The 121,896-nt window shown below is 45.0% G+C and overlaps 1 protein-coding gene and 1 long non-coding RNA gene across 3 annotated transcripts; one reads left to right on the top strand and one right to left on the bottom strand.

The window, feature by feature from the left end:
* Positions 1–3,159: 3,159 nt before the first annotated feature.
* Positions 3,160–104,089, top strand: SCIN (scinderin). The gene is made up of 16 exons (XM_054020308.1): positions 3,160–3,437; positions 16,431–16,585; positions 19,218–19,379; positions 41,217–41,366; positions 82,335–82,427; positions 83,221–83,353; positions 85,556–85,644; positions 86,740–86,955; positions 88,716–88,837; positions 89,816–89,906; positions 94,592–94,762; positions 95,653–95,830; positions 96,340–96,461; positions 98,523–98,600; positions 100,299–100,359; positions 101,441–104,089. The coding sequence occupies exons 1-16, from the start codon at positions 3,239–3,241 to the stop codon at positions 101,572–101,574; spliced, it is 2,154 nt and encodes a 717-aa protein (XP_053876283.1). The 5' UTR covers positions 3,160–3,238; the 3' UTR covers positions 101,575–104,089.
* On the bottom strand, positions 41,390–59,243 carry LOC128832727 (uncharacterized). 2 transcript variants are annotated; one of them, XR_008444037.1, is made up of 6 exons: positions 58,902–59,243; positions 57,230–57,293; positions 49,149–49,265; positions 46,459–46,594; positions 44,810–45,098; positions 41,390–41,664 (listed from the first exon to the last, which is right to left on the bottom strand). It is a non-coding gene; the product is annotated as an uncharacterized LOC128832727 (long non-coding RNA). The 2 variants fall into 2 exon arrangements; XR_008444036.1 differs by lacking the exons at positions 41,390–41,664; positions 44,810–45,098 and having other exon boundaries at positions 45,643–46,594.
* Positions 104,090–121,896: the final 17,807 nt, after the last annotated feature.

The following is a 121,896-nucleotide window of genomic DNA, read 5'->3' as shown; positions in this document are numbered from 1 at the left end:
TGAGCATCCACTTTTTTTTTCTGTGGGTGCTCCAGCCCCGGAGCCTGATAAAATATTGGGATGGTTAATCTTGTCTGAGAACATTGATGTGTTTGAATTCCCATTGTTGCAATGAATTTGTTGACGATGATCATCTTTCTGACTGTGGTGGACAGTGTTCACATTAGTTGCTATGAAAAATTTCAAATTCAAGTCAGCATGGAGACAGCATTGAAGTGCTTTGTTGTGAACTCCACAGACAAGGCCATCTCACAGCATGTCATTGAGAAGATTACCAAAGTTACAATGTTTGGTGCTGTGACGCTGGTCGGCAACATAGGGAGCAATGCTGATTTTGTTTATGTAATTGACATCTCTGAACAATGACAGATGGCATAGAAGAGAAATGTGCCTTCAGCAATGCTACAATTTCATTGCATGTCTTGATCCTTGGGCAAAGCAGGTTCAACGAACGATCGTATAATGTCAAATGTTTTGGTCCTGCAGACTGTCAACAGAAGGACCTGTTTCTGTTTGGGGTAGTTGATCTTATTTGCTTCAAGATAATAAAATCTTCCTTAATAAGAATCCCGTGGTTCAGGGTGATTTACATCAAAGTCCTCAACGTGGCCTAACATACCCATTTCAAGTTACAGGTGAACAACATTGGTTCAGATTCTAAAAAGGCGGCCTTCAAACTCGAATGCTTGCTGGTTGTTCTAGATCATGATTTGCTGCTGGATATGGTTCCAGAACTCTGCTTCTTGCCTTAATCTTCAACAGTATCCCATCCTTATCACCCAAAAAGTAACATGGGGCAGGGAGAGTGTGGTGGCCTGGGCTGGGTGCAGGGAGGGTAAGTCACTAGGCAGAGGAGACACATGGGGTTCACATGTCCTCCCCTTTAGATTGTGCCCCCATGTGGGAGGCATGAGTCATTTATGACCCCCACCCTGCTTTGCCTGAGCCCTGTCCCAGCATTGTCCTTGCCCTGCACTAGCCTCGTTTCAGCCTCGCATCTGCCTCCTGATCCGCCCCAAACCCTCAGACTCTGACTATCTGGTTTTGACCCTTGGCATCTATCTGGGCTCCATCTTTGATATCAGTTTGGCTTGTCTTTGGACTCTGATCACCTGGTTTCGACCTCTGGCCTGCACCTGGATTCTGGCTACAGTTCTGATTCTGGTTTGGCTACAGGCTCTGATCTCAGTTTTGTCCCTGGTCTGTCCTTGGATCTCGGTTCCAGGACCACTGCTGGCCCAGGACCAATCCTACGCCTAGCTGTGATCCACGCTCCTACCACTAGGTCTGAATAGCAGAGGCAGAGCCCGACAACAAGGCTTGCCTGGTTCCTCTTCACTCAGCATGTCACTCCTTGCCTGACTACCACAGTTAGCCCAGCAGGGACAATGGCTTAAGACATGCCTGGACTGTCTCAACACCAACCTATCTGAGGAATTGCAACACAAACAGGAACAGGCTTTGGATTCCTCCCTGTCATCATCTACCCTGCGTTCCTTCACACCAAAAGGACGTGTATTCGCTAAAGGTTACAAAGCTAGACCAAGGTGGATTCCTTCAACAATCATTGAGGTCACTGGACCCATCTCATATAAGGAAAAGTTTGGTGTTGCCGCGTTGATCAGTTGAGAACGTCACCACCAAGCAACATTGCTCCAGAGGAGACTTCAGATGTGCCTACTCTAGAGCCAACTATTGATTCATCATCGATACTGCCTCTAGTCTCTGACACCCCAAACTTGCCGAAGCTGATCTTTGGAGGGGACAGTGCTTCTGTCTCAGCTGGGATTCATGTTGAATCAGTCACCAAAGACACCTGTCATGCTGAGCGTCACCGCAGCACAGGTGAGAGCACCCATGATGGCTGAGTGATTATGTTGCCTACAGAGCAGGGGGCGGGGGTCTTATGTATGTATACGGAGTGCTGTAGTTTTTTGTGTGGGTGACTATGCTCACCAAGGATGTCGCTATTAGTACTCCTGTGAGTTGTCTGGAGGGGAAAAAAAAAAAAAAAGATTCACTTCAGTTAGTCCCTGCAGTGTTTCCTCCATGCTAACGGGTAGTTGTCTATGGTTTTCCTGTTCGCTTCCCTCACCTCCGGAAAAAAAAGAGTTCACCACCACAGACTATATTGTGATTACGTGTGTTCCTCATCACACAAATACAACATCTTAAACCTCTGAAGGAAGAAAAGGTACGGTATAGGAACTGTCCTGGACAGGAAGTAGTCTATTTTTTTTTCTTGGGTTTCTTTGCTCCAGAACAAGCAAAGTAAAATTATGGGGAAAGATAGATGTGAGCTGCCTTCCAGGGATGCATGTACACATCCTGAGGAAATACAGCCCTACAACAAGAGAAAGCTATAAGAACTCTATGCACTCAGATAAGAGTTGCTCACAAAACCAATCCTGATGTGATATAATGATACAGGCAAATAGAGCAGCATGACACCTATGATTCATGAGTCAGTTGTATTTTGCTTTCCTGGCTTCTTTTTTTATTTATTTTCTTTTGATTCAGAATAAAGAAGTGTCTATACACAGCTCTGAGTGCCATGCCAATTACCTGCCTTACATCTTGGCTTTGTAACTTAGTGGGTTACTGGGCTTTCATGGTCCTTTCTTTGCCCCTAACTAGGCACTCCTGAGAAAAACCAAGTCTTTACTGCTCCCTGTAATAGGAGCAAAAGGCCTGAAAGATTCATCTCCGGGTTCTTGAATAACGTGACACCCCCGTTGTTTTTCATGGGATGGAGTCATTATTTAACAGAAATGCCAGGTACAAAATTACCCGCGAATGACCCCGAAGGTGTGCTCAGTATCACACTAGGGCTTTATAGGCTTTGATTGGGCTGCAAGCGAGAGCAGGGTCAGCGTCAGGCCCTGGAGACTGGCCGAAGACTCGCTCCTCAAAGACTCTCCTGTTCTCCAGCACAAGCAGCCTTTGACCAGCACTAACCGCAGGCGCGGGCAAGTGGCCCCGGTCTCTGGAGGCGCCGCACGGGAGCTCCCCCGGCCGGCTGCCGACCGACTCCCAGCCCCAGCGGGGAGGCAGCAAGCGGAGTCCCAGGCCCCGCCCCTTGAGTGCATCTGGGCCAATCGGGTTCGCTTTATAAAGCTGCCTGGCCCGGCCGCTGCGGCTCAGAGTCAGGAGCGGAGTTGGACTTGGACTTTTTCTGAGTTACTTGGATCCAGCGCGGCGTCCCTTCCGCTTCTCTCTCTCTCGCCCCTGCCGGACCATGCCCCCCGAGCTGTACCACAAGGAGTTTGCCAACGCTGGCCAGAAGAATGGCCTGCAGATCTGGAGGATCGAGAAGCTGGACCTGGTGCCGGTGCCTGAGAACTTGCACGGCAATTTCTACGTGGGGGATGCGTACCTGGTGCTCCACACCCTGAAGAAGAGCAACGCCACCTTCTACAAGCTGCACTACTGGCTGGGTAAGGAGGTGGGGGAGATCGGGCACTGGAAGAGGGCTCGTCCCTGTTCCTGTCCTGATACGCGGACCGCCTTTTCTGTCAGTCTCGCCCACGATCTGAGAGCTGCAGGGCATTTAAATGTCCCGGGAGCGCTCAGTTGCGAAGACCCCAGGAGACGCCAAGAAACATGCTTACAAAAAGTAGACGGGGAGAAGTGGCATTTGTACTTCGCTTGATGCTGAAAGGGGGGAAAGCGGGCGTGCTGCCAAAAACTAGCCGGATCCAGCAGGAAACCGGTACCAAATGAGGGGCTATGCAGTTCTTGTACCGGGATGTCTTGGGGTGCAGCTTTTGTGTTGGTGAAGCAGTAGAAGTAGCACTTGCTGGCTATTTCGATAATACACTTTCTAGGTTTGTAGCCAAAATTTAGCAGGCTCGACATGCCAGATGATCTCAAGTGGTTGTGTTTGTAGCAAAACAAAGTCTAAATTGTTACGGTGGAACTGGAGAAGCTAAACAGCTTCTCTACTTAAGCAGGTTTCAGAGTAGCAGCCGTGTTAGTCTGTATCCGTAAAAAGAACAGGAGTACTTGTGGCACCTTAGAGACTAACAAATTTATTAGAGCATAAGCTTTAGTGGACTACAGCCCACTTCTTCAGATGCATATGAAGAAGTGGGCTGTAGTCCACGAAAGCTTATGCTCTAATAAATTTGTTAGTCTCTAAGGTGCCACAAGTACTCCTGTTCTTTCTACTTAAGCAGTGGAATGGGGACCAAAAACAAACAGGATCAAGTTAGTGCCAACTCCGGCTTGTTGTGGGGCTCTTGTGCCTGCATACGTTGGGATCCAGATTGCTTTAGCGAAAGAGGAGTTTACTATTCACGGAGTATACCTTGGGATGTGGCTGGGAGAGAAGAGGGGTGATGAGGTCAAAAGTTGGTTGGATCTAGCTATATCCAGGAGTGAAATCTTGGACCCATTGAAGTCAATGGGAGTTTTGCCTTCAACTTCAGTGTGGACAGGTTTTCTTCACGGATGCAGGGTCTGGGGTTTTGCAGTGCTGCTGCACTGAGATGTGTGGAGGTCTAGAATTATTTGTAGTAGAGCCACTAGACTTGGTTTCTATTTTAATAGTACAATTTGGAGAAGCTTGGGTGCAAAATCAACAGGATGTGACTAGATCTATCTTTAACCCAGACTCTTCCCACTCTCCATTTTAGCATATCTGCAATCCAAGCACAATTTCTTCCTATAGCAAGTGGAACTGCTGGGATTCATGTCTGTCAATTCCATCTACACCCTCTTCCAGTAAAGTGTTTAGAATGAGGATGCTGGGATGAAGACATGTTTTTTGTGTGTTCAGGGTATTGAGACTTTCCCATCTTGGCCACCAAAAGGTCATCTAGCTTTCCCAGTTACTTGTGCAGCTGAATGAAAAGTTTTGCAGTGTTTCCCACAAGTTTTCTCTGAATTCACACAGACACATAGCTAAATGCAGACAAGTAAAATCAATTTTAATACCAAGAATTAATAACAATTTTGTGTTTGAAGCTTCGTTTCCCATGGATTCTAAATGCAATGATTGCATATGAGACCAAAAAATACCGATTTATTAACTGGTATTTTGGATATGTTGGATCTGTGTGACTCCTTGGGAGGAAATTCCAGAGCAAAGTGGTGGAGTTCGGGCTATTCACCTTCAGATGTTTGTGGAGATCATATTGGGCTCACCCTGGGTAACTCTTATCCAATCAGAAATGAGAAGTGTTGTCTGCTTGGGGTACTGAACAACAGGTGTCAGTGCCAGAAGTGTTATAAGAAAAGCTGAATGAATAATAGATTTTTCAGTTAAAAAAAATTGCTTTCTTCTTAACCAAACCTGCATTGTTTATTTGTTTTTGTTTTGTTTTATCTCCCAAAATGAAAAACTGAACAAATGTTATTTGAGACAAACAAAATGTTTCAACATTGCCAATTTAAAAAAAAAATCTTTTTTTTTTTTTGTGCTGTAACTGTTTTCTGAATTTGACCCAAATTCACAAATAGTTTTAGTGTCCCCCCAAAATGCATTTTTTGGCAAACGTACTATTTTCCAAAAATATTTACCCTGCTCTAGTTAGATGGGAGTGCATTTTGGCAGATCTATTCACTTGGCTTCAGGCACTAGAGGTTGTTAGCAGAGTGTGGTAATTAGCACCTTTACCAGTTAACTCTGTATTTTGTATTATCGGTACTTTATCATTGATAGGGTGGCCAAAGTGTAGTAGGCACTTTACAGTTAAAGATGGAGAAAAAGTTCTTTCTGCCTTAGGGCTTACAATCTAAATAAGAATTGACATTCTAAAAACTAACCATTTGTGTTCTGTTTGTCAAACTTCCAACAAATGTAGGAAACAAATACTGTCTGCATTGTGACGATGCTGTGACAAGAGTGTGGAGAAATTTTTATTTTCTATTAAAATGGAAAACAAATTAACACTTAACACAAATACATGTTACAGTTCTTGTAAAAGCTTGCCCCTAACAAGTGTGCTGACACTCTTATGCTTTAGATGACTTCAAATGGTGTAGGTCTACTTCATTTATGCAAATGAACATTGGACAGCAGTGTGTAGTTAGGTTTTAACCTCCCCCCTCCCCCCCATTAGCTATTTTGAGTTTCTTGACAACAGGAAATGTTCTCTTGAAGTATAACTAAACAAAGTCTGTTTTAGTAGCAACAGAAGACCTTGAGGGAGATCTTCAGTGCTTAAATTCCTTGACTTTCAATGGCAGTTTGGCACTTAATGCCATTTTTGCCTTTGAGAGTCCCCCCATATTATAGGCAAATTAATGGGATATTGCAAGTAGAAAAGGCTACTAGTGTACAAAAGGATGGGTGTGTATGGCAGAAGCAGACAGAAATAACTCTATATGTGAGTTACTTGAGCTGCATCTTTCAAGCTGTGTTGGTGTGGATGGTGTTCTTCAGTAAAATATCTCTGGTTAGATTCACATTCCCTTTTTAAAAATATGCTACCCATGTAGTAAATATGCACATTATGCTTGCTTATTAGAGCTAATAGAATGTATCTGTCAGTATAATAAAGCAACAAAAATAACCTGGTTAACCTGACACTAACTTATCTTAAAATTGTGGGCTTGCACACTTAATGAGCAAATGGCTCCCTTGATCAGTTTTTTTGAATAAAAGCCAACCTTTAATATCTAAGGTTTAATATTCTTGGTTTTCAGGTGTCTGAGGAGTTTCCATTATTGTGATTTAGTTGGTGGTTGGTAGAAATGTTTCTAGAGGTGGTTATGAATAAGGTCTCTGCACTTGTAAAATTATCTTTGTGGTCCTGTAAGTAAATTGTCATCTGGCAAAGCCAAAGAAATAATATGCTAGAGCTGAAATGGCCTGTGATGCACTGAACTTGCTTTCCTTTATTGGGCAAAGCCTTCAACAAAAACATTTGTGTAGGTATGTCTTTCAGAACAGTGAGCAAGTGCAGCTCCCCTTCACACCAGTGGAAGGGATACTGCTAAAACCCCAAAACGTATTTGAAAATGGTAGGCAGTTTGGGCCCTACGTCACCTCTCATTAAAGTCAGCAGCAAAACTCCCTTTGACTTCGAGGAGAGCAGAACTGAACCCTCTGCCTTCAGTGCTTAAGGAACAGTGAATTACGGTAAATTGAAACAATCTTCTCCGGGGTTTCTATTAACAATGGAAAGAGGAGTTTGCATCTCTCAGGCTACTCAATTGTGTGGCAAGGGACTTCCTCTGTCTCGCTGGACTTAGCACTTCGTCCTCTGGCAGTGGCAGGGCCTGGGGTAAATCAGTCCCATTCTGGACAGTGTTTTGTCTTCCCCCTCCGTATTTACTGATCAATATTTTCAAGGTAGGCCTGGGGCAGGCCCAAGGAGTGCTCCTCCTCCAAACAAAAGAAACCAATTTACAATCACAAAACAAAGGGGGAGGATACCTTTCCCTGCCTCCTCACTGGGGGAGTGTTGCCTTGTTGGCCACAGGGTGTCAGTCCTTCCCTAAACAGGCACTCAGTTTTGGGTTGTTGACCCTGTAGGGAGGAGAGCAGCTTCTCACCCTACAATAGCCTATCTTCCTGCAGCCCCTAGCCTGGCAGCAGCTTGTCTTTCCTCATTCTCTCACCAGAGGAAGGGTTTTTAAAGGTCTGGGGCAGCCCTTCATTGGCCCAGGTGTCCCTAATTGACCTGCTGTAGCCCTTTCTGAGATTATAGGAAAAATAGCCTTTATCATTCTAGGGCTAACATACCCACCCTTTACCTGGAACACAATAAGGACCACTCTCTTGCAGCTACCCAGCCTGACTTTGTCACAACTTGGGTGTGGAGGACAGTCCAGAATAAATGATATTATCTCGTCCTCTTATAATTAAGGATTTTTAAAAAAACCCAAATGAACAAAAAACAACAACGCCCCCCAAAAACACAAAACCAGAAATAATAATAAAATGGAAATAAATTCCCTAACAGTAATAATTGTTTCTGTTTAGGGATTGGACATTTTCACCCTCCCAGCCATATATGTTGTTCAGTGTGTTAGTGTCATTTATGGTGCATCTGATTCCTGGCACGCTTGTGTTACTTGCATCTGGTCAATGAATGTCACTGGCACTAATAGAAGGTAAAGAATTGCTAAATCTTGCAGCCAATTCTGGACTTAGCCCTGTGATCACTGTACTCTCAAAACTCCCATTGATACCAACATTTTCAATGCACCAGGAATGCAGCACCAGGTTCTCTTAAACTTATGGTGGGATTTTCAAAAGTGCCTAAGTATCAGTGAGACTTGTGCTGCTAAGGCACTTTTGTGAACCCCACTCTTATGTGTACACGAGCACTTTTGTCCGTAAAACTTTTGTTGGTCAGAGGTGTGAAAAAAAACATGCCCCTACCGACATAAATTTCACTGACAAAAGTGTCGGTGTGGACAGCGCTACGTCAGTGGGAGACACTCTCCCACAGCCATAGCTACCGCCACTCATTAGGGGTGATTTAATTATGCCAGCAGGAGAGCTCTCTCCTGTCAGCATAGAGTGCCTACACGGGGTACAGCCGTGTCACTGTAAGGTCTGTACTATAGTCAGCCTATGTCACAAATTCCCAGATCCTCAAATATCAGAGGGGTAGCCGTGTTAGTTTGGATCTGTAAAAAGCGACAAAGAGTCCTGTGGCACCTTATAGACTAACAGATGTATTGGAGCATAAGCTTTCGTGGTTGAATACCCACTTCGTCAGACGCATGCGACAAGTTTATGCTCCAATACGTCTGTTAGTCTATACGGTGCCACAGGACTCTTTGTCGCTTTTTACAGATCCTCAGAAATATTTAGGTGCCTAACTCCCATTACAATCAAAAGAACTTTTTTTTTCTTTCTTTTTTTTCCCCCTTAAGTCTTACCTTTGTTTCAGGGTCTGTCTTGAATCACATAATGGTGATGCAGATAGACCCGATGTTTATTAACTCTCTTTGGCAAGTTCTTAAACTTTCCATTATCATAAATCTCTGAAATGGTTAAATGTTTCTTTCCCTAAATATGTAAATAAAGCTCTAAAATTCAATGAGCTTGCTTTTTTTTATTGCACTTTTGCAACTTGGCTGCCCATGAAAATTCAAATGCCAGATATCTTGTTATTCCAAAATATTTTGTCTAAGTTTAATCTTCTGGCACAGTTTTCAAAGCTCAGATGTCAAATCCTTTTATCATTTCACTTACTGAAAGTTAAGTTCTTTATGACCTTAATATGCTGGAGTAGCAGGATTTGATTTTTATTTCTTAATCTGGTGCACTTCAGGATTTATTCTAAGCATAATCTTATATGTGATTAAATTTCAGTGTGTTTAAAATTGAGATCCATATGTGCAGCCACTTAGCTTTATTAAGAGCTAGACTGGTTTAATGAAGAAACATTGACAGACATTCTGTTTCACTAAAGTTATTGTTTGAATACAGCTATTGTTTCTGGTAATTTTTCACAATAGCAATATCATCTCTCAACAAAATATCTAATTTATAGTGATTTGGGGACTAACAAAATAGCAAAAGGCAAACAAGTATGTGCAACCAGTGGAGCGTTGTGGGTTTAAACTAACTGTACTGCCACAATTAGTAGATCTGAGATACAGCCAAACTATTTGTCCTTCACAGAAAAATGATGGTCTTCTTTTTTAATGTTGATTAATATAGGGGAATACTAAGGCCTGTTGATAGGATTACATCTGTGATGATGTCCTGGCCAAATATAGTGGAATGCACACCTGTGTTTAAAGCCCTGAATGAGAAAATTGAATGACCTGAAACTAGTAGCAACTGAAGGATGGTGTTGTGGGGCATATCCTGGACTGGGATCCAGGAGATTTTAGTTCAGCTCCTGGCTCTGTCACGGACTTCTTGTATGACATTGATCAAGTCATGCAGGCTACGTTTACACTGCCTGTGGCAGCGAGCATCCCAGATTGGGTTGACAGACTCCAGCTCATGCTACTTCACAGAAAATACCTGTGTAGATAGTTCTTTTATGTTGCGACTCACGCTGGAGCAGGAGCTCTGGAGCCCACCCACCTCCCAAGGCTTCAGAGCCCGAGCTCCAGTCCAAGCTACAACATCTACAGTTATTTATAGCCCGAGCCCAAATCTGCTGACCCGGGCTGAGAGGCCAGCTGCTGCAGGCTGTGTAAACATACCTCCAGGTCCTAAGCCATCAAAGAATAGTTAATGGGACTACTTACATGCTTAAAGTTAAGCACATACTTAAGTGGTTTACAGGATCATAGCTTTAATCTCTGCAGTTTTGTTCCCTATCTGTAAAATGGGAGTAATATTTCCTTTTGTCCATCTTGTCTGTCTAGATGAAAAGTGCTTTGGGGCAGGGACTGTCACTTTATTATCTTTGTACAGTTCACAAAGGGTCTGGATCTTGGCTGAGGCCTCTAGGTTCTACTTTAAAAACAAACAAAAAACCTTGGCTTATTTGTATTAGTGGTTTTTTTTTTTAAAGCATGGTGTTTAGTTCATAACTTTTCCATCCCTCAAGCTATTAACAAGATTGTGCTTTGTTCTCTCTTTTCACCAGTGTCGGATGTACTCTTACAAAAGAGTAGGCTTTCAGAAAGAAGGAACTAAATAATAACGTTGTGGCATTTACAGTATACAGGCTCTACTCAACAAGCACACTAAATGTCTCTGGCCATAGAGGTCCCTTAGGATTTCATATCTTGGAATCCACATGACTGATCCTAATTCCGGCATCAGATAGGTTTTGGTTTGACTGCAATGTTCTGAAAGGATCGTCTCTCCACCATTCAAATATTCTGTCTAAACAAAAGTGTAATCCAATTTAGAGACATGTGGTATTGCTGTCACAATACAATTCTAGGAGAGGAAAATTCCAGCATTATGTAATTGACCTAACCCTACCCTATGCCTCTTGTGCCTTAGAAAAACGTAAGCCTTGTGCACTCTAAAAACATGACTGTAGTCACACCATGTTAACATGGTTTATTCTTGGTTCCCTATGAGTCTTAACAGACCACCACAAACTTCTAGTTTGTTTTTGGCATTTGTGTTTTTTTTTTCTCACTTTTCCTAGCTGTCTTTGCTCTGCAGTTGTGAAGGCTTCAAGCCAATGCAGTAGTAAAAGATCAATTCCAGTCTGTTAACCCAAGAGCCTGTGAAGCAATGGAAAAGTGGAGCAAAGATGCTTGCCAGTGTATAAAGAATATTTTTGGTTCTGGGTAGGATGTCACTGTTGCCCAACTTAGTGCTCCTTTCAGTAAGTGTAACACTGACACACCCTGATGATTGTTGGGCAGGATTGAACTGGGGACCTCTGACGCTTAGTACATGAGCCTCTACCACATGAGCTAAAGGCCAACTGACTATTAGCTAAGGCTGTAGAGCAAACTCATTAATCTCTCTCTAAGTGGTCTTAGTGCCACTGGATGGGACAGAACACCACACCCAGGAGGTGTGTGGGTTACACAAGCACCAGTTGGCTTGTGGTCATGGTTACAGCTTGTGCTTGCTACTATGGGCAGCATAGGCGGAGTCTGTTTTAGGGATTAGCCATCAAACCATGCCCCATTAGGACATAGTTAAAGCCCTTGCATGCTAGCCAGACATCTCTCTTAGATCATCACCCTTCTATCTCATGGAAAATCTCTACTGGTTGCTGAGATCATGAGACTTGCCGTTTGTATGTGGTTTCTGTGGTAGGCCTCCCCCCGTTGCCTACCAGCAATGCTAATGAGAGGATTTCATGACTTTATAGTTTTAATATTCTGGGTTCTTAGTTATCTGGAATACTAGTCATCTGTTACCAGGATGGCACTCTCCTTGAGACCATCTTTACCAAGTTTCAGAGTAGCAGCTGTGTTAGTCTGTATCCGCAAAAAGAACAGGAGTACTTGTGGCACCTTAGTGACTAACAAATTTATTAGAGCATAAGCTTTCGTAGGCTACAGCCCACTTCTTCGGATGTATATCCGGATATGCATCCGAAGAAGTGGGCTGTAGCCTACGAAAGCTTATGCTCTAATAAATTTGTTAGTCTCTAAGGTGCCACAAGTACATCTTTACCAAGATTGCCATGGCCTCTGGTTTTTCAAGGTTTAGTTCTAGAGGCCATTTTGTTTTCCCAGAGTTGAATTATCTACACAAAAATGGATGAGCCAGAATCAGCCCTGAGGTAAATCCTCTGGGCCTGATTGTCTTCTTGCTCGCACTTGCTTTAATGGAGCCATTCCTGGCATACATATGTGTATGAGTGTGGAATCAGGCCAACTAGCTTCAATTGAGTTTGAGCTGTGTACGCCAGGCTGAATTTACCTGATATCTTAAACAATATTACATTTATTATAACAATTTTATTGCAAGACTAGGTATAGAAATAGACTCTTATCTATAACAATATTTCAGGGCCTATTTCCTTGGACCCTGGACCTATGGTATAATTACATGCTATGAATGTCCATAAATTAATTTTTAAAAGCTCAGTGATTTATATGAAAGTGTGTCAACACCAGTCTGCCTGTGCCTATATTGCTTATGGAGTTAACTGTCCTGGCCTTGGCTTTTGTGCTGGGGTACCCAGTTTACAACTTTCCACTTGCTGGTCTAGTACCTGGAAATTAATGGAGCTCTGCTCGTTGGGATCAGATTGTCAGGATTCTGCTGGTCTGTTCCGCTCTCAAAAAGCGGGGAAACCCCATTGATGGATTCTCTCTTTCCTCTGGGCTGGCATGGTTCCTTCAAACTGTCTGCTTGCTGGCTTTGTCTGATCTAAAGCTGCTTCTATAAAGTCAGGCAGCTATATGATTCCACCCTCCAGAGGATTCTGCATAAGTTATTACTCCTCCCTTTGATTCCCTGAGAACCAGGATTTTCTCCATTTCAAAAGCAGCTCCAGCAGTTCTTCTCTCCCACTTGAGTCCTACAAGCATTCTCTAAATCTGCAAAGCAAGGCAGGATGCATATTGATAGGAGGGGCTAGTTAAGTGGCCATCCTTATGGAATGTAGTCCCCTTTCTCTGCTTCTCCTTGCCCTCTCCCAGTACATGCAGGTGGGGAGGACAGTTGTCTGGCCTCCTGTGAGATGACACTTGGCTGGAGCTTCATCTCTTCCTCCATCTTTTTCTCTCCATGCAATCCCTGAAAGGTCTCTTGGCATAGACTGTCTGGAGCCTGGTGCTGAAGTAAAGTCTTAGTTTTGTCACTTCTCACCCACCTAGGGTTGCCAACTTTCTGACTGCAGAAAACCGAACACCCCTTGCCCTGCCCTGCCCCTTCTCCGAGGCCCTGTGTTCACTCACTCCATCCCCCCCTCTCTCCGTCGCTCACTCTCCCCCACCCTCACTCACTCATTTTCACCAGGCTGGGGCAGAGGGTTAGTGTGAGGGAGGAGGTGAGGGCTCCGGCTGGGGGTGCGAGCTCTGGAGTGGGGCCGGGGATGCAGATTTGGGACGCGGGAGGGGACTCCAGGCTGGAGGAGGGAGTTGGGGTGTGGGAGGCGTACTGGCTCTGGGGTGAGGCCAGAAATGAGGGGGCTCCAGGGTGTGGGAGGGGGCTCCGGGCTGGGGCATAGGGTTGTGAGCTCTGGCTGGGGATACGGACTCTGGGGTGGGGCCGGGTGTGACGGGTTCGGTCACAGAAACCACCTTGGGACTGCCACCTGATGTGCTGAGACTACCTCCGAGCCCGTTTTCCCTGCCAGCTTGGGACTTCAGTACCCTGTCTTGTTGAGGCTGAGACACTAGCCTGTTGCAAACACAGACCCAGGTCTGAACCACATCCCCCAAAAGCTGCAGACATCACTGAAAATAGCTTAAGAAGTGCTCTTGTCTCTAGCACCCAGATACCCAGTTCCCAATGGGGTCCAAACCCCAGATAAATCTGTTTTATTCTGTATAAAACTTGTACAGGGTAAACTCATAAATTGTCCGCCCTCTATAACACTGATAGAGATGCACAGCTGTTTGCTCCCCCACGAATTAATTACTTACTCTAGGTTAATTAATAAGCAAAAAGTGATTTTATTAAGTATAACTAGTAGGATTTAAGTGATTCCAAGTAATAACAGACAAAACAAAGTAAATTACCAAGCAAAATAAAACAAAAACACGTAAATCTAAGCCTAATACAGTAAGAAACTGATTATAGATGAAATCTCACCCTCAGATGTTCTAATAAGCTTCTTTCACAGACTAGACTCCTTTCTAGTCTGGGCCCAATCCTTTCCCCTGGTACAGTCCTTGTTCCAGCTCAGGTGGTAGCTAGGGGATTTCTCATGACTGCAGCCCTCTTTGTTCTATTCCACCCCCCATATAGCTTTGGCACAAGGCGGGAATCTTTTCTCTTTGGGTCCCCACCCCTCCTAAATGGAAAAGCACCAGGTTTAAGATGGATTTCAGTACTAGGTGACATGGTCACATATCCTGTGAGACCCCAAGCCTTCATTCTTCCCAGCCTGACTCACAGGAAGGCTTGCAAGTAAACAGAGCTATTTACAATGAATTGTCCTAGTTGATGGGAGCCATCAAGATTCCAAACCACCATTAATGGCCCACACTTTGCAAAATTATAATAGGACCTCAGAGTTGTATTTCATATTTCTACTTTCAGATACAAGAATGATACATTTATACAAATAGGATGACTACACTCAGTAGATTATAAGATTTGTAATGATACCTTACAAGAGACCTTTTGCATGAAGCATATTCCAGTTACATTATATTCATACTCATTAGTATATTTTCATAAAATCATAGAATCATAGAATATTAGGGTTGTAAGGGACCTCAGGAGGTCATCTAGTCCAACCCCCTGCTCAAAGCCTGACCTTAAAAACCTCTAAGGAAGGAGATTCCACCACCTCTCTAGGAAACGCATTCCAGTGCTTCACCACCCTCCTAGTGAAAAAGTTTTTCCTAATATCCAACCTAAACCTCCCCCACTGCAACTTGAGACCATTACTCCTTGTTCTGTCATCTGGTACCACTGAGAACCGTCTAGATCCATCCTCTGTGGAATCCCCTTTCAGGTAGTTGAAAGCAACTATCAAATAGTATGGAATGCAATGTAACACCGGGGATCAGGGGTTTGGGGTGCAGAAGGGGCATCTGGGCTGGGGCTAAGGGGTTCAGAGTGCAGTGGGGGCTCAGGGCTAGGGCAGCGGGTTGGGGTGTGGGCTCCAGGAGGAAGTTTGCGTGCGGAAGGGAGCTCAGGGCTGGGGTTGGGGTGCTGGAGGGGGTGTGGGGTGTGGGCTCTGGGAGGGGGTTTGGGTGCGGGAGGGGGCTCAGGGCTGGGGCAGGGGGTTTCCAGCCAATGTGAGCTGAGGAGCCAGCACTCGGGGCAGTGCCTGCGCCACAGGCAGGGGCAGCATGTGGAGCCCTCCTGGCTGCCCTGTGCATAGGAGACAGCGGGACATGCCAGCCACTTCCGGGAGCCATGCAGAGCCGGTCGCTGTGGCCAACTGGACTTTTAGTGGCCTGGTCAGCAGTGCTGACCAGAGCTGCCAGGGTCTCTTTTCAGCCAGGTGTTCAGTCAGCTAGCAGCAAGGCAACAGCCGAGTTCAGTGGTTCTCTGCTATTGATGACTCAGCTGAAAGCACACGTTTTCCATTTAAAAAAACAACAAACATGCCCCTTATGTGATTGCTTCAGAATTTCTGAACACTGCTTCACCTCAGTGCCAGAAACCAGGCACAAGCACTGCCAATAATGGAATAAAAGCCCTCTCTGATGAGACCGGTGACTACTGGTGCCTTTCCAGAGAATTAAACTTAAACACCTATCTTACTAAACATGTGCAACCTGAGTTTCTTGGACTGTAGAGAGAGTCTAATCAGGCTAGAAAGGGTTTTTTACAAAGCATGCAATAGTAGACTAAAATGAGCCTTGACCATAAATGTGGTCACATATTTCTGGTAAGACTTGTTGTGCGCTATTCTCTGAAAAGATAACACACCAAACTCAGTGTAAAAGGAAGCAGTGCATTTAGCAAACTTGGTATCCTCCTCCCTCCTCAAATATTGCCCCAGGTAACTATTTTCTGCTCCCTGGCCCTCCCAAGGGTTTTCCATGTTCACGCTCAAAACAAGTCACTTTGGAAAGCCAGAAGTAGCTTTCAGAGCCATTTTTCAGGCTTGAATTTGTCTCATTAAACTAGAATGTTACTCAAGAAGATTGAGAAAGGTACTGTTTAGACACTTTTACTTCCTGTTTCTGTAGAAAGCCAGTACTGCAAGTGGCTATGAAATAGTCCTGAAGGGTGTCCGTGTTTTTGCTGAAAGGGTCCAAAGGAGGACCGGATGGGTGCATTTTCTCAGAATATAGACAGGCCATTATTCTGCTGAATGTAGCCTCAGAATATCATCACACATCTGATTATTGGGTCAGGAAAAACAATTTGCAAAACAAAAATCTAGGCTACCCATCTTACTACGCTAGGATGACTTGCTCAGTAAGGGTAATATTTTATCTTCTTTCAGGAAAAGAATGCAGCCAGGACGAAAGCACAGCTGCAGCAATCTTCACTGTTCAGATGGATGACTATCTAGGTGGGAAACCTGTGCAGAGTAGAGAAATTCAAGGACACGAGTCTACTGACTTTGTTGGATATTTCAAAGGAGGGATTAAGTACAAGGTAAGCAGTCAGCTAGGAAAATAACAAGGAGTCTGGTGGCACCTTAAAGACTAACAGATTTATTTGGGCATAAGCTTTCGTGAGTAAAAACCTCACTTCTTCGGATGCCCAAACACAACTCCCCTCCTTCCCGCCCAAAAAGGTCAAAACATATCTTTGTTGGATTCTGGGATACGTTCTGCTTTCTACTTAGCTTTAATACAAAGTAACCATATTAACACAATTAATGACTATTAGAACTTTTGAAAAAAATCACAACACAATTTCTTGACAACTTTTACTGGTATTAAAAAGAAAACAAAAGAACCATCTTTGCCTGTGGTAATTATATAGGATTACATTCTACCAAGGTTACTCATGTAGACTAGTACCTTTCTCTGCAAGTAGCATTTATTTCAGTGGGAATATTCTCAGCGTAAGGTATTGCTTGACATAAGAGTGGCAGAATCTGCGCAATAAAAAGTAGGCATGAAACAATGTTTCATGGAGCACATGAAAATATTTGAAGGTCTCTGTCTAAGGGTGTCCCAGCTCACAAAAAGGGTGTCTCCGTCCACTACTTCACATGCCTGCTTGTGATAGGGGAACCAATGGTTCTGTTCAAATAAGCTCGCAACTTCTTAAGATTGCAAAACTGGGCTGTTAAACCGCATGCGAGCCTGCAGTCTTGCGATTCTTGGTACTTTCTGCTTCTGGGTAAGCTGTCAATACGAGAGGAATGACCCCTGCCTCACTGGTTTCAGGCACCTCTGCTTTTGGCCTCGTACAGAATCCAGTGTTTGGAGGTATATAAAAAAGAAAAACGTGGAAGATTCCCAGAACCTCCTTTGGCTTTTGCTTCAAAAAGTTTGGTTTCCATCTTGTATGGAGGGCTTTGCCCACTCCTGTTACATTGGAGTTTTGTATGTGTAGTAGAGCTGGCTGAAAAACAGCAAGCATCTTTCATGAAACTTTCATTGAAATTTCAAAAAGTTGAAAATTCCAACCAGCACCAGTGTCTACCTCATTTCCAGATGTAGTGCTTCCAACAGCAATAACTTCTTATCTGTGGTGTTGCCTGCAGTAGGTTGTCATAACAGCTGCTACAGAAATTCTCCTGGGCAGCAGTAGCTAATTAGTCATTTGGAGGGATGGAAACATCTCTGGGCATTAAGAATATTGTTTTGTTAATTCAACTGCTGCTTGCTGAGAAATAAATAGTCTGTGCCTTTAGGCACAACCCTGAGCAAGGGGTGTTGTGTGAACTACACAGCTCCAGGAGTAGCCTCACGACTCGTAACTCAGTCATAATTCTTATTTTGCTTCTTCCTTGAACTGGAGATTAGCAATTTGCTACTGTTCTGACCTATCCAGTCAGATACTACCCCCAGTCTGTGCTGGCTCAGGTACAGTGGCTATTGAGCAGAGGAGCCGGAACCCAAGTTGCACTCATTCCCCACTTCTCCTTGACCATTTGCTTGAGGAAGGGAGTAGATGGGGCCCCTTGTTAGGGGTCTCAAGTGCTTATTCCCCTGTGCAGGCACATAGGCCAAGTCAGTCTAGCCCCAAGGGAATACATTTAAACTCACGAAAGCTCAAACCAGTGTTTTAGATTTTCCTGGTGTGGGCAGCACACTGGGTCAGATTGCTTCCTAGGTGGTAATCATCCACTTCAGGGACAAGGAGATTACTCACAGAATTACCTTGGAATTGTCTCTCCTTCCCACACAGAACAGCATCTTGAAACCAGGACATCTCTTGAGAACGGAGGAGGGTAGGGTCATTTGTAGAGCAGTGTCAGTAATGGCTTTTTTGGCGTGCAGACAATTCTGTAAAATCAGCGGTGGGAAATCATTTCGGTCAAACTGAAAATGAATTTTTTCAAATAAAATATGGTTGGTTTGTATTGTGTCGAACAAAATGTTTTATTTTGACAAAATCAGAATGTTATGATTTTGACCATTTTTTAACATTTGATTTTTTAAAAAAATGAAATTAAAGGAAATTTTGAACCAAACTTTTTTTTGAATAAAAAAAATTCAAATGTTTTGTTTCAACTTTTAAAAAAAAATTTTAGATTTCTTTTGAAACAATTGAGCAAAACCAGCATGAACTCTCAGATCATTTTAGTGTTTCCAAATCTGCATTTTTTTTTCACCTGCTAGGGGGGAGTTTTGCCCATCTCTAGTCATCTGTGCAGAGGCCTTATGCCTCCATACTTCCTCCTAGCCCCTATGGGCTCCCCTCTTGGGTTCTGCCCAGACAGTCTGGGTCAGCATTATGCTGGTTTTCCTCACATGGTTGTGGGGAATAGTGATGGAGGGAGCAGCCAGTGCCATTCTCTGCTTCCCGCATTCAGAGGGTCCCCTTAGGAACAGGGAAGGGATGTAATGATACTGATACCCATCCCTTCTGTGGTAGTTCCACACACTGGTGTATCTGAATTACAACTGCATCCCCTCTGTTCACAGAAGTGCAGGGGTTGTTCTGACCCATTGTCTCTTTTTTTCTGGGCTGCAGTCAGTGTTGGTAATCCCAAGCAGCATGCCACATATCTCTCATTTTGTACGTGTCCGATGTCTGGTTTCTCAATGCTGCTGTAGAAAGCAAACCAAACTTAATCAAAGTTTCCATATTTGTTTTTTATATTTAGGCAGGTGGTGTTGCATCCGGATTTAAACACGTAGTCACTAACGACTTGAGTGCACAGAGGCTTCTGCATATTAAGGGCCGGAGGGTAGTGAGAGCTACAGAAGTTCCTCTCAGCTGGGCCAGTTTCAACAAAGGAGACTGTTTCATTGTTGATCTCGGAACTGTAAGTTTTTATAGCACTAAGGCTTTGAAAAATAACAGCAACATTCCCTCCTAAGGTCTGAATGATAGAATGAACTGTATAACTGAACTTGTCACGGTCCCATGAACTGAACGAAAGACCCAAGCTGATGTAGTATCACATTACGATTTGAAGGTCCTATGATAAATGACTCACAAAGGCTAACTTTAGAAAGTTAGTTTTATTTTCTTTACTGATATCGGAGTCTTGTATAAGCAGATTCTGATTTAGGACCCAGTCTTCCTAGTCACTGAAGGCTCTGGGAGTATAGACCTTGATGTCAGTATGAGCAGGATTTTACTTAAGTCTTTATTGAGTTGTCTATAATGACACCCGGGTCCCTTTCTGGCTTTCCTGTCTTGCCAGGCTTATACATTTAAAATGGCATTCTCCAAACTGTATGGTGGATTTGGTCTCCTGTGTTCTGCTCTCCCTGTGTGCACGATGCCTATTGATATCAGGGGCAAAATATTGAAGTTGAAATTCATTTGTGGAATGATGACACAGTTTTGGCCTTAAATGCAGTTCTTAATCTTCATTATCCCTTTTCATTTATTCTCTACAAACAATGCACTTGAAACATAACTGTGAAATGAATTGTTATAACAAGCTTACAATATATATTAAACAGTGATAGGCTTGCTGTAGAACTGTTTAGGTAATCTGAGACGAATTATAATTCAGAAGACACTTGTAAACAATGTTCATTTAGGGTTGAGAATATTTAAACCTTTAAACATGATCCTTTGAAGAGACAGGAGAAGGGGATTATGAGAAACAGTCCTCTACCTTGAGGCTTTCAAGTGAAAATAAACAGACTGATTTACAGCAGATGTCTTCCTCTTTATCTTACATAATTGCATATCCATACAGAAGTCTGCCTGTGTTTCCAGATCTTATCTGCACTAGTACAATGTTGCCTTCATGGAATTAATGTCTGAATTGTAGTTTAATGTTTTTATATTAAAACAAATTCCTGGGATGTAATCCACACTAGTTAAACATTACATCAATTGTCATCAGTTTAAACTTATTCACAAAACTGACACTGACATAGTTAAGGTATGAGAACACATGAAAGAAAATAACTGGACTTTCCTCTTTGCAGCAGATCTTGAGTCTAAACTCACATTAGAAACCTGACTGATTCTTTACTCTGAAAGAGAATCCTATACCTCTGCCGGGTATGCAACTTGGGTTAGGTAATATAGACCTGACCCTTTTGGGGAGGCTAGCATAGGCCCTGATCTGGGGGGTTTGTTTGGTTTATGCTTGGTATGGTTTCCTCCGTTTCTTACTCAGGGAAGATATTGGAGCATGTTGCCCTCTTTATTGGTTGTCTTGTATTTGAAAGTGTCCAGGGGCCTTTGGCTGTAATGTTTTTACAGCTTCGCACTCCTGCCAAGGTGGTGCCCTCCAACCATGGAATAAATAACCAATTGTTAAATGCCCACACTATTATCTGGAAATGGCATTTTGGGATTGGACAAAAGACACCTGGAAGAGCCAAATCCCCCCTCCAAAAATAATCCATTGACAGATTAGAATTCTGGAGCAAATAAACATGAATGGAAAATGCTGTATCTATAGCTGTGCCATCTCAGGGCCTGAACTACCCATGAGGTACTTGCCCCTTGCAACTCCTATTGACTTCTGGCCTCCAGATTCTTCAGGTGCATTATGGGGCTAGAAAAAATTTATTTCTAGCAGCCCTCCCTCCTCCCCCCCCCCCCCAAAAAAAAAAAGCAATGATTGCATCCTAGCTCATTTTCTATTGCTTTTGTAAAACATACTTTTTGGGTGGTGAGGATAGGAGATGAAAAAACAAAATATGTTGACATTTTTAATATTTAAATAATGTGTATGTCTGGTTCAGAGCTGTTTGAAAATGGTTGATTTGTAGGTTTTTCAGAAGGTTTCCTGAGAGAGTGGGCCAGATCCTCTTGAGCTGTGGGAGGAGCAATCTTGCCAGCCAGCCATTGGCTGACTACAGGATGACTGAACAGGAGGAGTGGGGTGCAGGAGGGCCCTGGAACCCTGAAAGTATACTAAACAAAACCAACAGGCTCTTAGTAGTGAGGACAATGGAGGGAGGCGATTTGCATGCAGATGTTCATTTTTCCATAGATCTGTAACTCCTTTGCTTTATCTGAGAAAAGTGTAGTGTCTGATTTAAGAAGTTCCTTCATAAAGTCTGTATATTCCCTTGTTTGTCTATCATAAGATTCCCTAAGGGTTACACAGTAAAACCAGAGTACTTAGGAGGATGGAGCTCTGGGGACGGCATGTTTAAGCAGTTGAAGAGACTCTCTGGGAGGGGGGGGGTGTTGCACTGATCTTGTGACTTAGTGCAGTTGGACTGCATGGTGCCACATGCCAGGGTGGGGTATTTGAGAGGACGTCTGTTCCCCAGGAATGTACCTGCTCCGACCCAGTAGGCTTAAATGTACATGGGATCAAAGAGTTTGATTCCACCAAAAGGAGGAACTCAGTCAGGGCTGTAACACCTTTTCTGGATTTCTGGGACTTCAGCGAAACATTTCTACTATTATTTAATAGTATGCACTGCCTTGTGAGGACTATCAGAGACCTCTGGCAGTGGGAAATCTGTAAATCTGTAACAGAGAATTATAGGACAGGTTTTACTGGGGAGTGCATGCGCAGTTACTTTGGCTTTGCACTGTTACAGTAAATGTACACATTTACTAGTACACATTCAGTTAGTCATTTGCCCACATATTAGAATTAATTTTTTCCTCCATCTGACCCACATGGTCACACCTCTTGAGTTTTCTGTTTGTATTTACAAACTGCATGTGTGTAGCATAAGCAAAAAGGGACCTGAATCTCATTTCTGTGTCTGTCACCTTTTTTTTAAATGTGAAAAAATAGGCATGGTTGGTAAAAATTCATGAGCCCCATAAGTGTGGTTCTACTCTCCAATATAATCGTGATAGCCAGAAGGTAGACGATGAGGGATAATGTGACTGTGAGTGTATGGCATCTTTCACATGCAACTCTAGGGAAAGCAAAGCTTACCAAAATAAAGTCAGTTGGAGCAAGAGACAGTATTATAGCGAAACATAGGCTAAGGATACGTGAAGTCCCAGCGAATATCTCTGCAATGGAAAATGCTTGGTGGTGGTGGTGCTAGACATGCAGAAGATTCCTGCACACTTTCAGGTAACTAGCAGTCAGAACAGTGCTGGATTAAGGTATAAGCTATCTAAGCTATAACTTAGGGTCTCACAATATGAGGGGCCTCTAAAAAATAAAAAACTGACTCCATTTCAAATTTTATCAACCGATTTTGATAAATAAAGGAGACGTGGGAAAAAGAAGATTCTAAATATAGACATTTTAATTCAATATGACAAAAATATGCACATCTGGCTACACAAATACCCTTACCATACCCTTACCCTTCACTAATTGTACATTATTGACAGGCAAGAGGCCAGGGCTGAGGGAAAAAACAATAATTGCACTTGTAAAATTATTATTTCTATGAGTAAGTCTGCTATCAGTCTCCTAAGGCAGCATTTCGTTGGCCAGCTGCTACTGGTAAAATTCTGACCATGTCTTCATAACTTATTTAAGTAAATAAATCTCACTGCCAATAAAATCAGGGAAAATGTGAGGTCGGAGATGGCAATGTTGTGAAGCAATCCTGCCAAGCTCACACTTGTATGTTAGTGTGTTCGTTCTTCTTTTGATCTGTACATACGTACAACTGTGTATTTTAGTGTGCACGCCGCTTTCTGCTTCATGCACTATCTATGCTTCACATGATTGAGTTTGCAGGTGATGATCTTATGGACTTGGATCCAGTGGATCTTGAGGAGGATAAATTTTGTGTTGCTTCCCTCTGTCAGTTTCGGGAACCTTCACAGTAAATATCAGAGTGCTGATGAAAGGATAAATAGAGGGTTTTGAGAGAAGTGAAGGAAAATATACATATATATCAAAATATTCTGAGTCCTTAATTTGAAATAACTTGCTCACCATGTGCATATATAATTTATAAGCTATTAAAGCCTATAATATTCATTATATTTGCTTGCATATAGGCTAGTTTTTCTCACTTTCTCAATGCCTGTCTAGAGATTAACAGTCTTTTTTCTGGTAAATTCTTTCTTTCTTTTTCGCACATCTAGCTTGTTGTCACTCTGTGTCCGACGTGTTTACTCAAGATTAATTAGTGGTCCTGGGGGAGACAGAGGATAGAGAAGTGAATGTGAAGAGAGATGTTTGCCTAGAAAAAAGACTGGGATTTTCTGCTTGGCTGGTTTGGAGCATGCAAGATAATATTTTATTATAGGTAGTATGCTATGTAAAAATTCTTATATAGACTTTTATAAATCACATATATACATAATAAAAAATTGTATTTTTATAGTATGGCAAAAGCAAAATCCCAACAATTCATTGTTTCATAGCGAAAATTAAATCGAAATAAAAATGTGTAAATATATAATATATATGGTCTGGATAAACTTTATATTTCCCTAACAAAATTAATCAAACATTTTTTCATTTATTGATATGAAAAGAAGGATAATTTTCCTTATTCATGATGTAAAAAAAATTATATATTCATTCTTGTTTTCCTGTGAGAACATAGCACTAACTTTCACAGAAATATGTTGGTAAAATAACAGTGCTTTTTGGTATGTGTAGAATTTATTTATAATATAATAAAATTATTTTTTTTACTGGTTTCAATAGAAATTTTCTGCTACTAATTTTAGTACCAATGCTAGGTAATTCAGCATAAACTTCTATTAAAAACACAACAAATCTATTTATTGGAAAAATACAACCTGCATACAATTTTCTGATGGTTTGCTTATTACTTGGGTATAATTCGTATCAGTATAACTAATAGTTGAGCTTTAAGCCTGTGAGTTATGTGCATCATATATCCTTTATTGCCTCTTGTATCCTCTATTGCCATCTTATATCCTCTGATATCCTCATTGCATATTCAGATAAGGAATTTCACATTTAGATGCCTCATCCGAGAAGAAAATTTTCCTGAGAACTCTTCTGGTACATTGTATTTTTACTATATTTTTTTAATTTTGTATTTTTTTTTATATTGTTTACTTCTACTTTACTTAGGTGGAGTACAAGCGTCGATTCGGGGATCGATTGTCGCGTCCCGACGAGACGTGATAATTCGGTCCCTGAGAGATCGATTTCTACCCGCCGATTCAGGCGGGTAGTGTAGACGTAGCCTTACATACGCAATTAGTTCGAACAATTTATCTAAAATTTCTTTTTGTCATGTCATCGTTACAGAGAGGGCTACTGAAAATGAAGATTATTATTCTATTTTTACAACTTTGCCTGTGTATATATGCAAATATAAAGCTTTCGTGTTTATATATTCAATGTCCTTTCTGTGAAGATAATAAACTCATTAATTGTAGTTAGCCTGAGGTAAAATCCTAAGTGAAGACAAGGCAGTTTGTAGCTTTCACCAGGGCCGGCTCTAGGCACCAGCAAAACAAGCTGGTGCTTGAGGCGGCACATTTTTAGGGGCGGTATTCTGGCGCGGGCCATGCCGCCCCTAAAAATGTGCCCTGGCCGCCCTAACTCACCACCGCTGCTGCCGCTCGCGCGCTGCTGCTCGCCCTCCCTCCCAGGCTCTCAAACCCGGGAGGGAGGGGGAGACCCCGAGCGGCCGCGGCGCGCGAATCAGCTGATTCACGCGCCATGGAAGCTGGGGATCTCCCCCTCCCTCCCGGGTTTGAGAGCCTGGGAGGGAGGGCGAGCAGCGGCGCGCGCATCAGCTGTTTCGCGTGCCGCGGCCACTCGGGATCTCCCCCTCCCTCCCAGGTTTGAGAGCCTGGGAGGGAGGGGGAGACCCCGAGTGGCTGCAGCGCATGCGCTGCTTCTCCCTCTCCCTCCCTTCCTCCCGCCCTCCCTCCCTCCCTCCTAGGCTTGAGAGCCTGGGGGGAGGAGGCAGGGCTGGGGGTTTGGGGAAGGGGCGGAGTTAAGGCGGGGCCGGGGGGTGGGGTAAGAAAAAAACGAGGGGGGGGGCGGCCAAAATTGTTTTTGCTTGGGGCGGCAAAACTCCTAGAGCCGGCGCTGGCTTTCACACAAGTTACTATGGGAGTGTCTGGAGTGTACCTTGACCTGCTGACAAATATGAAAATTGCAAAGTACTTTGTCTTCACTGGAATTTTACCTCACATTAGTTAACTGGAACTAGCCAACATGTGGTAAGAACACAGCTGTTTTCCTAGGGAAGAGAAGTGAGATGAGGTGGGGGTAGAAGGAGTGGAACACATTGCAAAATTAATGGGAAGTAATGTAAATATTTTACACTTTCTTATTTTCAAGTTTTTGAAAGTCACCCGGCTTTATACCATGCAGCAAACAGGTTACTGAGTGTCATTTTATTTGATAATCAAAAATCTGATAGTGTTAATGCCCCCTTGGTCCAGTTTATGTGATCTTCCATTACATATCTTATTGTGGTTATTCTTGCCTGCGTACCAGTATAATCTAATCCAGCACTGCAATTTCCTTCAAGCTCGTTTTTAAAAAGACCACACACAGACAGAAACTGTGTTTATATATATTTTGTTTTCACTTTTGCCCAAACTAAGGGCAACATATTCTACCCTCAGTAATCTTCGTGTAATTGAGAGTAATGTCTACACTGCAGTTGAAAACCCATAGCTGGCCCGTGCCAGCTGACTTGGTCTAAGAGGCTCATGCTAAGGGGCTGTTTAATTGCAATATAGATGTTTGGGCTTGGGCTGGAGTCTGGGCTCCAGGACCCTACGAGGTGGAAGGGTCCCAGAGCTCGGGCTGCAGCTGGAGCCCAAAAGTTTACACTGCAGTTAAACAGTCCCTTAGCCCGAGTCCCACAGGCCCTCCGTGGGTGTCTAATTGCAGTATAGACATACCTTGATTGCCCAACTTCAGCTCCCCATCCTCTCCCCCTCCCTCCAATCCAACACCTAGCTTAATCTTATGTGATTTGTTTTATTACCTGGGCTTTGAAGTCAGTGGGGATTTTATTGGTGTAGCAGAAAACAAAATTTAAACCAAATTCTCTGTACGCAAGTAAGTGAATGAACAGCAGTTTTGTGTGTGTATGTATCTACAGAGAGGCAAAGTTGGGATCGGATCCAAACTTCCCCAAAGTCTGGGGCTGTGTGTATCTGGGGCTTTGGTTTGGGCCTGTTTCTACTACTGCGTCCGACTTCAAAGAGGAAGGGCCAGACATTAATGTTCTCTTTTCTATTTAAGTGATCAGAACATGCGACTTCTGAGTTGCCTAGCATATGGTTACTGAACAATCTATAGTTTAAGGAACAAGACATGTGGAAATAGTATACATGGAAAGGCAGCTAGTGAAAACTGTTCATTCAATGTATTCAGTTCCTCCTTATCAACTTCTCACAGAAGTTAATTCTGCTCATTTCATGAACATAGGTTTTTACTCCAAATACTCTACAGCTTGTGTTATTTAAACTCTAATCTCAAAGCCTTTAAAAGGCGAGGTGTAAAGAAGCCATGAAAGATAGTGTCCAATGTGGGTTTTTTCTATACACTATAGTGCATTTGTTTTTACTAGGAGTTATGCAGCTGCTGAAACTACTGAAATGGGGAGTGTAATGTGCTCAGTGGCCTGTCACTTGTAGGGGAGAAAGTCTCTATCGCTGACTAGCATGTGATCAGCACAGTATCAAGAGTAAGACATAGGCTCGATATATACTAGGAACTTGGTGAAACAGATTATGGAACAAAAACTTTGTACTCCAGTCCATTGATGCCCTTGCTGTGAAATTATTTTAGTTATTAGAATTTTTATGGCACTTGTTTTTGGCTTTCTTAACTTTTCTCTTTTTAGCCCTGGCTAGGGTTTTATAGTACATGGACAGTGCACATATTTTCATTTGCCTTCAATCAGGACAGGGTGCCAACTGAATACAAAGTGCACTGTATGTGGAGAAAGGGGGGGAGGGGGAATTCATACCAAACCTCCTCTGAATGAAGCAAGTGTTTTTGCCTGTACTGTTATTAACCCCCACACCCAGTTCAGAGCCAGAAATGGATGCACTGGGATGTGCTTTCATAATTTCTCTCCAGTAATTGCTTGCACCATTCATTTTAAGATCTCAGAGTTCTTTGTAAACTGTAAGTAATCAAGCCTCTGAACACTTTTGTTTAGCAGGTAAGTATTGCTATATCATTCTTTCAAATGAGAACTCATGTCACTCAGCATGCCACTAGCCAGGGCTGGCTCCAGGGTTTTCGCCACCGCAAGCAGCGCAAAAAAAAAAAAAAAAAAAAAAAAAAAAAAGTCGCGATCTGCGGCGGCAATTTGGCGGGAGATCCTTTGCTCCGAGAGGGAGTGAGGGACCGTCCGCCAAATTGCCGCCGAACAGCTGGATGTGCCGCCCCTCTCCGGAGTGGCCACCCCAAGCACCTGCTTGGCAAGCTGGTGCCTGGAGCCAGCCCTGCCACTAGCAGTCAGAAGAAGAGCCCAGGACTACTGATTCCTAGTTACACACTGTACCCAGTACACCAAACTATATTGTCCCTTCTACACTAATATGTTGAAAAGGGAGAATTCTTCTTTGAGTTGATGCATCTGTGTATTTCATGTAGGTGTGTACACACACCCAGCTCACTGAAACTAGAGAACTTTGCCTAGCATCCATACAGGGACGGTGGTTATGCCATGTGGCTCTAGCCTCTCCTTTGGCTATATAAGAGCAGCGCTGCCCCAACCCCCTCCTCAGTTCCTTCTCACTGCCCACGGCTAGAGTCAGCGCTTGGTGTGGTGTTTTCACCTCATGTTTTCAGTCTGTTTTCTGAGAGATTTTTTCCCCCTCTAGATAATAGTTGATTAGTAGAACCTTAGGTTTAGTTTAGTGTTAGTATAGTGTTGGAGTAGTTGCAGGGCCAGCTCCAGGGTTTTGGCCACCCCAAGCAGCCAAAAAAAAAAAAAAAAAAAAAAGCCACGATCTATAATTAATGGAGATATCCCATCTCCTAGAACTGGAAGGGACCTTGAAAGATCATCGAGTCTAGCCCCCTGCCTTCACTAGCAGGACCAAGTACTGATTTTTGCCCCAGATCCCCAAGTGGCCCCCTCAAGGATTGAACTCACAACCCTGGGTTTAACAGGCCAGTGCTCAAACCACTGAGCTATCCCTCCCTCTGCAGCAGCAATTCAGCGGAAGGTCCTTCGCTCCGAGCTGGAGTGAGGGACTGTCTGCCAAATTGCCACCAAATACCTGGACGTGCTGCCCCTCCCCTGAGTGGCTGCCCCAAGCACCTGCTTGCCAGGCTGGTGCCTGGAGCTGGCCCTGAATAGTTGGCTGCCTTGTGTGATGTCCTCACCAGGGTTCAAGCATTGTCCATCGTGTGCAGGAGCCATTCCCAATAGTGATCCCCACAAGAGGTGCTTGTTGTGTCTCAATGATTGACACATTAAGGAACAGTGCTCCATCTGTAAGTCATTCAAAAAGAGGATACAAGTGTTGAGACTTATGGCTGAAGCAGTACCTTCCGAAGCAGGCCCTGAGATCAGCTTTGGCACTGAGGCCCTCATGTGATTGGTGGTCGCCTGTGGAACTGGCAAGTGATGCTGCACCATGTTCAGATCCTGCAATTTCCCCCAAGAGGAGGAGGATTCATTCTCCCTCTCATGTGGTGAGGAAGAAGTCCCGTAAGACTAATCAGGACCACTCTCCGGTTCGGGTAGACTCTTCCTCATCTTCTACGGGGAGTACTGACAGCACCAGACTCCTTCCTACATGTGGATGGAACAGGGCCATCCAACCACTTACCAGTACCCCGCTGAGATCAGTGAGAGCCCATATCATCAACTCCAGTTCCAGCCTTGCGGGGGGTCTGTTGAGTTCAATACTGAAGACCTAGGGACCAGCACCGACTGTTTCCACATCAGTGGGTCTTCAGTCTTGCTTTGCCTCTCAGTCCCTGAGTCTCCAGTAGTTCAGGAGTTTTCCAGTATTTTCTGGTGTTTCCAGGAGTTTCTAGCACTTCATCCTCCATTGTGTCCTTGGCACCTTCTGGTCTGTATTGTGACAGCATACAAAATAGCTCAGATTGCATCTGCCCAAAGGGCTTAAACTCTTTCCGCGAGGGCCCTGGCATTTTGAAAACCACTGATTTAGACACAGCAGGTCGTGATCCAATACTGGAATTGAAGGCACTGAGTCGTGGCGGCTCCAGTCAGCACTGCTGATTGGGCCATTAAAAGTCCCATCGGTGGTGCTGCCTGGCTAAGGCAAGTTAGTTCCTACCTGTTCCGATGCTGCGCTGTGCCCCGGAAGCGGCCAGCAGCAGGTCTGGCTCCTAGGTTGGGGAAGGGAGGGGGGCATGGGGCTCAGCGCGCTGCCCCTGCCCCAAGCACCAGCTCCACACTCCCATTGGCCAGTTCCTGGCCAATGGGAGCTGGGGGGCGGTGCCTGTGGGCGAGAGCCACGCTGAGCCACTTACGTGCCTCCACCTAGGAGCTAGACCTGCTGCTGGGCGCAGCGCAGTCCGCAGTGCCAGGACAGGCAGGTAGCCTGCCTTAGCACCCCAGCTGCGCTGCTGACTGGGAGCCACCTGAGGTAAGCCTGTGCCCCAATCCCCTGCCCCAGCCCTGAGCCCTCCCCCCCCAAACCCAGAGCCCCCTCCTGCATACCAAACCCCTCATCCCTGGCTCCACCCCAGAGCCTGCACCCAGAGCCCTGACCCCCCCGCCCCCGCATCCCGACCCTCTGCCCCAGCCGTGAGCCCTCCCCAAACCCCTCATCCCTGGTCTCACCCCAGAGCCTACACCCCCAGCCCAGAACCCTGATCCCCTCCCGCATCCCAACCCCTGCCCCAACCCAGAGCCCCCTCCTACCTGTATTCTGCAACCCATCCTCCATCCCTTCTGCACTGAGGTCCTTACTTTTGATGTTTGGTGCAAAGGAACTGAGGGAGGATGGGGGGGCACTGCTGCCTTTATACACCCAGAAGAGCGCTGCCACTGTGGGTACTGCTAGGCAAAGTTCTCTGGCTTCGGGACACTGGAGGCACACACACCTACATGGAATACATGTGCGCATCCAGAGACTACCTATACCTGCTGATAGTGGGGGGCAGAGTGAGGACAGCAGCAGGGGCACATGACCATGCATGCCCCCTCCCCCCACATGCATGACCTCTGTGTGCATCACATCTCAAAGAACAACAGGTACAATACAGATAAATAACTGTTTTAGCCTGAGGAGCTAGATGCTTCCTTCACACAAAAGCAGTAGGACAGAGAGAGCACTAGAAATGTGGACCTGTTACTATGCCAGTTTGTACACTGCAGCTCCAAGGGGGAAAGGTCTGCTGGCAAGTATCTGCGGCCAGACACCCATCGGTCAGTACATAAAGTGCAGTCAACAGCGCACGGTTATGGAGAAAAGATGGAAACTGTAACCCAATTTCACCTTAAACTTGAAAACCAGAAGGCAAATAACAAAAAATTCAACAATTTTTTTTTTCAAATTGTGATTTTAAAGTCAGTCATGATTTTTTAGAGGCCTGACTCAGACTTTTGAACTCTTACACTTGACAGTAGTCTAATCCTGCCCTCGCTGGTAGGATTGTGGCAGGAGATGTAACATGAGACAGCATCCAGGCATCTCCTGCCTGCATCAGCCAGGGCAGGATTTGAATCTCTCATTATTTTAGCATATGACCTCCATGCATGCATTGGTGACCAGTTACGCACACAAGTAGTCCCATAGACTTGAATTCGGTGAAATTGCTCATGTGAATAGCTGCTCACCAATGTGAGGAAGGAGATAATTTGTCCTACAGTGACATTAAAAGTATATAATAGAGATGGATATAAGGCAGTATTCATACCAGTAACAAAACACACCTCTGTAACATACATAGTCATTTTGATTCCTCTCAAGCTGACTGTTAATATAATTTCAGAAATGGACTTCTGAAAAATAAACAGGGTATAGCATAGGAATTACACATGAATTAACATGCTGTTTTGAGAAGAGTGAGCATTTGAAGGCTATTTTCACTCTTACAGATATTTGATTTGTCAGCCTTCCAATTCAGAATAATTCTAGTAAAGTAAGACTAAAAATAGTTTAAGTAAATTCTGTTAAATTATGTATCCTGTACCTGAAGTTCAGCATGTAACATTTTTCCTTTAAACAATATTTTATATTGCATAAATCTTTAATGTATATTCTAATTCTGCTGCTTAGATGGAGATAGTAAAAAATAATACTTTGAACGCAAAACACACAAATTAATTTTCACAACACTCCTGTGTGATTGGCGCAGTATGTATCATCCATTCGACAGATGACTCAATTGAAATAGAGTGATTAACTTGCTTGAGGTTGCCCAGCTAACCACTGAAAGGCTAAGAATAATACCCAGGAACCCTGACTATCTACTGCACTATCTTGGTCCCTAATGTATTCATTTCCTGTGTGAACTCCCTCACCTCTTCCTGGGCCTCTCACTTGACTAAGAACATTCTAAAACTTGAAAATTTATTGACAAGCTCAACAATCTAGGGATAACTCTTTTTTTATGGTCGTATTGTTTTCTTCCACAAATTTCAAATTGAATCCCATTGTTTTTTGTAAAACTGGACTGTTGCAAAACCCACTAACATGTTTTTGTATGCTTTCTTGCAATCATCTTTTTTTTACTAAATCAATTTAAATTAAGTTGGAGGCTGCTAGTCCATCATGTGGACTGTGTCCTTACAGTGATTTTTAATAATGGAAATTGAAAAGGATCACATAAGTTGCTGTATATATGGAATAGTATTAAAAATATATTCATATTTATATTTTAATTTTCTGTACACACTAATTAGACTGGAAGCACAAGTGTATAATATCCTGGATAATATTTGCTTGGTTTTGTGCTTCAAGACTTCAGTTGTTTAGGTGATTCTCTTCAGGGAAGTAGTATAGAATTTTTATATTTGAGCTAGTAGAAACAGTGGACCATATCCTCACCTGATGTAAATGACAGGTTCCACTGATGTCAACTGAGTTATATTGATTTATAGCAGCTGAGGATGCTATAGTATCTGACCCTGGCTCCAACTCTCAGCTTCGATTCCTAGTTCTGATTCAGGCTTGACTCTTGGATCTGGTAATTGGCAGTTGACTCTGCTGCTGACCTTTGGCTTTGTTCCCCTACGTGGATACCAGCTCTGAATATTAGGCCAGACCACCTCAATCTTGGTCCCTAACACTGATATCCGCAATTGGGACCTGTGGCTTGGCACTGGCAGTCCACAGTCTGGAAAAACAGCTGGGCAGGATGGCCAAGCCAGAGATCTTAGTTCTTTTTCCCCCATGACAATTCTGACTTCTGCCACTCTCTGTCTAAACTCCTTTTTGTACCTTACCCATGCCATGCACCCCTATGTAGTGTGAACCCTTGCAATTATGTTCTCATAAACACTCCTCCCAGGGTTTCTCTCACAAATTATACTCTCATGTATGTGAAATGACAGTCCGATTCTTAAGGGTCTGGGCTACCTGGGGCTTGTCTTCATCCTTTTTTTCCTTTTTTCCCCCCGTGTCCTCAGCCAGATCCTCATGGAAAAAGTAGGAGGAACAACTCCACAAACTGCTCTTTCCATATTTTTCCTTTGCCACTTTAGATAAATGAGTCCTAACAGGCCAGTCAGGTTCAGCATATCCCTGAGCTTTGGCACCTGTATCACCCACTTGTACCTTGTTAGAAACTGTTACAGTACCTGAAGCCCCAAGAGGTGTGCTGTTCTGGGAGATTAGGGGGTGGGGGTCTCCTGCCCTGGTAGCTCAATGGCCTACTGTGGAACACTGACCCCACCCCAAACCTGTGACAGTGTTGCTCCTCCATCTGGGCAGCCAAGGCCAACAATCTTGCCAAATCATCTCAAAGCCTGTGCATTAGGTGGCATGGCCAAGGTAGGTGGGAGCTGGGTGGCTACCTCTGGCACGGTGCACAGCACACCACAGCCAGTGCCTTCCCCTACTGGGGGCCATTGACCCCCATTCTTGGAACCCAGGGGCCTCAGCTGGCCTCCCTGCTGGCTAAAGGAGAGAGAGGCACAACCCAGAGACAGTCTCACCCTCTTCATCCTCCAAATCAACCTCAGTCAGGTTGAGACCCTCGCTTCCCCCAGACTCAGACCCCTGTGAATGGGATTTGGGCTCCCACCTGGCGGGGAGGTGCCCATCACCTAATTCACTACCTACTGTAAGATGAACGTTTCCAGCAGTGGTCATGAGGTGTTCATCCTCTAGCTCCCGACCTCCGGTAACGCTTTCTCAGCATTGGGGCCATGCTAGTGGGCCTCTCTGCTGTAAAGTCTTGTGGAAACCGAGAATCTCTCTTCCCCACCGGGCAGCGAGCGTAGGCCCACAATGCCCTGGCAAAACTACGGAAAGAAACCCTCACCCCCACCCCAGGGGCAACCACCCCTTAATGCATCCAGGAGGGCTGGATTGGCCCCTTCCAGGCCATGAGAAGCCCCTCTAGAAGCCCTGTCCCCTTCTGTGGTCTTTCTTCCCCAAGCACAACAGACTCCTGCTGTGGCAGCACAGGAAGGGGCCACTGCCAGAGAGGCAGCCACTGCTGCTGCCGGCCCCATATCCCAGGACACCCTGCAGCTACAGGCTGGGTCCCACTGCGCGAATGGGGGAATGGCCCAAGGCCATCCCTGCACTAGCTTCCTCATCACGGGGGCTCTGACGTAGCCCCTCACCCCATGAGCTGAAGTGGTGGGGAGGGGACTCAGCCGCAGGCCGAGTCCCAGTCAAGCAGCTCCTGGAGCAGGCACCCTCAGTAGCAGCATGGCCCTCATCCCTCTCTCTTGTGAGCAGATGGACGGGGGCAGCAGTAGCGTGCCCAGGCTCAGCTGAAGGCCCTGGAGGCCTGGAGCCAGCCACATCAACTCCCTCCCCTCAACATGGCTTCTTCTCCTCAATGGGCTGTGCTGCCAGCTTGGGGACCAGGAGTACAACCCCTGTGGCAGGACAAAGACCCCTTTGACAGGGTGCAGCCCCACAAGCAGGAAGGGGGATCCCAGAGCTTCTACTTTTCTCTTCACATGCTGCCTCTACTGGGTGCAGAAGCTGCCTCGATTTTCCTTCTCCTGGCATCCTGGAACTGGGAACTTAAAAAAATCCTGGGGGGAAAAAATTAGGAATCCTGGATCTGGGGAATCCAAAAAGTAACCTCGCTGCTGCTGAAATAGAGCAAAAAGCCTCCCTTCCCACCCATCCCCTCAATGTCCCGGGCTAGGCTTTAAATTAATGGGGGGGGGGCGACACACACCAATCTGCTTCCCTCCTTCCCCAGCTGGTTAAATGGGTGGCTAGAACCTCCGGAGTGCATCCCCTGCATTGCCCAGTGAGTGCTTTCCTCCCCCTTTCTATTGGGGCAGTCCTAATCACTGCTTGTCCCATCAAATTTTCCATCCATTCATGTAGGTGGGTGCAGATGAAAAGGATATCTCTGCAGATGGAGCTGGCTTTCTAGGATATGTCTACCTTGCAATTAAACACCCGTGGCTGGCCTGTGTCAGCTGAGTCGAGCTTGTGGGGCTGTAAAATTGCAGTGTAGATGTTCAGGCCAGGGCTGGAGCTCAAGCTCTGGGACCCTATGTGGGGGGACTGTTCCAGAGCCTGGGCTGCAACCTCAGACTAGACCTCTGCACCTGCAGTTTTACATCCTTACAGCCTGAGCCCTGTGAGCCAGAGTCAGCTGACACAGGCCAGCTGCGAGTGTTTACAGTGTATATATAACCCTAGTGTTTTCCCTGGGCTGGGCTGGGCTGGGCGGAGGTTTGCAAATATCATGTCTGCCTAATGGGATGATATGAGAGGATCTAAAGGAGATCTCTTTGTGGAGATTTCCTCCCACAGAAGCCCATTCCACAGATTTAACATATGGGGTCATCAAACCATTGTGTCCCGCTTTTAGAAAAAAAATACCTTCCCTGGGCTCACCACGTACATATCAGGTTTAATTCCATACAAATAAAAAACAAAATACAGTCAGCCATGTTAATTCCACTGGAAGAAACTGGGGCCAAGATTTTGTCAAAAGTGATTTAAGGTACCTCGATTTTTGGGTGTCTCACTTCAGCCTTAAAGGGGCTTGGTTTTCAGAATGTGCTGAAAACCAGGTCCCCTTAAGATGCATTAAGATAGCACCCCAAATCATTAGTCACTTTTGATAATCTTGGCCTTATTTTTTTAAATGCAAATGACAGTTCAGTGTCAGTATTGTTAATATTGTAGTATATATTTATAGAGCTGCCAGTCATCCTCCAAGACTGGACTTCACACAGCTAGGTATTGTTTATTTAAAGAAGAGAGAGTCAAGGTGCAAAGAATATTACTCGTATGTAGTGTAGTAGAAACCTGGTGAACTTTAACCTTAATGAACGTGCTGGAGAGAGAGATTCTTTCAACTTGCAAAGCACACAGTGATAAGGCAAGACTTCCTTAATCTCTCCAGTTAATTTTGTAGAAACAGATTTTATTTCTCCTCCTTATTGCTTCTATATCTCGCGAGAAATAACAAACTCTTATTTATTGCTGATACATCTTCAGTGGTCCCAGCATGTGTTGCTGATGTTTGAAATCAGCTAAATTGGGAGCAACAAAGAGAAAAGGAAGATGAGAATGAAAAGTAAGCCTGAAATATGTGTTTGAGTGTTTTACTTCTGCAGAAATATAATATGAACAATAGGTATATATGCACCCAGAAAGTCTTTGAGAATTTAGGAAAAAATTCAAAAATACATGAGAAACAGATCAGGGGGAAACAATTTGGATAAAATTATAGTTCCTTTATCTTTCACTTAAACTTAAAGCAAACCTTTACTGAAGTTTCAAAAAGTTTGGTACTTCTCTCTTTTTAGTACCTGGACCTCCATGGTTCTGCTTCTTGTGAGAAAACCAGCAGTATTGAAATGATGAGACTATTTTTTTCCCCCAGAGTTTGCAGCCTAATTCGTAGTAGTACCAAAAATCTTGCAGGTGAGACTTCTTACAAGATTTCCAGTTGGGTTCTGCAGATCTAAGAAATTTGGATGAAGAAGTGAACTTCTGGGTGCTTCTCAGAACCAAATTCTAAGTCTTTTGAGATCTGTCCATCACTGAGGCCCTGTTTACAAACTGATCAAATTGATTGGCATAGCTATTGCAAAAAAAAACTATTCCACAATTGCTATTTCAGAATAACTCCCCATGCAGACACTATTCCAGAAAAAAGTGTCTTTATTCCACAGTAATTACTCCATTCACAAAGCCAAGTAATTATTCTGGAATAAAATCAATTTTATTCTGGAATAGAGTGCCCAAATGGAACAGTTAAACTGGAATAGCTCTGTGTAGACAAGACCTAAAATAAATGAGATTTTAGGAAGAAAATAAAAAGGTGAATGGAGTTATAGGTGTGCGAAGGATTTCTGAGAAGAGACTTCTTGTTTATAGCTCCTCTCTCTCTCTCTTCCATTCAATGAATGAGCAATAAAACAACACTAAACACTCCATTTGAGATCTCCTGCTATCTTCGTATGCATTGTCATATTTGTTTACAACAAGCATTAATTTTATGCAGTATGATTACAAAGGAAAAATATTTGTTTCTCAGTATTGGTTTATTACCTTATGCTTTACTAAGTCCCAGTGTCTTTTCTCTGTCGTTCATTAGGTACACCTTATTTGTTCAGTATTTATGTTTTTAATACACCTCTACCCCGATATAACGCTGTCCTCGGGAGCCAAAAAATCTTACCGTGTTATAGGTGAAACTGCATTATATTGAACTTGCTTTGATCCGCCGGAGTGCACAGCCCCGCCCTCCTGGAGCACTGCTTTACCACGTTATATCTGAATTCGTGTTATATTGGGTCACGTTATATCGGGGTAGAGGTGTACATCCTTCTAATATTTTTGGCTTTGGTAAATGTTTTGCCTACATTTGTTGAATGGCGTTAATTAAGTGGATGCTACATGGTCTTTCTAAGACATCCCTGATTTCCTAACCTCACCCTTAGTTGTTTTTGAATAAAAAATATGGTAAATGAGACTGGATTTGCAATGGTTTTTACTCTATACTTAGGTTTGGCAGAATTCAATTTCTTTGAATAATTTTGATGGATGATATAAATGTTTGTTTTAAAGCATTTTTTCTTTATCATTTTTTTCAAAATGTGCACAGTTGCAAGAAAATATGGGAGGCAGGCAACAGAAGGGTCAGTTAATTATTTAATGACAGTAGACATTGATTTCAAAAAGTTAAAGCTTTGTAACTGCTAAAACACAAATTGTAAACAACATTTGTCAAAGTATAAGAAGTAAATATCCTTAAATCAAACTTTAATAAGATCCCAACCAGCATTTTTGTTTCTTTGCCTCCTATCAATCATTTTTTTCATCTGTTTCTTTGTGTACAGTGAAATTGACGTTTACTGAAATTTACCAATAAAAATATAATCCTTCCGAGCCTACCTATACTCAGGCTACGTCTACGCTACCCGCCTGAATCGGTGGGTAGAAATCGATCTCTCGGGGATCGAATTATTGTGTCTCACCGGGACGCGACAGTCGATCCCCGAATTGACGCTTGTACTCCACCCAGCAGAGATAGGAGTAAGCGCCGTTGTCGGGGGAGCCGCGGAGGTCGATTTGCCGCCGTCCTCACAGAGGGGTAAGTCGGCTCCGATACGTTGAATTCAGCTACGCTATTCGCATAGCTGAATTTGCGTATCTTAAATCGACCCCCCCATAGTGAAGACGTAGCCTCAGTGTAGCACAGTTCTAAACAATAACTTTATCTGACTTCTCTTGATACACAGTTAGAATACTTCATAACAAAATCTTGTTTTAAAGATGGGTCAAGAAGGCACTATTTGAATCAGATTAGATCTAGCCAAATTTGAAGCCAAGATTTTGGCCCCAGACTGTAGATAGCTCACAAAGTACACCTCCAAACCAGAATGGGGAAAACAGGCCCATCTGCTTTTGACTCAGACCTACGATCAAAATTATAAAGGCAGGTTCAAAGATATGGAGATTCAAAAATGAGCCCCTTGAAATTTGAAGAGATCCAGATTTGTGCTTCTGGTTGTAGATTACCTCTACTCTTAATGAAAGCCTACAACAGCTGTTGATGGCAGATTCCAAACATAGGTAACCACTTGGTGGGTAAGGGAGTGAGATCACATATATTTTAGTTTCCTTTAATCAGTTAAAGACAGACATTTGAAATAAGCTTTGAGTAGCTTATCTGCTGCCTGTTGTACACATAGCAAGTTAGCATTTACAAGAAGGTACTTGCATTGACTTGCATGAAGAAGAAATATTTCATAACCCACTTGTCTGAAACTGATACTTCTGTGACTACAACTCTTCCATGGGAGTTATAGAGGCAATGTGCAAGGAAGAGTTTAAAATTGTGATTAAAAAAATTGGGCCACATTATTTTTATTATATTGACCTAAACTTTACAAACCAGTTATTTACACATGAAAGTACCGACAAACAGTGCCTCTCTTACTATTTGTACCATATCCAGAGACACCAGCCTGCTCAGTCAATTGTTTAACCTCCTTTTTGAAAGATGAAAATATTAATTATTTAGTGATGATCCTTGTTCTTAAAAATGTGATGTGTATATTGTGTAGCTTTTGCCATTGCTACTGTATTGAAGTCCCTGTAGAATTATTGAAGATTTTTTTTTCTTCAAATTAACACTGTCCAAAAAGAAATGGAGAAAAAACAAACAAACTAGAAATACTAACTGACTGATTCCCTTTTGACTAGCTCCTTCCAGTTCAACCTCCAGAATTTATTCACCCTCTTCTATTCTGCCTATGTTTTCAGCAAGTACTTCAAAGACCTAAATCTGTTTTCTTTATCTCGACACATAGTCTGCATCTAGGATAGAGAATCTGACTTGTGAAACGTTTCAGATGCTCTAAACAAACGTTAATCATTGTGAGGCTGTCAATTGAAGGATCCCCATAGTGATAACTAGATCCTGGAAGGGCCTGCCTAGGGCCTGACCTAGACTCAATGAGAGTCTTTGCATTGACTTCACGTGGTTTTGGATCAGAACGCTGGTGAGGAAACTCCCCAATTCAGAAAAGCTTTATTGAAGGCGAATATGCATTTGCTCTTGGAAGTGCCTTTGAGTGACCCCAACTTTAGTGATGGGTCAAAGCAGGAGTGGGCTTACACGAGAATAACAATCTAAAAAGAAGGGTCCCCAAAACGGGAATTAACAGACCAAATTGAAGGACTTTCATCCATTTTTGAGAACCAGACTCAAAATTCTGAAATGTTTGGGTGAGGTTTCTTTGGCTCTGGTTTCTGGCTGAAATCAGAACTGGAACTGTCAAAGTCCCTGTGATAAATGAAAGGGGGAGTTGTGGGGGCTCCCTTTTATGGACACCCAACCAGCCAGTGGCTATAATATCCCTCTTAGTAGCTGTTCTCTAATTGCTCTACCTGTAAAGGGTTAAAAAGTCTCACTGCTATGCATAGGTAAAAGGAAGTGAGTGGGCACCTGGCCAAAAGAGCCAATGGGAAGGCTAGAACTTTTTAAAATTGAAAAGACTCCCCTTTTGTCTGTCTGTTGTTCTCCCGGGGAGAGGCGGACAGAGCAGCAGCTATGCTGTAAGAAGCTTGGGCCAGGTATGAAAAAATCATCAGTATCATACCTAGAAATTACTCATTTAAAACCCCAGATATTTAAGTCGATCAGGAAATGTCTAGGAAGACACGATTAGATTTATTCCTTTTATTCGTTATGGCTTGTGGATTCCTCTGTGCTGACCCCCAGGTGCTTTTGTTTTGCTTGTAACCTTTAAGCTGAACCTCAAGAAAGCTATTCATGGTGCTTAATTCTTGTAGCTGCTCTTTTAAAATCTAGCAATAGCCTCAGTTCCCAGATGTATTTTCTTTCTTTTTTTTAATTAATAAAATTTACCTTTTTAAAGAACAGAATTGGATTTTTGTGTCTTAAGAGGTTTGTGCACATGTTGTTTAATTAGCTGGTGACAACAGCTGATTTCCTTCTTTTTTTTCTTTTTCTTTCTCTTTCTCAGCTCTTCCTCAAAGGGGGGGGGGGGTGAAAGGGCTTGAGGGACCCCATAGAAAGGAATTCCCAAGTGTACCCTCCTAGGCTCTCAAAGGGGTCCTGCACTTGGGTAGTGGCAGAATCTACCAATCCAAGATCAGAGAAAAGCTGTAACCTTGGGAATTTAATACAAGCCTGGAGTGGCCAGTATTAATTTTTAGAAACCTTGCGGCCTCCCCACCCCCACTTCCGCACTCAAAGTGCCAGAGTGGGGATTCAGCCTTGACAGTCCCGTAAGAGGGGCTGAACTCTGAGTGTTCCTCATTGGAAGAAGTAGTACTAGAAATTTCATTTCTGAGGTTGGGGAAGAAATTTCTCATGAAGAAACTCAAGAGATTCAGCTTGTTTAGATAAGCTTCAGATAAACAGCAAGATTTTTGCACGTCTGAACCAAACCCCAGCCCTAGCGCATAGAAACGATGGTGAGTGAGGCTAAATGAATACTTCAGTTATAGCACTAGTCTATATGACATGGAAACAGTCTTTGATCCAGATCCTCAGCTGGTATAATTTGGGATAACTCCATTAAATTCAATGGTGTTGTGCTGACTTACACAACCTGACAGTCTGGCCCTTTGTGTTTTAGTAACAGCTCTAAAGTATTTCATAATTCTGCCCTATGTTGATTCTGATGGCTGAAGTATCTGTTCTCATTTATTCTAGGAAATTTACCAGTGGTGTGGCTCAACATGCAATAAATTTGAGCGTCTGAAGGCTACTCAAGTTGCTGTTGGCATTCGGGACAATGAGAGAAATGGAAGATCTCAGCTAATTGTTGTAGAAGAAGGAAGTGAGCCAAGACAACTTACAAAGGTATTGTAAATGTATTGCTGGTTCAGATACACAGTTATCCAGACTTCTGGGCATGTCCTGCCGCCATACTACTTCACCTCAGGATATGTCATCAGATCTCATAATCTAAGCAGGACTGGATCCAGTCTTTACATAGAGGAGATCCTCACCAGATACCCCGCAACTTCATTGCTCTGTCGTAAGAGTGCTGTGTACACAACAGCTGCTAGGTGCTCTTCCCCTTCAGTCAGGTAGTGCCCCAGCATAGTGCTATGAGGTGATTTACTCCCTTTAAGTGCTGTCTTTCATGGTCCCCTTTCTGGAAAAGTAAAAATGTTAGCCCTTGTGTCTTGAACAAATCCCAGTTGAGTAATTACATTATACAGGCATAAATTCATCCAGCAGTTTCCCTAGCAAAGTTATTCCTTTCCTCTCCTAAATAAACAATACTCATATAGGGCTTGGTCCTATGCTCTTTGAAGTCTTAGATAAATGTCTATCAGGGATGGTCTAGACAGTATTTGGTCCTGCCATGCGGGCAGGGGACTGGACTCTATGACCTCTCGAGGTCCCTACCAGTCCTAGAATCTATGAATCTATGAATAAGTCAAAGGCAAAGCTCCCTCAATGGTGCAGGATCAGAGCTATATAGAGTTGTGGGGAGGTTTATGGAGGGGAGAGATGAGTAGTGGGTGTGCCTTGTAAAGCTTGGGAAAGAACTGGTAAAGGGAGCGTAACAAACAAATTGAAGGACTTTGGAGGGAGGACAAAAGTCCTTGTGCATTGCTTTGGAACATCACAGCTACTTGAAACACCTTTGTACTATGGAGCTAGCCCATGGGACTTGAGTAAATCCCGTTTTATTATATATGGCAAAGTTATTTTTCATACACAGAGATGTTTAAAATAATAACACAGACTTTGAATACAGTTATATGTAAAAAGATTATCAGCTGAGTCAGGTCATGTCTACACTCTGGGAACTGTACTGGCATAGCTACAGCGGTGTAGCTATTCTAGCATGACCCATAGTGTAGACACAGCCTATACCAATGGAAAAGGTTGTTCTGTTGGTGTAATAACATCACCTCCCTGAATGACACTAGCTTGGTTGATGGAAGCATTCTTCTGCGTCTACACTGGGAGTTATGTCGGCGTAGCTAAATTACTTTGGGGTTTGGATTTTACATACCACTGAGCAATGTCCCTATGTTGACCTGAACTTTAAGTATAGGCCAGGCCTCAGGGCTTGTCTACACTTGAAACACTACAGCAGCACAACCTCTGCCAATGGGAGGGTTCTCTAACTGGTGTAGGTAATCCACCTCCCCAAGAGGTGGTAGCTTGATCGATGGAAGAATTTGATCTAGCACTCTCTACACTGGGGGTTAGTTGCTCGGAGGTTTGATGTAGCCTCAGTCTCATTTAACCACCAAAAGTGCCTGCCATTATAGGCTGCCTCCATGCTCCAGCAGAGTCCTGGGGGGTTGGGGCTGCAGCCACAGGGTGTGTCTGTGGGGTCAGGGCTCGGGTGGAGGGGGCACTTGGGGCTTCTGCCCTGCAGGAGCACCAGGGCTCAGGGCTTTAGACCGGGGGAGCACTGGGGCTCGGAGCTTCAACCCCATGGCTCCATTCCCAGCTTCAGCTTGGGTGTGGGGGGGATGAACACACCATCGATTGGGGCTTGAGCCCCGGGACTCCGCTCCCAGTTTCAGCCCCGCGGGGGTGCCGGGGCTCGGGGCTTTAGCTACGAGGGGAGCGACGGTTTCAGCCCCAGCATTCCCCCCGTAGTTAGAGTCCCGGCACACCCCTCCCCCAACCCCCAGCAGAAACCCCGAGCACAGTTGCAGGGCTGAAGCCCCAATCCTTGGCGCCCCTCATGGGGCTGAAGCTGGAACAGAGCCACAGGGCTAAAGCCCCAATCCCCAGCACTCCCTCCAGGTCTAAAGCCATGAGCCCGGGTGCTCCCAGGGGGAGAAGCTCTGAGCCCCCTGCCAGGAACCCAGGTGGCTCCTAGGGTCAGAAACCCCTCCCTCACGAGTCCTGACATACGCTCCCCCCCCACCCTACAGCTGCAGCCCCAACTCCGCCATGGCAGAAGTCTGTAATGTCTTGTTCAGAGTTATGGACCATTTCAGAGGTACGGACAGCCTCCATTCCCGAGGTGTCTGTAACTCTGAGGTTCTACTGCACTTGGCCCTCTCTAACTAGGTGCAGATCAGATGATGAGAGGTGCAAGTGTCCTGATGTGCACTTTCAGTTCATTTTCAAATTGCAAAATTGCATGTGAATATTTTGGACATGCAATGCACCTTCAGAAAGGGAGGCCACACCTCAGCTACTTTGAAAACATGACCCTAAAATAATTTACTTTGACATCAAAAGTCAGATATCGCTTAGGATTTGGACACCAATGGCTACTTAGGGAAGGTCTACACTTAAAATTAATGAAGATGCTCTACGCCGAGGGGAGAGAGCTCTCCGTCAATATAGTTAATCCACCTTGGTGATAGCTATGTTAGTGGGAGAAGCTCTCCTGCCAACATAGTGCTAGTCTACACCAGTATTTAGGTTGGTATAACTACGTAACGTCACTATCCACACTCCTGAATGATGATGTTAAACTGGAGTGATTCTGTAGTATAGACCTGGCCTTAAATCCTTAAGGTTTTCACTTTCTAAAGTATGTAGTTCAGCTGAAACTACCTACACAGCCTACCTCTAGCACTTCCACTCAGAGGCAAACACACAGCATTAAACACAGTTAAGCTAACACAGCACTAATGAATCATGTAAAGGAGTCTGTATGACTAATTTGCCTCAGGGGCGAAAGGCACAGAACCTGTCCTGCTCTATTGTGTAAACAATTATTACTTACAATCAGCATGACGAAACAGTGGTGCAGCAGAAACTGTCTTCAAGCACACTCCATTAGTATTGCTTCATGCAGTAACAAGGGGGAGAACACACTCCAAACCAGAAATTAAATGTGCCTATTCCATTTTGCTGAAGAATTATTTTATGTTCAACTTTTTGCTCCTTTCCCATTTGGAAAAAAAAAATGACTGAAAAAAATTGGTTTAGAAACATTAATAAATACCAAATGTGTTAGGAGGTTAGTATGTGAACTGTAACCAGATCACAATGTTGGTCAACATTTTTCAGCTATTGAAGATTCAGAAAACGGGGGGAGGAAAGGAGGGTGGCATTTCAGAAGGAAAAATTACAAATCTCCCCCTCCCCCATTTTTAAAAATCTACTCTAGATCTGGTTGAAATTGAGTAAATTTGTTTGTTTTTTTTTAAAGGGTTCCCATCCTCTAAGCAATCCCTCCCTGCACCCCCCCACCCCCCCCACACACATTGTCAACTAGCTCAGGTCTCAATACATAGTATATATTATAAAGGAAAAGTTACACCCATTCATCATTAAGGCGTCGAGGGCCCTGATGAAGTGTCACCTACCTGTTCCACTGTGATGCTCAGGAATGCATAATTCTGTGATATCCCAGCTACTAGGCTGTACAGTATTTGCTTCTTTTTTTGTTTTGTCTGCACTGCTGCCTGATTGAGGACTTCTGGTTTCACAGGGTGCCTGGCTGACCGGTAAGTCCGTAACTCTGGTGTTCGTATCTTTGAGGAAGTCCATGGGCTTATGTGGGTGTACAGGCTGGGACCTGGATCTCATCACAAAGCCCTCATTCAGCTGTGTGGTTCTATTAACTTGTGTAAAGTTCCTGGAACCTATAGTGACCTAGACAGGTGATTAAAAGGACAGGGAAAATGCCAAGGTTGTACTTTGATTTCCCTGTCCTGGAAAGTATTAGTGAATAATGATTTTCGTTACTTGCCCAGCAACGATGGAGGGAAAGTTTCTGCTTTTCCTTTCTTACTAAGGTAAATATTAATGTGGAAAACTATTGGTGAGTTAAGTGAACAGTGTTTAGTGCTCTCATTGCTCACCACTGTGGCAAGTCTTCTCCTGTGATCAGCAGAACCAGGGAAGTTCTGTGGGCAGTGCTTCAGGCAGCAGGGATGGGGTGTTGTCTCTATAAAGAAATGATGGGGCTGCGTCTGCAGTGCCTCCATAGCACTCCCAGTCATTGCAAGCTTTAGTGCTACCATATAGCCACTAGGCCAGGGGTTCTCACCACAATTTTTTTGGTGGCCTCAGAATGTGGCCACCAAATCTTGCTAGTGGTCACTATGACAATTTCCCCTAAAATAATTAATTTAGGAAAAACAAATAAATATGCACATATACATGTCCAAATCATAGTTATTTATGTAGGGTTTTTATTTGCACACTCAATAGTAATAATAATGTACAGTTGTCTCTATTTTTTACTGGACCTAAACAGAATAGAAACACAAATAAGGTGTTTTGCATGTTCTGGTCTTTTTTGTTGTTGTTGGGTTTTTTGCTTTTTTGGTTGTGGTTTTTTTTTTTTTTCACTCGCTAGCTAGTAAGTCGGCTCCTGTGAAAAGTGATATTTATATATTTGTTAGTATCACTTTTCAGAGCAGCAGACTTGTTATCTAGCTCTGAGGCAGTGATGAGTGATATTTACAAACATACACATACCACTTTTCAGAGCAGACTTACTCAGCCCTGGCAAGCCGGGTGACAAATTAAGCCCTGGATGGGGAGGTGGGTAAGGAGACAGCGGGGGCCAAGGGTGATGAGGGGGGTGGTGAATCCAGAGACCAGGGAAACTGTGCCCGCCACTGCACAGCCAAAACCCGGAGCCGAAAGCCCCATGGTTGGAGCCTGTGGCTGGAGCCTGCCACCCCAGGCCTGAAGCCGGAAGCCTGAGCCCCACTGCCCCCAGGAAGGTGGGGAAATCACACCGGCTGTCTGCTCCTCTGGCGCTTGTGGCTCCAAAGGGGGTCAGGGCTCAACACATGCTTATAGCCCAAGGGGAGGAACCACTGCTTTGCCCCCACCCCCAATCACTGCCCAGGAGGCTGTGACGGCAAGAAAAGCCCCTTGTGGCTGCATGCAGCCACACTGCCTGCATTTGAGAAATGCTGCACTAGGCCATCTTTCCTCTTTCCTTCTTTAAGCGCCTGTCCCCTGATGTTGTTGTTTTGTTTGATCCTTTGTGTCTTACCCTTGCTGCCCATGATGCTTCTGCTCATAACACTCCCCTAATGCCGTTGGGTAGATCAGAAACATCATTGTATTTGTTCACTTTGGTGCCAGAGAAGTGTCATAGGCTGGGGCGGAGGAAGGTGCCACCCATTTCCCTAAAAGAAAAATTATAAAATGAGTGGGTGGGAAAAAGTGAGATTCTCATGATCCTGTACCAGAATGGAACACCTGAAGGTTTTTTTCTCCCTTGGATGAGGGCACATGACTCTTCCTGTTGCTTGTGAACACTCGCAAATAGATCCTATTCTGGTAGGCAGTTTTTCTCGCTGATAAGATGCCAGGCGGCTGCTATATAAGTACATGTTTGCAATGCAAATATAGATGAATTTACAACAGAATTGCTGCCTGGGTTGTAGGAATTAGTAGTTTGCCTCTTGGGGAAAGCCATGCCCTGCGTTTGGCTTAATGCACAAGTATAGTTTTTTGTAGTTTGCCGAAATCTCTGCAGTCTAAGCTTCAGTTGTCTGCCAGGGAAACTTCTCCCCAACCCGAAAAGCTTTCCAGGGGCTTTCAGTGAGATTTGCACTCCTAAATCCCTTAGGAGCCTTTGAAAATCGTAGTGATCGAGTTTACTAGCACTAAGGTTTGTGGGGAGGCAAATTTTACTATTCATGCTGGCAGAGCTTGCACTTCTACTTGAAGAACAAGAACAGTACCATGTGACTCAGCTGACCAATCACAATTAAGCATGAATATTCTAAATTTGTGCTGTGCTGATCAATCTACAGAGTAAAAAAAATATTGAACATTGAATTAGAAAAAGTTGGCTAAGGCTTGATGTACACTTAACATTTATATCAACATAACTGTGTCACTCAGGAGTGTGAAAAATCCACACTCTGAGTGCTGTAGCAATGCTACATAACTTCCAGTGTAGACAATGTACAATGCTTCCATCAACCTAGCTACTGTCGCTTGGGCAGGTGGTGTTCCTACACTGACAGAAAAACCCCTTCTGTCATTGTAGGTAGCGTCTACACTATGGGGTTGTGTTGGCATAGCTACGGTGCCATACCTATGCTGCTATAGACCCTCTAGGGTAGACATGGCCTGAATTAACTACATTGATCACTTTTCAGAGTGGTAGCCATGTTAGTCTGTATCATCAAAAACAATGAGGAGTACTTGTGGCACCTTAGAGACTAACAAATTTATTTGGGCATAAGCTTTTGTGGGCTAAAACCCACGTTGTCAGAGGCATGGAGTGGAAAATACAGTCGACAGGTATATACACACAGTACATGAAAAGATGGGAGTTGCCTTACTAAGTGGGCGGTCAGTGCTAACAAGACAATTCAAATAAAGTGGAAGTGGGCTATTTTCAACAGTAGAATACCAAGGGAGGAAAAATCCCTTTTGTAGTGGTAATGAGGGCAATGTAACCAGGGTGACCCTTTTCAAACAGTTGACAAGAAGGTGTGAGTAACAGTAGCGGGAAATTAGTGTGGAGAAATTAGTTTCTGTAGTGACCCATCCACTCCCAGTCTTTATTCAGGCCTAATTTGATGGTGTCCAGTTTGCAAATTAATTCCAGTTCTGCAGTTTCTCATTGGAGTAAACAGACTAAGGTGTCACAAGTACCCCTTGTTGTTTTTACATTGATCACTGTGAGTTATTCACTTAGTTCTGTGATTGGATCTGATTATCAGCTGCTGCTGGGGTGATCAGAGAACAGGAAGAGACACCCTATTCTTTCTTCTGTAGCAGCCCTATCTGCAGTAGATGATTTAATCTGTTGGCTGTATTACACCTATCACACAGTGGATTCTCTTCCCAGCACTAGCGCTGGGACTGGAGGAGCAGCAGAGAGAAACTCTAATATTGTCCGTTTCGTTCTGCTTCTGCTTTCTCTACTTTCACTAAGGGAAACGTTACGAACTAGACTCTCTGAGGTTGCAAATTGGAGAAGCTCCATTGAAGTCAACGGAGCTACTGTAGTGACAATTTTACACAGCAAATATAGTGGCCTTATGTGACCAGAAGCAGGGGTGCAATACTCTCTTGAGATTCTGCTGGAGGGACTCTAAAAACATGAGGGAAGGATCTGGCAAAATGTTGGATTCCCATGATCTCACACAGAAGTTAACAACCAGTGTTGCCACCTCTTATGGTAACTTTTATCACAAGTATCCTGAGGTTTGACACTTTTTCCTAAAAGTGTCAAACAAAAGAAGTAATTTTCTAGCCCCCATGGTTGTGGGGAAAACAAAGCCTATGAGCTCAAAACCCAAAAGGCAAATAAAAGAACCCAAAATCGACTAGTTTAATAATCTCATCATTTGGGGGAGGTGTGTTTGACTCATTATTTTTTAACTTTGGGTTGGCATTAATGTGAATCTAATGTAGACAACCAGACTTCCATCGATATGGGTTATTTCCTCCTCTTCAGTCTTTGGAAGGAGAGTCTTATCTTTCAAATGAACAGCTTTATTTTGCCAGTTGGCAAGTCAGAGTAACTTCCCTGTAGATTCCACCCAGCTGTAAATGTCAGGAAAATGGATTACCCGGTCAGTTAATTTGCTGAAAAGCAGTTACACATCCTTCTTGAGTGGCAGTGTTAAAAAAGAAACAGTCACATGTCAAAAATTAATATGTATAAACATATATAGTAAACACTATAAGCTGATACTGATCCCATCTGTTGCTCACCAGTGTAATGGTACTGTAGTCACCGTTCAGTGACAATCCAGAACTCAATAAGGAGAGCAGTTACAACAAATGTTCTTTTATGGTCTCTTGCACCTTCAATATCTTTTCCTGTCCCATCTGAAAAATAACAGGAATGAAACGTTAGCCATTGCCCAGCAGTGTTTCTTTCTTAACGTGTTCACATCAGGTTTTTTTTTAAGGCAAACCCTGTTTAAATAATCTCACACGGTTTCTTTTGAGCTGTGATGTTTTTGGATCTGTGGGAAATAGCTGGTGAGTATGTTCTTTTGATTCATGTTATGCATTTCACAGAATTATAGAAATGTAGGGCTGGAAGAGGGACCTTGAGGGTATGTCTACACTGCAATTAAAAACCTGCAGCTGCCCTTGCAGCTGACAGGCTTGTGTGGCTCGGGCTAAGCTGTTTAATTGCGATGTACACATTCGATCTCAGGCTGGAGCCTGGGCTCTAGGAACCTGCAAAGTGGGAGAGTCCCAGAGCTCGGGCTGCAGCCCGAGCATGAATGGCTACACTGCAGTTAAACAGCTCCTTAGCCTGAGCCCCAGACGCCAGAGTCAGCTGGTATGGGCCAGCTGCAGGTGTCTAACTGTAGTGTTGTAGACTTAACCTGAGAGGTCATCTATTACAGACCCCTGTGCTGAGGCAGGGCCAAGTATACCTAGACCATCAGATTATGGTTTTTAGTGTCATCCATCTTTTATACTTTTAAAGAGTACAGTGTTTCAGTTAAAGCATTAAACATTCATAGTTATATTGTCTGAAACTGTTCCTGTATTAAGAATTTCTTGATAGGAAATTAAGGTCTTGTCTACATGGGGGAAATTTTCTGGCATTGCTATGACTATTCTGGTATGTGGACACACTATTCTACAATAAAAGTGATTTTATTCTGGAAAAGAATCTCTGCTCCCCTACAGCTATGCTGGGAAATTTCCCTGTGAAGACAAGGCCTAAGGTTTCTTGTAAAATAGATTAAGGGTCCATCTGCTCTACAAGTGCTGTAGCTGCCCTGCTGTAGTGTAGATGCTTACTACAGTGATGGAAGGGGTTTATCCATCGCTGTAGTAAATCCACCCTTCTGAGAGGCGGTAGCTAGGTCCACAGAATCCATCGACCTAGCAGTGTCTACACAGGGGCTTAGGCCAGCTTAACTATGTCTCTCATAGGAGTGAATTTTTCACAGCCCTGAGCAATGCAGCTAGGGCAACCTAAGGGCATGGCTACACTCGAAACTCCAAGGTGCTGTTGCGGGAGTGCTCCCATGGGAGCACTTTGAAGTGCGAGTGTGGTTGCGCACCAGTGCAGGTACTCTACCTCCACGAGGAGATTAGCTAGGGAACTGTTTACACTGGCGCTTTACAGCGCGGTAACTTGCTGCGCTCAAGGAGGGAGGAGTGTTTTTTCACACCCCTGAGCGAGAAAGTTGCAGCGCTGTAGAGCGCCAGTGTAGCCATAACCTAAGTTTTACATGTAGATCATGCCTAAATAACTCTGTTCACTCTTCTTTGAGCCTGCTAAGCAAGTTCCTTTTAGAGTGAGACACTGATTAGCAAGGTACTTGAGCACTTGCATATGAATAGCTGAATAGCATTCCTCATGTTCCTAAATACTGTGCTGAATCCCAGAGCCTGAGTGGCAAGTTCAGTATTTACAGGGATCTTTAGCTGAACTCCATAGAATCTTACAAATACCTCCTCCTTAAGGATCAAACTTTCCTCCTGTGCAGTCACGTTAAGGCTAGTCAGATGGTTGAAGGAGGCTTTTCTAAGTGAAAGGGTTAAATTGGACTAGGACTTAGGAGTTCAATTTGTAGCACTGCTGCTGTCTTGCTGTGCGACTTTGTGCAATTACTTAGCCACTTGGACTGGAAAACTCTTCCACCTTTTGGCGACGTAGGGTATGTCTTCACTAGCAATGTTAAAGAGCTGCCGCTGCAATGCTTTAACGTGGCTGTGTAGTTGCGGCACCAGCGTTGGGAGAGATCTCCCAGTGCTGTTAAAAAAAACAAAACACCTCCACAAGGGGAGTAGTTACCAGCGCTGGGAGCGCGTCTACACTGCCACTTTACAGCGCTGAAACTTGCAGCGCTCAGGGGGGTGTTTTTTCACCCCACCCCCCCCAAGCAAAAAAGTTGCAGCGCTTTAAAGTGGCAGTGTAGACAAGGCCTTAGATTTAGGTTTTCAGGGCAGAGACAGCCTCTTGAACATTGTGCTTATATGACACTTCACACCACAGACCATTGATCTTAGTTAGGGCCTCTAGAATGATGCTACTATACTACCATAAATTAGTTCCATCCATTTCTGACACATATTGCAAAGCATTGGACCTGCTTGGTAGCTACTGTCAGACACTTAAGATATGGCATTTTCTGAAAATCAAGGGTTGAATATCACATATAATTTCTCAAGGAATAAGATTGGGGATATCTGGCAAAGTAAATAAGTTATTAAAAATTGCATAATAAATTAGCTGTTTCTATTCAGGGGCATTTTGATCTTTTGTATATTAAAACTGTCTGACTGATGAGCATGTGGGTAATTGACTGGCTGAAGTATAGTAGTTTCTGCCTCCAATGAAGTTATTGTATTGCTCAGTTTATGGCAGCTGAAAGAATATGCTGTCACTTTATCTCTTCACAGCATTCTGGCTGCACTGTAAACTGCAAATATAAATAAATTAGTCACCTAGTTGACCTGCTTTTCATGCAGTGTCTACTCAGTGGAGTGGCTGAAATTATTAACAGTAGTGTAGGTGGTGTGCATAAATATGCTTACGGGGTTCAGACATGTCTCAGCAGAGCTCTGTGCGGGAGGATGCAAACCACCCACATCTCAATGCAAGACATTGTTATTTCTGCATAAGACTCAAAAGGCAAATATAAATTTGGGCTCTTTTTTATTGTTTTAAAATCTCATGATTTGTAGGCTAATCTCTCAATGTTTGGAGGCCCTACTCAGGATTCATAAGTGGTTGGTGTTGGTGTTACTGGTTTTATTAGAACGTTAGTAACCTCCCAGCAAACTCTGACACTTATACTCCGTTTTCTCCTATGTGTGAACACAATTCTTGTGAAAGGCTGGGTGCAACTTATTTAAGAACTAGCTTGTTTTGCTGCTTTCAGAGTTTGGTAATAAAAGGAACGAGCAACATTTTTGTTGATCCCTTGCCCATAAAGGTTAGTGATGGTTTTTTCCCTTTCTCTGAGACACCTTAATAAGGAAGCATATCTTGAAAAGCCCAGACCTTCTAAAATAAGCTTTGTTAATTACGTGCCATTGTGCATCATAAACCCCAGGAAAGTTTGACTGACTGACCTGTGAATAAATATTAGAAATGAAGGTATGGAAATGGTTGGATCATTCTCCACAGCAGACATAGCTGAACCTTTTTAACTGGAGAGACTCGAGTGTAGTGATGCAGTTCAAGGCACTTGCCAAGTAAAAGCCACACTAAATGTTGTTCAAGAAAGTGCTTTGGATCAAATGTCATGCAAATATGGTAATGATGTGTTACCTAGGTTCTAGGCCAGGGGTAGGCAACCTGTGGCACGCGAGCTGATTATCAGTGGCACTCTCACTGCCGGGGTCCTGGCCACCGGTCTGGGGGGCTCTGCATTTTTTAATTTAATTTTAAATGAAGCTTCTTAAACATTTTAAAAACCTTACTTATTTTACATACAACAATAGTTTAGTTATGTATTATAGACTTATAGAAAGAGACCTTCTAAAACTGTCAAAATGTATTACTGGCACGTGAAATCTTAATACATTTTCAGTGTGACTGGCATGAAGAGGTATGGCCTATCTCAAGGGTATGCGTCTGTGCAGGTTTCTGTATTCAAACAGCTGCATGGGATGTGCAGTTTCCTCTGAATAGGGTGACCACCTGTCTCTTGTTAAGGGACTGTCCCTTAGTGCATTGATTTTGTCCCTTCCTTTGGGGGACCACCAGTCCCTTATTTTAAGATGTATTGAAATGTATTAAAACTAGTACGTACCATTTTAAACTTATATTGAAGCTTATGGTAATTACATTGTATACCTGATGACAGTAGAAATGTACACTTGAGAGAAAAATACATGGTGTGTTAAAGGAAATGGTTTTTCCCTAAAATTAAAGCAGTGCCCCTTATTTTTAATGTAGTTTTCTCTTATATCCATCCAACAAAGATAGTCACCCTACCTCTGAAGCTTCCAGCATGGTCACACTATGTGTTGATCACCAGGAAGGGCTCTAAGAGCAGGGTCTATGGGCACGAAGGCCCAGATTCACAAAGGTACTGAGGCACCTCACCACCAGATTTAGGTGCCTAAGTCCCAGTTTTAGACACCACTTTGACTCACAAAACTGCTCCACTGCTGCCTAATCCTGTAGGTAAGGGGTAGGCAAACTTTTTGGCATGAGGGCCACATCTGGGTATGGAAATTGTATGGCAGATCATGAATGCTCATGAAATTAACAATTCAGAAATATTCAAATAAACTGTATTTAATAAAGGTACCTTTTAGTGGAAATAAACATAAAACCTTACTTACTATTATAAATATACCATCATACCAACATATTACAATAATTAAACAAAACTTACCCCCTTTCCACACCCTCTTTGATTAATGTGGGGGAGGAGGACTCTATGGGATGCAGCATGGGGGGGGCTCTATAAGGAATGTTACCAAGGTGGAAGGTGGAGGACTCATGGGCGGGGCGGGGGCGCTCTACTGGGGCGGTATCGGGGACTCCTAGGGGCCCTGCCGGCCGTGACACCAAGGCGGCCGTATCAGGCACTGCCATGGGCGGAGGCATCCTAGCTGGGACGGGTGCGGTCCCTGGGCGGTTTCGATAGTCTTGAGGGTGTGGCTGTAGGAGACCAGGAGGGTCCGGGCCGCGGTGATTGGCTGATGAGGAATGAGGCGAGTCTCTCTGAGGAGCAATGCCTCAGGGATTGGTCCATGAAGGAGCTCGCAGTTCCTAATTGGACTCTATTAGGAGCAGTTTCCTGCGATGCTGCTGACCTTGATCAGTGGCTAGTTTGGGCAGAGGCTGGTGCAAGGAGGCTGGCACTTCGGGGATTGGGCACGCTGGCACATAGGGGCATGGTTCTGATCCCAGAAACAAGGTGATGAAGTCTGGGTAAGTGGTGCCGGTCGCGCAGTGTGGTTCTGCATGTGGGAAGATGGTGCTCATCGAAGAACTGAGAGTCGGGGAGTGGGGAGCGCTGGGTGGGCGGAGTGGGGCAAGCCCCCAGCCCCGCTCACCGGCAGGAGCTCGAGAGCCGGATTAAAAGGTCTGATGCGGCCCGCAGGCGATAGTTTGTCCACCCCAGGTCTACAGAATCATAGTCTCTCTTGCTCTCTGGCCAATGACTCTTTAAGTATTTATACAAAGTGGAATAGCTTCAACAGGAGTGAGTGAGGGAGCCACCCTCCTTCCTCACCCATCTGAGATGTGCCACAGCTCAGAGGTTAGCATACCTCTTCTGAGAGGTGGGAGACCCCTGTTCAACTCCTATCTCATGCTTATGCAGATGTGGGAATTGTAATTGGGTCTCACACATTCCAGATGAGTGCTCTAATCACTGGGCCACAAGGTGAGCTCCTCCTCTGGTTTTGTGTGGAATGAGGAGGCACCTAACACATTTGCACAGCAAGTGACCGAAGTGCCTGAGCCCCCTGATTCCAGGAGAGAGATTCCTGGTTGTAGATTGCAAACAGAGATAGGTGCCTTCCTGAACCTGGGACTTAGGTGCCTATCTTTGTGAGGGGGCAGGGAACACTCATCTTGTCGGCATTCCTATTGGATTGCTTAGACTACTCACTTCTCAGTGTGCTGTCTTTTGTGGATAACATTCTTGGGTGCCTATCTTGTCCCATTCATTGTATAAGGAGCCTGGGCACCTAACTCAGGCTTTGTGGATTGCAGTGTTATTCCTGGCACCTAAAAGTTAGGTGTTGCAGTTCTCAGCATCACAACACCCAAGGTTCCTTTTGTGGATCTGGGCCTCTCTCTCTAACTCATGTATCCTGAGCTCATAGGTTTATCAAGAGTTTGCTTCTTCCATATAGGGAAAAATGACATGGTCGCTGCCATCACAGCACTGAGAAAGCAATAATTTCTAATACCTCCCTTAAAATACCTTTATTTCCACTAGGAATATAAAAAAGGGGATTACCTGGTCTAGAAATGGAGTATAAACAGTTATCTTGAGAGACTCCATTCCTTTTCCTAAACAACATACAGCATCAGAGACCCCTCAAAACTTTCACCCGGTGCCAGAGACTGTGAATAACTTATAGCCCCGCATGATAAACCAGATAGCAAGGAATTCATCTATATACAGATACTTTAGAGAAATCATTTGACTAAATTAAATGATGACATGGGAATAAGTAACGGTGAAAACAAGTTGCTTCCCTGCAGAAACAGCCCCATATCAAAGAGACAACGAGAACAAACATTTGCAAAGGAGAATTGAGATCTCATTAAGCAACCAAGAGGTAGGAGAGATGGAAACAATTAAAATCAAACCAGTTCCTTTTGAGACCACTCACATGCAGCCAAATATAAACAAATAGGAATGAAGAAAAATTAAACTTTCATGAGAATGTAAAGACTTCAGAGAATAAGTCACCTTATTATGCATGAAAACCACTGTCAGCTGATTATGCAATAAAGGGAATGAAATGATTCTTAAAGCTTATGAGTTACTATTACAGTGATCACCTTTGATAATATACTGTGCAGTTAGACCACACACACCTAATATAAAAGGTGAACTGATAGACATTTCACCTTCCAAGATTCCAATTTAGGATGTCAAGTTTCTGCCTGCATGCCTCTCATTGGTTTCAGGCATTAGTGATTGTAAACTAAGGTCTTGTCTGTTAGTGATGGAGAAACTAATTCTAAACCATTTTTTTTTTTATTTGAAATGTACACCATAAACTGCAACTCCCAGTAAGAAATCTATTTGGAAAAGAATTTTCAGTTTCATGATTTTAAAATACATATCAGCTCTCTATAATCATTTGACTGCTCCAGCTATTGTATATCCAGCTGAATGCACCTGGTGTGCTGCACAGTGCATCAGGCACACCCAAACTTACATTCTACTAATTTAAACAAACAAAAATGTACAAAGGTAGCACAACAGGTGTTGTGGAAGACCAATGATAAAACTGTTAATCTATCAAAGTAGTGAGCAGTGAACTGCTGGCTGTCATGAGACTGCCATTATAGATTTTAAAGGTGCAAATCTCTATTTTGCAGAGAATTACATTTTAACATACTGTTTTATTTTAATAGAAATTGTGGCAGGAAATAGATCAGGATAACCCTAAAGAACAATCCAATAAATATTTACAGGTCAGTTCATAAAATTGTGGCCAAAACATTTGCAGGCTATTACAGACCTTTTCCATGCTATAGGCCAAATTCGGCTCTTAGTAACACTGGTATAAATCTGGAATAACTTCATTTATTTCAGTGGAGTTACTCTGAATTTACATCACTATTACTGAGAGCAGAATTTGGGCCTACATATTTTTAAAGCTGTAAATAAGAATTTGTAACGTTGGGAGTCAATAGAGTCAGGGAAACAATACTGCAAATGTTTTATAATGATTTATAAAAATTTTATTGGTTTGAATCTTGTTTTATTAAAAAAAGGTATATTTTATAAGATATGGAATATGTGACAGAGAGCCAAAATTGGTATTGTCATAGAATCATAGAATATCAGGGTTGGAAGGGACCTCAGGAGTTCATCTAGTCCAACCCCCTGCTCAAAGCAGGACCAATTCCCAACTAAATCATCCCAGCCAGGGTTTTGTCATATTTGTGTGTGTGTGTGTGTGTGTGTGTGTGTGTGTGACACACACACAGATATGACAATACTAACTTTGGCTCGATGTCACATATACTCTGTGTCTCTATGTCGTGTATATATGCCATATTTTTTATTTTTATTATATATATGTTTGAAAAATAAATAGTGACAATACAATAGTCTGACTCAAGACTTGTTTCTTGAGAAGTATGTAACTAAACACCTACTTACCTTGAATAAATCAAACCATACATTTTTTTTTTTTTATTGGTCAATGTTGGTAACCTCGATTTCACTGTAAACACACAAACCAACAGAAAAATATAATTGAAATTTACAAAGTAAGAAAAATGTTGCTCAAGAACACATTGGAGTTTGACTGAAAAAAAATTATTTTTACATATTTTGACATGTGAGGTTAACAAGTTGTATTTTAATATTATAAAGACTTAACTATTTGAATCTCGATATCTGCTGTCATTAAATAATTGTCTAGCTCCCCACCACCCATAATTTCCCACAATTATGAAAATTTGAATAGATAAAAACAGGAAAAATGCTTAAAGCCCAAGTTTTCCACAACTGTGAAAATTTAAATCAATAAAAATTGAAAAATGCTTAAAGATAAATATTAGTATTATACATCTACATTTCCGCCAAGGTAATTAGTAGTGAACACAAAAGTTGTTTCCAGCATCTGTGCTTCTTAAGAAAAAATACCAAACAGGGCCATCTTTCATTTCTGTTGGGTGGTAACATGTAGAGGAGGGGTGGGCAAACTACAGCCTGTGGGCCAGATCTGGCCCGCGGGATTGCCACCCCCATGACACTGGGGGGCTAATTGGGGGGGAAGCAGCTGGCACCACGTCACAGCGCCCCCTGGGGGAGGGGGAGCACAGGGCTCCGTGCACTGCCCTCGCCTGCAGGCACTGCCCCCCGCAGCTCCTATTGGCCAGGAATGGAGAACTGTGGCCAATGGGAGCTTCGGGGGAGGTACCTGCAGGTGAGGGCAGCACGCGGAGTGAGGGCAGCCTTTCCCCCTTTCCCCCCACCCCCGGACTGCAGGGACATGGTGCTGGCCACTTTCGGAAGCAGCGCAGGGCCAGGGCAGGCAGGGAGCCTGCCTTAGCCCCGCTGCGCGCTTCGCCACCCCAGAGCCACTCAAGGTAAGCGGTGCCAGGTCGTAGCCTGCACCTCAACCCCTTGCCCTGAGCCCCCTGCTGCACCCCTCAAGCACCTCCACCCCCTGCCGTACCCTGTACCCCAGCCCCCTTCCCTGAGGCCCCTGCCACACCCTGCACCCATCCTGCCCTCAACTCCCGCCACACCCCGCACTGTTCCTGCACCCACCCCCCTGCCCTGAGTCCCTTCCCACATTCTGCACCTCAATCCCTTGCCCTGAGCCCCCTCATACACCCCACACCCTCCTGTACCCCAACCACTTATCCTGAGCCCCTGCCACACCCCCTCCCGCACCCTAACCCCCTGCCCCAGCCCTACATTCATGGCCCTGCATGCAATTTCCCCACCCAGATGTGGCCCTCGGGCCAAAAGATTTGCCCACTCCAATGTAGAGCATCATAGGAAGGGAGCCCCAGCATGATGTCACATAGATGCTGTATTCATTAGTCATTGGTACAATTTTGTAAATGTCTTACATGCAGATATTTGTTTCAGTGATCTAAAGATCCAAATGTAATGGAACTTGACCTTATCTTGGAAAATAAAATAATCCGGAGGAAGGTTATGGTGAATTAGATGAATGTGCCTTATTTGTAATAGTAACTTTTTAACAACAAAAATTCAATGAAAATTAAACCATTAAAAATACATTCAAACGATATTGTAGACTGAATTTTAGCTTACAAGAACCAGGAAATTCAGAATGTGAAAAATCAATTACCTGAGATTTCTAGATCAATGTAGGAATGTAATGTAACACCGAGGTATCAAGTTTTCCTAAGCACCGATGGGATGAGAGATACCAGGAGGCCAATTTCTTGTTTAACGCAAATAGGTACAGCCCCTTTGGTTTCAGTGGAAAGTTGTCTGTTTACACATGCTGAGAACTTGGCCCAGAGTTTCAACCACTGAATTTCCCTGTTTTCATAGGCAGCGAGTTCCATATCCACGTGGTGCTCGGGCACCAGCAATATTCAGAGCCAGGGGCCCAGCTCCAGCAATACTTGGGGCCAGGTGCCCCCAGGCTCCACCTGCAGCCCCCCCATGCCTTCCCCGAGTGTCCCCTGACCCCGTTCGCCTTTCACGGCCCCCAGAGCAGTGTCCCTGTCTCTGCCGTGTGCAGCTCCATGTTGCCTCCTGGCAGCAACTGCTGCGGCAAGGTCCTAGTGCCCCCCATCTCCACTGCCATGGCAGATTGACTCTGACCCTGCTCTTCCCCCTCAGACCCTTCCCTTTTCCAATGGGACCCTCCAGCAGCACAGGGGGCCCCCCCGCCCGCAGTCACTGCTCCTGCCCCATGCTGGGCAAGGAAGCAGCCCCATCCCTCACCCCCAGTGCGGCTACAGTCAGGGGCAACAGCAGGGGAGGAGGCGCACGCAGCACCCCCCGGCACCCACCATGGGGAGGCGAGGGAGATTCCTGGACCTCAGAGGGGCCCTAGGAACACCTGCAGTGACAGTGGTGGGGTGAGTGTGCTGCTGGGAGGGGGGCGGGAAAGGGGGGCTCCCCAGAGCTTGCTGCTGCCGGCAGGGAAAGGGCTGGGGGGAGTCCTTCTCTCTGTCCCCTGTCCCGGAGCAGCCTGCCTGCACCCCAAACTCATCCCCAGCCCTGCCCCACCCCAGAGCCCACACCCCCAGTCAGAGCTTTCACCCCCCCCACCACACCCTCAGCCCTCTACCCTAGCCCTGAGCCTCTCCAACACCCCAAACACCTTATCCCCAGTCCCAGCCAGATCCCTCACCCCTACTCTCGCCCTGAGCCCCTCCCACACTCCAAACCCCTCATCTGCAGCCACACCCCACAGCCCTCACCCCTGCACTCCATCCCTCTGCACCCCTCCCATCCCCAAACTCCCTCCCAGAGCCTTGGGCAGGTGGGGGGTGGAGTTTGGGCGAGGGCGGGTTCTGGGCACCACCAAAATTTCTACAGACATGCCACCCCTGCCTGTTTTCGATGGGTTTAAAGGCAGATCTCTAATGCTACCTGAACACAGCTTTGGGTGCCTGAATAATTGATAAATATGGAAGAAGAAAAGGTTGTGGTATTATATCCTTGGCTGCCCCAATCAACTCCCTGAAAAACAAGGACCTTAAGGTGCATACTAACAGAGACCTCAGACCAAAGTAACATTCATAATGGGAAAATACTTACTTTAAAAATAATTGATAGGGTGCTTATTTAGAGTGCATTGATTTCATCCCAACAGTGATCGTTCAGCAAGTCTGTCCAGTATGAATCAGACACTGGATTGTAGCCGTGGGCTTGTATTTTGGGCCATGTAGAGCTACACACCTTGGCAGAACTTCTGGGAGGGACTGTGCTTCAGAAGAGAACCATATGTGGGGTGAGGAAGGATTTTTCCTTCAGGTCAGATTGGCGGTGTCCTTGGGGGAGGGGGTGGCCTTCCTCTGCAGTGCAGAGTATGCTGGGATCATCTGCATATATCTCGCTTAATGAAGTCCCTGCTATTGCTGGGACCTTGGGTACTGGTGTACCTCAGTCCCTCCTGTTCTCTGCCTGTGGCACTCAATAGTTTAGTCTCCTGAGATGTGTAATCCTGTAATACTTTGATCTGATTCCAATTGTTGCTTGTAGGGGTTAGTGTGTGGGTACTGGGAGGTGGTGGCGTGCGATGCACAGGATGTCAGACTAGCTGGCCTTAAAAACTCTTTGTCTATGTCTTACCGGTGCTGTGCTGCAAACATTTTAACTAGGGATCCCTCAAACAGTGTCCACCTCAGTTGAGGTAGAATACTCTAGCCTTCCCCTGCCAAATCCCTCAATCCCACCAGCTCCTTCACCCAACCTATTCATTCAGCCATCCCCACTCTCTCTCAATTTATCATGCTTCCCCTTGCCCAGGGAGGTTCCTCCTGGGAACTCTTGCTCACAGCAGCAGTGGTGGCAGTGAAGTGTCCAGAAGCTTTGCTGGCAGTATGATTGTTATTTTTATTATGATAGCAATTAGGGGGCCCAGTCATGGACCAGGACACCATTGTGCTGGGTGCTGTACAGAAAGGGAAAAGAGGGTCCCTGCTCCAAAGAGCTCACAGTCTATGGAATCCCCAGCAGGTCATCCAGTGAGTTGGAGGGTGGGTGGGTGAGGAGCAGGTCTTTCTTGGGGTGGGCTGGGTGGTTAGTTGGGAATTGGAACCCCAGCTCCCTGAGATGTGATTATAACCTTCTGCTGTGGAGTATTTGGTTATAATTCATTTTCCATAGTATTTGGCTATCGAAATAGCTTGCAGAAGGGTAATGCACACTTTGGTTTATCATTTTCTCTCTCTGCTCTTCAGGTAAATCTTGCTACTGTAGCAGTCGTTTGCCTCAAATACAGTAAATGCAATTAATTTAAAGTGTACAGTGTGCAAAGCCTAGGAATTTAGTAACACAAGCCTAGGAACTTGGTAACACAACACAAGGTTTTCAAACGGTGGAGCCTAAAATTCGGTGCCTACATAAGTAACTTGGTTTTCAGAGGTGTGAGATGCCCATATCTCCTTTTGAAGTAATGGGGAACTGAGGTTAGTCAGCAACTTTGAAAATCAGGCCACTCTGATTTAGATGGCTAACGTTAGGGTCCTACATCTGAACATGTTGGCCGCAAATTAGGGTTACCATATTTTGTCCCTCCTAATGGAGGACACTCCCGGGGGCCCCGCCCACGCCCCCAGCCCCGCCCACGCCCCCGCCCCAACTCCGCCCCCTCCCAAAGTCTCCGCCCCCTCCCCTGCTTCCCGCGAACATTTAATTCGCGGGAAGCCTGAAGCAGGTAAGGGGGTGTGTGGGGGGAGGAGGCGCGGCCCAGCCCAGCTCAGCCCAGGCTGGCTCCCGCCTGGGTCGGCTCGGGCCCTGGGGTGCCGGCCCCGGCCGACCACCCCCGGCGTCCCGGCGCACCCCCCGGCTCCCCGACCCGCGGGCCCGGCCCGGCTCCCAGCCCCGCGGGCCCGGCCCCCCGATCCCGGCCCGACTCCCCGACCCGCGGGCCCGGCCCGGCTCCCAGCCCCACGGGCCCGGCCCGGCCCCCAGCCCCCCGACCCCGGCCCGGCTCCCCGACCCGCGGGCCCGGCCCGGCTCCCCGACCCGCGGGCCCGGCCCGGCCCCCCGATCCCGGCCCGGCTCCCCGCCCCGCGGGCCCAGCCCCCCGACCCCAGCCCGGCTCCCCGCCCCGCGGGCCCGGCCCCCCGACCCCGGCCCGGCTCCCCGACCCGCGGGCCCGGCCCGGCCCGGCACCATGCCTCCGGCCCCGCACAAAGAGGCCCCGGCCGAGCCTCCCGATTTTCCCGGACATGCCCGGCTTTTGGGGATTTCCCCCCGGACGGGGATTTGAGCCCCCAAAAGCCGGACATGTCCGGGAAAATCCGGACGTATGGTAACCCTACTGCAAATGCCAGTGAGTCCGGCCTTTTTCCAAACATGAATTGATAGTCTCTCCACACTCTTGGGAAGTAGACATAATCATAATCTTTTTATTTTTCCAGTAATAAAACTGGGAGATTTTGAATGGCCTTCTAGGAGCTTTTTCTTTTTTAAAAAACCTTTGGAGGTCACCTAGCTCGAGCCCATTTTAGCTTCTTTATGTAGCATGAAAGAAGCCAGAAAGGGATTTTTTAAAAGTTTTTTTGGGAGTAGAGCCTGCTTTTTATATTGGAAATTCATGTTGCGTCTAGCCTGAAAGACATGCATTTGTTTCCTGTGAATAAAACTGTCCAAGCCCCTAGCCGGACTTTACTAATGTGTAAACAGCACCACACAGAGATCAAATGATTCGCCCAAGGTCACACAGCAAATCCAGACTCTTGTTCCAACCACTCAGATTCATTCACGAAAAGAAATCATGAGTAAATCCCCCTATACGTCAAGGCTGAAAATTTTCTACTTAAAGGCCTCAGTCCTGGAGTCCTTATTCTGACCAAACACCCAGGGCCCAGTTCCTCAAGTGGTGTAAATTAACATCGCTCCACTGAAGCCAATGGGACTATGCTGATATACATCAGAGGCAGGTCTGGCTCATTGGTTTCAGCAGAAATGAATAGAAAGTCGGTGGGAGGTTTGCCTGAGTAAGTAATGTAGGATTGGGTGATGAGCGTGACATCATTACAAAAGATGTCACGTTCATGTTACGCATAATTTTATGCAGGCCAATTTTTTTAAATTTGGGTTCCTATGGCTAGGCACCTAAACAGGAGTGAACTCAGTGGGAGCTGTGGGTGCCTATTACATCTGAAAAACAGCCCAGATCTCTTATGCAAGTGCCTAAATATGAATTTGGGTGCTTAAGTTCAAGGCATTCTCTCTGAAAATGTTTAGGCATAGTGTATCATTACAGTACATGATATTCATGCTATACTTTATGAAGATCTCTAAGATACATGGTTGCAAAACCTGTAATTTCATATGCTAGAAGAGCCACCCAGACCTTAGGTAGCTAAACAGCCTTCTGAAGTAATTACACATTTCTGGAAGTACTTACAATTAAATCATAGTGTGCCTCGCTTGCATTCATGCAGGTGAGAAAACTACTCATCTTTCCTATGAGATCTCCTAGGCAGCAACCAGAATGCCCCCAAGGCTGTCCTGTTAGTCAATTATAAGTACTTCCCCAAACTTATAATTACAGATGAGAAAACTAACGGAAGTGGTAATGGCTTTTTTCTTCTAAACTATTACGACTCTGTTGATTAAGAAAAACTATTATAATTCACAGTAACTTATTATGGCAGCAGGGCCGGCTCTGGCTTTTTTGCCTCCCCAGGCAAAAAAGCCTTGCGCCGCCCCTCGGCAGGGAGCGCAGCAGGGGAGAGCGCCGAACCCGGCTGCGGGCCCGCTCTCCCTGGCCGGCCAGAGCGCCGGGGGAGGGCGGCGAGCCCGCCGCGGCTCTGCTCTCCCCAGCTGGCCGGAGTGCCGGGGGATGGTGGCGAGCCCGCCGCGGCTCCGCTCTCCCCGACCGGCTGGAGCGCTGGGAGGGAGGGCGGCGATCCCGGCCAGGGCTCTGCTCTCCCCAACCAGCCGGAGCACCGGGAGGAGGGCGGCGAGCCCACCTGGGGCCCCGCTCTCCCCGACTGGCCAGAGCACCGCGGGGAGGGCGGCGAGCCCGGCCGCGGCCCCGCTCTCCCCGGGTGAGTGCCGCCCCCCTCCAGGTGCCGCCCCAAGTACATGCTTGGAGGGCTGGTGCCTGGAGCCAGCCCTGTATGGCACGAATTGTTAGGAAGAAAAGGCTAAAGAAAAAAAGTTGTTTGCTGTCATTTCCATGTGCATCTCATCCTGTGGATATTTTCATGGGAGGGGACCTTGCAGAGGAAGGGATAGGGTTTCCTCCCCCATGGAATGAACTGCACTTCACCCCCCCCAGAGCCCAGAGAATCCTCAAGATCCATGCAATGCCTCATGTGGAGACCTTGCATTTTCTGCACTGGCTAGGGTTACCATATTTCAGCAAGAAAAAAAGAGGACGGGAGGAGCCCCGCCCTAGCCCCGCCCCTGCCCCTCCCACTTCCCGCCCCCCCAGAACCCCCAACCCTCCCCCCGTTCCTTGTCCCCTGACTGCCCCCTCCTGGGACCCCTGCCCCTAACTGCCCCCCAGGACTCCACTCCCTATCTAAGCCTCCCTGCCTCTTGTCCCCTGACTGCCCCAACCCTTATCCACACCCCCACCCTCAGACAGACCCCTGGGACTCCCACGCCCCATCCAACCACTCCCCACCCCCTGACAGCCCCCCCCAGAACTCCCGACCCATCTAAACCCCTCTGCTCCCTGTCCCCTGACTGCTCCGATCCATCTCCCCACCCCTGCCACCTGACAGCCCCCCCCAGAACTCCCAAACACTCCCCCCGCTCCTTGTCCCCTGACTGCCCCCTCCTGGGACCCCTGCTCCTACCTGCCCTCCAGAACCCCACCCCCTACCTAAGACTCCCTGTTCCTTGTCCCCTAACTGCCCCCTCCTAAGACCCCCCCCAACTGCCCCCCAGGACCCTACCCCCTACCTGTACCCTGACTGCCCAAAACTTTCTCCACTCCCCCCAAAAAGCCCCCCCCCCGTTTCTTGACTGCCACCTCCAGAACCTTCCTGCCCCCTGACCTCCTTACCCTGCTGCTCAGAACAGGGTGTTGGGCTCTGTGCAGCCGAGCCGGACACGTGGCTGAGCTCCCCAGCACAACAAAACCCGGTCCCTGGCCCTGCACAACAAAACCCGGTCCCTGGCCCTGCACAGTGCTGCCGGACTGGGCTGCAAGGGAGCTGCCGGCTCAGAATGCAGGGCGGATCCGGCTCCTCTACAGCTGCTCCTGAGTCCAGCCCGGGACTTCCCTGCAGCCCTCCCAGCCGCTCGCTCTGCTCTGCCGGGGGGGAAATCCCGGACATTGTGAGTGCTTTACAAATTCCCCCCGGACGCTATTTTTAGCACAAAAAGGAGGACATGGAAGCAGAGGTGAAGTGGTCACATGTCCAAAGCCGCCCAGCAAGTCAGTTCTAGATCTGGGACTAGAACGCAGCTGTGCCGACTCGCAGTCCAGTGCTCTCCCCACTAGACCATGCTGCCTTGCTCTGTGGCCTGGCGATTCCTGCTCCGCTGGGAAGATGGGGTGGGGTCTTGCAGAAGACAGCATCGCCCTGCCCGGGAGAAGGGGGAAGCTGAACCCGCTTAACCCAGCCCTGGCCCAGTTAGTGGTGAGATTTAAGGTAACTCGAGACAAGGCTGGCCTGGCTGAGACCCCCTCTGAGTGGGAGCGAGAGACTTCCTGGCTCTCTGAGCGATCCCTGCCCCATTCGCACCACCCAAACAAGGTGAATGCAATTCACCAGCTCAGCTGTGTACCTGCCCAGCCTTCCGCCTGACCCCGGGAACTGGAGAGCGGCTCTCTGGATCTGCCAGGTTGTTATAGTAATTGCGCTTGTTGCCATGGCTGCATGTGTGAAAGGGGAAGATGCCAAGATGAATCCGAGGAAGGCCGCTCCAAAGACAAAACATGTTCTGGTGCCGCCATTCTCTGTACCCCGTCCTCGCCCAGGTCTGGTTATCGTCTTCACTCTCCCTCCAATGGTTTGCTTGTAATCTGTTTGGAGAGACACTTGGCAGGGAGGAAGGGACCCATTCCCAGTGCAGGGGAGCAAAGCAAACGCCCGTTGTGTAAGAGGAAGTTTGCCTGGTAGGTGTCTTGTGCAACAGTGTAGCCATGAAGAGAGCACATCCGGCTCTACTAAATCCAGATTACAAACCGAAAATCTCCTGGGCCCAGATCCTCCAGGCTCCTCACTTCTATCCTGATCCACAAAGGTCCGTTGATTTCTGTGCAAGTGAGGAGCCTAAATACTTCCTGGATCTGGCCTTCAGCCCCCCCCTGCTGACGCAGGGTCAGAGACCAAGTGAGATTTTTCAGAAGCGCCGAAGGGAATTGAGCACCCAACTCTTGCTGGCTTTCAGTGGGTGCCTAATTACCTTAGGCATGAAAAGGACCACAATGATCATCCGCTCTGAGATCCTGCATTAGAGGCTGGAGAATTGCACCGTTCCTAGCCCCCTTTCAGGCTGCTCTGGTGTCTGTTTGCAGCTGACCTTTAGGAACAGCCGAGCCATGGGGATGCTTGTTGGATGGTGCAGGTCTGTGGGGCGCTGGGAGGTTTGCATGCTTAGCCCCTGATCCTCTGCATGGAGCCCTACAGGTCGGGAGATCTGCCTGCACTGAGCTGGTCATCACAGGATCGGGGCCGTATTCAGCTAAGTAACACAGCGCTGCCTCTTAAACAATAGACTGCATCCCTGGCATTTAGATTCAGGTCAAATGTATCCTGAGCGTGGGTGGCATCACACCAGCCTTGTTGTGCTCTGCAGGATGCCTGGGTTCATGGATGGTGGGGGTGCTTCTCCTTTCAGTAGGCTGGGAAGGGACTCTGGCCGCATGCAAGCGGAAACAGAAAAGCTTAATTGAGCCTCATGCTTCAGGACTCGAGTTGGTAACCTGCGAGTCTAGCAGAAATCTCTCCCTTCCTCCACACTTCCCCCCAAAAGACGTCGCCCGCAGCATTGCACAACTCTGGATTGCACAACTCTGGAGGACCTGGGGATTATAGTGGCCGAGAAGCTGGATATGAGTCAGCAGTGTGCCCTTGTTGCCGAGAAGGCTAATGGCACATTGGGATGCATTAGTAGGAGCATTGCCAGCAGATCGAGGGAAGTGATTATTCCCCTCTGCTCGGCACTGGTGAGGCCACACCTGGAGTATTGCGTCCAGTTTTGGGCCCCCCACTACAGAAGGGATGTGGACAAACTGGAGAGAGTCCAGCGGAGGGCAACGAAAATGATCAGGGGGCTGGAGTACATGAGTTATGAGGAGAGGCTGTGGGAACTGGGATTGTTTAGTCTCCAGAAGAGAAGAATGTGGGGGGATTTGATAGCAGCCTTCAACTACCTGAAGGGTGGGTCCAAAGAGGATGGAGCTCGGCTGTTCTCAGTGGTGGCAGATGACAGAACAAGGAGCAATGGTTTCAAGTTGCAGTGGGGGAGATTTAGGTTGGATATTAAGAAACACTATTTCACTAGGAGGGTGGTGAAGCACTGGAATGGGTTCCCTAGGGAGGCGGTGGAATCTCCTTCCTTAGAGGTTTTTAAGGTCAGGCTTGACAAAGCCCTGGCTGGGATGATTTAGTTGGGGTTGGTCCTGCTTTGAGCAGGGGGTTGGACTAGATGACCACCTGAGGTCTCTTCCAATCCTGATATTCTATGATTCTATGTCCGGGTAAATCCGGACGAATGGTAACCCTAGCACTGGCCCCAGGACTCCCGGCCTGCTCTCTGATCTCCTGACAACATGCTTCCAATGGCGCCACACCACTGGGGCCTCCCCTGACCAGTGCTGCCTTGAGGACTCCCCTTAAGAGGATGTTCTCCAGTACAGAGGGGCTCAGTGGAAAAACTTATGTATCCTGCAGTTGTATTAACTTTTCCTAGTAAGTCTCATCCCCAGATTGCCCACTCCCAAGTAATCCAGCCCGCTCCCTTCCCCAACTCTGCCCACTCTCCACTCCTACATTGCCAGAATCCTAACAACCCAACTTCTGCCCCCCAAAAGAGTCCTCCATGGGATCCTAAGAAGGGAGTCAGTTCCATGGTGGCATATACCCTTTCACTTCTGCAAAAGGGAAAAGGAGATCTGTATAGAGAAGACCCCTTCATATCAGGGCCCTGACTGGTGAATCCATAACAGTGCAGAAATATGTAAACAGAGTTATTGTGAACAGAATATTAAGGATCAAATTCCCTGCCAGCATAGCTCCATTGACTTCAATATCTGTAGCCCTAAATGCCAAGACTCTACCTTGCAAAGCTTTCAGACTAAAAAGTCTGCAGTCCTGCAGAGACTTGCATGTGACTAACTTTATACACTGTGAGTAGATCCCCTGAAGGCAATGGGACTACTCACAGTGCATACAGTTAAGCACTTTTGTGAAACTTTGCATGATCCAGCCCCAATTTCGGGCATGGCATAAAAGAAAAAGGTAACAATAAGAGTCGGGTGAGGTGAAAGGCCAGGAGTTAAGGTAATAAAGGTACACTTGGAGCTGGGGATGTGATTCCCACTTCGAGTAGACATACACATGCTCGCACAGTAGCACGGGCAGCGGCAAGTGGTGGCAGGAGCTAGTCACCCTGAGTACAACCCACCTGAACTCCGCGGGTACGTACTCAGAGCAGCTATCCCGTGCTGCCACTCACTGCTGCTTGTGCTACTGCAGCTATACTACTATTTTTAGCTCACTAGCTTGATGAGAGCTAGCGTGAGTATTTCTATGTGAGCGGGGAATCACACCCAGCTCCGAGTATAGATGTAGCCACAATGAAAGCAATGGAATGTGATTCAGAATTAATAAGAGTGGAGGGAGGACCCGCAATAAAGTGGTTAGAATAGTGTGGTGTATAACTAATATTGACGTTACAAGTAAGCATTCAGGGTAAACCATTAAATCCAAGATGGCTCAGTAATGAAAGCTGGGCTGCTTTCTTCCTCTGCATAACTGAATTATTTATTCTTTATTATTCTCAGCAGGTAAACAGCCCCATTTTCATTATCCAGCTTCTGTGGCTGTAATAGTGAGCTCTGGGGTGTTTGCATACACTGACAGGTGTTTTTTATGACTGGCCATCCTTCCTCCTAGAGACATCCCAGAGAGTTAAACATTTGCAAGTCAGACAGACTGGAGGGAGTGTCCTCCCAGATCTTTATCATTTGAAGCTTTTTATCAACAATAACTGGATAACATGAACTTCAGAGTAGAGTTGAAGCTACTTTATAGTGACTCCAGATATAAAGAAGTTCTGGATCTGTTTCTCATGTATGCTAAGACCCATTTACACCAGCCTGGCAGTGTTAAGGGGCCTGAAAGGGGGAGTTAATTACATTCCCACTCACCTTAACATAAAATGAGATTCAGACCCTCTCTGTATAGTGAAGCAGGATGAAATTCCCAGATTGTTTCAGTACCTCATGATGTACCAGATCCAATTACGGTGTCCAGTTAGGATATAATGAATTTACATGAGCAAACCTTCTTAGTCATAAGAGAGTTTTGCTGCATTATAATGGAGCAACATGATGGGATTTTTGAAAGCGCTCAGTGTTGGCTTAACTCAGCTCCCACTGAAATCAACAGCAAAACTCCCCTTGACTTGAATGGGAGTAGTTAGGCCAACACTAAGCATTGGAAAAGCTCACCCATACTGGTCATTTTAAAATATAGTTTGTAAATGCCTACTGGAACTGGGAATTTCCCCTATATTGTATAACATTTCACTGTTTGGGGCCTAGTCCTGGTCCCATTGACATCAGTGGGAACACTCCTGTTGACTTCAATCAGTGCATGCAGCAGCGTTCACGTCACAGTCCCCGACAGTATCCGGCTCAGGCTGGGGAAGCTAATGATCTAACCTGCAGACCAAATTTGGTGATGAATCCTGGTCATGTGCCACCTGAGGCATGTTGTGCATACGCTAAGAGGAAGAATCACATGATCAGGCCACTGGGCTTGCTTTGAAGTATTTCACAAACCATTCTAAAATATGCAACTCTCTTTGAAGATTTGGTTTGACCATATTGTTAGAAGCATAAGCCCCTACCACCATAAATCATACAGAGCTTCACAGGAAACAAATGCATGTCTTTCAGGCTAGACGCAACATGAATTTCCAATATAAAAAGCAGGCCCTACTCCCAAAAAAACCTTTTAAAAAATCCCTTTCTGGCTTCTTTCATGCTACATAAAGAAGCTAAAATGGGCTCGAGAGCTAGGTGACCTCCAAAGGTTTTTTAAAGAGGAAAAAGCTCCTAGAAGGCCATTCAAAATCTCCCAGAAGCCACTGCTATTTGACCTGGCCAGTGATACTCAGACTGAGGCTCATAAGCCTCAAGTGGCTCTTTAATGTGTCTCCTGCAGCTCTTTGCAGCACATGATATTAACAGGTTTCAGAGTAGCAGACGTGTTAGTCTGTATCCGCAAAAAGAAGAACAGGAGTACTTGTGGCACCTTAGAGACTAACAAATTTATTAGAGCATAAGCTTTCGTGGACTACAGCCCACTTCTTCGAAGAAGTGGGCTGTAGTCCACGAAAGCTTATGCTCTAATAAATTTGTTAGTCTCTAAGGTGCCACAAGTACTCCTGTTCTTCTTTTTACATGATATTAAGACACTCTGTGATTTAATTATTAACCAATCAGGATGCTTTTACTGTGTTATTAACCAATTGTAGTTGATAAAATAATAATACTGGTCAGTCATTTTGCTGTGAGAATAATATGTATAAACTAAATATTTCCCCGTCGTACTGTTTAAATATGAATATATTGTACTAGTCAATGAAACAATGAATTCCCACTGCTGTGCCTCTTTTTGGTGATGTTGGTTGTGCTAATTTGGCTCCTGAACCACTAAGGTCTGAGTATCAGTGAGCTGGGCACTCACTGGGCTGCGCAGCTGCAATGGTATACCAGAGCACACGTGTGGATGAGGAGGAAAACTGCACCCCACCTTGTCTCTAATATCCTGGGACTGACATGGCTACAGCAACACTGCCCATAACGCCATAACAGATGCAGTCTAAGAAAGAGGTTGAGAAGGAAGGCGGCTGGAGCCTACCATGCCCTTGCTCAGACATGGACTAAGGTATCCTGCCTTGCTGATGTGCTGCTGTAAGTACCCCACTGCTAATAATGCATAGAAAATGCACAACCACAGACAGGAACCACATTTAAGGGGGTGAAGGTGATAGAAGGATAATGCGCTTTGCTCCCTCTGATCCAGGGACCTCTTGGTGCCAACTGGCTGAGGGCACAGAGATGCTTAAGGGTTACAGGGATTCCCTGGATCTGGTTTGGTGATCTAATTCACCAAAGAGTGTCATGTAAGGTCTAAGCCAGTGTCTCAGTGGTCATCATAATCATTGCAAGATGTGTGTACAGACAATGTGTAAGGAGTTTTTTATATACACACACATGTATTGAAAATTATATTCTTCAGGTCTGTGAGTTAAGGCAAGTCACCAGAAGGTGATCTACATACTCCTGTCAGGCAAGAGGGGAGAGATGCTTATCTCTTTTTGGCTGGGCATGTGTGTATTGGGTGAGGTCCATTCACAATGGAAGCTTATCTACAATCTGAGCCAAATGCTAATCAAGATTGTAAAAACTGACAAGAAAGAAACACACAGGGAAAAAAACAACTAGGTTGGGGGTGAGTCCTGTTTTCAAGTAATGACAGGTTTCAGAGTAGCAGCCGTGTTAGTCTGTATCCGCAAAAAGAACAGGAGTACTTGTGGCACCTTAGAGACTAACAAATTTATTAGAGCCCACGAAAGCTTATGCTCTAATAAATTTGTTAGTCTCTAATGTGCCACAAGTACTCATGTTCTTTTTTCAAGTAATGGATTTTGGGACATTAACTGTAGAGACAGGCAAAGTGCATCGTTCACCTAGGAAATAGCTGACAGTGGGCTTGCTTCATGCACAGAAGATCACAGCCAAGCCTGGCTGTAATACGCTGGAAGGATTTTGGGTGAACTGTTGCTCTTAAGAACTAATAGTGTTCTATTAGTTAAGATTAGGCTCTAGTACGCATGTTATGATTTTACTTCACACATAATGCTTTGTTTCCAATATTTCTGCTTGCTATCACTTGCATCGCTTTTCTTTTGTTAAAAACACTTATACTTGTTTCCACTATAAGCGAATCTCAGTGCGGTGAGTTAAGCGGAGTAGTGGGCTGAGGTGTAACTGGTGAGCTGTGGTGTACTGAGCCTTTGGGAAGAGCTCATCTGGTAATTCTGTTAGTGTCCAGCAGATCAGGGGCTGGACACTGCAGGGGGATGCTTGGAGGGTTTGGGGGTTGGTTTGTGCCTGTCACTAACCTGTACAGAGCGCTTGTGGCCTATGGAGGCCTGGAAGACCGTGCTTCTGTGGTCAGTTGGCAGGAGGGACAATTTCCTGCTCCACTGCAAATTGCCATGAGCTCTGGTCTCTGATATAAAATGTTGTGAACTTTCCTTGAAATTCTGAGCAAATAATTCCCAAGAAGGTGGAAAATGTCTTGGTATCAGAAGTCTTCATTTCTGTCCTGTGCTGTCCACCTTTCTCCTCTTAGCAGCTCTGCTGCACCACCCAGACTGTGATCTATTACCCACTGTAGCATCCCACGTAGGCATAAATGCTGAATATAAATATTTGGTTTTGCAATGTGGTTAGTTGGAACAGAATAAGTTGCAAATCTGAGTGCCACAATAAAACTTCCTTCTGTGAGAATTTAAAGTGTGTGCAGGCATGCGAAAGGAGTTCCTAAGTGTGATTATTTGCATAGCAGAGAGAAACACAAGGAAGCTAGGTACACATAAGAAAAGGTTAGGGCTGTCTAAAAAAAAAAAAAAAAGGCTTTAGTTTATTATTGCTTTTAAGTAACTTTGATGGAAAGCTGCCAAAGCACAGTGCCCCACTTTTAGGAAGTCATAGCACCAGGAATCAAATTATGATTTATGTTTGAAACTCCAGAGACAACAGAAACCTGTTCAATTGTAGCCTGTAATTTAAATATTAGAAATCCTTTTATTATTTCCTCCACCGTATTCTCAACCTCCACTGAGGTCAATGGGAGATCTCCTGCTGTCCTGGGAGAGGGGCAGACACGAGGAAGTCTGCTGCTGCTACGAATACCACAGGTGCATAACTGCAGTCAGAACCTGCTGTCTGTGAGGCAGCTTAGGAAAGCTTCCTTATCGTGAGCCTGCCTGCCTCCCTTTCTCCAAGGACATGAATCTATGTGCAGTCCCAAAGATTGTAACTTTCTCAGTGGGTAACCAATCAAATAGATTTATTCTGCTATTCCTAAATTGACCATCCAGTGTCAAAAGGAGGTTTTTGTTGGTGTTTGTGCTAATGCCTGAGAAGCAGAAAGTGATCATGACTCGAGGCGAGCGCACTGTCAGTCACTGCAGCAGCACAGCCCTACCGCCACAAAACCCAGTCACCCTCTGGGCAGTAAGGGATGGTAGCGGCACTAGTGGCTGCATTTGAGAGTGCTGCCTGACAAGGAATGAGGTAGTTGGGAGAAAAAGGGGCTTCTTGCTTTCTTCTGTCACCCTCAGCCCTTAAAGCTTGGTTCTACTTTGTGGTCATTAAGCATTTCCTATGGCTTTTTAGGACCGTGGCCCTTATAGTGGGACACCAGTGGGTGGCACTGTAGCTCATGCCCAAGCAAGGTAGGCTCCTGGCATGCTTCTTTTATTCTTTCTTAGGGCTAGTCTACAATGGCAACACTAAAGCGCTTCCGCGGCAGCGCTTTAACGTGGCTTGTGTGGTCGCGGCGCAGCACTGGGAGCTCCCAGCGCTCTAAAAAACCCCCACCTGTATGAGGGGCATAGCTTCCAGCGGCTCCCAGCGCTGGGGCACTTCTACACTGGCACTTTACAGCGCGGTAACTTGCTGCGCTCAAGGAGGGAGGAGTGTTTTTTCACACCCCTGAGCGAGAAAGTTGCAGCGCTGTAAATTGCCAGTGTAGACAAGCCCTTAGACTGCATCTGCTACAAGCAGGTAGATGGGGGGTGGGGAGAGTAGGGAAGAGGGACAGGTAGCGGGAGGAGCCTTGGCTATGCTTCCCTACTTACCGGCCAGAGCACGCCAGAAAGGGATAAGTAATTTACAGGCTGCCCCCTTAGAGCAAGGCGGCAACAGAGCAAAAATTGTGGCCCTGAGGCTCAATTCTTTTTCAGATCTTCTTCTGGGGCAATGCAACTCCCCACCATCCCTTACTCTGGGCTGGGCCTAATGGCTCAATCTGGCCCATTAACAGAGGAGAGCAGTTCCCCCCTGTTTTGTGTGCACAGGGCAGCAACATGGAAATAGAGTGAGTTACTGCTGCTTTTTTATTGGTAAGCGGAGGTCAGAATAGATGATGAATGCTGTATCCAGTGTAGCTGTGCTGACCCAGGAGGCCAGGGAAGGAACTGTGACTCAGGGTCACCATTCCTCATCTGCTTCCTCTTTGCTCTAGAAGGGGAGGTAAGTTGCCACATCTCTTTTCAGGGTAAAGCTGTGGCTGCTCTGCCTTACCCCACCTACTGGTCTACAGGAGGGGCAAAAGAGCATGGGACAAGCCACTTCTCCTCGGCTCCCAGGCTCCGAGTTGTAAGCTGGGCAAGCCTTAGTGTGGTCACGCAGGGAAGGGGATAGAGTTCTTTCTCCCCTCAGTGGCCCTGTTAGGGGTAGGAACAATCTAGCCCTGAGCAATTTTATTCACTGTAATGGATTGGTTCATTGCAATGAGAATTTGTCTCCATGCAAAGCACTGGAATTGAATTGAGATTTGAGGGGATTTTTATTGTAGAGGCACATTCTCTGTGATGGCCTCCTCTCTACTTAGCAGACTAACACACAATCCCCTGTGAGTGCTGATGAGTTCACACAGAGATTGTGTAGCTCAACACTAATCATTCTGCATCCACTATGAGGGATCCCCAGTGCATGTGTATATCTTACATTCATACAAATGGATGATAGATATCTGTGCACATTGGGAGGGCTTGAAATCCATAGTGTTAGGAAATGGCAGTATCTCCTTGTGTCAGCGAGTTAAGCAAGAAAATAACAGACTCTCCTAATCCTGCAAGGAGTCCAGTGGCACCTTATAGACTAACAGACGTATAGGAGCATGAGCTGTCATGGGTGAATAACCACTTCTTCGGATCACATGCATCCGAAGAAGTGGGTATTCACCCACGAAAGCTCATGCTACTATACATCTGTTAGTCTATAAGGTGCCACAGGACTCCTTGCTGCTTTTACAGATCCAGACTAACACGGGTACCCCTTTGATACTCTCCTAATCCTGTTTCTTTTCAAAGGCATAGAGCAATAAAATATCATCAAACCCATGAGACAATATTGACTTCTGTAAATATCTGACTTTCTTTTCTTTATCTTGCCCTTTGGACAATAAATTAATCTCCTTATGTAGGTAAGATGGAAATTTGAGTTTTCTGAGATACGATACTTTGGCTCACAGCCATAACAAACGGCTCAGCTTCAGCCCCAGAGATTGATTATGTATAATACAGTAAAGAGGAAACACAAATATTGTTATGGTGCTAGTGTAACCAAATTCAACAACACAAAACTGGTTTGGTCATTGCTGATTGGCCTAAATTAACCTTTGTCTGACCTATTGTTTCAGGTGATTCACACTTCCTTCTTTATCTGTCCTCTCCTTCAACTGTAATGTTTCCAGCCATATTCTCAGCTCCCCATAATCTTTGTGTTCCCATTAAATCAATGTCTGCTTTGTTCGGATGTGTGTCTGCATTTCAAGGCAGGAAACTCCTGTAGTTAAAACAGCAAGAAATAGACTCTCTCTTCTGCTGAGATGTGTTGAGCCAAGATTCATTACCCTAGTATCCCTACAGGGTAGAAAGTTTCTCTTTGTTTGGTTTTGCTTAAGAGTAAACCTTGCTTTTGCATTTTGCACCTTTCCCAGAGGGCTGGCAGATGCACACTGAGGTTGGGTGATTAAGCAAGGACAGATAACACTGCTGCAAATTTAGGTTGTACCTCAAATATTTCGGAGGAGAAACATGAACCCATCAGAAATCAGGGAGAATTCAGGGTTCCATTAAAATCTCAAACAGCATCTCAGGTTCACAAACACATCGTGAGTCATGGCTTGATGCCATTGATAGCCAACTTGTTGTCTACCTCAAAAACTGTCCCTTCACAAACATGTTTGTCTTCAGGTTGACTTCACCTCCTTGGATCCAATGGTCCCTTCACGGTCTTCAGAAGGAAGCAGGTGTTCGATTCCTACTCTTCCCCATTCACTGGAGGATGTTCAGGGCCTCCCCAGATAAGGACCTTTCCCCCCAGCCCTTTTTTGTTTTCTGGGAGATAGAATTCCCTTCTAGGTGACTGCAAGAAGATTGAAGAGTTATTGAATTCCACTGTACTTGTGGTGTTAAGTAAGGATTATGGGGCTTCAATTCCAACCATAGGAATGCAAACTTCAGTGGGACTGCTTGTGTAAGAGTTTACAGAAGCAAGTCCTATGTGACCAGCTATCACAGGTTTCACTATTAAATTGGAAATGTATGTAAATCAGGGCCATAAAAAAATTCCCCATTTACCTAAAGGACTTCATTGGGTAGCTCTGCTGAAAGATCAATGGCCTGAGATAGCCTTTTCCCTGCAGCTGGTAAACCACAGTGGCATGACTAGTTTTCCTTGTGATGTACAGTACAGAGACTACTGCTATAAAAAGGTGAAAAATTATGTGGAATAGCAGTCTAGCCAACCATATGCAGATATAAAAATACAACAAAATTCGGATTAATCTACTATCTCTGGCACACCAAAATTCACTACAGGCTTTGTTATCTTATTGATAAAATTGTCACTTTTATAGCATCGTACTAAATGATTTCCACTCAACTGACTTTGCAGAGGATTTTTTCTTCCCTTTTCAGTTCCCAGAAGCAATAAAGGAGATGATGTTGATAGAGTCATACAGTGCCTGCACTCACCAGACATTAACCCTGTTACGAAGCAGGATATTATGAACCTGACATAAATATGGTTCATCTAATCATTGTAGATCAAGTAAAACTGTTAATTTAGGCCTGGTCTCCACATGGTTTTTATATCAGTATTACTGTTTTGGTTGGGGGGGTGTATGTGATTTTTGATTTTGTAGTATAATCTATAATGTGGACATAGTTATAACCAAGATAAAGACATTATACTGATGTATTTTATTCATAGATTATAAATCAATAAGGGACCACTGTGATCATCTAGTCTGACCTCCTGTACAACACAGGCTAGATGACTTCCCTGAATTAATTCCTGTTTGAACTAGAGTATGTATTTTAGAAAAACATCCAATCTTGATTTAAAAATTGCCAGTGATGGAGAATCCATCACAACCATTGCTAAGTTGTTCCAGTGGTTAATTACCTCACTGTTAAAATGGGTATGTTATTTTTAGGCTGAATTTGTCTAACATCAACTTCCAGCCACTGGATCTTGTTATACTTTTGTCTGCTGGACTGAAGAGCCCTTTATTATCAAATTTCTCTTCCCCATGTAGGAATTCACAGACGCTGACATGGGCAACGGGTATCAAAGGCCAGGGCACGTTAAGCCTCCCCTAACCCAGGCCGTGGCCCCACCCATGTTCTGCCCCCAAGGCCCTGCCCTCCCTCCCCCATCTCCTTAAACTAAGGGGGGCTGAGCTCCAGCTGGCAGCCTAGAGCTGAGGCCAGGGCCCAAGGTAGACCAGGGCAGTACTTGGGCTGGCTTGGGGGTCGGGCCAGCAGCCCAGGGCGGCACTAGGCCTGGTGCTGGGGCCAGCTGGTGGACCGGCTCTGGGGCCAGGTCTCAGGCCAGCTGGCAGATTGGGGTGGCTGGGGCAGGTGGGCTGTAGGATGTGAGAGTCAGGCTCCTCCAGCTGTGGATGGGTGCTCAGGGCTCCTCCGCGCAGGGCCTCAGGTGGAAGGGGTGGGGCCGGCGGGCTAGCCTCCCAGAAGGAGGTGTTCACCCACCACCCATAGACTCTGATCAAGTCACTTCTTAACCTTTGTTAAATGTAACAGATTGAGCTCCTTGAACAGGATTGAAAAAGGGATTGCATGTTTGCACAGCTAATGGAAACATTAGGTAAGTTTGGAAGGGATATGAACTGTCCTGTTCAGTACAAAGTTAGACTCTAACTGAGGGTTAGGCATGTTTTCTAATCCTTTAATCCAATCTTTTAATCATTCTTCTGGCTCTTTTCTGAACACTCTCCAGTTTAGCAACGTTCCCCTTCCCATAACAAAATGAGGGCTTACCTACATAGGAGAGGGTTTTTTTGGTATAACTCGGTTTTTCAGCATACACTGCTTGGTGTCCACACATACAAGTTCTTTTGATTTATCTGGTATCTTGTCCCACTTTAATCCATGTGGGATGTGACATATATTCTGGAATAAATTATACCACTAGAAGGTTCATGAGGATGTATCCCTATTTAGGATTGACTATATTACCTCAGTTATCAGAGGGATAGCCGTGTTAGTCTGAATCTGTAAAAAGCAACAGAGGGTCCTTTGGCACCTTTGAGACTAACAGATTACTTCAGGTAGTCCTCCCTCTGCTATCCCACACTGCACTACTTCACATCTGGACCAGCCTGTGTGTTTCCCAGTGTGCGCTCCACTGTTCCCCAGGTCATCTTGACCAGATATCACCTTCCTATTTAAATCCTGGCACACACCCAAGTATGCCCCTTTGCGATTCTAGCTTGTGGCAAGTTTGCATTCCTTGAGTTCATTTTAGCAGCCATGCCCCATGCTTCCCTTGGAAGACTGTTCCAGAACTTAACTCCTCTGATGGTTAGAAATTTTCATCTAATTTCAAGCCTAAACTTGTTGATGGCCAGTTTATAGCCATTTGTTCTTGTGCCAACACTGACCCTTAAGTTAAATAACTCCTCTACCTCTCTGGTGTTTATCCCTCGGATGTATCTATAGAGAGCAACCAGATCTCTCCTCAGCCTTCATTTGGTTAGGTTAAACAAGCCAAGCTCGTTAAATCTCCTTTCATAAGGTAGAGTCCATTCCTTGGATCATCCTAGTAGCCCTTCTCTGCACCTGTTGAGTTTGAATTCATCTTTCTTAAGCATGGAAGACCAGAATTGCACACAGTATTTCAGGTGAGGTCTCACCTGATGCATTTTAGGACTGCATTAGCCTTTTTCACTGCTGCATCATGTTGGTGGCTTATAGTCAGCCTGTTATCAGCCAGTACACCCAGGTCTTTCTCCTCCTCTGTCACTTCCAAGTGATAACTCCCCAGTTCATAGCAAAAATTCTTGTTAGTCCCTAAGTGCATGACCTTGCACTTTGCACTATTAAATTTCATCCCATTTCTATTACTGAGGGACAACCTACCCTAAATGCTCAGTTACTGAGGGACAATCTACACTCATTGCTATACTTGCTTCCCATAAGCTACTCTTGGGGGTATAACTTTTTATGAGTGATATTAGCATCCAAATATTTGGGTACATTTTAACCGTATCTTACATTTATTAACCTTAATTTGAGATATTGCAGATTATGTATTATGTGTATTTTATGACTTTTAAACCAAACCTAGTACTTTTGGAAAACTTAAGCATTATACCTAGATGTATAGAAACTCTTTCCTTAACCTGTGTATTAGCTAATTTTAACATTAGCTTTAATAAAAACAGTTAAATCTGTTTGTATTGAGTGTGGGGGAATGAAATGGTGTTATCCCTGTTGTGTGAGTAATGGGCAGCAGAATTGTATTTAGCCTGCCCTGATTGAAGGGATCATTCTAAGTTAAATCTTCCTTGTTAAGTTTGGGTGGAAGAAGGTTTTATTAATATGAGCACTTCATCCTCTAGAATGATCTTCACAGACATTTCAATATTACATAACCTCAAATATATCCCATATCTGCTTACATAAAGAAATGTGCCTATTACCAGGTTGTTGTCTGACTTTTCTGTGAAAAAAAGCCAATGGTCATAGCCTGTTGAGGCTTTGTACCTTGAATAGCTATAACTTAATGTGAAAGTGCATGATGGGGAGTATTTTCAATTCTTCCAGTTATTGCCATATATTCCCATTGATTATAATGTGTCATTCTGCTACATGGCCTGTACACCAATCTGAAAATTTACTCCTAATTACCTTAAATATCATTAAATCTGCAGCCATTGTAAATTCATACAGTGAACACTATTAGCCGTTGAAAAGCTAATGGGAACATCTCTCCTAAAGGCTAAGAGCATTGTTTTCATGGTTTTTATCCAGCTAGAAGTGAACTACTTGAGGTTAACCTAGGACAATCACATCCAGCTTACATGATATTGCCAAGGCAGAAAATCATACAGATGGCTGATGATTTTTATTTAAATATTTATGGTATTTTTCCTCCGAACTCTTCGCAACTGTGTGCTTTGTGCCGCATCCCTGTAATCAAATATTTACAGTGTTTTAGCATGGCTGTATGCAAATCTACTGTCAACAGATATATTTGATTTTAACAGTTCACTATTGGATATTAAGCCATATCCTGGTGCCCTTACTCATGAGAGTAATCCCATTGAAATTATTTGCCTGAGTAAGGCTTGCTGGATTTGGCCATATGTGAATCAAAAAGGAAACTCTTATTAAAATGAGGGTTGTTAGGAAGAGGATCTGACAATCAGTCAAAAAGCCAGTTAATACCTGTAGTGTTGTTGTAACCATGTTGGTCCCAGGATATGGGAGAGACCAGGTAGGTGAGGTAATATCTTTTATTGGACCCACTTCTGTCAGGGGAAGGTACAAGCTTTCAAGCTTCACAGAGCTCTTCTTCAGGTCTGAGGACCTTCCAAAGCTTGTACCTTCCACCAATAGAAGTTGGTCCAGTAAAAATCATTATCTCACTCGCCTTGTCTCTCTCATATCCTGGGACCAGCATGGCTACAACAAACCCAGACCCAAAGAAGAGTTCTGTGAAGCTTGAAAGCTTGTACCTTCCCCTGATGGAAGTTGGTCAAATAAAAGTCATTACCTCACTTGCCTTGTCTCTCTCAATGAATACCTGGACATTTCAGTCTTAATGTATACTCTTAATATAACATTGTGAATTTCTTTTAATGATAAATTAGTATAAAACTAGCGCTGGTGTAAAACTGACCACTTAAAGTACTGGTGGTTAACTAGGTAACAAAGATGGGTGGGAAATGGGTTTCTCATCCCATGAGAGCATTTGAGATTTAGAAAAATTTTCCCCATCCTGGAATGGGACAGAAAATTGAAATATTGAAAGTTTTCACAAACTAATAATTTGTTTTTAAAAAATGGATTGGATCAACTGAAACATTTTCTTTAGAAAATTTCAAAATATTTTGTTTCAGTTTTGACCTTTTTTTATTATTAACCTTTTTAAAAGTACAAATTAACTAAAATTTTGAAATGAAGTCATTTTAACTTGAAAAATGAAGCTTTTTTTGAAAATGTTGACACAGGATGTTTTAACAGTTCTGAATTGTTTTTTCAAAAATTCTTTGAATCGGGAGATGCATCGAAACTAGTCCTGTCTCACAAACATTTTTGTTTCAACGAATCTACATTTTCTGATTTAAAAAAAGCATTTTTGAGGGGAAAATCTCAACTAGCTTTACTGACACGACCCCCTAGAGGTGGATGTCTTTTGTTTAGTAACCAAACATCAGGGTCTGCTCAGCGTCTGGCAATGCCAAAGCATGAATGACCAAAACTGGAATGTAGGGAAACAAACAGAAAGCACCAAGAAGGTGAAAAATGAAGTTGGTTCTTAATTATCTTGTGGCCTGGCTCTGTCAGTGAATCCCCTTCCCAACGTATCCAAAACCAAGGAGCTGGCATGTGGGAAAGACCGCACATAGCAATGTACTATACTGCTGCAAATCTGGCACAGTTGCTTCAACACACCTGTATGTTTGCAATCAAGCCAGCCAACAGATGGGATTTATATTTCCTCAGAATAATATATAGAGATAATATCTGAGTTACCAGATATTAAAATTATGTAAGTACCTTTACTAAGAAACCCATGTTGCCTTTACAGTGACGTTGTTTTTCTTCTGGTATACAGGTTTTAGGGACTAAGCCACTGCTTCGTGAGGATAATGATAATGATGATGAGGCAGCTGATATCACAAACAGGAGAATTGCTAAACTATACATGGTAAGCCCCGAATTTTTCTATTTCTTTTGTGGCTAGATATACTGAAACAGTGACATTCAGACATGCAGTATCCCTTGTATGCTAAACTCTGTTTTTAGGCTGTAGACGCCTGTTATTTCCATCAGTTTGCAGCCGCTGGTGTATATCAGTATAGCTCAGTTAAATTCAATAGAGCTATAATCATAGAATCATAGAATCTCAGGGTTGGAAGGCACCTCAGGAGATGATTTACACTAGCCAAGGATTTGGTCTAGGAAATGTTTTTAACCATGCTGTTCAAAACTGTGGCCCTGATCCAAAGAGGGGCTTTAAGCCAGCCTCCCTTTTTGCACCTGCAAGTGATTGTACCGGCCGTTAGTTGTGCGTGCGAATCAGTAGCTAGAGCAGGCTTTAAATGACTAATTCCTATTGCATAAGAATAATTCATGTGTAGGTGTATTAGTCACAATTATCAATTTTGAATGATCCACATTTTTAATTATATAAGGTATTCATAGAACGTGTATTTAAGCAGGGGTGGTATAGAAAGTGACTTCTTAATAAGATTGTGAGAAAGGAAGCTGATAAAAATCACAACGCTAATAGCATAGCTCCCTCTGTTGGACGTAACGTGAAATGAAACAATTTTTTTAAAAGTTCTCATTAGCTGTCACAGCTTTCCAGTAACGCACGGATTATATGAAGTCAGTTATACAGGATTAGTAAAGCAATAGCTAATGTAGTTTGGGGAGGGGAAAGTGATCTGAGTGTGAAAGCTTGGGCTGATCTAAATCTGAAATTACTGCTTCATCAGGTGTCAGATGCAAGTGGGTCCATGAAGGTGTCGGTGGTTGCAGAGGAAAACCCCTTCTCGAGGGCTATGCTTTTGTCTGAAGAGTGTTTCATTTTGGACCATGGTGCTGCAAGAAAGATCTTTGTGTGGAAAGGTAAGAGATGACCAACACTACTTCTCAGTGACTAGAGAGTTCACTCAGGAACTAATGCTGCCAGAACCTGGGGAGTGCACACAGCACATGTGGGTACATAGATGGGCTACATACTGCCAGAGCACAGCATCCTACAAACCCTTTCTCGCCTGAGCAGTTCTTTCTCAGTTTTGTCGGTGGATAAGAACTGCTCACGTGAGTATGTATTTGCAAGGATTGGGTCCAGTCTATGTATCTTGGGTATTTATCAGGTTGGTGCCTAAGATCTGAACAGCAGTTATGAAAAAAGCATAAAGAATCATGTAGAACCTTGTTTGTGGGATGGCAAATCATCATGATCAGGGGCAAAATCCAGAGGCTGAGTGCTTAATAATTAATGTAAACTGTACCTTGCTCTCACATACACAGTATTGTTAGATACAGATGGGAGGTTGTAAGGCCAGCACTGAATCGCAACATGTCACGCATCATTAAAAGCATATGTTTATCGTTACTTTATTGCTTCTTTGTTTGTTTTAAACATTTCTCTGTGCCAACATAGGTGCTTTCAACAGTGTCTGGAGCTACGTTGATGCACATTTCCCTGTAATAGAACAGTATTGGAAAATCAAGAATACCTGAACTGCTTGGAGCTGGGCAGATTTCAGAGTTCCCATTAGATCCAGTATAAAGTGTGTTCTGTTCTCTGAGCACAGTTCTTAACAAAGTTGCTTTGTAGCACTTGCATTAGAAATAATACATCGCCAGTCATCTGCTGCCAATCCAGGAAGTATTGAAAACATTTTGCCAGAATAAAATCTCACCTGCACATGTTCAGGCATCTTTTAAATAGAGAAGAGCTGGGAAGCACACATGTGTCCCCTTAGGTGCATTGGTGCTGCTCCAGGCATCCTCTCTTTGTTGACTTATGTTATCAACACAATTGGTTATAACCCTTATTATCCAGTGAGTCTATTATTGTCTCAGTCCTCACGCTTGTACTGGGGGCGGCAATGACTGTCTGTGAAGATGCAGGCCGTCCCTGGCGGCCTCGTGTGGCATTTCAGGTGTGTCTCTCCTAGAATTGCCAAAGTGGAGCAGCAATAGATTCCATTTTAACAGCCCAGGGGCAAGGGGAAGTCAATGCACATTAACCATGTCCCTTTTACTAAGACTTCAATCCAGGGACCATTAGAGCAAACAGTTCATCAGGTCAGGCATCTTTACAACACACAGTTCCTGGGTCCAGGAATCATTACCACAATCATTTCATCAGGATGCCAAACTTACAGTCCACTCCTAAGTCTCTGAATCAGGTTAGGCTTGTCTCCAGATGCCTCAGGGAGCAACTGCCACCCACTGCAGCCTGCCTGGCTTCTACTCCTTTCTCTTTCTGTAGGCTCCAGCCTGGCCTTAAAGGGATAGCACCACTTTCCCGATGCTCTCTTTCACATCTTCTCTCTTGCAAAAGCTGCATTTAGAGGAGACAGCTTTAAAGCAGTGCTACACAGGCTGCTTCAGCAACTGTCTTGTTCAAAATCAAATGTACTGAGGCTCCAGCAGAACCGCTCAGTAGACTCAGATCTGGGCTTTAGAGTGCAGTTATTGATGGTGCTGTGGGGAACAGAACCAGGATCCAATGCAGTGCCAGACAGTGCTTCAGGAATGTCAAAAAAAACTTTGGAGCCCAACAAGCAATGTGTGAGGAACAGTGGTGGCATGTGACATCCCGAAGTCTGGCTAATAGGGAGTTTCATTTAACCAAGGTATGGAACAGAGGGGCTGATGGGCAATGGGCTTGGCAGGTTGTGGAAAGCAACCTTATTTACCACCTCCCCCTTCCAGCAATGCAGGTAGCCAGTGAGCTTTCGCAGGACGAGCCTTTCTAAACACAGCACACATCATCATGATCATTGATTATTTTGACCCAGGCTATCAATGCAAACAGACACATTTTAAAAAAGTGAACAACTTATTTTTATTCATTTTCAAAATCAGTAGGAATCCAATTTTTGGCAGTTTGCCGTGGTGTGAATTTCTTTGCCTACCTCTGTTAGCGGACTTTAGTTTTGTCATTGTGCCACCTTGAGGCAAACACGTCAGAATGAGCTATGCTAAAGGATACCTCCTTCAGTTGCAACTCCTCCCAGAGATTTCTTTTACATCATCTGAGAACGTGTTCCCTTTCCCCTGCTGTAATCTTCTCCTGTGTGTTTTAATCAGGCAAAGATGCTAACCCACATGAGAGAAAGGCAGCCATGAAGACTGCCGAAGAATTCATACAACAAATGAACTACCCTGCCAATACCCAGGTGCAGTACGTTTAATAAATAATACAAGAGATTCTTTTTTTTTTTTTTCCATATTGGTCAATTGTTTAAAGTGCATGTGGTGCTATTACTCAGTTTAGCCAATCTTTTTGTTAAGGTTTTGGGGAGTTTTAATTGATCAAAATAAATCTCATAACATTGCTTATAAATAGTGATGTGTGAATCGCCAAATGTTTGATGCACACAAGTATCCAAAAGTTTGGAGAGTCAGTGAAAGGGATCACTAATGTAGAAAGCTTCTTATTCATTCATTTGAAGTAAGATAGTTCGTACAAACCTTACTCATTCAATGCCTGGCTTCAGTTCCACACCTCATTTTTTAGATTACCAACAACAGTAAGACATTTATCTCATGTGTGGAATGTCTTATGATAGGATCCTTGCTCTTCACTCTCTCCCCCATCACAACTTCTTGTCTGAAGGATCAGACTCAAAGTGGAGTGAGGCATCTTCGTCCCTCCTTTTAGGAAAACTCCTCTGTGAAGAAACAGATCATGCAGCATGCCTTAAAAGCAGTCAGATTCGGGTCAGCCTAATCTCCACCAAGAGCTTGTGCCACTGCTGTCAGATCTCTCCCCGGAGAGCTCTGTCCCTGGACCTGGCAAGATGGACTCTAGGTTCTGTCGGCCATTGTGCCCAGTTGATTATTGTCGCTATCTTCCTGATTTGTGCAACAAAGCCCAGTCCATCTAGGACTTTGTAAACTAGGAATTGGGTTTGGAAGTGGATAGCCAGCCAATATTTAGTGCTAACTGCTGGTGTGATATGTTCTCAGTGCTCTGTCTTGATCAGCAGGTGTATTGCTCCATGCAGTACTAGCTTTAATTTCTGGATAGACTGTTTGGCTACCTGCCGATAGAGAACATTACCAATAATCCTAAACTGGAGGTCAGAAAGGCATGGATGACAGTGACCACATGTCATTTGAGAGGGTCTCAAAAGCGTCCACAAACAAATTAAAACAATTTGCAACCAGTGGACCATCAGCTGCCCAAAATATTCTACTTTGCTCCACCTAAAGGGACAGTAGTAGTAACATACCGGCTTTTCCCTCCCGCATTTCTTGTTTACCTGCAGATTCAAGTGCTTCCAGAAGGAGGGGAAACTCCAATCTTCAAACAGTTCTTCAGAGACTGGAAGGATAAATATCAAAGCGAAGGCTTTGGGAAAGTCTATGTCACTGAGAGAGTGGCTAGAATTGAGCAGATTGAATTTGATGCTACCAAGTTACATGAATCTCCACAAATGGCTGCCCAACACAATATGGTTGATGATGGTTCAGGGAAAGTGGAGGTAATTTTATCATTTTAAAATATATATATATTTCAGCTACCTACATTCTCTTGTTACTTTTACTGGATAGGTTGTTATTTTGCAGGTTTAAACTGTTGAGTAGTTTTGTTGCAAAAACTGCAGCTTCACATCTCAAGAGCCTTTTGGTGGAGAGGGAATGAATCCCCATGGCATCTATGTGCTGTAGTTTGTTCTTCAGTAAAGTGCTTTGATGCCCATGAAAAATGCTATATCAGTCATTCTGTACAAAAGTAGAACTGTCACCTCTCTTATATAATTAGGCTTGGCAGAATTTTATTTTTGTGGTTGTTTTTTTTTTATATAATTTTAATGGATATCACTGTTTCTTTTTAATAATTTTAATTTTTTTAAATCTATTTAAAATTTTATAGTTGCACAGAATTATGGGTTTTGAGCACTTTTTCAATTTTTGTCTATTTAAATTGTCACAATTGCTGGAAATTATTGTGGGGGTCAGACAGTTATTTAATGACAGTAGAAATTGAGATGTCTTTATAAACCATTTAAACACAAATTGTCAACATCACATATCAAAATGTACAACATTAATAGCTTTAAATTAAATGACAAGTTCTCAAGCAGCATGTTTCCTACTTTGCCTATATGTAAATTTCAGGTATTATTGATGGAAATGTTTTTTTGATTGTGCATATTTGGTGAAATTGATGGTTATCGACATTTACTGATAAAAAAATTAATCCTTCCAAGCCTCTACTTTAAATATGACACTTATTCTAAAGTGACACTTCTCCCTTCTCTCTACTTGAAAGCCTGCCTGTTAAAGTGTATGGGTGAAATCCCAGAAGTCAAAAGTCAATGGGAATTTCACTCATTCACGCTATATCTGTAAGTCCTTCATACACCAGGTCTGTTCTCTGAAGGCAGTCTTCAACTCATGGCTAGAAAGCTCCCTCACAGAAGCAGAATCAGTGGGTTCCATTGCCCAACCCTGGGGACTGGACTCGGAGAGGGCAAGATGGCACGATTTGCACCGTGCAGGATTCCACACATGACTGCAAATCCTCGAGTCCTTGCCCCCATGGTGAGGAAACATTGGGGCAACAGAGGGTTATATTAGCCATTGGGCTGACATAACAGAACAGTTCTACAGCTTGTGGGGAGTATTCCTCTTGTTCCTTATGGGATTACTCTGTGCACTGCCTGCTGTTTGAGGTGACCCATGGGTCCCTGGGCTTAGACCTGGTTGAATAGTGTTCTTAGCCTTCAGCAACTCAGGTCTCAAGTGTTAATCATATGACATAGAATTGAACTATACAGGATCAAGTGGAGGATAATGTGTGCAGCAGTGGGTACTTGTCTGGAGTGCAGCATACCTTTCCCTTGTGGTATTTTAGTTCTGTTGCTACTTATCATTCTATTTCATTAATGTTGTACCATTAACCTATGATGTGAAGGAAAGGAATGGGAATGGATTAGTGTAAGTGACATTACATGATGTGATATCAAAATGTCAAGAGGAAAGCACAATATTTTCTAATTACTTCCCGCCACCATTCATTTAGTCGGCAGTGCTGGGCCGAGTGCACTGCAAGATGGTTCAGTCTCTGTCATTTAGGATCACCTGATCTTTTCTGATAGTAGTTACGTTAACATAGTATTTGGAGACCGGAAACAAGTGTTGCTCAAGAAGGTAACATAGTAAGTTATTTGACCACTTCCCTGATATTCAGCTTCAAGTCGAATGCTGATGAATTCCAGTGATGTCTTTGGTTTCCTAGGTCTGGCGTGTTGAAAGTAATGGCAGAATCCCTGTGGAGTCTGAGACATACGGAGAATTTTTTGGCGGTGACTGCTACATTATACTTTATACTTATCCTAAAGGACAGATCATCTACACATGGTATGTTTGGTCTGCATTGATCTTCAGCCCATGGATATTGTATTATTTGCTGGCTTTATGTGAGTTGTCCCCCTGAAACCAGTGGGATGACTCACATGTCTCATGTCACAAGGGTCCCAGGGTTGGGGAAGGGGTCCCAGCCACATGTCCCTGCATGAATGCCTACCCTCCCTCCTAGGGGATCAGAGTTAACCCTGGAGTAAGAACCACATTTAACTTTTATCTAATCTAGGCAGAGCCAGGAGTAGATGCAGGTTAGGATCTCAAGCACGGGGTTAGAGAGACTCCCTTGCCCTGGCACAGCATACAGCAAAACGGCACCCCATACCCATCCCACCATGCCTGGCTAGACAGACACAGACTCTCTGGCCTGAGCCAATGGAAATCTCCACCTCCCAGTCATTCCAATCTGTCCGGGCACTCCGATACTGGCACCTGCATTGAGAGCACAGACAAGTGGGTCTCGTAGCATGGTCTCAGCTGTCCTGTCGGCTCCAGGCAGTGTACCTGTAAGAGTCCCCTTTTGGAAGCAGCTGGCTCCCCTGCAAGATGATCCTAGTGTAAACTCTGTACCTCTGTGCTTGGGGGTTTCTCAATCTCTGCCCCAGCTCCTTGCTACTGCGTCTCCTCTGCCCTTTCTTTTGTTGTCTCCCTTAACCTTCCCAGGCTTGTTCCCCATCCTGATCCCTCCTCACCTGCTCATTGGCTCAAACCCTCCCAATGGTCTGCAGTTTAATTTTGTGTCCATGATCTGGCATGGTGCTGCCCCCAGCCTGACAGTTCTGCACAGAGTACTGGGGACTGGTGAGGGGGAAAGTGGGGAGAAAGGAAGGGAGGGGGGAAGTGGCTCTAGCCAGTCCCACACCTGAATAAAGGCTGTAGGAGCTGACTTACTTATTGTGTACTTTGCTTGAAATATATGTCCTGGATCATTTTGAAACTGGGCTTCAGCTTTGTTTCTTTCTTCTTCACTCTCAGGCAAGGAGCACATGCAACAAAAGATGAGCTGACTGCATCTGCATTCCTGACTGTTCAGCTTGATCGGTCACTAAATGGACAGGCTGTCCAGGTTTGTGTCTCTCTAAGGAATAAATGTGACCTAGTTTTCCTTTAAAAGGGGTGGCCAACTTGTCTGGTGTATGGAGGCTACATCTGTATTGCACGTAAGTGAACGTAAACTAACATGTCCTCACAGAGCCATATTTTCATCACCCTGTAGCTTACTTTGGAGATGAAATGAAATTGCTTGTCATTTGAGTTCACCAGAAATAAGTGGTTGATCCAGGCATCCTCCCTACTTCCTCAATAATTCCACATATTTTCTCTTTCTTGTTGTGACATGGCTTGACTTAGCCTGTAAGCTTTGGAAGCAGGGAACTTGTCTTCTTCTACATTTGAAAAGCACCATATACATTTACAACACTAACTGGCTAATTTGTATTTTTCTTCTCGTTGTTACTACTCATAATAATCATCACCATCATTTTTTTCACCATGCAGAGGGAAGCTGTGGAGCACATTTTAGGACTCCATTAATATATTGGCTTTTCCCCATCTAAAAACCTGTGATCAGATCACAAGTAAAGAGTTCAGACTCTCCACAGTCCTTAATGAAAGGGCTTGTTTCCTATTCCTTTTAGTTTTTCACACCTGCCTTGTCAATGGCACAAATCACTTTGCAACAGAATTTTCCAGCATAAAGTCAAAGAATTCCTCCTTCCTGCCCATCCCAGTCCATCCCTTTCAGCCATTTTAAACCTTTTCATCATGCACCTGCCATTCTACTGGAGGTTTCCTTGCCCACTTTGACCCTTGCTGTTTACTAAGGGCATATGAGTGTTTCCCCCGGCCACCTTCATGCCATTTTTGAAGTTGCTGAGAATGGCTAACCCTATGGAGCTGCTCTTTGTCAGACCTGATGACATGCTAGGGGCCAAATTGTGCCATTGAGGTACTGTTTTGCATTGGTGGGATAGAGACTTACCACCACTGGCAGAGCACCATGAAGCATTCTGCTTCAGGGTCTGATTTGTTCTTGTCACTTGCACAGGAGATAACTTGTGCCTTTCCTCCCTTGTGCACCTGCACAAAGGCCAGTCACAATCTGGCCCTACAGCAGTGCTCCCATCTGCAGAAATGCAGGATGAGATATCAGATACAACTCCTTACTTGAAGGAATGTGGTATGCAGGAGAGGACAAAGGCTGCTAAGAGGTGTGGCTGGGGCAAGGCCAGTTCTGATGTGACCCACTGTTCCCCTGCTAAAAATACCTCCTGCTCCTCTGGCCTTCTCTCATTCTGTCCTGCCTTCCATCACCCACTGGTCCCACTCCCTACCTCAGAGGTAGCTGGGGGGGTTGACTTCCTGCCACAGAGCCCAGAAACAGTTCTGTGCTGAAGAAGTGGCTAACGGGGAAGGCATAGCAGGTGGAAGTGTTAGACCTGCTGCCCACTGGGACAAGCCTTCACTTCCATCAGGGGTGACATGCAGCTCAGGAGGTGGGAGGGCTCTCCTTTGAAAGAGGGGATAGAGGAGGAGAAGAAGGACGACTAGGGTCAGAAGGGGGGGTTACTAGGCAGAGGATGAGAGCAGGAAAGTGTTTGACTCCCATCCCTTAAGTATAAGTTAAGATCCATCATTTTTCTCAAGTTTATAATTAATTTAGATTGCAGGGGATAGTTTTAAATGTTAAATCAATAGCAATTGATTATTGACATCCTACTAAGTGAGGGTTAAAATCTCTCGATGTAATTACTTAGTTGAAATCTTCTTAAATACACTTGGACCACAGCTTAAAGAGCCAGGAACTTTCTTTCATTAAGCTAAAAGAGTTCCATCTACTTGCAATGACTGTAATATTTAAATGCTAATTGCTTTCAACATATATATGCTAAAGCTTAATATGTAAAACAATATTTAGCATAATTTGAAGCATTTTCCAGTGTAACCATATTTTTAGACACTAGATGGCACTACAATCCACATTACACTAAAGAGAGAGACTGAAACTTTAGTTACCGCCACGTATTTCCATCAGTGCCATATTAGAGTCGTTGGGGCAGATTTTTAAAGTGTGGCCTCTCTTTTTGCACCTGCAGATAATTGCCATGATTTTGAATCCACAAGTGACCGGTCCAGTTGATTTCATTCCGTTGTCTCACTCTCTGACTACACCTGCCTGTCCAGTAGTGAGACATCGAAATGGGATAGTGCCCACCATTGCTGCCACCTGCAACACTGTGGGAGCAAAAGGAAGGCCAGGCTGAGGCTGGCCTGAAAGGGAGCTCTTTATCTCTGGGGGGATCAAAATGTTTCTCCAGTTTGTTAAAATGATTGCTTTGGGTTGGACTAGGGAGCCGGCACTCAGGGCGAGGGCAGCATGCGGAGCCTCCCTGGCCGCCCATGTGCCTAGGGACCACAAGGACCTGGCAGCCGCTTCCGGGAGCCCCGTGGAGCCAGATCAGACAGGGAGCCTGCCTTAGCCCTGGGCCCCCACTGCGCTGCCGACTGGACTTTTAACGGACCAGTCGGCAGTGCCAACCGGAGCTGCCAGGGTCCCTTTTTGACTGGGCATTCCAATTGAAACCCGGACGCCTGGCCTGGCAACCTTAGGTGGGACTGCAGTCCTACAATCCAGCCAGAGTAAGGGGTGCACTCAGGCCCGGCTCTAGCATTTTTGCCGCCCCAAGCAGGAAAAAAAAAAAAAAAAAAAGCTGCAATCGCGATCAGCGTCAGCTCTACTGCCACTTCATTCTACGGCGGTAATTCGGCTGCAGATCCTTCGCTCCAAGAGGGAGTGACGACCCCGCCGCCGAATTGCTGCCGAACGGCTGAACGTGCCGCCCCACTCTTCATTGGCCGCCCCAGGCACCTGCTTGCTATTCTGGTGCCTGGAGCCAGCCCTGGGTGCACTGTCCCAATTGGAGGGTAGGAATACCCTCACAATCTGCTTCTTGCTTCCCCCGTGCTCCTAGCTCTTTTGTTAGCACAGATTACTCCCGCCTCTCCACCTGCTCCGATGCACTCACTGATATGCCAAGGCTCTTCCCATTCCCCATCCTTGCCTGTCCTCTCCCCACTCACCTGCACAGGAGAAGCAGCAGGAGCCTGACAGTGGCTCTGCTCCTCCTCTGCTCAAGCTCGTGTGCTGTGGGTAGCCCACACAGGGTAATAAGTCATTCCTTTGCGCTGGCTTGAAGCCACGCACCCTATCCAGCAGACAGTTCTCAGCCACTCAGTGCATCAGCATGCACCTGTCTCACCCAAGCTCCTCACCAACACCTCACAGGCTCTGCTCCTCCCAGAGTCCGAGTGCCAGGCTCCTCAGCAGCTGCCAGCTCTTCCTCATCTGCCTTTTCTCCAGCAGACAGTGCTGAGCAGTTTGCTTCTTTGCTGCTGCTGGAGGCAGTGATCAGGGTTGTGCTGGGCTGGTATTGAGGCTCTCTCTCTCCCTCTCTCAGTTGAACACTCCCTTCTCTGGCCCTCGGTTCCTTTTCTTGGATGAGGGGAAGCCATTGTCATGGGGAAGGGAGGGAATCTGACATCTGGCCCAAAAGGCAGAGAACCCAGCTAGAAGGCAGATGTACCAGGGCTCAAAGCAGAAGTCTCAGGTCAAAAACCAGAGGTTAGGGAGCTCTGTTTCTGTGTATGTTTCAGTCTCTAAGGGAATGTGTCAGACTTGCTCATGGGCATATAAGCTCCCTCTGCTGGCTAAGCTGGTTGCTGTGCACATTCAGGACACCAAGTAGAAGTATGTGTTTCTGGCATCTGAAATAATGAGTTTTCTTTCCCATGCCAGCTATATCAAGTGGTCTTCTTTGCTGTTTTCTCTCCCCTCATCTCCCTCTTCTCTTCTGTAGTGCTCTTTTTTAAAGAAAGATTTTAGCCAATTCCCTGTTCTCTTTTCTTCTCTCCTTTCTTCTCATCTATCCTCCATCATGCATTCCTCGGATACATATGTGGTACTTGATACATATGTGGTATACTTCAAATCATGCTTAAAGTATGCTGCTCTTGTATACTGCAAGGAAAACAGAACAAAGTCTCTGGGCAGAATGTAGCCTTTAGTTGTCATCTTTTTGTTTCCTCCAGAGTGAAGAAATAGAGAATTCTGCTGTACAATAATAAAGAAATATGTTATTTTTATATTAAGATGCCCTGAAAATTAGAGGCATTTGCCAGTTCAGTTTTAAATACCGTCTTTTCCCATATACACTAGAAGTTTATATTATCAGCCTAGTTATCCATCACCTGGTGGATTTATGCTCCCTTTTTCATCCTCATGCCGACATACAGACCTAGCAATAATGGTTATGATGAAAAACCTGTTTTTCCTACTTCATTTAAATACAAATCCCCTAAACTTCAGAACCAGAGTCTTCCAGGAGAATTAAATGCCTACATAAAATCTCTGTAAAGAGGCAATGTTTTTTCAAAAAGGAACAGTTTTCTTATTAAAGTAAATGGCAACCATCAGAGTTTTAATCCCTTAGAAACTAAATGTACAAGTCCCAATCTCAATGTTCTGTAAGAAATATTAGTCTGTGTGTATGAGTGTTAGTATGAGTGACAAAACAGCTTATGAATGCTGCAGCTACAGTGCCTCTGAAATTATGGGTGCTTAACTTAGCTGAGGCAGCTTGCCATTAGTAATTCTTCCTGACCTACTTACCGTGTTAGATATCATCACCTTGGTCTTCAGCCACGCCAAAAGTAATGTAAAATCCTTTAATTTGTTTTCCTTTCTTTGTACAGATCCGGGTCTCCCAAGGAAAAGAACCTGCACATTTGCTGAGTTTGTTCAAAGACAAACCACTCATTGTCTACAAGGATGGAACATCCAAGAAAGGAGGTCAGAAACCTGCTCCCCCCACACGTCTCTTTCAAATTCGCAGGAACCTGGCATCCATCACCAGGATTGTGGAGGTAAGAATCAGCTATTCAGTAAAATATTCCCCATGTAACAAAGTACAGTTGGAATGAGCACCAGAGTGGCAAGCGTCAGTTAAAATCACTTCTCTTTGATGGTTATAGTATGAGTAGGAACGTAGGAGCTCGCATTCTGGATTGGATCAGGTGCCATTCCAGGTCTAGTCCAGTAGGACATCTCTGACAGTGGCCAGTACTAGATTCTTCAGAGGAAGTTGCAAGAAACCCCATAGTGGATAATTAAAGAATAAGCTGAGCGTATGGAAAGTTTCTTGCTAACCAGAACACAGACCTGAAGAAGAACTTTGTGTAAACTGGAAAGCTCACCTCTCTCACCAACAGAAGTTGATCCAATAAAAGATATTACCAAATCCACCTTGTCTTCCTAACCCGAGGCAGCTAGTTAAAATTCTTCTCTCAGGCCAATTATCAATTTTAAGTGAAATACTAAGGGTACATCTACGCTGGAGCTGGAGGTGTAATTTTCAGTTTGGGTAGCATATGCATGCTAGTTTTGATCAAACTAGTGCACTAAAAATAGCGGGGTAGCTGCAGCAGGTCAGGCTAGCTGCCCATGTACAAACTTAGGGTCTTGGATAGGATCATACTCGGGTGGTTAGCCTTTGCCACCGTGGCTACACTGCTATTTTTAGTGCACTGGATAAAAACTAGTGTTCTTATGTCTGCCTGGGATGGAAGTTACAGCTGCAGCTCCAGTGTAGGCGTGCCCCAAGCTAGTGCAGTGTAAATCTAGAGAAACTCCACAGCAGACAGTGCAGTTACTCTGGATTTACACCAGTATTACAGGTGTACATCAGTGTGCAGAAAGGTGAATGTGTGGGTTATTTAAAAATCAGAAGAATGAAACAATCTCACTCTTGCTCTAGGTTGATGTTGACGCAACTTCACTGAACTCCAATGATGTTTTCGTTTTGAAACTGCCAACAAACTCTGGCTACACCTGGGTCGGAAAAGGAGCAAGCAGAGAAGAGGAAAAAGGAGCTCACTATGTAGCCAGCATTCTGAAATGTCAAACCACTCGGATTGAGGAAAGCCAGGAACCAGGTTAGTACTGGGCGATCTGGCTGCTCAGTGGGACTGAGGCTGCACAATACTAGACAGGATTGGGTCCCAAATGTGCATATAAATGTTTTTTTTGCAAGTACACATTTTTGTGGCCAAACCAGTTACACTCCCCTTTCTTTGAAAATCTGGCTGTATTTTGCAAAAAGGATATTTGTCCCGAATCTGAGCTTTTTTACAAGTGGTGCTATCCTATAGAAGTCAATTGAGTTGCAGTGGGTGCAACTGAATTTAGCCCTTTCCACATACTGAGTGACTAAAACAAATAGAGAGAGAGAAAGAGCAAGGTGTGATTATGTGTAATCACGAGAATATCTGCATTGGCTTTTATAAACAATGGGAAGAATAGAACTATTAAAGAAAAACTTGCACATTATGGGCCAGGCAAAGGGAATACTGTATTGTTTGGGGATTTTTGAAACAATATCCATCAAGTTAAAGAAGAAAACCTAAAACTCAATGCCAAGTAGATTATATCATGTATATTCCAGAGGAATTCTGGAGAGCCCTTGGAGGTAAGAAAAAATACCAGACTTCAGCACAGCTGCTAACTGAGTCTGAAGACCACCCTCCTCGTCTCTATGGCTGTTCCAATAAGACTGGCAGGTTTATTGTAAGTATATGATGGATACTTTCCCCTCTGATAATTTTGTACTCTGACATATTGGGCAGCAATAGACACTAAATGAAACACCACCGGAGGCCTCCATTGACACAGCAGGGTACCGTTGTGAATTGCTTGTCTACTATCCCACTGCTTACCAAGCAGCACAAGATAACAATGGTGTAAAGGGTCTGGACTAGTCCTGTAGGGATACAAACCGGTGACTGCTGGAGGGAAATAAAAGTTCAAGACTATTTCCTTCTCATTTTACTATATGCAGATCAATGTGATGGGAGAAAAAAAGTTTGATGGAAAAGATGAATGTGTCAAAACCAGACTTGCACATTAGTAGGTTTTTTAAGAATTCAAAATCATGGCCTACATTACTGTTCTCTGTAGAAGTGGTGATGGTGGTGGCAGGTGGAAAGCTAGAGGGGATGAGCAGTGCTCTGAAGACATAGGCAGACACAGGCATGAATGCCTTAGGAAGTTCTGGGGAGAACCCTGCTTCTGAAGGAAGTAGCTTGTACTCCGACTAGTGTCTGCTACCTGCAACTAGAAGGTGCACTGATAGGTAAGGCCCCAACCAAACCCTCCATGTTTTCATGGAGCCCTGGAGAATTGCCAGATATGCTAGCTGAGCCCACAGCCAGTTGTTCAAGAAAATGCTAGGTCTATATCATGCCTGGGCCCTTCAAGTGTTGCTGGTGGTGGGGGGGAAAGGGAAGGTTCCTTGAACCCTCATTAACCCACAGTGCTGGAGGCAGATGGAAGTTTCCCTGTAATTGTGCCTTTAAGGTTCTGAGTATTGAGGGAGGTGAGGAGGCACACTTCCCCAGCAGGCATTTCCAGAGCCGGTTTGTGTGACTGAAGCACCACGCTTGGCAAGGAGGCACTTTCTCTTGGGCGAACACTGCTGACTAGCATGGAGGGAGTGGAGCTTCTCCCTACTCATGTCCCTTGCAGAAAGGTCCCATCCAATTTAAAAGAGATGAAACTGATAAAGTTCTTAGAAAAGTACTAAGATCTTATAAAATGTAATGTAGAGGTATGTCTTTCCTGCGGCCTTTTCAAACCCTCCCATGGAAATCCACAGGGGAATAGAATTTGCCATAAAGGTCTACAAGTGGGGTTTAAAAAAAAAAAAAAAAACACCTATATCCAAAGTTATCACTTTCTATTAAATTCCATAAGACTTGGCCTCACTTTAGTGCTCACCTTCCCATGTCTTTGCACTCAGGACAGCACAAGGAGCCAATCATTCCCAGCTCCTGCACATGCTCACAAAAGAGAGGAGGGAGAGAAGGTTCTTTGCACCTTCTGCCCCCTCCTTACCTCAGCATTGCCCCAGGCCAAGCACAGACAAGCCTTTCAATCACATCAAACAAAGGCAGCCTGACCACTAGCTGAACTGTTACCTATCCTGCTTGATACAAACCAAAATGGAACTGCTTTCCTACTTGCCTTTAACACATCTGAAGAAGTTAGCCTCGGATTCTCTTGAGGTCCCACTCTGAATTCCTTAGTCAAGCAAAAGGTCCCATTTTTTTAAGTCAGTGGGAGTTTTGCCATTTCAGGACTGAGCCCATGGACTGCACATCAAAACTATTGCCTTCCTTCACTTAATCGGTGTTGTGGTACCTGGTAAATGTTAATGCCCATGAACATACAAGCTGAAAGTTTGGCTCTGTCCCGGCATTTAGTGTAGGTAGGCACTAAGCGGATTTCCCTACCCTTGTCCACCAGTGCATCTCAGTCCCGATTTACAACACTCACTGCTACCATTTCAAATCTGTGCCTCTCCTGAGTACAGACTCCCAATTGTGCCAAACTGAAAGATGGGTTTATGAGGTGGCCAGATGTCTGATTTGCTCCCACCAATCTACTGCATTTCACTCCTAGATCAACATCAGTTTTGAACCTGCTTCTGCAGAAGGAAAAAAAAAAAAAAAAAAAAGCAAATGCATGACTGGTTTTAGATTCATCCATTTTAAAAGTCTCATCTTTGTCCAAACTCAAGCATGACAATCTTGAATGGGCCTACAACACCAATTTTATTATCCATTTTAGATTGAGGAGGTCCCGGGAGAATTCACTCAGGATGATTTAGCTGAAGATGATGTCATGTTGTTAGATACTTGGGAGCAGGTAAGCTATGTACTTAATGCTTTATGTGGTGACAAAAAGGATTTACTCCTAACAACAATTTACGGATGGACAACCAGCGAGAAGACAGTAAGAGAATTATCATAAAAGCAGAGGAGTGACGATAATTACCTACAAAAAGTACGTTTTGAGGCTAGAAGGGATTTTGCTTTCTTGAAATTATAACTGAGGAAGAAAATAGAGCTATGTTTTCTCTTGAGCTATTTGACATGCACGTATGAATATCCACTATGTTTTCAAACCATCATGCAAGATTATGGCTGCGTTTCCCATTAATGCTAATGGAAGCTGCTTGACTATAAGCCACCACAGTGCAATGCAAATCAGCCCAACAATGTTTTGGAGAATTCTGTTTGTCTTCAAAATTCTTGTACAAAAGCCTTTCCAAACCTACAGGAGCCTCCAGAAGAACATAGCAGTATGTGGCAGAAAAAGCACATGAGTAGAGAATGGGCCAAATCGTAGGCTCCTGCTGAGCACCTCTGCAAACTGGCCTTCTTCAGGGGAACTTCACAGGGATTGGAGAAAACAGAAGCTCGCTCCTTTCCGCCAGCTTGTGGGAGACCAGCACAGTTGCTCAGCAGCTATTATTGCAACCGAAGGGCGGCATCCACCCAAAACAAATGGGGTTGGCTTTTAGATCCATTATGCCCGTACACCCTAACCCCCATCCACATTGCTATATAAAGAGTTGTTATGGAGCACTTTTTCACAGTATATAGGGAGTGAGGCATTGCCTGCATTGCAGAACCAAGGCTGGATTTGGCCCAACAAACATAAAAACTAAAGATGTTTCTCATATTTTTTTAATCACACACTGAAAAAGTCGGATTAATAGTAACACATGCAAAACACATTGCCCTGGTTTGTGATCTATACAAGCTGGGGGGAGGAGGGGATTTCAGCCTGGGTTATAAATAATGAGCCTGATTCTCCTATTCCTTCAATAGGTGCAAAGTAAGTGTACAGTGCTACCCAGAATCCTTTTTGATTCTGTTTTTCACCCACTCTGCATGACTATACCAGGTGCAAGGCAGAGGAGAATCAGGCCCAACATTTTTAGCTTAACCTGAAAAAAATTGCAGTGCCAAACACTAGGACAAATCTATGACGAGGGAGGGTCTAACAAATGTCCCTGGAATCAGGGCCGGCTCCAGGCACCAGCTTTTCAAGCAGGTGCTTGGGGCGGCTGTTCCGGACAGGGGCGGCAGTTCCAGGTATTCGGCGGCAATTCGGCGGACGGTCCCTCACTCCGCCTGGGAGTGAAGGACCTCCCGCCGAATTGCCGCCGCAGATCGCGATCGCGGCTTTTTTTAGATCGTGATCGTGGCTTTTTTTTTTTTTTTTTTTTGGTTTTGGCTGCTTGGGGCGGCCAAAACCCTGGAGCCGGCCCTGCCTGGAATTATAGGATTTAGCACTGAACTTGCAAATGTCCAGGATGTGGAGGGATTCTGAAGCATAGAACTGTGTCTGTAGAAAACTTGTGTCTTTAAATATGATGGGCAAGATTCTGATCTCATTTACCCTAGTGTAACTCTGGAGTCACTGCATTGATGGCTGATTTTTCTCCTAATGGAGTCAATGGAATTACTGTAGATTTCAATGGTGCAAATAAGATCAGAATCTGAGCCAATCCCTATAACAATATGACAACTAAACTTTTAAATCTTCTATTTACAGGTCTTTGTCTGGATTGGTAAAGATGCTAATGAAACTGAGCGAAATGAATCTGTGAAATCTGGTAAGAAATGTGTTTGACAAAATCTGATGGAAATAGATTCAGCAGCGATTAAAGAAACGAATGAAGAGGAGATGTGAAATGGTCAACACTCTAATTATACTAAGCATGGTGTTTAAAAGAGTTAGTGAGCTTGAGTAGCAATTACCGCTGAAAATTTCATGATTAGGTTATTCCCTCTTTATATGCCATTTTAAACAATGCAACAGTCACCAAAAACTCAACTCTTTTCTTCTTAAAGGTAACTTTCTATAAAGAATGAAATTCATCAACATGATGTTACTAGGCAGCAAAATATCATTAAAAAGTATAAAGGACCCGTGTCTGTAGAACCTGCCCAGGGAGTTTTGTATGTGGAGTGTCTGTAGAATTTGCCCCTAAACCATTTATAGCCAGAGAAATAAATAAAGCTTCCAAGTCTGCTCATTGTTGCCCTTCTCTAATTCTGTCATAATGGGCTAAATTCTGCTCCCAGAATTTACATGGGTGCAAATCTGTTGTGTTCCTAAACTACTTGAACAGTCTGAAATCCAATTTTTTTAAATGTCCCTCTATTGTAAAACATGTGCCAGCAGTGATGTGAATTAACCCATCCTAGCTATCATACTAAGATTTATATTGAAAATGCTGGCACACCCTCACCTCCCTGCAGACATAGTTACCTAGCTTGTTTTCAGACATTTACTAGCATCACTTAGTGATACCAAGGCAAACCATTGGATTCAGCCACAGGGCTCTTCCTTGAAAAACCATGAGTGAAGCATCTACATTCCAGCAGTAGTACCTGAGGCCTTCACCCATTCCAGAGCTAAAGAGCTATTACATGGTAGGACCCAAATGACACGGGCAAAGACCACTGTGCCTGTATCTTGTGGGTTTTTTTTTTTTTTTTCAAACTGACATCTGAGCTGACAATTCTGAAAATTTGACTGGCAGCTGAGAGAAAGCAATAATTATTTGATCATTTGATGTAATTAAGCTGAATCAGTATAATAACCGCCTGGTTTATTTTGCTGAGGATTTTAATTATTTTTCTCCTGGTGAATGAACTAATATTTTCCATGTTTTTCTGTTATCTCTTTAGCCAAACGCTATATTGAGACAGATCCTTCTGGAAGAGACAAGGGGACTCCACTTGTTATTGTGAAGCAAGGATATGAACCCCCAACATTCACAGGCTGGTTCCTGGGCTGGGATTACAACAAATGGAAAAACTGATCTATCGGTGAAGGCCTCTGCTACAAACAGAATGCAATCAGAGCGCAACTATTCTCTAGCATTCTTAAGCATTAGCTTGTAAAACAATATTGATGCAGCTGTTGTCACCCATTCCCCAGCGTTCGTATATTTCTCTGAGTAAACTAGCATGTCTTAGCTTTGGAAAGGTTAAATGAGATGATAAAGTAATAACATAATTTCTTGGTGGCGGGTTAGGTTTTTTACACAGTATCTATGTGGAGTGATACCATTGGTTTGGTTCTAAAATGCCTTTTTCTAAACAAAAACTGTAGATCAGTTACACATTAATATACAATTTACAAGCTAACATTCATCAGTGGGCCAAATTCTGCTTTTTACACCAGCATAAGTGAGAGCAGAATTTGGCCCAACCAGGACCCATTGAAGTTGAGGGGAAAGAATCCCAGCAGCAGGATTGGGCCCTAATTTACCTATAGTGTCAAAATCTTGCAGTCCTTACTAGTACGAAACTTCCATTGCAGTCTGACTCAGGAGTGGGAGCTCTGTCCTGCAGGGTGCGGCTGAGGATTCCGAGAGAGCCAATGTGAAAATGGTACTTTGTTACATGTGGTCCAGGAAATGGATATAATCTGAGTGGAGAAGACGCTATAGGCTTGAATGAATGTGATGTGAACATATATCCTTATGAGGCCCGGCACAGTTGGCTGTGACAGACACTGTTTCTATAGAGCCCTCAGACACATACTGGTTGTATGTTATTCCTGTTCTCAGATTCCTCTGACTCAGGGGTGGGCAAACTTTTTGGCCTGAGAGCCACATTGGGGTGCCGAAACTGTAGGGAATGCTGTGCCTCCCCAAACAGCCAGGCCCCTGCCCCCCATCCGCCCCCTCCCACTTCTCACCCCCTGACTGCCCCCCTCAGAACCCGCGACCATCCAACCCCCCCTGCTCCTTGTCCCCTGACCGCCCCCTCCTGGGACCCCTGCCCCTAACTGCCCCCCCCCCCAGGACTCCCACGCCTATCCAACCATCCCCTGCTCTCTGTCCCCTGACTGTCCCGACCCCTGGCCACATCCCCATTCCCCGCCCCCTTACCATGCTGCTCAGAGCACCAGGACTGGCAGCCGCGCCGCCCGGCCGGAGCCAGCCACACTGCTGTGCAGTCTAGAGCACCGGGGCAGGCCGGAGGCTTTTGCAGCCACGCTGCCCGGCAGGATCTCACAGCCCCATCGATCAGAGAGCTGGCGGCATGGCGAGTTGAGGCTGCGGGGGTGGGGAGACAGCAGGGGAGGGGCCGGGGGCTAGCCTCCCCAGCTGGGGAGCTCAAGGGCTGGGCAGGATGGTCCCACGGGCCAGATGTGGCCCGCGGGCCATAGTTTGCCCACATTTTCTCTAACTGCTGCTCTTAAACACACTTAAGTGAGCTATTGCTCCTGAATGGCAGCAGGAGTCAACTGGCACCTTTAAAAATGGATCAACACACATCATTTCATTCACCGGACTGTAAGCGCACACTGCATATCCCAGCCACAAGTTACCTCAGGCTGCACCAGTCTCATTTTTTCCCCTACTCATCAGTGCTCAGTTCTGTGCAAGTGTAGAGATTTGCTCATGTGGCCAAACGTGTTGCATGTTTTTCCTCAATGGGCAGAAGACTGGAACTCTTCACACACGTGCTGAGCAGACTTTGAATGTGCTGTGCCAATGCTTAGGGGAACCTCAGCACTGAGCATCCTGGGAAGATGGAGCTCTGAGTAAGCACTGTAGAATCTGGCCCAGGGTCTCTCTCAGAAATTGCATCCGAAGAAGTGGGCTGTAGTCCATGAAAGCTTATGCTCTAATAAATTTGTTAGTCTCTAAGGTGCCACAAGTACTCCTGTTCTTTTTGAGAAATTGCAAAGAATCACATAGTCATTCTGGTGTAAAGAATGCAGATTATTTTTATTCTTGTGAGTTTAGAAAAACACTTTCAAACAGTGTGTGTGTTTGTGGTTTAACCACACAACTCGCCGTAAAGTTAGCAGGGACCATTCCGCTTCAAACCCTTTGCAATGCTATGAACATTTACCCTGTAGCGTTCATTTTAATGCCAATGTGTACAACAGTAAATCATATGGACTCGGGGCCAATGTGGATTTTTAAATAAGGAATTCTGATTGTGTTTTTTAATTGTACTTTTAAATGAGTTTGAAAATGGAATTTTAAAATTGCTTTTTATATTTTTTCTACATGGCTAATGGTGAATTTGAAGCTCAGTAAAGCCAAAGGAGTGAAAACAGTCTCAACTGCATTAGTCAATATCATTGAACAAAGTTGCACAGCTGGGTAACTGACAGCTTAAGAACCAGGGAATACTGCACCATATTAAAATATAAGAATCTAATTCTATTTTTCAAGGGTTGGGAGGGTGAAGAGGGTAAATTTTGAAAGTTTGTTAGCTTTAAGTGTTTGTTTAAATCTATATTAATGCAACTTGGCTGTATTTGGATGTGTCATTTCATGTAAAAAAAAATTACAAAACACAGTATTATAACTATTTGTGGAAAGATGATTTTTTTTCTCCTGAAACATTCTTGTTTATTTTGTGTTCCCACTGATATTTAAAAAAATGGCAAACACTCACTTCCTTGTTAGGGGGATAATTTAATTAGCCAGTAATTAATCCTCTGTGCCAATTTACACCCACAGAGAGTTGACCCATCATATCAGCTCATCCAGCGACATTACAAAGTTATACGAAACATGCTTTGACTAACGTATGAGCAGCCAAGAAGTGCACGCTTATCAGCATATTATTTCATCTTTAAGGAAAGTTAATAACATTGTGATCAAATTAGTCAGCCAATTATCAATTTCCTCTTTGCAGCCCTCTTTGCAGGACACACTTTGGGTAATGTGTGTAAAGATCATTTTATGAAAAAGGAAATGGCATGATTTTTTTAAAAGGATGTCCTCTGCACTTTTCTAAGAGACTGCAATTAGGCTAAAAAGAAGGAATATTAAAAAGAAGAACATACAACCTCAGTCGATTAGTTAATGGGGTTCTCTACAGCCTATGGACAATCAGCAACCTGTTGCCCACTCACGGTTTTAACAATCTTTGCCATGTCAGAAGAATGTATTATAAAATATAATAATGCCTTAATTGTATTATAAACAGAATTTAGTTTCACTTATATAGATGGGATCAAAGTCAAACTATGTTTTAATTGTTCCAATCCACTGTTACAGCTCTGATCTTTACAGAGGTCTGTCAATATATTCCAAAACACAGATAAAACAAAGTTTTGGCTCACATGCACGATAAACTGTGTTATAACTTGGGCGGGGCAGTATGCTGTTACAACAAGTCCTTCTGACGCAGTGATTACTGCTAGGTAGATGGGCATTAGGGCCTTATGACTGAACAATTCTATCAATTGTGTTTAAGCACAATGGTTGTTAGCAAGACTCCACAACATTTCTCTGACCAGTGAGGCTTTAAAAAAAATAAATAAAAAGTTGTTATAAATTCCTTAAAAAAGAAAAACATCTTTGATCACATTGGTCAGTGAAGTTGTGCTCAGTTCTATTTAGGTGCCTATCTCTAAGGACCCAGAGTTGGAAATTGGAGCCTATTTATCTCTGGCAATGCCCACAATGTGGTAGGTCAGGACAACATTTCAGAAGTGGTGTGCCGAGTCTTCATTTATTCACTCTAATTTAAGGTTTCGCGTGCCACTAATACATTTTAACGTTTTTAGAAGGTCTCTTTCTATAAGTCTATAATATATAACTAAACTATTGTTGTATGTAAAGTAAATAAGGTTTTAAAAATGTTTAAAAAGCTTCATTTAAAATTAAATTAAAATGCAGAGACCCCCTGGACCAGTGGCCAGGACCCGGGCAGTGTGAGTGCCACTGAAAATCAACTCACGTGCCGCCTTTGGCACATGTACCATAGGTTGCCTACCCCTGTGCTAGGTACTGTACAAATAGGATTTTCAGTTTCCTCTACAGCTTCAGATATATTGGACACTGATTAAGGCAGGTCTCCAGACAGCATGGACCAATAGTCTCATCTAATGTGGCAAATCCTGTAACCAACGTAGGTATTATCAATGAGAGCTGTGAGGGCTCAGCACCTCTGAAAATAAGACTACTTTTATTTAAGGGTTTAAGTACCTAGTTTTAAGGTCCTATGCGGCAAACACATCTGTCTTGTTGCACAGAGGTTAGAAAGGAAAAATGTGGGTATAGAAACACTCAGAATTGCACCCAAGGATGAGCCACATCTTGCATTATTACCAAACAGGAGAGGGCACTCTTTGTCCATTTATAATAGCAAATTATTGCAGTATTGTTACCTTTACTAGAAGGCCAGTCTAAATCACTAGTGATCATATGTGCTGCTGCTGGTAAATATAGTATCATAACTCATCGGCATATACTAAATTGAAATTGAAAGATAACAATTGAAATCATTAGGCCCAAAAAGCCATTTTACGATTACAAATGGTATTAGTAATTTAGATCTATAATAACGTGGCTAATTTCAGAATCTCAGCAAACATTACACATGGCAGAGAAGCCTGCCTCCAGGATCAGATAAGTATATTTTAAATATACACTTTGCCCTATAGCATTCTGTGATATCTAGCTGCAGTTCTGCTCTGAAAGGTGACTATAAAAAGGGTTGGGTTTTACTCACCGGTCTGTTTTGTGAGAGAGAGAGAGAGAAGGTGGGTGGGTGTGGTGGGATGGTAACCCCGCTCAGGTCCAGAGGGGGCTGTGGCTGGAGAAAGCAGCTTGTAGGCTGAGCTGATTGGGGGAAGTGGCTGCAGCTGGGGCCATGCCCCAAACAGACTCAGCTGGCCTTATAAAGGCCAGGGCACCCAGAAGCTCAGGGTCTCTCTGTGAGTGTAGAGAGAGAAGGGCCTGGCTGTAGCAAGCTAGGGATAGAGTACCTGGGCGGAGCAGGGCTGGGGAGCTCCAGCCTGGATAGCCCCAGGCTGTAGCTTAGCAGAAGGTCTGGGGGTTGCAGAGGGCAGCCCAGGGCTAGGCCAAGGCAGCAGGTCCAAACCCTCCTTGCCAGTGATGAGTGGCCTATATTGCAGTCTGTCCCAGGGAGTGGGGGCTAGTTGGTGACTGGCAGTGGCCTAGTGCTGAAGCAAGGTGGGGATAGTGGGTGGAGGTTCCCCTGGGAGGGGAGACCTAGTGTGTGGGTACTGCCAGGGGGCAGCACCCAGAGCAAGGGGCACTGGGGTCCTGGGAGGGATATGGGAGCTGAGAAGAAGAGGACAAGTGGATCACTGGCCTGTAGAGGGAGCTCCAGAGGCTAGAGAGCTAATTCCCTGGACAACCAGCAGGAGGCGCCGCAGGGGTGAGTCTGCTCCGTTACAAGGAGCATTTCAGAATTGTGCATGCTTATATGTGTGACAAAAAGCATGTTATTCCTTTAGTCTCGACGAGCCAAAACAGCTATGGGAGGGAGGCTAGCTTCTCCTCTTTCTCACACAGCAACAAAATTGTCAACGTTCCAGCTGCAGAATCAAAGAGAGTCTAGAGGAGGTGTGACCATGGCCCTGCCCTCTAGCCATCTGTCAGCAGAATTGAGAGCAGGCATACAGTGGGGGAGTATGTTGCACTCTGGCTGGCAGCAGCAGGTGTATTCTCCCTACATACCTGAGAGAGAGTCTGCGTCCCAGATGCTGATTACTTCCCAGAGCTCTCCCTGGAGCAGTGCAGCTCCCTGCCACGCCCAATGTGGGGCTGTGCCTTAAGGCAGGCTTGAGCCTAAAGTGAGAATACATTATAGAAATCACTAGTAGCCTAGAAAAACATTGTAATAATCACACTTCCAAGCAGAGCCCCTGTTCTGTAACAGGTTCCATTTGATACACCATGCCTCAAGCGTGAGGCCCACAGTTTCCCCCCCCAAAATGTTTGCTCTCTTTTTCTTGCTCAGTGACCCTTGGCCCCTCTTAGGGTGTGAACCCTAGGCCACTAAAATCAGTTGGAGTTCTGACTTAAGTGGAAGCAAGATCAGAGCCTTAGCCCTCCCCAATTACCCAACATCTCACCATATTCCCCTTTTTATGCTATCTTGGTTCATTAATCACATTCATCTCCATAGTATCTGAGTGCCTTCCAGTGGTGCATTAAGAAACGTGACTACACATCTGTTCTCTTATCCTCTCTCCAGGGGGGAAAGGGTGTGTGCAGTGAAGTTTCTTTTTTGGTAGGGTTTTTTGTTTTGTTTTTAAATATACACCTCTACCCTGATCTAACACAACCCGATATAACACGAATTCGGATATAACGCAGTAAAGCAGTGCTCCAGGGGGGTGGGGCTGCGCGCTCCGGCGCATCAGAGCAAGTTCGATATAACACGGTTTCACCTATAACGCGGTAAGATTTTTTGGCTCCCGAGGACAGCGTTGTATCGGGGTAGAGGTGTACTTGGTTGCTGTGTGTTTGCTAGAGAAGGCAAAGTTATAGAACTGTACCTGCTTTAGAAAAGTACTCCATCCCTGTCCTGTACAGTCTAAATTAAAAATGTGTGGCTGGAGTTTCTCCAACGTACTTATATTATTCCTTTGAAATAATTAGCAGCTCAGTGATTCTTCAGAGGATGAGTAGCTGGGATTACAAAAGCATCCTATGCAAAGGTACTTGTCAATTAAATAAATCAATCCCTGCTACAAAAAGACACTAAAGGGGCAGTGAGATCAAAAAAGTGGATGCCCTCTTCCCCCGCCCCCCCAAATTCCAGATTTCACCAGAGTGCCATGTAATCTGGGATTTGTGGCATATAAAAAAAAAAAACCCACCAAAGGGCAGATGCTCCCCCAAAAAACTATTAACCAACTTTTTTCTCAGATTTATTCTTTTGCTATAATTACAAGCATAACAGTTATTCAACAGATAGGCAGACATCTCATAATCTACTAACACTTGGATGATTTTCTGAACGAGCTCAGTGCTGGTGTAAACTGGTGCTGTGAGGACCTGTGTCACCGGAAGAACAAGAGGCTGGCGAAGGCGCTAGGCAAACGCTGTACAGTGAAGCAAAATGACTGAGATTATCCTGAGGTGATACTGTTTTCTTTATTCTAATGAAGTTCCTTCTTCGGTATTGGAAGAAAGCTACTCTGTCTGTGAAACATTAACATTATCATGTAACAGGCATGATTCCTAGCGATTTCACAGGAGTTGCACCTGTTTATGCCAAGGCTGAATTTGGCCATCTGACTGGGCTGATTTAACCAAAAGCCAAATATAGGTCTGTGCTGTTAGGCCATTTCTATGCTAGTAGTACAAATATATTAGCAACAACTGCATTTAAACAAGATCATTGCTAGTTGGTGTCTAACAGGCTTTCCCTCTGGGCAGCCATTTTTACAGTGTTGCCAAGTTTCATGCATTCTGTGTGACATACATTTGGCAGTCCTGTCTTGCAGCACCTCTGAGTTCACATGCATTCATCTGTAGTTTTTCCTGCTGATGCTAAAGGTCATTACGGAGCCTGGCTTCAGGCAGCCAGCAGGCTGGTCCGCTCTGCACTCGCTTCTTTCTCTTCCTCCCCCCCCCCCCCCCCCCCGGGCATCTGAGCAGGAGGAGCAATTGCAGCAGTAGCATCAAGAGAAGTCAGCAGTAGTGGTGAGTGACTAACAAGTGGGACTTAAACTGACCCCACTTTCCCAGATAGCCCCAGCCTGATGTCAGACAGACCTCAGCTTCCCTCCCATTTAGCACTCATACATGTATCCCACCTCTCTGACATCCCAGCACCCACTCAGCCTTGACAGCACCCAGGACCTCACCATCACAGCACCCATCCATCTACCCAGACATCTCTGATTGCACTCAGCAATCAATCACCCCAGCACCCATCCGTCCCAGCACCCTCAGACACTCCAGTATCCACTGACAAAAGCTCCCCAGCACCCACCCATCTAACCTAGCATCCCGAAACATCTCCCTCCCAGCCACCCCCTTCCTTCCCAGCCTCATGGCTGCCATGGTTTGTGCAGCTCCATGTCCTACCACCACCTTTGAGGCACAGTGTATCATGTAACTTCATCACTGTACAATGAAGTTTATAGTTATATGCAAATTATTTCCTTCCATAAAATTTCCCATCATTGGTGCCATTGGTTAAGAGCCACTGGTAGGAGCAATGAATGATGGAAGCACTAAGGCATGCAAGACTCCAGGTGATGCTTGAGGGGTGGTGTGAAGTCTTGTGGTTAAAGTACTAGATGATGACTCTGCAGCTCTGCCCCAGTCTCCCTGTGTGACCTTAGGTAAATCACTTAATCTCTCTGTGCCCCAGTTCCCCATCTATAAAATGAGGATAATAATTCATTGTTCCCATCCTTTACATGTCCATTTAGATTGTAAGCTCCTCTTGCTAGGGACTGTCTTTTATAATGTGGTTGTACAATGAGGCCTTGATCTCAGTCGGGTCCTCTAGGTTCTACTGTCATATAAATACTAATGATTATCCAGATCACTGCAATGGTTGGTAGCGGCTTGTCAAGTTAGAACTGCTTTCAGCAGGGTTAGACAACGTGGCATTTAAAAACAGATGCAGCTGCATGGAGCCTTTTCTACGCTGTGCTAACATTGGTTCAGCTTCACTGTGACAGCAAGTGTAGAAAACTTTATAAGGGGGAAAAAAGGCTAGTGTCAGCTTGGCTGGGTAGACAAAAGCACAGTTTAGTGACATGACACAGTTCTAATGAAAAAAATCCCTGGCAATACTAGCCAGGGTAACATTGCTAGCGAACCTTGCTAGCAACGACTGTAGGTGCATCTGCACTAGATAATGGTATTCCCCTTTTTAATTAGAGCAGCTGCACTTGTGAAAGCAAGCACGAAGGTAGACAAGACCACCTGGTCATGAAAACCCTAAGGCTCATCTCTACTTAGGAGCCAGTATATTTGCTTTCAGGATGTCAACCCTCCCCCCGTCGCCTGTATACGCTAGTGTTCACACTGGAAAACAAGGTCTGAATTTTTTGGTGTAGACAAGGACTGTGTTTAAATGTGCCTGCTGCTGTCATGGTTCTACTGTTGACAGGGCATTAGTTTTGCTTCTTTTCCGCCACCTCCATTTCATGGGTTAGCAAACATACGTTTATGTGGTTTCAGTACATTGATCTAATGTGCCATGGGGGGATTATATCCTGCAAAATGTGAGCTGAAGGGAACATTGAGCTCATGCTGACCACAGGCAGTGTGATCAATATAATTGATGAGATTCCTATTCATTTTGATGCTTTTTGCCTTTGTACTGGCTTTTCCCTGTTGAATATTGCTCTGGTGGCTCTTCCTGTTTCACATAGTTTTGTAACAGCAAAAGACTAAAGCTAGGGAATCTAGAATTGCCTGGAATGTTGTTTGTTTAAATCTTCAGCTATCAGGGATTAAGAAACACTCAAAGAAATGTTGTGTACTGCATGTGCTAGACTGCTGGATCCCCACATCACTTCACAACAGCAGATCAGAGACCAGTAATGTTAAGTAATTTTTCTCTACGCAAAAGAATTAATGGACACAAATCTGATATCCGGAATCCACTCTGTATGCATCTGAAGAAGTGGGCTGTAGTCCACAAACGCTTATACTCTAATAAATTTGTTAGTCTCTAAGGTGCCACAAGTACTCCTGTTCTTTTTGCGGATACAGACTAACACGGCTGCTACTCTGAAACCTATCAGGAATCCTAATACTCAAAAACCAGTGGGAGAACACTTTAACCTATCTGGCCATTCAATGACAGACCTGCAGGTGGCTATCTTAAAACAGAAAAACTTCAAAAACAGACTCCAATGAGAGACTGCTGAGCTGGAATTGATATGCAAACTAGACACAATCAACTCAGGATTGAATAAGGACTGGGAATGGCTGAGCCATTACAAACATTGAATCTATCTCCCCTTGCTTCTTATCAAACTGTCTGTACTGAGCTATCTTGATTATCACTTCAAAAGTTTTTTTTTTCTCCTACTTAATTGGCCTCTCAGAGTTGGTAAGACAACTCCCACCTGTTCATGCTCTCTGTATGTGTGTATATATATCTCCTCAATATATGTTTCACTCTATATGCATCCGAAGAAGTGGGTTGTAGCCCACAAAAGCTTATGCTCTAATAAATTTGCTAGTCTCTAAGGTGCCACAAGAACTCCTGTCCTTTTTAAGGGAGTCCAAAGGTTGCTCCCCTAAAAGCCTTGGTGTGGAGTAGTACTGAGATGACAGATCAGATGTAGGGCTGGGTGTGTAAATGAGAAGGCTAGGTTCTGAACTATAGCCCAGCATGTAGGATCTGTCCAGATGTCTAGCCAACAGTTCTAGGGTTTCAGCAGCATTTCAGCAGGCCTGAGATGGAGGCCTTTGGATATTAGGTTTTGTCCACACTGGCAACTGAAAGACAAAACTTTTGTCACTCAGAGGTGTAAAAAACACACACACCCCAAAAGACAAAAGTGGTGTTGACAACAAGTGCCAGTGTGAACAGCGCTTTGTCGGCAGGAGCCCTCTATGTTAACGCTGCTCATTGGGGGTGGAAGTTTTTGGTCGGCAGAAGAGCTCTCTCCTGCCGACAAACAGTGGCTACACTGTGCACCTTTTAGTGGCAAGGCTGTAGCGGCACAGCTGTGTTGCTAAAAGCTGCCCAGTGTAGACTTAGCCTTAATGTAGGGGGGAATCAGTGGCCACAACTGTCCCTTCTCCATAAAAAGCTCTGTTGCTTCTCCTTGGGGCTTGGATTGGGCCTGTATGTACTCATCTGCTGTACCAGCACCTTTCTGAACTTCCCACCATCTTACCCTGCCTCCTTCCTGCTGTCAATTCTGCCACTAGCCCATCAGAGCCAGAGATGCCAAAATTAAAAAGTGTTGCTGCATAAGACTGGGGTATGAAAGCCTCAGATCAGGCATCTGATTTGTCAGCAGCAGGAACACCCTCCTTCCACAGTCCCCCAACTTCTACTGAGGCAGGAGAGCAGGCAGTACAGCCACTAGAGTCCTTTCTCTGCATGCAGACCTGGGGCAATAGGACAGGATCTGCCAGCCCACAAGTCACCAGGAGCTGGTCCAAAGTACTGCTGTTCCAGAAGAGAAGCATCTGCTTGCAGGCTCCACAGCAGCCGTGCCCTGCCTTTGCAGCTGGAGAGAAGACACAGCCACTTAGGAGGTGCAGTAACACAGGACGGAGAGACTCCAGGCCAAGATCATCACAGCTCCATTTCAGCCAAGGAGAGGAGTGTTCACCCCAGCACAGGGGATCCAAGACCCCGCTACACGTCCTAAGGAGGACAACTTGGAATACCCAGCATTTGAACCCAGGAACCCCAGCACAGGGAATCTGAGACCACCCAGAGGGAGGGATAATTTTAGTTTTCTACTCAAACTCTAATGGGTTAAATTCACACCTATTCGATTCTGTCTCTCTGGAGATGTTTACATTTAAACCGAGAGCGTACTTCCCAGCTCAGGTAGGCAGATGTGCTAACTCTGCTTGAACTAGTGCATCCAATTTAGCAGTGTAGCTGGGGGTAGCACAGAAGGTGGCTCAGACTAGCTGCCCATGTAAGTACCTATGGGTCCGGGTTGTTTTCGACTTGGACAGCTAACCCAAGTTGGCACTCGTGCTACCCCCAGCTACATTTCTATTTTTAGCACTCTAGCTCCAGCAGAGCTAGCATGTCTGTCTGCCCGAGTTGGGAAGCACACTCCTAGCTACCGTGTAAATGTACCCTATGTGTTGATGTGGAGCCCATCATGCTGCCATCTGCTCATCAACATATTATCTCAGAATACTAGTAAGCAGAGATTTGGTGCTGAGTGGAGCTTGGGACTATGACCTGTTCTCCTCCCCTCCCCCACCCCCGCCCCAAATTTGCCGCTTCCCTGCATCCTAACCCTAGCATGGATAAGCAGCACTCCTGCACAGTTCTTCCTTGGCAGGTGCAATGAAACTGCTCTTCTGTTTCTATCTTGTAACCACTGCTCCTATGAGTTGGGAATTTGAGACCCCATCTAACATCGCATCATCCAGCACCACCATGACCATCACCTTAATGTCACCCTTTCTCAGCCACTGTCCCCTGCATCTTCACCTATTGCAAAATGTTAGACCATCCCTGTTTAAAAAGATTACATTTCAAAGCACAGTTTTAATCCTTAGAACTAGAGATGGGCCTGAACTGGAACATAAACTGCAAAATCCCTTGAACTCTCTGAATCTGATCTTCCTGGTTCAGGCTCAACTCTCCTTAGGAGATGAAGGATTAGCATTCTTGTCAGTACCACAACCAGTCTTGCTCCTGCCCCCTCCCGCCCCCCCCCCCCCGTAAAGTTCTGATACCCTTCCATAAACACCATGAACCCCCACCCACATTGGTCAATTTCTTTACACTCTCGGCCCATTTCGTAATCCCCAGCCCCACTTCCTGTTCAGAGCTGCTCTAAGATATGTGTTAGGTCTTCATTGAAACAATCTTATTTTTCAATGTGATCTACCTCTCACTCACTAATTCCAGCAGCTGGGAGGATGTCATATGGGAAGCATAGCCTGGAGCAAATGAGGATCCTAGCTCGGGAGGACATAGGCCAGACTCGTTCTTCCTTAGACTCCAGATCTGGCCTCAATAGCCAGAAACCCTCTCTTCTCCTGCTGTAGAAGAATCTAAGCACAATAGCTAGATGCCAGCTATTATCCTCACGAGAATTAGCTAGCTTTCTATTTTATTCTAATAGCCACTAGAATCCAATGACTTGATTGCAGGATAGCACAATTTGTAGAATTTTTCAACTTGCACCCAAAATATGCAGAACAAACAGATTTGGATGTCTCCCTTCCTCATCATGGAAGGAAATTGCTTGCACAGTTTAAGTGTTGGAGGTCATCTTTCAGACACTAACATGCTTTTTTAAAAATTTGCTATAAGACAAGAATGAAAGGTCTGATTAGCAATTTCCTTGTATAATGCAATCAGTAAAGAGGCAAATCAAAGGCATTTCTAATTTTTTTCCTCAGTAAGCAATTTACATTGTGCTCTGGTTTCACAGATGCTGACGTCAAAAACAGCTGAAGACTAAATTGCCAACATCCGTTCCTTAGTAAAATGTAGCTCTGGTGGATATAATTGACTGTGTGTGTGTGTGTGTTCTGTTGAATCTCCATCATTCTAGGGAAAAGGCATTTGTGCCACTCTTTGCTAATCTGGTGATAAACATTCTGTAGCCATAAGATTTATATTCAACCACAGAAATGTTCTTTAATTTTACATGCATTATTAGAAACCCTATGATGTTTCAAGAGACCAAATTCAGTGCTGAAATAATGGATGTGACATCATTATTAAAACTATGGGAATAGGAAAGGTTATTAAATAGTACAATGATTGTACAAACATGAAAATAAAGGGCTGCCAACATGCTCGCTGTTGTTCAGGGTGATATGGACAATAAATATATGGGACATATTTAGTGTTTTAAAATTCACTTTCAGTTTAGCTTTCATTTTCTATTTCACTTACTATTTGAGATGAGATCACTGAAAATATTTTTGTCTTCGCCCAGATCATTTGGAAGTTAAATTACAATTTTTCTCTCTTCAGATAACAAATTCTTTGTGATGCTTTTCTCAAAGTACCATTAGTTAAAGGTAGTCTCCACTTTATTAGAAAGTATTTGGAATCTACAGATTCTCTTTGTGCTCCTATTTTGTATTTAGGTTTTATGTGGGTTTTTTTGAAAAATGTTAAGCTGAGCAGTTTTGGCTATAATATGTAGACTAGAAGGACTAGTAGGAGACATACCGTAATCATGCCCTCGCTGCTAATCTGTAATCCCAGATACACACTGAGTTTATTTAGGGAGTTCCATGTAGAGTTTAGAGACTGGGATCAGGACTCTTACTTTCTAATCCAGCTTCAGCTGTTGATCCATTGTGTGACCATAGACAAGACATTACACCTCAGTTTAGTCACCTGTACTCTAGTCATTCATAATGCTTTGCATTTATACAATCCTTTTCTTCTATGCGTCTCAATCAGGTTTAAGAAATTCTTTCATAGGGAAGTGTTCTTGTTTGTGAAATGCTTTGAGAACCATGGGTGAGTCAAGTGATGATGATGAACCCCCAGAAGTCACTTTCTTCTAACACCTACTCTATAATGAAAAGTTTTGCATACATAGCTATATCAGTTAGGGGGGTGATTTTTGGTGACATAGGTGTGCCAACAAAACCTCCAGTGTAGACCAGGCATAAGACAGAAAAAGGAACTTAATTAAAATAAATAAAAAGGGATGATCATTATAGCTACTCTGATTCTGGCCAGGGGTACACTACAGTTTTGCCAGCATAGCTGTGTCCATTAGGGGTGTGAAAAAGGCACAACTCTGACCAACATAGTTATGCCAGCAAAATGCCCCATGTAGATGCAACTTATACCAGCAAAAGGAGTTCTTTTGCTGGTATCTGCTGTTTGCACAAGGGGATTTTGCTGATGGGGCTATACAGGTATAGCCCCATCAGCAAAGCCTTTGTGATGGAGACTAGCCCTCTCTCTCTGCTTCATTGTAGAGCTTCTGCTAAGAATCTTCCCCAGCCCCACTGCTGCATCCCTTCCTGCTACAGATTTAGGATGAGTTTTTTCAAAGGGACAAAAGGCAGTTAGGTGCCTAACTCTCACTGAAAGCATTGTTGCCAACTGTTTTCATTTTATCTCCAGCTCCTGGAGTCATGTGAATACATGTGAATTTTAGCTTTTTTTTTTTTTTAAGGAAGATTCTAGTCCCCATGGCTGCAGAGAAATGCTGAGAAGTGTGACAATGTGACCACAGTGCATTCTAAAAGGCTCAAACCACCAGACAAATAAAGAGCCCCAAATTCATTAGTTTAAAGATCTCATGATTTTGAGGGGGAGTGTAATTTTTGAATGTCTGAGGTTTGCAATATTGTAGAAGACTGAAACTTGGTGCCAAACTTCTTTTTGGGCTTTTGAAAATATTGCCTTTAAAGGGACAGTGCACCCATCCTCACAGAATGAAAGATGCTATTATGCATGCAAATAATTTACAGGTTTCCCTCAGCTGGAAGGGCACAGAAAAAAACTAAGGGCTTGTAGACATGAGTTTTTCCAATATACATTTTCCGACTATGATTATACCAATTTATAATGATGATGAAACAGTGCATCCACATCACTTTGTTTAAATTGGCTTAAGCTGCTTCTCTTCTGAGTCATTGTATCCACACAGCTCTGTACTTTTATAAAGTAATCACACAGCATTCTGGGCAGGTATCCTATGGTGCAATGTTCCACCTTTCGGCTCAGTGCACTCTGGGCTTTTTCTCGCAGGCCATTGTAGGATTCCAATAGGTGCTGGTAGGTATTTGGGGACAAACTCTAATGATTCCTTTCCTGATATCTCATAATTCATCTGGGTTTAGTGGGTAAGTGTCATTTTTCAAATGGCCATCAGGCAGTTTGGAGAAAGCACTGCTGAGCATCACAGTCCTGTCCATTCTTATGAACAGGGTGCTCTAGCTGTATTGGCAATCATTCTGACAAGTGGCTTTGGATGAGTTGGCAAAGGATCACTGGCTCGATGTTGGGTCCCTCGGCTGTTCAGGGAAATCTCCTCCTCACTTGGGTCCCTGGTTGAATGGCTGCCTTTCGATGCCATGGACAAATTGACCCACAAATACTGGGGTTCCATGATGGTCTCCCTGGCAGAAATCCATGCTAGGTCCCTATAGTGAGTATGTGTACTGGGAACAGAGGTTGGTTGTTGTTTTTTTTTTGGGGGGGGAACGGGGGACGGGGCGGAGGTTGGGTAATTCTGCCTGTGCTCCTTAGCTTTTGAGTAGCACTGGTTCAAGTCCTCAGATGGCCCCTTCTCCTGCATTTACTGCGATTGCTGCTAATACATTTTCCAATTCCAATGACTCCTGTTACGATGGGACTAGACATTTTCCTCTCCGCAGAGGGCAACAAAGCCCAGCTCCAGATAGGGTGACAGAAGCACAGGGCCTGGCTGCTACAATGGACTCCAGGAATGTGAATTTGCCAGGAGCTGGAATGGCAAAGGGATGCACAAGAGTGTGTGCCTGCACTTAAACAAGCACGTGACATCCCTGGAGCAGTATAAGGCACATTGATAACCAGGCAGGCTCATGCATGTGTGAAGCAATGCAGTATGGGGTAGCAGAGGGGACTGCCTGAAGCAGTATAGATAATTTGAAATGGGGATGAATCCACACAAACCTTATAGCAGCATAACTCATTCCAGAAAAGAGCCCTATCCCTTTCAAAGCAGATTCACTAAAGTGGGATAAGATACCAGCTAAAGGAAATTTGTGTGTGGCCACAAAGCAGTTTATATGGAAAAGCTACTAATACTGAATAAGCTTTCCTGGGAAGATAAACACTAACTTGATACCAATACTGCAATCTGACTAGGCAACAAGGAACCTACTCACAGTCCACAGCATGTGAGCCTAACAAGCCAGAACCTTAGTAAGTGTTCATAGCTCATTTAGTTATACCAATTTACACTGGCTGAGAATCTGCTTCTATGTTTTTGATTTTGTTTTTCATATTTGTATCACGTTTAGAATTGTGTTTAAAATGACCCCTGCTGTGATGATGTTGACACATACCCTCCCAGCACAATCTTCCTGTACTGACCCTCAGTTTAAAAAAAAAAAAAAAAGAGAGAAAAACAAACAAACCAAAAAAAACAGTAAATTTCACTCAGATGTTGCTCTTTTCTGTTAAAGCTGGGGACAGGCTTAAAATGTCAGCTAGCTTTATTTTTTTCAATGTTCAAAAAATCACAGCTGTGTGTTTGGTCCATCCAAACAATTCCTGCCTCTGCCACTATTGTTTTTCTCCTTTTAAAAAAAGGGGGGTTGGGAGAGGATCAGAAATGCAAGCCACCGTCAGCAGGGTGAATCATCGTAGGCATCAACATCAAAACCCCAGGAGAATATCTGTATCTTTCTATCAGGTGACTAAATCAGACATCAACATAAGGCATCAATACATTCAGACTGGTTTTGCTTTTACGGAAACACCTGCCAAAACTTGGATTTACAACTCCAGTGGCAAAAGCTGATGATTGATAGTCACTGGATTAATCATCTTTTAGTCCTCTTCACTGATAACATGAAACTGCAATGTATAAATGTGTTTTTAAAAATCATGTTATCTATGAGCTGAAAGAAAATGTTTCCTGCATATATCCACTTACAAATCCCTCCAAGTGGGTTTACTGTTATATGTAAGAACTGAAGTCTTGCAGTGTAACAGAAGAATTTCTGCTTGGCATGTTAATGATTTGCTGCCAAGTCAGTCTTCAGTTGTCTATGCATTTTACCCTTAATGAACAATCAGTCTGATTCTGCACTTATTGAAGTAAATTGGAATTTTTCCCATTAGCTTCAAAGGAAGCGGCATCAGGCCCAAGATCTTCCAAGGCCTACAAAACTCTCCTAATGCTGAGGCAGGTGGTGAGCTGAGACCACTTTTTATCAGGCATAACACATTCATAGCACTGTTACCTTGTCCTGCCATCCTCCTCTCTTCCCTTTTGTCTGTTTCTTTCACTTGTTTTATCTTAATTCTAGATGGTGAGCTCCCTGACGCAAGGAATGCCTTTTTATGTGCACCTAGCACAACAGAGCCCTGATCCTTGATTGGGGCCTATAGGCACCACTGTCATACCTAATATACACAATGATGATAATTGATGCCAAATCTATTTTGGCTGAAGCCTTAGAAACTGAGAGTGTCAAGGGCCTATGCAAGCATCATGTGCCTCCATGAATGAAATTCCTCACACAGCAGTTTAAGCAAATTCTTGAAACTCTGTCAATGGTAATAGAAAAATCTCTTTGGCTCCAGATGACAATCAAGTGCAGCCAATCAAGATTGTTTAGGCTTGAGGAAAATCCAACCCAGACTGACTAAAGCAGGTATGTTTTATAGTAACTGAAGCGCATTGGTAATACTATCTGTCAAGCAAGAGAGCAATTAATTTTTAAGTTGGATCCTAACACCCTTTTGTTCAAACAAAGAAGCATGCTATAATGGCCTGAATACTGCACCCATAAAAGCCAGTGGGAATTTTGCCATTGACAACAATGGAAATTAATTGGGCCTTTTGTTGTGTAATTCTGCTTGTGAAAGTTACTAGTGACCCCCCCCTCCCCCCTTAACAGAGCAGCCTTTATGTCAACCAGCGGCCATTAGGGGGAAGCAGACACTTCAAGTACACAGTAGCCTGAACTTTTCAACTGTTTTCCCTTCAAGGCCTTAAGGTAGTTGGAGCTGGTCCCAAGCCGGTTTTTACTGACCAGATAGCAAAAGCACAGGTCTGACAACCACCAATCAAGTGTTAACACTGCAAGGACCTTTGTCTGAATGTGTATAAAGGATCTGTAAAATGTGTGTAAGATAGGGTTACCATATGTCCGGATTTTCCCTGGACATGTCCGGCTTTTGGGGGCTCAAATCCCCGTCCGGGGGGAAATCCCCAAAAGCCGGGCATGTCCGGGAAAATCGGGAGGCTCGGCCGGGGCCTCTTTGTGCCGGGTCGGGGAGCTGGGCCCGCGGGTCGGGGAGCTGGGCCCGCGGGTCGGGGAGCTGGGCCCGCGGGTCGGGGGGCCGGGGGCCGGGCCGGGGGCCGGGCCGGGGGCGGGGGGCTGGGGGCCGGGCCCGCGGGTCGGGGAGCCGGGCCTGCGGGTCGGGGAGCCGGGGGCCGGGCCCGCGGGGCTGGGAGCCGGGGGGTGCGCTGGGCCGCCGGGGGTGGTCGGCCGGGGCCGGCACCCCAGGGCCCGAGCCGACCCAGGCTGGAGCCGCTGGGGGAGCCAGCCTGGGCTGAGCTGGGCTGGGCCGCACCTCCTCCCCCCCACACCCTCCCTTACCTGCTTCAGGCTTCCCGCGAATTAAATGTTCGCGGGAAGCAGGGGAGGGGGCGGAGACTTTGGGAGGGGGCGGGGTTGGGGTGGGGGCGGGGCTGGGGGCGTGGGCGGGGCCCCCGGGAGTGTCCTCCATTAGGAGGGACAATCCTAATGGAGGACACTCCCGGGGGCCCCGCCCACGCCCCCAGCCCCGCCCCCGCCCCAACCCCGCCCCTGCTTCCCGCGAACATTTAATTCGCGGGAAGCCTGAAGCAGGTAAGGGAGGGTGTGGGGGGGAGGAGGCGCGGCCCAGCTCAGCCCAGGCTGGCTCCCCCGGCGGCTCCAGCCTGGGTCGGCTCGGGCCCTGGGGTGCCGGCCCCGGCCGACCACCCCCGGCGGCCCGGCGCACCCCCCGGCTCCCAGCCCCGGGGGCCCGGCCCCCGGCTCCCCGATCCCGGCCCGGCCCCCAGCCCCGCGGGCCCGGCCCGGCCCCCCGACCCCGGCCCCCCGACCCGCGGGCCCGGCCCCCCGCCCTAATGGAGGACACTCCCGGGGGCCCCGCCCACGCCCCCAGCCCCGCCCACGCCCCAACCCCGCCCCCTCCCAAAGTCTCCGCCCCCTCCCCTGCTTCCCGTGAACATTTAATTCGCGGGAAGCCTGAAGCAGGTAAGGGAGGGTGTGGGGGGGAGGAGGTGCGGCCCAGCCCAGCTCAGCCCAGGCTGGCTCCCCCGGCGGCTCCAGCCTGGGTCGGCTCGGGCCCTGGGGTGCCGGCCCCGGCCGACCACCCCCAGCGGCCCAGCGCACCCCCCGGCTCCCCGATCCCGGCCCGGCCCCCGGCTCCCCGATCCCGGCCCGGCCCCCGGCCCCCCGGCCCCCCGCCCCCCCGGGCCCGGCCCCCCGCCCCGCGGGCCCGGCTCCCGGCCCGGCACCATGCCCCCGGCCCCGCACAAAGAGGCCCCGGCCGAGCCTCCCGATTTTCCCGGACATGCCCGGCTTTTGGGGATTTCCCCCCGGACGGGGATTTGAGCCCCCAAAAGCCGGACATGTCCGGGAAAATCCGGATGTATGGTAACCCTACATTAGGAGGGACAAAATATGGTAACCCTATGTAAGACAGAGTGTTTGTACTAAGGTGTAAAGCTCTCCTTTCTTCTGCAGAATAAAGCAACTCTTCCTTATCCCTGTCTGGCTGTTATTGGCTCTCAGCTAGGTGGACCCGATATTTCGGTAACATGCTCAATTTTACACTGGTATTATTTTGGGGGATTAAGAATGGACATACTGAGTCAGACCAGTGGTCTATCTAGCCCAGTAACCTGTCTTCCAACAGTAGCCAGTGCCAGATTATCCAGAGAGAATGAACAGAACAAGGCAATTATCAGATGATTGATGTCATCCAGTCCCAGCTTCTGGCATGAATACAACATGTAATTACAT

The sequence above is a fragment of the Malaclemys terrapin genome, chromosome 2 (assembly GCF_027887155.1).
Source record: "Malaclemys terrapin pileata isolate rMalTer1 chromosome 2, rMalTer1.hap1, whole genome shotgun sequence".
Classification (NCBI taxonomy): domain Eukaryota; kingdom Metazoa; phylum Chordata; order Testudines; family Emydidae; genus Malaclemys; species Malaclemys terrapin.
Note: the sequence above shows the minus strand (reverse complement) of the source record. Positions and strands in the feature narration are given on the sequence as shown.

Coding starts and splice junctions, on each gene's coding strand:
- SCIN (XM_054020308.1), top strand. CDS start 3,239: ATGCCCCCCGAGCTGTACCACAAGGAGTTTGCCAACGCTGGCCAGAAG. Junction 95,831..96,339: donor TGAGGAAAGCCAGGAACCAG/GTTAGTACTGGG, acceptor TGTATATTCCAG/AGGAATTCTGGAGAGCCCTT. Junction 98,601..100,298: donor TGTTAGATACTTGGGAGCAG/GTAAGCTATGTA, acceptor TTCTATTTACAG/GTCTTTGTCTGGATTGGTAA.